We start from the raw sequence: 144,179 nt of genomic DNA on the forward strand, positions 1-144,179 counted from the left end.
TTTTAAAAAATGTTGTTAGTGGTTGTTGTTGCATTCCCTCTCCTTCCTGCTGTGTCCACCGTCTTCCCAATATCTTGAGCAGCCTTTTAATCATCTGAACAGTTCAATGGCTCCGAGGATGTTAAATTGGTTTTGAATAGAAATATGAGATAAAGCTGCCTGTTCTGTTTTAATGACTGTCCCTTTTTATACCTCTAGATAAATGATATGTTAGACGACTCATAGGCTTTATCGCTTTATATAGTTGGTGCTATAAATAACTACTAGCCTTTTCTGACTTATAAGCAGTAGTAAGGCTTGCAGTGTTGTGTAACTCAAAACCTAAGCTGGGCACACTGAGACCTAAGCAAAAAGGCCCTGTGCTTCTGAGCAGAGCATTCGTTAACTAGCCAAACAGCCCGTCGCCCATAATGTTCAAAGGTTAAGTGTGCCCAAAGTGGAGTAACTCTACTTGCATGACCTTCAGCTGAAGTGACTGCTTGTTTTCATCTATTTCATCTAAAATGGCCAAGCAAACAGGCCCTGCTTGTGTGGGAAAAGTCAGTATGTACAGATCTCATCTGGCTCCATCTGGAGCTGGGCAAGGTGCCCAGCAATCTGCATCTGACTGTCATGAGTTTAAATCCTAGTGCCACTGGTTAATTTAGGATTCAAACTTGTCGAGGGTTTTTGTGGGCCAGCTGTAAGTGGGACTCTTTACAAAGAGTTCAAATGTAATCTTAATCCCTCTGCAGGGTTAGGGTGGATGTTGCAGCAAGTGCAGCGCTGTTCATTCCAGCGAGCTATTGTGCTCTGGGAGTTAATGCCGGGCTACTAAATTGCCCAGTAATCATTCCAAAAAAGCATTGCTGTGGGGTGTTGAAAATGAATGCATGGCATTGTCTCCTCCACACTTCCTTCTTCTGGACTGATGCTGTGCAGTGTAGCCATTCAGCCACTACATGCACCGGCAAACGGGAGAATGCTGGAATTAAATACATACTGTGGTACTATATTGGCAAGCATCACCATTAAGAGCCTCAGCACTTCACTCAAGTGGGCACTAGCCTGGTTTTACAGAGGAGGTACTCAAGGTACAGACAGGTTAAGTGGCCACACAGGAAGTCAGTGGAGCCAGGAATAGAACCAGAATACCTGTGTTCAATTCCTGGGTCTCACCACGAGAGAACGTTCCCCTTAATTCTGTCCCCTCTCTCAAATCCCTGTGCTGCTACAGGCGTTCTCAAACTGGGGATTGGGACCCTGCAGGAGGTCATGAGCTTATTACATGGGGGGTCGTGAGCTGTCGGCCTCCACCCCAAACCCCACTTTGCCTCCAGCATTTATAATGGTGTTAAATATATAAAAAAGTGTTGTTAATTTATAAGGGGGAGGGTCACACTCAGAGGCTTGCTATGCGAAAGGGGTCACCAGTAAAAAAGTTTGAGACCCACTGTGCTACATCACTTCTGTGAATGAATTTGCTTTTCACTGCAGAGAGACTAACCGCATTGGCAAGAGCAAGGCATCATGCAGGAAGGAATTATAAAGCAATATCCAAACGACTTTGCCCTTAAAGGAGATATGATCTAGTCCTAGGCCTCTCCTGAGCAGAGACATCAGATTTGGACTAAATTAGCAACTTCTTTTGATTTGTAGCCTAAACAAAATCTGAGCCCAGGCCTCCAGAAATGATCCGAGCTAGTACACTAATCCATCGTGCCACTTAGCCCAGTTTGAAACAATGCTTGCCCTTGCAAACAATGATATAAAAGCTTTTGCAAGGTTGGCACTTTACTGGGGTTATAATAACCGTCACCTGACTCAATCTGTACCTGCAAATGTTCTTTATCTCTTGTCACGCATTCACCTTTTAACTACCCATTCAATGACTGCATAGGCTATTTAACCCTTACACACCACTTTTCAGTGATGAGCTGCCAAAGTCTTAAGAACCGGTTCCCTATCAGTTCTTCGGCAGCATGTCGGAGGTGGGTCCTTCAGTGCCGCCGAAGACCCGGAGCGAATGAAGGACCCGCCGCCGAAGTGACGCTGAAGACCTGGTAGGGAACCGCCCGGTGAGTACAAGCCCCACGTGCCTCCCAAAACAGCCTGTTTCCTCCCCACCCACGTCCTGCCCCAGACGGCCCCCCTCAGAACCCGCAACCCATCAAGCCCCCCTGCTCCTTGTTCCCTGACCACCCGCTCCTGAGACTCCCCCACCCTAACTGCCCCCCAGAACCCCATCCCCTACCCAACTCGCCCCGCTCTCTGTCCCCTGATTGCCCCGACTCCATTCACCACTACCCTGACAGAGCCCCGGAACTCCCACACCAATCTGGTAGTATGAGTTTGGGCTGGGGTGGGGCTTGTCTGACAGAAAAGATGATACACTCTGGGCTTGTATCTATCACTTCTGTATTGCATACACCCTCTGCAGCCATGGCTAGGAAGATGGATAGTGTGGACTGTTCTCCTAGGTTTGAGGGTGGGCCCTGTGACCTTTTCTGTTATGGGGGGGACAAACCCCACCCTCCTTACAATGAGTAATGTGGTACTGGTGGTGAGGGATCCTCATGGAGACTTCCTTCATCCCATCTCATGGGAGATTGGGTTCAATATTCTCTGCCTCTCCTGGCTTTCACAGTGCCCAGCACTCAGTCCTGGCATTCGACCACACACATTTTAATTGCTTGTTTCAGCTGTTTATTATGAAGATCCATTGAAATGGCACTTGTATGGGGGACAGTATAACAGTGGAAAAGGAGAGGTTCTGAAGAGAGATGCCCTTTGATAATGCAAACTGATACAGCAGCTATAATTTATGCACACTATGTGAGGCACCAAAAATAAAATCAATTGGGAATTCTCATGAACAAGATGGAGGGGGTAGTTGTCTATGTGTTTGAGAGAGAATACCCTTGATATGGAATTTGTCTTCATGCAGTGGGAGCTGATGTCGCAACGTTAGCATATTAACTAGCTTTTAGGATTTGTACTTAGTACACACTATTGGCTTTTCAAGCTGTATGTTGATCTGAATATTTTTAATGGAATTGTTTCCTATCATAACTATTCTGCATTTTGTGGCTACTTCTGAGGTGTGTGTCTTACTTTTCACGTTTAAATATAAAAGGCAATAAACAACTGTTTGTAAAACCAAGCACAAGTGGGTCAGCCAGGGCTGTCTTGGTAACAGTCTCTCCCCTAACAAATAGAGGAGTTATGTCAAAAACAAACATGTGATAGGTTGTATTTATACAGGATCACTGGACGCAATTATGCAATCATGAAAGCAACCAAACATAGCCAGGTTTCCTTGCTTCATCTGGGATGCCACCCAAATTTGTCAGTTGTACTTCAGCATTAGTCTCATGCTGATCCTTCTATCCTTGGGTGTTGCTGTACTAATCTATGGAGCAACCCTCTGTTGGCCCTCTGCACTACTCTATCAACACTTTCCCCTACAGACTCTCTCCTTTCTGCCTCTCCTAATTTTGTGGACCTTCTGAAGCTCCACCAAACCACTCTGACCTTCAACAAGCTAAGGATGATGAAGCAGGTATGGAAGCAAGTATACATCTATTGCAAGAACTGATGTCTCATTAGACATTTATTTAGTATTCCTGGCAAGTTATAGTAGCAGTGCCAGGATTTAACAGGGGCAGCCAGAGTTCACTAAACCACCTTTTTGTACAAATCTTGTGGGAATGTACTTGGAAGTGCAAAGTCAATGCATACATGTATCAACACTAGTATCCTGGTAAAATTGATCAGCTATGTCTGGTCTCTCTTTATCCTCACTTTTTAACACTGAAAGAAACCTAGATCCTTTTCATCCCTGGTGTAATTCCATTTAGATCTATGGAGTTACACCAGGGATGAATTTGCCCACTCTGTGTTGAAGAAATATTTAAATGACTTCATTCTTTATAAATTTCAAGAACTTTTACTCTGTATTTTCTGAAACTCTTTCTGTAGGGATGGTCTATTTTTCTGCCTAAGAGCAGGGAGTGACTGTGTGTGATTTAAGCAGCAATCTCACACCCTCCTCCTCCTCTCATTTACATATTTATATGATGAATTATTACTAGAGTAACAGCTGTACACAGTACTCATATCTCAGCAACGTAACCTTCCCCTTCTCATCAGATCACTTCTATTTCTGACTAGAAATCTTCTGGTCGACCTTTTCACTTGCTGTTGATGAGGTTTTTTTTTATTCTGTTGGTTGGTAGATCCTTAGGGATATTGTCTTCAGTGTCATTTATATTTATTCCCTCTGCTTAAAACAAGACACCAGATACAATGATGCTGAAGAGACAAGACAGCTTAAAAAATGGTAAGTTAAATGTTTGTGTGTGTGTGCTCTCTCCAATGAAGTGTTCATTAGTTTAAAGGGGATAGTATGAAGAACTAGAATTTGAGCTCTAACTACCCTACTAGTCTAACATTAAAACACAGAAACAAAGTGTGTGTGTGTGTGTGTTTATTTTTAACTTAAAAATTAAACAGGAATATGCTGACTGGGGTCTTGGTTATATAGAATACTTTAATGCTTTTATATAAGCTATGTATGGGGTTATTTTGTTTTGGGTTTGATTTGGATTGGTGTATGTTTTCACATAGCACCAAGATGAATGAATGCACTGTGTAATCTCTTTAGATAGATTGTATTTAGTGTATTTTCTGTAATGATGCATGGACAAAAATACGAGGATGACTAGTTAGACTTTCCATTGTGAAAAAAGGTAGGGATGAAAAATTCAAGCAGCACCGATATTATTTCAATATGATGAATTGCCCAAATATGGAGAGAATTACAAATGTAAAATCTTTGTTCTTACTAGAAAGTTTTGAAAGTCACATCAAGACTTAAAAAATATGAAACAGAGAGAAGGCTCAGAGTTCTATGCTGTGTGAACCTGTAACTGCAAGATTTTTTGAAACGTAACTTATTTGCATGCCTCTTTAAAATGTATCTTATGTATTGCATACTACAGAACAAGTGACTTTGGGTTGGGCTTCAATGCAGTTGTGACACAGAACTTAATATCAGCAGTAATATTTTGGAGGCAGTCTTGTTTGCACACCTGCCTTTTAAATTCTAAGGATAGTATTGTACTACAGGGTTTTGGTTTGGTTTGTTTAAGCAGATTTCCCCTCTGAAATTGGCATGGAATTATGACTTTTAAAAAGAATCAATTTTGGCTTCTTAAAAGGGAGTTTCTGATAAGACATGAAAATGTTGCTTTTCTTGTGTCTAAAGGGGTGTTTGTAGTTGGAGAGTTACTGAGCTCTTTGTTATAGTATTAAAGACAGCACTAGTGTTTTCATGACACTGTCTTGTGTATCTCTTTCCCTTTAGTGCTTTTCCTGAGACAAACAGAACTGGGTATACAGAATGAAATGTTGAGAACCTGCTGCTCCCACAGCAGGCAATGGAAGTTATAGATGCTCAATAGCTCTCAGGGTCTAACCTTGAGATAGCAAAGGATGGTTCCCCTGAGTCAAGGTCTTGCTGAAGTCCATGGGAGTTGGATTGGGTCACAGGAAAGGGCTCCCATCTTTTAAATTCACTGTTTGTCTCAAGGGTTTGGTTTTTTTCTTATGAAAGTTTTGGTATCCCAGAGCAGTTGAAAACAATGGTGTTTTTCAAAATGCCTTAATATCTTGTTAAACTTGTAGTGTATCCCTGAGGTAAAATCGCATTTCAAACAATCCCTTCAGTTGATTATCTGCACTGATTGTTACCATCTTGCAACAACTGTCCTTCTGGGCAGAAGAGAAACCCATTGCCAGAATTACAAATAATTTACATAACCCAATTTAAAGCTCTAACAAAATGTTCCAGTGCTAAGAGGATTGTTATACTGTAATTAACATGTGGGATGAAAATACTTTCTGAAGTTCGGGAACACTCAAAAGATAGATTAGATCCCTAGGAAAGAAAAAAAATAGCTTTTTGCCACCACTGGCAATGTAAACAAAATGATCAATATAAAAACAACACATTGCACATGATGATGAAGTATTCCTGGGCCATGACAGTTCATGCCAGTTCTGCAAGCCATTAGTAACAGTAGTTTGCGTTTTGTTGGTGTGATTTTTTTTTAAGGCTCCCAAAGCACTTCACATACTCTATGCAAGCAGTATAACTAAAATGTAGCCAACTGGTGCACAGCTCACACAACAGTGTACGTGGGAAAGGGGAGGGAGGAATTCTGGCTAAGGGCACTGTGTCATGGGATTGTTAATATCCCTGCAGGGTATACAGGACCTCATTTTGGACTTCTATGACTCGTGTTGAGTAGTCCTAATGAAATGACTGGACCTACTTATGCAATAAGGTAGTAGTGTGAGTAGAGATTTCTTCCGAAGGACCTTCACACGCTGAACTTTGTGGCACCCAATCTATCCACCTCAGAATGACAAAGGGCTGAATCCACCCTGCTAGGACCAGAGGCCACTCAAAATAATCTGCTATTCTAGACAAAACTTTAGTGGGCCGCAGCCTTCCTCCTAGGCCTAGGGCAGCAGATTTGGCAGGGGCAGCTGAGCCAAATGTGAGTGAGTAGTGTTGCAATAGGGTGACCAGATAGCAAGTGTGAAAAATCGGGATGGGGGGGGGGGGCAATAGATGCCTATGTAAGAAAAAGCTCCAAAAATCGGGACTGTCCCTATAAAATCAGGACATCTGGTCACCCTATGTTGCAACCTGATGGACTGGGCTGCGGTGCCTCTCAAGTTTGGCCCAGCCACCTCTTTATCAGGGAAGGGCCGCTGGGCCAAATCTGCCACCAGAGGCAGTTGCCCAGAAATCTGCCGACCTAGGCAATTACCTCGTTTGCCTATAGCTAGAGTGGCCTCTGACTAGGATTGGAACCTTTGGTTCCAGGAAGCCTGCATAATCCAAGGAAGATGGTCAGATCATTGAGCCTTCCCCTTCTGTTGATCAGTAACTTATTTTATTGTGTTTAAGATCCTCTTAAATCAGCCAAATAAACCCATAAAATGTCAAGTATAATCTCTGGGGACCAGCATTAAGAATAGCTGAGCTCCATAAAAGGATGCTTCCGGGATGCTGGAGGAGAGAAGAACCTGTCCTTGACCTGCTGCTCTGAGGTTTTGCAATCCAGGCAGTTTTCCACCCAGGCTAGTATGGAAATGGAAGCAAGTAAAAAGAAATGACACTAGCTCTAATCATTGCAATGTGGGATTGGTGTGTTTCACATACACCCCTACCTCAGCCAACAGCGACTGGCAATGTAAACAAAATGATCAATTTAAAAACAACACATTGCACGTGATGATGAAGTATTCCTGTGCCCTGACCGTTCATGCCAGTTCTGCAAGCCAATAGTAACAGCCAACAGCTGAGGTGACGATGTCATCTGAATCTTCAAAGTAAAAAACTCCTATTAAAGGGCCATGCAAGTGGGATGTCTGAGCAAAGGCCAAACCACAACAGGTCTGTACAGCAGGACAGCATCTGTTTTACATGCAAATCAAAACAAGATAACAGAAGTAACTAACTGCAGTCTGGAGAATGGGCCTGCCTTCTTCCAGCCATCCTCCTCGTGTCTGTTCAGCGCCCTGTGTCACATCCCATCCTCTGTACAGAGGAAAGGAGCAGCTAGTGTTAGGACCCTGTACACAAGGGGCTGAGCTGAGAGCACCCCTGCACCCTGTCACAGGATGCTTGACAACATTAGATGGGCCCACAAGTCCTCCACCCCTCACTGATCCTTTTAAGAGGCATTTACAGATGCCAGCTCACTGTGGCAAAGTGCATGACCCACTTTTTCCACTCTCGTCTTGCAAGAGAGCTCTTTGAACAAATGTGCGGTTGCAGAGGGAGAGCGCCATCATCGAGTCTGTACTTGGATCCACATCTGAGGATCACAAAGAAACTAGGAATGTTATCACATCTCATTCATGCGCTGCATGTGATCTGGAATGACCACTAAGGAACAGGAACAGCCTGCAGGGGTTTTTAAATTGTTGCAGTGTTAAAGTGAACAGTGTCTTCCTGTCTAAAAGCGTAATCTCTTATGGCAGTGTATCAAAAAGAGAACTCTCTGAATCTTTGAGTGGATTTAGATGTTTTTTAAGAACCCCAGGAGGGCAGGAAGTGAACAACCTAGAAAAGGTAATACAGACCCAGGCCTGTATTAACTTCTGCGGGGTCAGAGTGTGCACCCTGCCCTCCCTCCCCCACATCCTTGTGGGGATGAAACGTAGGCTGAGGTGACTGGAAGCCAGGATGGGGGAGAGATGTCTTGGATGATGAGCTATGCAATTGGGGAGCGGGCGGGGGGGGGGGGGAGGGAGGAACAGGACTGGCTGGGCAAGAAGACTGGGATGGGGAGTCCAGAGGATTGACATTAGGACTTGCAGGACAAAGAGGCTGGGGCTGGGATAAGAAGCCTGAGGAGTGAAGATTGCAATCGTCTAAGTGAGGAGAATGGGAGTGGGATGAGGTGTCAGGGGTGGGAAAGAGACCGGACTGGGACAGGGTAGAAAGGGGCCATGTTTGAGAGGAAATGGGCAGAAGAGTCTGTGCCCAGTAGAGCAAACTCCCGTCTACAGCCTGGAATGGAATCCAAGATCCCTGAGTCTCAACAATCCTCTGCTGTCAGCATATATCTATGAAACCCTGTGTCTAGTGCTGGTCGAGAGACGATGACAACTTACTACTGCTATCAGTTAGTGATGAGCACCATAGAAAAACTCATCTGGAAAGTAATAACTGGATTTAAATAGCGTGCAATAAACAAGGAACAGGGCCACATGTTGAACAACGAGGGGAAAACAAAATATTGAGTAGCTGCTCATTAAGCGAGTGCTGTCCATCCGGTGCATGGAACGAGGCAAGGGTCCTGTGGGGGGGAACAATGTGATTAAAGACTGTATCATAATGCATATTCACAAAAGGACCAAATTAAGGTGCACAGACAAATTAATTCTGGCATTTCATAACCTCTGAGTGCTTGACTTTGCAACCTTGACATTCTTTTAATGTTGGGTGTGTGTGTGTGTGGTGGGGGGAGGGAGATTGAGATGTATATTCCTTAATTATGGGTTTTAATCCATTTTGTTTGACATATGGTGGGAGATGTGCTGATTATTGCAAATTCAGTGTCTTAATAGTTCTTTAGAAAACAGATGGGCAAATATACTAGTTCACTTATTTCTGTGCTCTCCTGCTATGTGAAACATTAGAGCAGTCAACAGGTTGCTATTCTCTTGCTTGTGTCTGTAAGAAGACTTTTAAAAAATTCCATGTCCCTCTCGCTGTCTTATTTAATTACACCAGTTACTCTAGGTTCCTAGTTTGAACATTCCTTGTCATATCACAAAACTTAAACCCTGCCACTGATTTACAATTGGCTTGTAATGATTACATTTTTATTGTTTACCAACAAATACTATTGGACCTAGGATTATAAACACAAAGTACAGTGTAGTACTTTGATCTGAAATTGTACATTCTCAGTCCTTGAGTTGTTTTACCACAAGCAAATGAATTGCCTTCATTATTTAAACAGACCTGTTATCTCCAACCACCATAATCTCATCTCCTCTGTACTGCTAGAAAGAATTTAAACAGTCATTGCAGCTGTGGAAGTGCCATCTTAACTGGTCTCAGATTTAAAAAACGGGTACCATCTCACACAATCTTAGTAGGGTTAGGAAAGAATGATTTACTGGATAGCTGCGTCTTCTGTTGAACTGTTCTCTTCTCTTGAATTCCAGGGGCAGTAATTGCTAACGATGTCAATTCAGCACATTGGACAATTAAACTCCTTATTTTATCCTTAGAGCAGGTAGAGATCAGGCAGTGGTAATAGAAGGCTCTTTGGCATTGTAGTATAGCTCTGATAGAGGGGCTCTATACCCATTATGTCCTTGGCCTCTGAGCTACTTAGAACCAGTTGTACTGGTGCAGTTGAAATAATGAACAAGTATGTACTGATAACTGGATGAGGTCCACCATATATCAATTGTTAATCACTTTTGGTTTCTACTGACCTGGGCTAGATTTGAACCAGCTATCTAGAGATGAAAGGTTCCTAATCCCACTGGTAAACTCTTGAGCCCCTTAGATCCTCTCTTGTTCTCCCTTTTTACTGATGATTAACTTTTCCATGATGAGAGAATTTGTATGGGTGGAAAAACACACTATCCTGCCACACTGGTATTCTCAGCAAATTAAGTTTTCTCTCACTATTGGCTTAACAGGAACGCTTTTTTGGTTGTTGTTTTTTCCATTTTTTTTAACAAATGGAATTACACATCTAACTTCCATGATTATGCATGCATATGGCTAATTACCTTCTCTTGCATGCACAATCAACTGATTTTGTGCATGCAGTCAAGGTAACTGTACACAATCTAGGCATTCAATTGCAGGCCCATGTATTGTGCTCAGTACATAGTGCAGCTCTCATTCCATCAAAGACCAATCTACAAGTAGGTTGAGGACAGTATATTAAATCTACAGTGAGCATGAGGCCAGCTGGCAAATGGCAGCAAACCTGGAATTAAAGATTTCTAGGTAGACTTATTCCAAAAATTGAAAAGCTACCTTTGGGAATAATCGCAAAGTTGTTTTTATTATGGGAGTGTTTGGAATGGACCTGCATTTTTTCTTGAGAAATCTCATGCTTTATCTCTTTTTATCAAAATGGTTATTGAATGTTTTTGTTTACTAAAATCTGGATTTTCAATAACTTTATCAAGAAAAAATATTCTGTTAAAAATCAAAAAGGCACTAAAGTGTTTTCACCAAAAAAACAAAAATGTCAACTAGGCTGCTTTGAAAAAAGTAGTTTAATATATTATTTTGTTTTTTTGGAAAACGTTCTCTTCAAATCCTAGAAAACCAATTGTCGTTGCAAGCTTTTAAGTATTTGTTGGAGCTTAAAACTAGCAATCCTTTCAGTGTAGTGAAATACTCATACTACAGAGTTGTACAAAAACATGAATCTCTTACTTGTAGCTGAAAACTTTTAACAATATTGAACTTAAAATCCCTGCCCCCTAGCAAATGAAGTATGGACTCTTAAGATCTAGATCTTAGATAAGAGCCTCCAGCTATGAACAGACAGTGGAACATTGTATTAATAACTACCCTTATTAGACAACTTTCTGTCCTGATAAGTCACCCAAAATACATCATATCCCCAGTATGATAGAGAATAATTACATCTGATGATGGAGTTAAACCAGAGAGGAATTCAGTCCAAGCAGAACAATTATTGTACCTTTATTAGAAGAGAATACCCGTTAAGCAATTTATTTGTAAATCCCTTGAGTATGTCTATGATTCTATGAGTAGGCACCTAAGATGGTTTTCATTGTAGTTTTAAGTGGAAAAAAGGATATTATTGAATTTACTTCCTGTGTTTGAGAAAAAGTTGTCCGGCTTTTAAAAATACATGGTCATTAATCACCTTTTTTAAAATATGTATGCAAATTAAGGGCTTATATTAAATTCCACAGGGGTTAAGCAAGAAGTCCCTCGCTTTCTCCTGCCTTTAAGCCCCCCTCCCTATTCCTACACACACACAATGCACAACATGGCCCCTAAACTGTGAGTCTAATCCTGTCCCATTAAAATCGTGGGAGTAGCTAGGTGTATTATGTCTCTTATTTATCTGTATTGCCTTTTCTGAGAAGCTTCAGGAGTTACTCAGCTTCCAACAGTGGCCATCGCACTGGTCTCGGCACAGGATATGGTAAATGCTATAGTTGCAGAAGATTGTTTGAATTTGTTATTTTGTGTCTAATTTTAAACATTTACTTGGTAGAGAACTGTTGAATTGTATTCATTTAGACCACCTTTAAACCCACATATTTACTCAGTGCAAAGATTCTAAAGAAGGTGCCCTTATACCCTATATAACATACTCACTCCACAAGGAGGAAATGCTTCTCCTGAGCTGTTCCAGCTGTCATAAGAATAGATCATTTATAAGTGATTGGAAGGAATTGGTAAACTTCTGAAAGAAGTGGAGGGACTCCAAGGTACAGTAATAAAGGAGACCCAATGTAGAATCCTTTGTTAAAATAAAATATCATACCCTGGCCTACAACTAGTCTCTGTCAGGTAGCAGGAGGCAGAGTATGACGGTAGGGTTGTTGTGATGATAATGTCTGGGGCCAGCGTGTTATATCACGAGAGCCATTCTTCCTCCTTCGCCCATCCTATTTATTAATTGCATTTATTGTATTTATATAATATGGGTGAAGGAGGAAGAATGGCTCTCGTGATATAACACGCTGGCCTCAGAACCTAACTTCTGTACCACAGTTAATTATAAGCCATGAGCACTCAGAACTTAAGAGTTTAGTTGCTCTGTGGGCTGGCGGCTTCATGCAGTACGTATTGCAAACAGGAAATAAACTATACATCAGCAGCTAGAAACTGATGTGTTGCACATGGAAGAATACTGGTCAGAATGCCGTAAAGACCCTTTTCCAGAAAGTCACAGGGTGGTCTCCATGAAAGTACTCTTTTGGTTCTACCGCAATCCACAAAACTCCCACCAGATCCTGCAGGCATCTAAACTCACTCAGTGCCTAAGTTTTTCAGGATAAAAATTCCCTTTGGAAACATCCTATGTTTCTGCCTCTGGGCATGCGCACAGCTGCTTCCTTCTAGGCCTCTGGGCACTTAATTCCTGCCTAAGCCAGGGAGCGATCCACGGAGTGGGAGGAAACAGACATTCAGCCTCCTAAGTCATCTGTGGGGCCTGATCCAGTAGGTGCTCATTGACATCGGGCTAGAGAGAGCGAGGTAATGACTCTGTAGCCCACTGGTTAGGGTTCTCACCTGAGAGGTGGCAGACCCTGAGTCCAGTCCCCCTGATCCAATCACTCTTTTGTTGTTTATCCAGAGTGAAACAGCTTCAACAGGAGAGACTGAGGGAGCCCCACATGGGAATATCCCATGGCTCAGAGGGTAGAGAACTCTTCTGAGAGGTGCAGAGACCCTGTTCAAATCATTTATCCTCCTGTGGCAGGGAGGGGGCAATTGAACCTGGCTCTCCCACATCCCAGGTGAGGGTTCTAACCACTAGGCTAAATGTTATAAGGTAGGCACCACAGGCAGCAGCCACTCCTCTATCATTTTGTGTAGGGAGAGACAAAGTATAGCTAATCTGATGTAGGTGCCTCCCTACAGCCTGGATTTACATGCCTATGTGTGAGAAAGGGGAGGGATTTAGGACACACCCATATTGTCGGCATCTCCCGTTGTCTAGTTTAGGTGGCTCCCCGCCTATCATATGGTGTTTTGTGTATCACATTCTAAAGTGCCTGTCTGCCCCCATTCGTTGCATAGGAATCTAGGCATCTAACTTGGCTTTATGGTTTCTGGATTTTCTAGGCACCTAAAAGTTAGACAGTGTGATGCTCCGCATTGCAGCGTTGAAGTCTCTTTGTGAAGCCCCCTCAGTGTCAATAACGTATAAACCCCCACAGTGCCCAGTAGAAGCTGCAGAATAGGCAGGGAAGGGAGGTGTTTATTGCTACTGTGAAGAGAAACCACTTGCAATGAGGTTGGAGTTATTATGGGGAAGTGTCTTCAGCACATATGGTGAAATCTGGCCCTACTGAAGTCCTTGAAGTCTTGCCATGGGCTTCAATGGAGTCATGAGTTTGCCTATAATCCAGATATTGCTACTATTTAGAGACAAATCATCAAACTTTTATTCAAAAAGAAACATGAGCTTATGCCAAGAAATTCCCAATCCTATATTATAACAGCAGAAGAAAATGAACAGGCAGAGGCGAATTCCTAAAAAGCCATTGTATGATTCTGATAACAAGAGTGACTCCCCTGAAATCGAAGAGGTTACTCTAGTGTAAGTGAGAAGAAGATCACGGTGCCTAACCTTCATCAGCATCATGGGAACCTCCACAGCCCAATTAATCCATCACAATTTGTAGGCCGTAAGAACGCCAGTTACTACTCCTGGAGAGTGGAGGAACAAACATTGGTCTAACCGGTCCCACTCAGTTTTACTATATGTAGATAATTCCTTCCACTTCCTTTTAGTGGCAGCTTAGTTGCCAGTAAATTTGACTCTTGGCTGACATGTAACTGGGGGGGGAGGGGGGAAACCTGGCCTATTTTGGAGCCCTGCTACAGTATGGAGTAAAAATGCATGCTATGTTTAGGACTTAAGGGAAACGCATGTAATACTGTCTGGGGCAAGTGGCATGAGTACTCCTTTTTCTTGGGCAAAATAGACAAGTGCCATCTATTAAATGGATTGAGACCTCAAACTCATTTCTCATAGGCCAGTGTTTCTCAAACTGGGGCTACCGCTTGGGTAGGGAAAGCCCCTGGCGGGCCGGGCCGGTTTGTTTACCTGCCCCATCCACAGGTCCAGCCGATTGCAGCTCCCACTGGCTGCAGTTCACCGCTCCAGGCTAATGGGGGCTGGCTGGAAGCAGCGCGGGCCGAGGGACGTACTGATCGCCGCTTCTAGCAGCTCCCATTGGACTGGAGCAGTGAACCATGGCCAGTGGGAGCCGCGATCGGCCAGACCTGCGGACGTGGCAGGTAAACAAACCGGCCCGGCCCGCCAGGGGCTTTCCCTACACAAGTGGTGGCCCCAGTTTGAGAAATACTGTCATAGGCCATCATATGGCCAACCCATAGTGCTGCTCGTGGATTACCACTATAAACTTATTTCCAGGGGGTTCTAATGTTGATGAAAATGTCCTTTGGCCAAAAACGAGGCTTTTCTCTGTATATGGTAACCACTGCAACATGAGCTTTATTTACAGATGAGCAGCAAAGGTTTCATCTGTGTAATGCAATAAAAATGCAGCTGTGCTGAGCAATGCTGCATCTGCTCCATAGAAGGAAAGTTATTCATTCCTCTAGAAAAATAAAAGTATTTATACCGTAAATATATAAACCTTAACATCAGACCCTACAATTATTCTCAAACTGAAACATTTCAGTAATTAGCTACAATCAACTACATTTATCACTAATAGCACTTTGCCAGCTGAGCACCTCTCTGCATTCAAATATTTACCTAGGGTGTGCCAACATAAATAATGTCTACACAGTATTATACTGACTTTGCAACTGTAGTGTAAATGCTGTCACAGCTATAACTCGAGAAAGGTATCTTAAACAACTACTCCAGTATCACCTCAGCAAGCAAAGTGTCATGTTCTCTTAACTACGTCACTTTAAAGATTTTTGAAAGCAGAGAGAGTAAGCTTCACCTAGTGCAGCGTAACATGGCCACCCGAAATGTGCATCAGTGGGAGAGAACATAAAATGTTTTAGGTATAGGAAAACCTATTAGGCCAAACGTCCCATTGCTTGGTTTTTTGTTTGTTTGTTTGTTTTCACTTAATCCCACCTAGGGCCAGCTCCAGGCACCAACCGAGCAAGCTGATGCTTGGGGTGGCAGCTTGTAGGAGGCGGCATTCCGCCCAATCCTAGGGCAGCATGGCTGCTTTTTGTTTGTTTGTTTGTTTGTTTGTTGTGCCGCTCTGGCCGCCCTGTAAGGGGCAGCGGCGTGGAGGACGGGAGTGCCCTGCAGCAAGCCCGGCAGGGAAGCCCACGTCCTTCCCTCCCAGCTGACCGGAGCGGTGCGGAGCCCTCCCAGCAGGGGGCACGGTGGGAGGGGCCGCGTGGCAGCGCCCCGCTGAAGCCCTGGCCTTCCCCCTTCTCTCTCTCCCCCCGCTCCCTCCCCTTCCCCCGGCTAGCCGGGGCACATCTGCAGGGCAGGGAGTCCCCCTGCACCCTGTCTCCGGCTGCGCCACAGGTTTTTTTTTTGTTTTTGTTTTTTGCTTGGGGCGGCCAGAAAGCCAGAGCCGGCCCTGATCTCACCTTCCTGCTTTTTCACAAGACTCTTAATCCTCTTCTCTCCTTCTCCAGAAATAAACCCAAGCACCATTTTTCAGTGTAGATGCCTTCACTGAGGCACCCTAAAAGGTCTGTTTTCCTTCCACACCCCACACCCCCCAAAAGGACTGAGCACTTACTCCTCCTATGAACTTCAAGAGGAGTGCAGAGGGACCCATACCATTTAGGGCACTCATCTTGATAATTTTGATACTAGTCACCTTTTAAAATTCACTTATTGGTGTTTCTCTCCATCTTTTTGTTTCGTTAAGTAGCTTTCCTTGGTAAATTATTCTATATGTTTACTACCCTTTGCCTAAAACAGTTCTAGGCCTGATCTATGCTAGACAATGAAGTCTGCTTAACTACATTGCTCAGTGGTGTGAAAAATCCACACCCCAGAGCAGTGTATTTATGCCAACCTAATTTTCTAGTCTAGACCAGGCCTCGGTATGTCTACATTACAACTGCTACAGCCTCACAGCTGTAGCTATGCCACTGTATTGTAGACATTTACTACAGTGATGGAAGGGGTTTTTCACTCTAGTAAATCCACCTCCTCAAGAGATGGCTGATCCCTTGTTCAGATCCCTTCTCCACACTCACGAGGACTTGTACCAGGAGTCTCCCACGTGCTGGGTGAGTACCTTATCTACTAAGCTAAAGACCATGAGGGTAGGCTGCCTCCTCCCTGTATCCTCAGGCAATAGTGTGCATGCTCAGGCAGGGGATAGGTGCCTGGTAATCTAGAGGGAGGCTGCAGTGTGCATGCCCAAAGGGAAAAAAATGTAGGTGCTGGGTGAATTTAGGCACCTAACAGGTTAGGTGTCAGCCAAGCAACAGTGTTGCGGATTGCAACGGTGCCTGAAAATGGGACATAGGTATCTAAGTACCTTGGTGGATCCTACTCGAAGTAATTGGGAGCTAATATATATACCAGAGTACTAAAGGGAGGTAAGTTCTTCTAAGCGTTTCAATCTTTTACTGGTCTTGCCTGGGTTCTGTTTTAGCCAGCTGCTCTTCCTCCAGGTGCTCATTTTGATCAGGCAGTGAGAAAGCTGGGAGATGGTGTCCCATATCTTTGACATAAAGGAGATGTTGAGCTGGATGTGGTCTGCACCCAGGTGGCCTTTCAGCACCTGTTGTCACATGGCGGTCCCAATAACTTTATATAAAGGTTGAATACTATTGTGGGACAGGAGTGAACTGTTCTGCTTTAGTTGTTTAATGACATTACATGTTTGCTGTAGAAACACAAACCCCTGATCTCTCAGGTCTCGCAGAGAAGAGTGCATTTACTTCTCAAATGCATTGATTTGTAACTTGAGGGCTAAACATTTTCTGTTAATGATTTTAAATATTTCACAGTTTTTACTATTTCACTTTAAATTGCACTTATGAATTGTGTTTTTTCTCTGTATTCATCACTTTGCTAATACAGTTTGAGTTCTCCCATTCTTCCTACTATTTTGCATAGGGATGATGGTTTCAATAATCTCCCAGATACTTTTTCCTGATCAGAATGCAGATGGATACTGAAGATGGAAGTACTGCTAGCCTTCTTTATGCTTAATTCCATCAAATGAGGAGATAAGACAGTGCTTCTTCATAATTTGTTTGTTGATCATCAAGTTTTGCATCATCCCCACTTGTTTCGGTAGGAGCCCAGTACAGAAAAGACAGCCCTCAGACTACACAAAACTAAAAAGGATTTTGACTGAATTGTCCCCCATATATGATTTAAAACAGAATAAAACCCACTTGCTTTGATAAATGGAGCTTTTCTATCACTGCTAATAATACGTATGTAAAATGTTCTTTTAAAACTTTCTAAGGGAATACTCTTTAAGTGTGAAGAATTCAGAGAGCTGTAATTTGGGAAGTGCACATTTGGATTCAAAACCCTATTTGTATGCCTACTAAATGTGTCTTTAGAATGACCTGTTCCACCAAGCAGAAATACACTGCAAAATGGTACCTTGCAGCAGTGTCATTGGAACAATTTGTATAGTGGGTGTATTGAAAGCCACTGAACAAAACTGCAAATCCTGTATATCATGGAACCCCCAGTTCCAGCAGTTCTGCCTTGCAGATGAGATCATCCAAACTGCAGGGTTCTCAGTTAAACCCCACTCTACCTGTCTTGGATGCTGAACGTTGGCCCTGAGAAGCTGCAAACTGAAACAGAAATTGGCTTTTAATGGGGCTGTGTTAGGAATGTGTGTATAATCAGGCCAAAAGGAGAAAGCAGCAGTTAGACCAGGGTGGGCAAACTTTTTGGCTCAAGGGCCACATTGGGGTTGCAAAACTGTGCCTCCCCGAACAGCCTGGCCCCCGCCTCCTATCCGACCCCTCCCACTTCCCGCCCCCTGACTGCCCCCCTCAGAATCCCTGACCCATCCAACCCCCCACCACTCCTTGTCCCCTAACTGCCCCCTCCTGGGACCCCCTGCCCCTAACTGCCCCCTGGAACCCCACCCCCTATCCAACCCCCCTGCTCCCAGTCCCCTGACAGCCCCGACCCCTATCCACACCCCGCCTCCTGACAGGCCCCATGGGACCCCAGGCCTATCCAACCACCCCCCGTTCCCTGTCCCCTGACTGCCCCCCAGAACCTCCACCCCATCCAACTGCCCCCTGCTCCCTGTCCCCTGACTGCTCCCCAGGACCCCCCGCCCCTTATCCAACCCCCCGACCCCCTTACCATGCTGCTCAGAGCAGCATGTCTGGCAGCCACGCCGCCCAGCCAGAGCCAGACACACTGCCGCGCTGCTCGGCAGGAGCGCGCAACCCAGCTTCCCAGAGTGCTGTCTGCGCGGCGGCGTGGCTGCAGGGGAGGGGGGATAGTGGAGGAGGGGCCGGGGGCTAGCCTCCCCGGCTGGGAGCTCAAGGGCCAGGCAGGATGGTTCCATGGGCCAGATGTGGCCCGCAGGCCATAGTTTGCCCACCTCTGAGTTAGATGATACCCAACCAAACTGCCAGACAGCTCTCTAGTGCTGGGCCAGTAAACCTGATCCATACTGCAGGGGCTCAAATCGCCCTCTCCCATGGGACAAATCAGGGGGAAGGGGCAGAGGCTGAGGGCAGAAAGACTGTCCTTGGAGAGTTTCTCCCTACTATTTTAACTGGGTGGGATTTGTTTCCCCAGGCCTTGTTCCCAGTACAGAATGAGTCACGGGGACTGCCCAGAAACCCTGCCCATCCTCCAGGTCAGATCTTAATGGATCGTAGGAGATCTACAGGAGGCCAAGTCCATTGATGAGGAGGACTTATGCTTCCCCAGCAATTCTATGTCCGCACCCGCATCCCCTCCACAAATACATGTAACCCTGGTAACACATGATTCCAGACTTTCCTGCTCCACCTTCCCAAAAGAGGGACCCTCACTGTGGGATGGATAATCTGGGACTGTCTTACTTCAGAATCCCTCCGGGGCTGGAGATTCGATGAAGTATCTCTCCATCCAGTCCCTGTCCCCTCCCACTGAGCACATCTTCTGTGGTCTGAAGGAAGAGGAGATGCCGCCATACTGGTAGCCGAGCTCGCCTTCCACGTTGGAGGGGGGGAAAGCATATGTGGATATTCTCTTTAACACGCTAATCTGGGAGACACTATTACCATCGTTGTACGGAGCTATGGAAAGCTTCCTATCTTCTGTGTGCTGCACCTTTTAAATGTCTGATACACCCCCTGTGTAATGTGCACAACAGCAACATTTTATTCTTGCTTGTAATAGCTGCACACTGAACTCTTGAGTGGAGATATAGGTCCACATTTGCAAAAGTGACTAGTGATTTTTGGGTGCCCAATTTGAGGCATCCTGAAGGAGCCTCATAAGAATAGCCATACTGGGTCAGACCAAAGGTCCATCTAGCCCAGTATCCTGTCTTCCGACAGTGGCCAATGCCAGGTACCCCAGAGGGAATGAACAGAACAGGTAATCACCAAGTGATCCATGCCTTGTCGCCCATTCCCAGCTTCTGGCAAACAGAGGCTAGGGACACCATCCCTGCCCATCCTGGCTAATAGCCATTGATGGACCTATCCTCCATGACTTTATCTAGCTCTTTTTTGAACCCTGTTATAGTCTTGGCCTTCTCAACATCCTCTGGCAAGGAGTTCCACAGGTTGACTGTGTGTTGTGCGGAAAAAATACTTCCTTTTATTTGTTTTAAACCTGCTGCCTATTAATTTCACTTGGTGGCCCCTAGTTTTTGTGTTATGAGAAGGAATAAATAACACTTCCTTATTTATTTTCTCCACACCAGTCATGATTTTATAGATCTCAATCATATCCCCCCCTTAGTCGTCTCTTTTCCAAGCTGAAAAGTCCCAGTCTTTTTAATCTCTCATCATATGGCAGCCGTTCCATACCCCTAATAAATTTTGTTGCCCTTTTCTAAACCTTTTCCAAGTCCAATATATCTTTTTTGAGATGGGATGACCACATCTGCACACAGTATTTAAAATGTGGGCATACCATAGATTTATATAGAAGCAATATGATATTTTCTGTCTTATTATCTATCCCTTTCTTAATGATTCCCAGAATTCTGTTTGCTTTTTTGACTGCTGCTGCACATTGAGTGGATGTTTTCAGAGAACTATCCACAATGACTCCAAGATCTTTCTTGAACGGTAACAACTAATTTAGACCCCATCATTTTATATGTATATTGGGATTATGTTTTCCAATGTGCATTACTTTGCATTTATCAACATTGAATTTCATCTGCCATTTTGTTGCCCAATCACCCCATTTTGAGAGATCCTTTTGTAGCTCTTCGCAGTCTGCCTGGGACTTAATTATCTTGAGTAGTTTTGTATCATCTGCAAATTTTGCCACCTCACTGTTTACCCCTTTTTCCAGATCATTTATGAATATGTTAAATAGGACTGGGCCCAGTACAGACCCCTGGGAGACACCACTATTTACCGCTCTCCATTCTGAAAACTGACCATTTATTCCTACCCTTTGTTTCCTATCTTTTAACCAGTTGCCAATCCAAAAGAGAACCTTCCCTCTTATCCCATGACCACTTACTTTGCTTAAGGGCCTTTAGTGAGCTACCTTGTCAAAGGCTTTCTGAAAATCTAAATACACTATATCCACTGGATCCCCCTTGTCCACATGCTTGTTGTCCTCAAAGAATTCTAGTAGATTAGTGAGGCATGATTTCCCTTTACAAAAACCATGCTGACTATTCCCCAACAAATTATGTTCATATATGTTTCTGACAATTTTGTTTTTTACTATAGTTTCAACCAGTTTGCCTGGTACTGAAGTCCAGCTTACTGGCCCTGTAATTGTCTGGGTCTCCTCTGTAGCCCTTTTTAAAAATTGGTATCACATTAGCTATCCTCCAGTCATTTGGTACAGAAGCTGATTTAAATGATAGGCTACAGATGACAGTTAGTTGGCCACATGCATGTGAATTGCTAAATTGGACATACAGATGTTGAAGAAAGGCATGAGAATATTTCTGTATCAGGTCCTCTTGTATGATTTTTTTCCTCTGGCCCCTATCATCCTGTCCCACAGAGAACTCTGTGAAAGAGATGCACCTGTACCACATACCTTGTATGTTAAGAGGACATGAGGAAAACCTGATGCATTATGCTCTTAGAAGATAGGGGGAAATTGGCATTTGCACAGAACAAATAAGATGTTGCCATCTAGCCATGCACAGCCCCATCTTATCTCTGGTGTCTAAGGATCCTGGGAAAGCCTCCCTTCAGCCCTGTGGAGATCCTGCCTCTCTGACCCTCCCAAAACCACACAACAAAACCAGAAGTGTGTTTGGTTCAGGTGCAATGCTGCCATTGGTCCCCTCCAAGCACAAGTTACCTCCCCATCTGAGGTTAGTTAAAGGAACTGAGGGGGAATTGATGGTGCAACAAGCAGCACTAATTTACATGGGAAATTGCCATGTAACTTGACAGGGAGCATGCTGCACAGGGTAAATAATCCTTACCATCATCCCTTTATGGACAGCTATGTTCACCAAACTGCATTTATAACCTGATCTGGTACTAGCACAGAGCAAGTGTCAGTCATTTGACCTTTCCACCAGCTTCAAATGGCAAACATGGATATGGAGCCACTTTACACACAGTGCAGTGGAAGGCTGTATGGGGACTGTACTAAGGCTGCAAGATCTTTCTCTCCTTTCTGTTGCTATCGATGAGGAACATTTTGCTCTTGTCCTTAGTTCCTTTCAGTCCACGGCTGCAATAACATAATGACTGTGTAGGTGGGAGGATTCTTATAATATAATGAAAGTCACTCTGGCTTTTAGAAATAACATTGCTCCTCCTACCTTTGCGTCCCAAATCTCTCTCTAATGCAAGTAGCCACAACCACCCTGTATGTTTTGCTGTGTTGCTGTCTTTAAAATATTTCAATTCTGCATTTTTTGGGGTTGTACTTAAATATAGGCCTCAGCCCCCTTGGGATGGCAAAGTCCTTGTGCTCAATTAGGCATAAGAACTGCAATTATTCTGCTCCTTATCTCCTATACCCTTCCAAGTGCATGCACCCATACGGAAGGAGGGATGCGGGAGTGGACAAGAATAATCTCTTTGTTTATGCATGTGAATGGGGACAGGGATTTTTCTCCTTCTAATAACTTGGGGGCTGAGGGAGTTCACTGGTCATGGTTTATGTTAAGATTCCATTTGATAAAGGGTTAAATGTTTTAATCTGTTGTTGGTGCCACGGGGTAATAGATTGGTTATAACCATTTATAACCCCTACTGTTGTGTTCATACCTATAACCCATACTGCTCATGTCTGGAACATGCTTACAACATCTATTATTATTTATGGAACCTTTAATATAAAATGTGTCTGGTTAACTGATGGATTCCATACACATTTTGGGTCATAGGCTCCATGCTGTAGTAAAAAGGTCTAGGAATTTCTAAGATCGCCTGTTCTTCCATCCCCACGAGGCCCACAGGAGGGTGTAGCGAGGGGTGGGGGGGGGGAGGGTAAAGTATCCACAAAGTCCCCTCTGTGTTTCCTGTACAGTATGTCCTCAAAGGGAAAGGTTTCTGGGGCTGTAGAGCAGGGACAGAGGCAGGCCTTCCAATGCTATGGATCATGGTGATTCACAAGGAAGGGTACCCCAGTATTGTATAGGCAGGTGCCTTCTGCAGGGATAACAGCCCCTCTCCTACCTTGGTAGCATGGCTCTTGATGTGGTTGTTGGTTGGGTCACTGGGGTTGCTGAGCAACAGGCATGTTCAGGGGACTCGGGGAGAGAGTTAGCAGAACATGGAACATGACTCCTAATTGGCTTTCTACACAGAAACCCACCTGGTTTGCAGGCAATAGTGCTGTACAGTACATCTAGAATAACTTCAGCTGGGAGGCAGAGCAGCAATTCTCCAAAAATAATAAATCAGCAGAGCCCTTTTTGCACTGAGCATCCATGGAGGGATATTGTCGGGGTGCTGGGCCAAGAAAGGGACAGAGCTCTGGAAGAGGAGAGCGGCACTGCAGAGGTTCCCTTCCGCACACGTGCAGAAAAGATGCACTGGGCTATTCCGACACTTCCCACAAAACTGATCTGTGTGTGTCAATGCATGTCCTGCCATCTAGTCATGAGTGGGTGGGAGGAGAAGTCTTTAGTAACTGATGTAGAGCATGGCTAGAAACCCCTATTAAAGCGATAAAATACCAGTTGATGATGTGATTGTGGGGATGCAGATCGTATTTTTTTTTAAATCTGTAATAAGAGGCCAGAGCCACACATGGATACATGCGGCAAATTTCCAAGCCTCTGGCAGTCTGATATACAAAGTCCACAATCCCTCTCCATGTGCAGATGGTGCCTGTTGTGCTTTTAGCCACAGAAGCATTTATAATTTCCAGTGCTGAGGAATGGATTTTTTCCTCTTTTTCCCTGCTGCAACTTACTTTTGCTATTTCATAAGAATGGCCATTCTGGGTCAGACCAAAAGTCCATCTAACCCAGATCTAACTTCCGACAGTGGCCAATGCCAGGTGCCCCAGAGGGAATGAACAGAATAGGTAATCATCAAGTGATCCATCCCCTGTTGTCCATTCCCAGGTTCTGGCAAACAGAGGCTAGGGACCCCATCCCTGCCCATCCTGGCTGAGAGCCATTGATAGACCTATCCTCCACAAACTTATCTAATTATTTTTTGAACCCTGTTATAGTCTTGACCTTCACAACATCCTCTGGCAAGGAGTTCCACAGACTGACTGTGCGTTGTGTGAAAAAATATTTCCTTTTGTTTGTTTTAAACCTGCTGCTTATTAATTTCATTTGGTGAGCCCTAGTTCTTGTGTTATGAGAAGGAGTAAATAACACTTCCTTATTTACTTTCTCCACACCAGTCATGATTTTATAGACCTCAATCATATCCCGCCCTTAGTCGTCTCTTTCCAAGCTGAAAAGTCCCAGTCTTATTAATCTCTCCTCATATTTCAGGGTAATACTCTGATTCCTGCCACACCTCCTCTACTTCCCATCCCCCAAATGCTTCCTCCTCCCTTTTGCGTGGGACCATTTTTGTGATGCAGGTCAGTACAAAGTGGCAGCATACCAAATAGTAGGTTTTAGCTTGCGTGTCGAATTTGTAATAAGTTGCTACGGTGTTCAGCACGTAAGCCATGGGAGCATATGGCTCATTGTTCTATGTACTTGAAATGCTGGCACCGAGTAGCAGAATTACCTCAGTAGCATTACATGCAAGATGTTCCTTTTTATTTTGTAGCTTCTGCCTGTAGAAGAGTTAATAACACATCTGGCTAAGTTAGAGCACTAATGCTTGGCTTTATAAATGGATATTTTGATTCTGCCCAAATGAATTTCCAGAAGTTGTTAGGGAAGAAATAATTATTCAGTGGAGGCTGGTATATGACTGACTGTTCTGAATTACCGGTCAAAATTTTAGCTTAGCTGCCATGACCCAGTTAAACTAAACTTGGCTCCACTCTCCACATGAGAGCAGATGTAAGCACAACGCCCTGAGCTAGTACTAGTGTAACATTTGCTTATATTGGTTTCTGTTCCAGTAGCTAATTTAACTGGTGGAAGTATTTTTTTATTATTTTTTTTAACAGAGGTGGGATCCCACAGCCTCCACCTTGTTAGTCATGTTATACTAAAAAGTTCCCACACGGAACAAAACAGGGGGAACTCCACACTGCCCTGAAGAGTTATACTGAAACTGAGCAGCAAACAGATTTCTTCCTGTAACAGGTAGACCCAGTACTTACAGATGTCTCTGACTATCTGGAACAAGTGAAAATCAGAGTGTTCTTTCTCTCTCTCCCATGATTTATTGTGTTTAAATTGTTCTGAGGCACTAAATCCTCATGAAGAAATCTTTGAAAAACATTAGCTGTTGCTCTATTTTTATTTTTTTTATTTTTATTTTTTTGAGGAATCTTTGTTCCTCAGCTGCTTCTGTGAGGAGGGAGACAATGTCATGGTGAGAGAAATGAAAACCATTTCTGCAGAGGGGGAAGGCGGTGATAAATGGACTCGGGACCAATAGTGATATCAAAATTGCAGACCATGATGCAGATGTGAAATCTGAGTCAATGTAGCTATATTTGAAGATGGTTTTGTGGGGTTTTTTTGCTTTTATTTAAACAAGAAAGGCCTGTCTCCCAGCCTGTCTGTACTAGTTTCCAATCATGGCTTTTTTTTAACCACATAGTGACAGAGATCTGAACCAAATCAAGCATTATTGAACTTAGTCCACATAGCATTTTCTCTGTCTGCCAAAACTGTGTGCTAACCATGCATTCACATCTAAATCTACAATGCTGCCTAACAATGTATATGCATTGGTGAATAGTGGGAAAATCTGAGCAGCCATTGTGTAGTACAGCGGTTCTCAAACTGTGGGTTGGGACCCCAAAGTGACTCTGTTTTAATGGCGTCACCAGGGCTGGTTTAGACTTGCTGGCACCTGGGGCCAAACCCGAAGCCCAAGCCCCACAGCCCAGGGCTGAAGTCGAAGCCTGAGGGCTTCAGCCCTGGGTGGTAGGGCTCAGGTTACAAGCCCCCTGCCTGGGGCTGAAGCCCTTGGGCTTCAGCTTTGGCCTCCCTGCCCCACCCAGGGTGGTGGGACTTGGGCTTTGGCCCTTCCACCCAGGGCAGTGGGGCTCAGGCAGGCTCAGGCTTTGGTCCCCTCTCCTGGGGTTGTGTAGCAACTTTTGTTGTCAGAAGGGGGTCACGGTGCCATGAAGTTTGAGAACCCCTGGTGTAGTGCTTCCACTGGTGCAGAGGATTTTGGACAGGGGTTTTCCAAGCTGTCCCCATACTGCTATTCAAGATTGTGGGATTTGCCTAAGAATCCCAGATGACTCTTTGGCCACTTTCCATTACGGAGATCTCGGGCCGGGCCTGGCAAGTTTTGAAAGTTTGCTGCTTGACAGCCTTGAAAGCAAACAGGTCAAAAATGATTGCAGAAGACTGACCACTGCTGTCCCTACATATTGCTGAGCTGAACTGCAAGGAAACTAGACTCTCTCTGGGCTAGACCCAGCTCTCCCCATGGGTGGGCTATTATTGTGGCTGGCTTGGTTGACATTGTATGCAATATTGCATGCAGAACCTAAATGTTGTTACTGAGACTTTTTTCATTAATAAAAATGAATATAGAGGCCAATCTTGAAGGTTGTACATTAATTCCCACAATAATCTCATGATCATCAACACACTTCCATACAGCTATGCTATAGTTAGTTTCTAATTTTTTAAGCGTTAGGGGGGAAAAAACAGTAACTTTTGACATTGCTAGAAACCTCACCCTTAAGACTGTATAAAACGCTGCACGAAAAGTCAGCATACCTGGGTTTTGTATGCACAAACCACTCTCGTTTTTCCTCCTGATAGCTTCAAAGTTATAAGCATTTTTTTGTTTGTTTGTTTGTTTTCCATTTTCTTCTTTGTAGGCCCCACTGGTGTCACTGTGGTGCTCTAGACTGTTCTGCTTGCTGAGGAAAGTAAGGGGAGTGATTCCTGCGGTAAAAGTCTGGGAGCAAAGGCTGTTGCCAATTTAGCTATTTTGTCACTAGATATAGCGACTTTCTGGTTTTCCTAGCGTAAAAAGAAGTGTCAAAGTGACCAGTGACAAATCTAGTGACTTTCACTGCCAATTACAGTGACATTCAGAGAAAGAAGTCACCAATATATATAGTCACAAAATCATTCACCAGCAGCTCAACTGTGTTAATAAAATCCATTCCATGCTCTCCTTACTACTTTCTTTTGCACACCAAGTCAATGTCATTATGTCTCAACTGGGATTATGTCATCAGTAGGAATTGCATTCCAGGGTTTCTTGGGCTGAGATCACTATAATCTGCAAGCAAGGAAAAGAGGTTTGTGGAGGCTAATTGCTTAAGCCAGGCACATTATGGAGAGAGAAGTATATTAGCTAGTGATTGTTTTTAGGCAAATGTTTTTTCTTTCTCACTGAGTAGCATACCCTGTGATGCAGGGAAAGATGGCTAATGAAGTGGGCAGGGTGTGGGAGGCAGGTTAGTCAGTGAGGAGAGCCGCACAGATGGAAGGTGAGGTGGGATGAGACCAGCGGCGGCTCCAGGCACCAGCGCATGCCTGGGGCGGCAAGCCGCGGGGGGCGGCCTGCCGGTCACTGTGGGGGCGGCAGTCAGGCAGCCTTCAGCGGCTTGCCTGCGGGAGGTCCGCCAGTCCCGCGGATTCGGCAGCAATTCGGCGGCGGGTATGCCGAAGCCGCAGGACCGGCGGACCTCCCGCAGGCATGCCACCGAATCCACGGGACCGGAGACCTCCCGCAGGCAGGCTGCCAAAGGCAGCTTGGGGCGGCAAAAAAGCTAGAGCCGCCCCTGGATTAGACAGAGCTATGTGCCCCAATGGGGTAGGAGGCACCATGCCTCCAGGGAGGAAGCCCTTACTACAGGATCAAAGGTGGAGCTAGCTTGATTTTGGCTCCCCTTTACTTATCCCCCCTGGCTTGGCCTGGGATTAGCTGCCCATCTGTTTTCAGAAATCAAACCCTGGAAGAGTGGGGGAAGGGGTCCGGCTAGTGGATTTTTGTTTTTAAATCTACTTTCTTGGCTCCCTCTGGCACCGAGCTCAGGTCAGGCGAATGCCCTCCTTTCCCTGGCTCTGGGCCCTCCCTTTCACTAACCTGTCGGCTCAAATCCAGGCTGGCAAGAAAGGCGAGGCTCAGCTGAAATTAACCAGCTCCAGCCAACCTGGGCTGCAGTGGGACGAAGATATTTTGCAGGTTTAGGTATGCCCAGTGCTTAATTTGTGATGAAAGAGGGGCCAGGGCTCAGCTGCCTTCAGTCCTGGCATGCCCCGGCACAAATTAAGCACTGCCCAGAGGTGCCGGGGCTATGACCTGCCAAATGTGTCTGAAGGGCAACTGGGTTTGGTTAATTTCTTTCTTGCCAGCCTAGATTTGAGACGACAGTTTAGTGAAAGGGAGGGCCCAGAGCCGGGGGGGAGGGCATTCGCCAACAATCTGCCTCCCCCACTCTGCCCACTTCATTAGCCATCTTTCCCTGCATCACAGGACATGCTCCCTACTATGGAGCAGCAAGAAAGAACACATTTGGCTAAAAACAAGCCCTGGCTAATGTGCTGCTCTCTCCAAAGTGCACCTGGCTTTAGCAAAATATTTAATTGGCCTCCACAAACTTCTTTTCCTCGCCGGCAGATTATAGTGATCTCAGTCCAAGAAGCCCTTGAATGCAATTCCTTCCAAGGACATGCTCAATTGAGAGGTAATGACATTGTCTTGGTGTGCAACAGAATGTAGTAAGAAGAACATGGATTTTAACAATGGATTTTATTATGATCTTGAGCTACTTGTGAATGATTTTGTGACTATACTTGCCTGGACGTGCGCGCGCACACACATATATAAAAAATTCTCTGTTGAATTCTCTGGAAGTTTTGTTTAGTGACATTTTTGACTCCTTTTGAGTGCTTAAACAGCTACATTTAGTGACTTTTCAGGGTTTCTCTGGTGACTTCCTGCTATGTCGAGTTGGCAACACTTCCAGCAGCTGACTCCTTTTTTCCTCAGCTCCTGTCTTTTTGGTGCCTGGAGCTCAGCCCCACAGACATAATGACCAATTTTCCCGGTTTCATCCTCCCTGTCCCAGAAAGCAGGCATACCCCTCAACAAAACAAGGAAGTGGGAACATAAGAGGTAAATCCTGTGGCAAAATGACAAAATTCAAGAGGTTAAATGAGCCAAATAGATTTCCTTCAGGAAAGGGAAATGAACAGGGATTGAAATGGAGGGGAGGGGGTATTACTATTCCTAGCTCTAATCACAAACAACTTTGCTCAGATGAATAATCAAAATGAGATGCTATTCACAGGATCTGTGGATGTTCAGAATATGATATTGTGCGGAGTTTCACTGGGCTCCTTGAGCCTAGCTTAGCCTCTCTTGGGCATAAATTTGCCTATGGGCTTGTTGTTGCTTTCTTAATTAGGGGAGGGGTAGTGAATATATGTGTGTCTCAAACCTCACCCCCATTGGTGGCACCAAACTGAGACATCATTCAGGACACTTTGCACAAAAAGTGTGGGGAGTTCACACTAGACTCCATAACAATGTTAGGCACAGGGGGTCCCCGGTATACATCTCCCTTTTATTAATTGTTTCAGATAGCCGTCGCTCATCAATAGGGGTACTTGTTCTGATTTACGTTGGTCCTGATCTGTATATCCATCATTTACATGGATTGGGACCAACGTGAATTGGAACATGTTCCCTAATTGTCCTGTACTTGTGTCTGCTGGCCACGTTCAAGGGTTATTACCTTCAGAGGATGTTCTCCATGCTGATTAAAGAGATGGCAGGTGAAGGAAAGCCCAGTGTAAACGAGTTTTGGAAGTCCTACAACATCTTGAACTGTGTGGAAAACATTGACGCGTCACGGGAAGAGGTCACTTTGCAATGTATGTATGACATTTGGTGGCATGCATGGCCAGATGCTGTCCACAGCTTCATGGGATTTGATGCCGTTCCTGCTCTCGAGCAAGAAATTGTCAAGTTGGTGAAGGATGTCGGCTTCGAGGAAGTAGAAGAGGAGGATGTGCTGTCCAGGAGTTGTTGAAGTCTCACGCTGAGCAACTGACAAATGAGGAACTGATTGAACTGGACCAACAACGGATATCCAAAGAAAGCAAGGACGATGATGATGATGTAGGGCAAGAAGCCAGTAGTCTGACAACAAAGAATCTCTCCCGTTTCTTTGGATTGCTGGATGAGATGACGCAAATCATACAGAGCAGTGATCCTTTTCATAAATGGTCTGCCGAAGTCTCCAGGGCTCTCGATTCAGTGGCTTGCTGCAGGGAGATCTCTCGTTCAAAGATTCATGCAAGAGTGCAGACGTCGATAAAATCCTTTTTTAAGACTTCTGCAACCAAAAAAACCAGCCATGGAAAAGCCAGCCCAGGAAAACCCTGCTGCCACCCCTACCTAAGTTTAACATAATTGACACTGTTTTATACTATATTACTGTACTGTATTTACTGTATTAAAATGTTCTGTGTTTGAACAGTGTTAGTAGGGTTCTATGTTATTTTATTCAATGTTTTGTGTAAAATTTTTACTGTATAACCTGTCATTGTAAAAAGGTACACTGTTTAGGCAAAAAGCATTGTCATAGGCGAGTGTGGTGAAGTTATGATCGCCTCCCCCCCACCCCCCTTATTCCATTATGTCTTATGGGGAAAAGTTCACCGGTATACGTCGTTTTGATATCCATCACCCTTTTCAAGAATGCAACCCCAATGTATACAGGGGACCTCCTGGACTTCAAGTTCATCCGCATACAAAAATTAGTGATGCCAAGCCGAGAGATCAATGGGGTAGTTCATACCTCTCAAAGCTATTGTTCCAGGTTCTCTGCAGTCTTATCTCCAATCAGGGCATATTTTTGAGGCTTTCTTAACCATATGCTCAGGTCTACACTAGAAAAAGTTTGCCTTGCAATTCCCTCCTAGTGTAGACACAGCTTCTACTGGTACCAGAATGCTTTTGCTGGTGTAGTTTATATCACCGTATTGTCTAAAAGCTGTAGCCAACTGTTTGAGTACACTCACAGTTTGTTCTTAAGAATGGTCAAGAGACCACATAACCAAACTTACAGCTGGTCTACACTAGAAAAGTAGAGCAACCCATCTATGTTGCTCAGGAATCCACACCCATGAGCAAAGTAGTTAAGCCGACCTAAGGCCCCATGTAGACAGTGCTAGGTTAATGGAAGAATTCTTCTGGAGATCTAGCTACCACCTCTCGGGGAGGTGGATTACCTATGCCGACAGGAGAACACCTTCTGTCATCATAGGCAGTGTCTACACCAGGGGTCGGCAATCTTTCAGAAGTGGTGCTGAGTCTTCATTTATTCACTTATCAGAGGGGTAGCCGTGTTAGTCTGAATCTGTAAAAAGCAACAGAGGGTCCTGTGGCACCTTTGAGACTAACAGAAGTATTGGGAGCATAAGCTTTCGTGGGTAAGAACCTCACTTCTTCAGATGCAAGCTTTCTGAAGAAGTGAGGTTCTTACCCACGAAAGCTTATGCTCCCAATACTTCTGTTAGTGAAGTGAGGTTCTTACCCACGAAAGCTTATGCTCCCAATACTTCTGTTAGTCTCAAAGGTGCCACAGGACCCTCTGTTGCATTTATTCACTCTAATTTAAGGTTTTGCGTGCCAGTAATACATTTTAACCTTTTTAGAAGGTCTCTTTCTGTAAGTCTATAATATATAACTAAACTATTGTTTTATGTGAAGTAAATAAGGTTTCAAAATGTTTAAGAAGCTTCATTTAAAATTAAATTAAAATGCAGAGCCCCCCGGATCGGTGGCCAGGACTCAGGCAGTGTGAGTGCCACTGAAAATCAGCTCACGTGCCGCCTTCGGCACGCGTGCCATAGGTTGCCTATCCCTGGTCTACACTAGTGTACACTAGCACATAAGCAAATGTATTGTCTAAAGACAAAGCAGTACAATATGAAAAGGAGACCTATATATCCCCCGGGAAGCAATTCTTATCTCTCAACATGTTCACATTATACAGAAGGTATGTTTCAAAGATATGCATTTTAGCCATTTATAGTATGTTTACAAGTTACAAAAGTCCTTACACGACACTAAAATCCCACCCACCAGTCCATAACAGTTCCTTAACTTGTTCCTCGGTTTTGTACTTTTCTTGTCTCTGGTTTGGATACTACATTCCAAACCAGCTGCCCATGAAGGTAACTATACTAGGACATAGAACAAACGTATTTTGATTTTGACAGATTTTGAATTTTCCAAAGCTGACTTCAGCGGTGCAGAGTGTTATGGGATACGTAGCCAGAGTAAGTATGATTCAAATATGTAACCCGGCTCCAAGTAAGTATGATTCAAATATAAAACTTTAGGCTAACATTTATATATAATGTATAATACATATTAATATGGTGTGCAATATGTATAACATGCGTATTAGCTAACCACTGCCCCAAGCAAAATAAACTGTACCCATAAAAGCATTTTTATGCAGGTAGAGCTTCATCTACACTAAAAGGGTTTACCAATACTGAAATTCTGCAAGCCCTCCACCAATTGCCATTACTATACCAAAAAAAGTTTCTAATCTAAAACTGGTCTAAGTTCAACATTCATTTCAAAAAAGGAAAACAGTTTCTAGCAAGCAAGAGAGCACCTTCATGGAGGTGCTAGTACTCTGAACTGGTAGGTGGTGGTCCAATCTGAGCCCTGAAAAGGAGCATAAACTATGACAAGTACTATGCAAGAAGGAAACTAGGAGGGATAACTTTTAAGCCCTGGTACAGTAGTATAGTTTTTATATAACTATGCTGGGTAGGACTGTGATTTTTTTTTTAACTGATATAGTTTGGCCAGCCCTGCTATATAACTGTGGCTCACGAGATGGCTAAGGGGAGATATGATTGAGGTCTATAAAATCATGACTGGTATAGAGAAAGTAGATAAGGAGGTGTTTACTACTTCTCATAACACAAGAACTAGGGGTCACCAAATGAAATTAATAGGCAGCAGGTTTAAAACAAATAAAAGGAAGTATTTCTTCACACAACGCACAGTCAACCTGTGGAACTCCTTGCCAGAGGATGTTGTGAAGGCCAAGACCAGAACATGGTTCAAAAAAGAACTAGATGAATTCATGGAGGATAGGTCTATCAGTGGCTATTAGCTAGGATGGGCAGGGATGGGGTCCCTAGCCTCTGTTTGCCAGAAACTGGGAATGGGCGACAGGGGATGGATCACTTGATGATTACCTCTTCTGTTCATTCCCTCTGGGGCACCTGGCACTGGCCACTGTCGGAAGACAGGACACTGGGATAGATGGACCCTTGGTCTGACCCAGTAGGGCCATTCTTATGTGGCTCTTTTACCGTTAAAGTGCGACTAGCGGAGCCCACCTGCACCCCCCCAGACTGAGGGAGGGGGGAACTGGGGACCTGTGCCTTGCAGCAGGGTGGTGGTGGTGGTGTGGTGGTGGGGTAGTGGCTTCTGCCCAGTGGGAGGGGGGTCTCAGGGCTTCAGCCCAGTGGGGTGCTCCTGCTGGGGTTGGGGCTTCAGCAGGAGCAGGGCTGAAGCCCCAAGCCTCATCAGGCATCTCCTGCAGGGCTGAAGCCCCGAGCCCTGGCAGGTGTGCCCCAGCTCTCGAACTTCTGAAGACTGTTGTATGGGGCTCGGAGGGCCAGTAAATTTAGCCACCCCTGTAATATAGATACAACCCCTAGTGTAGTGTTGATGCAATAATAGTGGTATAAAGAAGCCTGATACCCGCCAAAGGGCTTTGGCAGTTATAACTGCCTCTACAGTAGGAGGGCAAACTTTTTTTTCTATTGTAAACAAGGCCCAAGGATGTTGCTTGTATTGGTCTTCACCACAGTGTGTAATAAGGAGACACTTATTCTTTTCAAGTAATAAACATGAAGTGTGAGGGCTGGAGTGGGAGAGTATATAATGATGTGGCAGAAGTCAGCCAATCTTGTACAGTACATAGGTTTGGGGGAGGAGGTTCAAATACAGACATTGCTAGGCAATTGGAGACAAGTAAATGGGTCCAGCCAGGTGCTGATAAGGATTATTATAGGAAGGAGTTTATGGAGGTGGGAAGGGGTGACTGGGGCTCTGTACAGCACCTAGAACATCCAATTTTCATGAAAAGATTGTGAGTTTTTATCAGTTGATTTACTTTATTCTTAAATTACTACTGAGCTTTTGACTTTATCCCAGCTGGGTCAAGTGATTTACTGCTGTTCAGTTTATTCTAGCACTATCCTTCTCCTGCTTCGCTCCTGTAGTTGGGGTGCAGTCCCTCTCCTTGCTCCCCAGTCGGTTCCAGCAAGACTGCCTTGCTCTCATTGTAATCTGTATAGAGACGTGCCTGTGAACTCAATTATCTGCACCCATAATCCAGCCCCTCATAATCCACAAAACCTGCCTCCCCTCCTCTGTTTCTGCCCCCTTGTTGCTACCATAAGCCATGCCCCACTTCCCAATCATTTGTGCCTCAAGCCCCCCCCATCATCCGTTCCTACCCCACGGGCCCGCCCCCCGTACCTGTGCCTATACCCGCGCCCTGCCCACCTGCAGCCCCCCACTAGGCCCTGCCCCCTCCCGCAATCACCCTCTCTCGCTCCCGCAACCCCCCGCCCCGCGAGGCGGAGTTGGCGCCTAGGCCCCGCCCCTCGCCCCACGTAGGCGGAGCCAGCCGGCGCCCGCCCCTCTCTACCCTTGGAGCCGGGTTACATGGCGGTGGCTGGAGCGGTAGCGAGGCAGCCGGGAACCGGAGCCAGAGCGGAGCCCGCCGTTAGGGCCGGGCGGTGCAGGAGCCAGTGCAGCGCAGCCCTTCAATGAGCCTGGGAAGCCCCGTGAGTGCGGCCGGCGAGCGGGCGGGGGCCAGGCCGCAGTGCGCGCCGCGCGGGGCCTGGCCGCACAAAGGCGCTTTGTTCCCTCCTTGCTGCCCGGGGTCCCCTCCCCCCCTGCGGGGCCGCGGGACCGGGCCGGGAGCCTCCGCAGTGCGGCGGGCACGTGCCCCTGCCGGGCAGGGCGGCAGCCGGCGCTGGGGTAGGTCGGGCGGCCCCGCGTGCGGAGGGGATGAGGCCGCCCAGCTTCCCTCGCCCCCGGCGGGCGCCCCCCGCGCGGAGACTCCGGTCCCCGGGGCAGCGGCGCTATGCGGGGCCCATGGGGCGGGGAGACGTGGTCCCCACCGGGCTGAGGCAGCTTGGCCGGCCAGGCTGCCGCTCCCCGGAACGGGGCTTCTCTGCGGCTGAGCGCGGGGGGAAGGGTCCGGCCAAGGGGCGCTGGGAAGCCTGGCTCGGCTGCCGCCCGGGATCGTACTTTCCCGCGGGGCGCGACCCCGGCCACGGGGCACCCGCAGCCTGCCCTGGGCTCTTCCTCCGGGCTGCGCCTTCCATGTGGGCAGCGGGTGACTCAACTGCTCCGTTACGGGAAGGGTTAGCGAGCAGTAACCGGGGCTGTCCCCGCTGCTCCTAGCCCCCGGGGCGCTCCGCACCCGCCGCCTGGCCTGAGCCCAGGGTGCGCTGTTAGACCGCGGCTGGGCTCCAGCCCAGAGCTGGCTGCCTTAGGGAAGGAGCGTGTGTCGCTACTGAGTTTGTAGTGCGCTTTGGGGGCCCTTGCGATGGAGGAAGCTGTGTGATGGTAGGGCTTTGTCTCTGCCTGCAAATGAATCGAAGGACATTTGAAGGTAGACCTTTTATGTGCTGTAGTGGCTCGCGGGCAGGATAGCTTGTCAAATATCAAGTCAGGTGTAATAGGTGGCAGGTACAAGGTCAGTGCTGAATTGTCTTTTGAACATTACTCTTGTCACCTATCTTAAAATTTTTCAGTCATGGCAGAGAGCAATATGGGGCAGAAGTAATGCTCCTGGTAGTTAGAATTGTCTCCCTTTTGGGGACCCACGAAATTGGAAGGCTGTGCGTCTATGTATCGTGCCTGGTTTTTAATAATACAGATCTTATCTTTCACTCATGGAAACGGGATGGGTGGGTTGTTCAACAGGTACAAAAATGCAGTCCATTAGGGAAATGACAGTTTTCCTTGTTAATGGTCTTTGAATACATCAGTTGAGCAAATAAAAAACAAACAAACAAAAAAACAAATGTGAACTAAAATGTATAGTTTCTTGGTGGCTTATCTTTTCTTTTAAAATTAAAATACACCCCAAAAGCTTTGGCCTGCAGTTGGTAAAATTGAGGGGCCAAACTATATCATAGCGCTTTGTACTACCAGTTGGGACATTAGTTTCTAGGGGTGAAATCCTGGCTTCACTGAAGTCAATTGGTTTCAGCAGTGGGACTAGGATTTTGTCTAGCATCTTTTGCTTCCAAAGTTAACAGTGCCTTGTGCCTTTTGGTAGCTGAGGAAATCCTTCTGGTACCTTTGACCATAACTCAGTTAAAAGGAGTCCTCTCCAGTTATCAGTATTCAGAAGGATGATGGCAGGTACCGTCTTGAGGTGAGAAGCGTTCATGGATCTTCCCAGGGGACCTTAGATGACCCTGTGAGGGGAAAGAAGTTATTTGATTTTTTTTATTTGTTTATAAGTAAATTACAGAACAAAAGAGCACAATTTACATGATTGTGAATTAATAGTTGATCAAACTGGCAAAATACAGTAATGTTTAAAGCAACTGTGAATGGTGAAAATACTTTTTGTTACATTAATACAGTGTTATTTTTGATCAACTTTGTAATGGTTAAATTAACTGGTGTGAAAAAGGTTGTGATGGAGCCAGTGCAAACATTATGCTAGGTGCTACCACCAGCAAAAAATGTATTATTTTTATTTCATGAAACAAGTTTTTTAATCTAGCTATAAATTCCAGAAGGTGGTGGTTGATAATGGAAATAGACTTTAGGTGGGAGCAGTAATACAACCTGATACTTTTTGAAAAAGGATAGTGGAAACTACAGTTAGAATTTAGATGTGCAGCCAGAAGCCTGACTGAATATATGCTCTTGTTATCAGTCTTTTTATATTTATTCTCGAGACTCTGGTTGAAAATAATGTCCCAGTAAAGCAACGAATTTACAGCCACCTTGCAAAATTGCTATTATCAGAGTTTACCAAATGAAGTTTCTGTGTGTGAAATGTTGACTATTGCATGAAATTACAATAATGGAGCCTCTAAATATTGGTGTTTGTGCGAAAAAGAAAAATGCATTTTTTTATATCTGTCCATTAGTTTTGAGAGTAAACTAATAGTAACATCTGCTGACTCTCAGCATACAGTTCCCTAAACCATGTAGGGAGTAGTAAGTAGGAGGGTTTAGAAAAGCAGCAATTCCGTGATGACTCATTCTGCCTACTGACTGCAACGTGGCTAATCTAAAAATATATATATATATATGTGTGTGTGTGTGTGTGTGTACCGAATCTTTTACAGTTTAAGGGACAGGGCATATCAGGTTGTGTAATAGCTTTCTTTAGTGACTCTTTCTTAGTCTTGTATTTTCCATATGAGTAACTACTCTAGCTGTAACTAAATGATTACATAATTAAAATTAGCTGTTTTTTTTCAGTAACTGGGATCCCTGAAAAACAAAACAAATATTTAGTGTAATTCTTTACAGCAGTGTCTTATTGCCTGTACCATTTATTATATTTAAATGTAAAGATTGATGTAGTGTGCAGTCAGGGAGAAATTGGAGAGATTTTAAAAGACCCTTTGCAAACTGAATTAAGCTTCATGACGTTGCTTGTGTTAATGTTCTGCTGGGCTGACAACTTCAAGGAAGATGGTCTGGCAGGTGACTTCTGAAAAAAACAATTTTGTTTGGCCAAAACTAACCTTCCTGTAAAACATGGTGTACAAAGATGGTAATCCCTTCGTTCATTTACTTGAAATTTATTTTTTTGGGGGGGGGGGGGGAGGGCTGGAGTTTTAAGAGTCCTACTTAGTGTGATCACCTTAAGTAGTACTTGGTATCACAAATAGTCTAGCTAAAACTACAGTACTGTACTTAAGTAGTTCTATTCAATATGTATAAGGGGGCAGAATCTGGCCCTTAGTCTCTTATACAATGCACTCCTTGTATAAGAATCACAGATGTCCTGGATGATTTGATTATTATGAGCGGTTTATTTTTGCAAGCAGAGTATAGATTAGTATAGGAATGATTTTGTCCCAGTGGTTTTGATCACTAGATGGGGTTGATTCTTATACCAGTAATACTTACAAATAGAGTGCACTGTACTGTGTCCTATACTGCACTATATTTAGCATGAAGATATCTTTTATACATGCTGCATTCTCAAATATTTATAGCTGTTCAGTGTATCTGTGTCGCAACTTCTAAAAAGAATTAGTAGCTGCAGATAGCTACTTGAAAAGCAATCTTTTTTTATATTTATCCTTTTATACGGAGTCTCAAGACAGGGAATTGGACTGACTCTTCAAAATGTAGGCCTTATATTGTATATGAGATCCAGATTTGACTGACTTGTGTTTAATAAATGTCATTCTTGGCAAGTTTGAACTCTTATTAAAAACTTCAATTTTATGTGTAAAAACATAAAAGGCACGATTGAAACTGTAAATTTGTTACCGTTCGGAGAAAAACAAACTTGCATCACCATTTGAGGTTACTTTGAGGTTGGAGTGGGAAGGGCCTAATAAGAAGTTCCAGATAACTTATTGTCCCTTCACTCTGACAAGAGCATACAATAATGACTTTAAACCCAACTTTCCTTAATCTTTTTTCCTCCCCTTCACTTCTTATGGTCCAATAAAACACTGTACTCATTAACTCGTCTGGGAAAACAGTTTTATGCGGTGTTGCTGCTTAACCAGCCGCTAGAGGAGGCAAAAGTATGATGAAACCTGGATTCCTGGAAGAGAATAGCTTGCAACTGCCAGTTTTTATCCAGAGCCAATCCAAGAGGTGATTGCAGTGAGCACATTACGGAATTTGAGCACAGTGATGCACTATTAAAAAAGCTATCAAGCTAGTCCTTAATGTATTTACCTTCTAGGTGGAAGATGTGCAGAAGAGAAAAGATAATAGGGAATTAATGATTAAGGGCAAATTTTCTGGATTTTTGTTTGCTGAAAACTTTATTATAGTCAGAATTGTGGCTCATCTTCCTCTTACTCATTGGTGTGAGCTATGTTTATGTGGTGATAAAGACCTTGAGTATCTCCACCACATTATTAGAAGCCACCGTGTGTGTGTGTGTGTGTGTGTATATGTATATATATAAAAATATTTTACATTTTGGACCAGGGTGACTTATAGCATATTTTACACTGTTGTTGTAGCCGTATTGGTCCCACGATATTAGAGAGGCAAAGTGGGTGAGGTAATATCTTTTATTGTACCAGCTGCTGTTGGTGAAACAGACATGCTTTTGAGTTTACATAATCTCTTCTTCACATCTGGGAAAAGGTACCCAGAGTGTCACAGCTCAATACAAGATTGAACAGATTGTTTAGCATAAGGAGTTAACATGTTGTAAGAGATCATTCAAGGTGATGTGGGCAGTTAACATCACTGCAGTTGTAGGACAAAGAAGGTTATAACATGGTAGTCCAGTGAGTTAGTTCCTACAAAAGAACCATGTTAAGGTGCACTAACTGCAAGACACCTTTCAAATGGTTGAATGCTTGTATATCTATTTATCTGAAGTGCTTCCGTGGCTCCCATTGCTGTTGTATCTGAGTGCCTCGCAATCTTTAATATAGTTATCTTCTCACTACTTTATGATGTAGGGAAATACTTCTGTTCCTATTTTACAGATGGGGGAACTGAGGCCTAGAAAGTCTAGTGACTTGACTATGGTCACAGAGGAAGTCTGTGTATTAATGTTTAATTCTCCAGTGTGATACATGCCATCATGTGCCAAACTGGATACCATCAGATTAGGCCTGAATAAAGACTGGGAGTGGTTGGGTCATTACAAAACCTAAACTTTATTTCCCCAATACTAATTTCTCTCTACTGTTACTCACACCTTCTTGGCAACTGTCTGTAATGGGCCACTCTCTTACCACTTCAAAAGTTATTTTTCCTCCCTTGGTATCCATCCAGGGCTGGCTCCAGGGTTTTGACCACCCCAAGCAGCCAAAAAAAAAAAAAATCCGTGATCTGCGGTGGCAGTTCGGCGGGAGGTCCTTCGCCCCGAGGCAGAGTGAGGGACCGTCCGCCGAACTGCTGCCGAACACCTGGACACGCCACCCCTTTCCGGAGCGGCCGCCCCAAGCACCTGCTTGACAAGCTGGTGCCTGGAGCCGGCCCTGTATCCTGCTGTTAATTGATTTATCTCATTAAACTGACCTCACACTTGGTAAAGCAACCCCCATCCTTTCATTTATTTATACCTGCTCCTGTATTTTTCATTTCATGCATCTGATGAAGTGGGTTCTAATCCATGAAAGCTTATGCCCAAATAAATTTGTTAGTCTCTAAAGTGCCACAAGGACTCCTCATTGTTTTTGCTGATAGGTTTCAGAATGGTAGCCATGTTAAGTCTATCTCTCCAGTGTTTTTTCATTCTTCCTTTTCAGGTAGCCTGACTTATATTTCCTTTGTTTTCATTTTAACAGAGTTCTTATGAAAATTGTCTTAGTGTGTCATGCAGAGGAAGGATATTGCATGACCGGATATGATATTTTTAATGGGATTAGGAATGAGACTTGGGGAGAGAAGGAATTCTTCTTCAACTTCCTTTTCACATAAAGTTAATACAGCTGCTTTTGCTGCTTTTTGACGTTCTTTAGTGTTGTCACGTCCGTGCAAACCATGAAATGATGATGGGAAGATAAGCAGATTTTGCTTGCTACCTCTGTTTCCTAGCTAAAGGACTGACCAAGTATCTTCTTTCCTATTCCTTTCCTGTTCAGTGAAACATACTAAAGTATGGACTCTGGACGCAGTATCAAACAGGGTTTGAGAGAGTCTATTGCCTGCACATAGAAAAAATCGGAGCAGTGACATGACAATGGCGTTACTTATGGGGGAAGAAAGACCCTAAAGAATGGAAATAATAAAATTTTAGGAGTACGTTGGATCTTGAGTTAATGAAAGATTTGAATGAATTAAAGTTTAAAAATGATCCTTCCATAACAATTTTAGAAATATATAAAGGAAAGGTAACCCTCAGTGAGTTGAATTGATTTGTGGGGAGTAATCTGACTGAGATTTCCTGTTAGATTGTGTAGATGAATTGCCTGTTGACAAAATGAAGCTGTCTTTGCAAATGACTGTCATTTTATTACTGATATACATCACAAATTCCTCTAAGGTAAAAGCAAATTGAATTAACAATCAAGGTGTTAGGAAGATAGTTGACTACACCATTAGGCCAATTAATACTAGAATATAACCTATTTCCTACATGTAAAAGGTGTCATCTCCATAGGAAAGGTCCTCATATATTCTGTTATAAACTAAAAATGGACTTTGGGGCACAAGAACTAGTGTTTAGAAATTTTACGTACAGCAGGTCAATTTTAGAGGGTTAACATAAATTATTGCTTGAATGATTTTTCAGTATTCCATTCAATTTATGAGCCCTAAAAAACACTTAATCTGTTTATGGTTAAGGTTGCTCAAATTCCTCAGAATTCACTAAAATAATTTTAAGGCTACACTCACACACCATACAATAGGTCATCAAAAACTAGCCCACCACTCTCTCAAAATTTAACTGCATCAATATATAAATACCTTCTAACTAGGGCTGTCGCATGATTACTTTTATTAATTGCACGATTAAAAAGAAAAAATACCATTCCAGAAGAATTGTGTCCATGCCGATGATGGATTCTGCTCGATAACGATCCAAAGCAGTGCGGACTGACGCATATTCATTTTCATCATCTGAGTCAGATGACCCCAGCAGAAGGTTGATTTTCTTTTTTGGCCGTTCTGTAGTTTCTGCATCGAAGTGTTGCCCTTTTAAGACTTCTGAAAGCATATGCCACACCTCATCCCTTCCAGATTTTGGACGGCACTTCAGATTCTTAAACCTTGGGTTGAGCTATCTTTAGAAATCGCACATTGGTACCTTCTGTGCATTTTGTCAAATCTTCAGTGAAAGTGTTCTTAAAATGAACAACGTGTGCTGGGTCATCATCCGAGACTGCTATAACATGAAATATATGGCAGAATGCGGATAAAACTAAGCAGGAGACATACAATTCTCCCCCAAGGAGTTCAGTCACAAATTTAATTATCACATTTTTTTAATGAGCATCATCAGCATGGAAGCATGTCCTCTGGAATGGTGGTTGTAGCACGAAGGGGCATACGAATGTTTAGCATATCTGGCACGTAAATGCCTTGAAATGCTGGCTATAAAAGTGCTATGCAAACGCCTGTTCTCACTTTCAGGTAGCACTGTAAATAAGAAGCGGGCAGCATTATGTCCCATAAATGTAAACAAACTTGTTTGTCTTAGTGATTGGCTGAACATGAAGTAGGGCTGAGTGGACTTGTAAGCGCTGAAGTTTTACATGGGGTTTTTTTTTAGTGCAATTATGTAACAAAAATCTATATTTCTAAGTTGCACTTCCATGATAAAGAGACTTCACCTCGTGCAAGTACTGTAGTGCATTGAAAAATACTATTTATTTTGTTTATCATTTTTACAGTGCAAATATTTGTAATAAAAATAATATAAAGTGAGCACTGTACACTTGGTATTTTGTGTTATAATTGAAATCAGTATATTTGAAAATGTAGAAAAACATCCAGAAATATTTAATACATTTCAACTGGTATTCTATTGTTGAGCAGTGCAATTAATCTCAAAAAAAATTTGAGTTAATTGCTTGAGTTAACTGCTATTAATCGACAGCCCTACTTCTAACACATTCAGTTCAGCGGTTGCAGTGCCTTTAATGCTCGGTACCGGGTTCCCAGTGGTGCTGTCCATACCGGGCCCGTACTCGGAAGGGGCTCATTATGCTTGCTAGGTATAGGCGTCATGGGAGTCTTTCGTTTGGGGAGGCTACACGAAAGCGCCCTAGAAATCCGGGGGGGGGGGGGAGGAGCTGCCGTTCCTGGACTGTTGCCTCTTCTCTCTCCTTCCCGCCCCACCCCTCCCCCCAGGCCCCTGCTGCCCACGACTCGCTCCTCTCCACTCCCTTCACTCGCCCTTGAGGCAGGAAAAAGTGATAGGGCCATGGTCCCCTGGTTCCCCCGTTCCAGTTCCCCTTATCTCTATATGTGAATACCATGTCAGATAGAAATTTCAATTGCTGTAAAAGATCCAATACATTGTAAGAGCCCAAGAAACATGAATGTGTCATCCAATGATCACACATTCCAAAAAGGCAAATGATACAAACGAGTAAGGGATGCTCCCGAGGGAATTCTGCACCAAAAAAATAAATACAAATTCTGTGCATAATATTTTAAAATTCTGCATATTTTATTTGTCAGTAAATGTGGATGCTCCAGTATGGCAGTGGGGAGCACAGGCCACTGGCTGCAGTGAGGTGGGAGATCACCCTGCAGCCTGCCCCACCCCCAACACACAGATTCAGCAGTGAGGCTGCACCCGACCTGACACAGCACAAGGGCTATGCATGTCCCAGAAACACCCTGGGGGCCCTGCCCCTCCACCCTAGGTGCACCAAGATACTAAAGAAGAGGGACAGCGTCTCTCATGCATGCCCAGCTCTGGCCCCCGATCCAGGTGTGCGGCAAGCATGCTCAGCCCACCAGGATCCAAGTGTGGATGGTCTTAGTGTGGGGAGATCCAGTTATGGGGTGAGAGGGTTCTGTGTGGGGCAATCTGGGTGCGGGTGGCTCGGTGGGGACTGGGTGAAGGGAGGGTTGGGTTAAGGGAGATCTGTGCGTGGGCTCGTTGCAGGGTTCTGAGTGCAGGGGGAATGGGAATCTGCAGGGGGGTCTGGATGAAGGTGGTTGGAGCTCAGAAGGAAGGGGTCTGGGTGTGGAGGAATGGGACTCGGCAGGTCTGGGTGTGGGGGCTCCGCGATGGGGTGGGGGGGAAGTGGGGCTCAGTGGGGTGGGGGTCTGGGTATAGGGGAAATGGGGCTCGGTGGGGTAAGGGTCTGAGTGCAACTGGTTGGGGCTCATTGGAGACTGGTCTTGGTGCAGGGTGGGAATCTGGGTGTAGGGGCTCAGCAGGGAGTCTGGAGGGGGGGGCTCAGTGAAGTGGGGGTTTGGGTACTTGGGGCTCGGTGGAGGGGTTCTGGGTGTGGAGGGGGGGAAGGCTAATGTCACTTCATCCTCAAAGAGCATAAAAAGTATGCATTATTTCTAGTTCTACAATTATGGTGGTGGTCCTTTTTGTGGTTACAGGTGATGTGCTCAAATAATGACCTACAACTTGTCTGAAGCAGTCTAAAAGACTTTTTTGTATAGAAACGCTGACCTATTTTCTTTCTTTCTTTTTTCTCTCTCTCTCTCTCTCTCTCTTTCTTTCTTTTTTTTTTTTATTTATTTCCCCTCCAGGTTGTCACGAAATAAAATGGATGGTAGCTTTGATTGTGATTGTGGTGAGCTGGAGCCACCTGATCATTAACAGAAGGCATCTTTTGTAAATCAAGATCTGCCAGTTTCCTGTTTAACTAGACTGTAAACAAAGGAGGAAGAAAAGGAAGAAAAAACATAGTGCTTACCAGCACCATAGAATGACGCTGCTCAGGACCAGTCCAACACTGAATGTATCTGCACTGTGAGGAGGAGGATGTTAATAGAAGTCTATTATGTGCATATTTATTCACATTTTTGTTAAATGTTACCCAGTTGCATGGTAGAGCTGAGTGCATAGTATGTCATTTCATTTCGTTTGAGTTTCTTGTGAGTATTTTCTTTAATGTCTGCAGAGATTCTGCACCTTTCTTGAACTATGAATGCTGCAATCTTTCTATCTTATGCTCAGTTTGAGTTATAGCGTTTGTCAGCTCTAAATTTAAGGGGACACAACAGGCCTGGTTGGCTAATAATGCAATGAGTGTGTCAGAAAAACATATTGCAGTCAAAGCCGAGTTTTTCTTCTCCCTTTCTGTAAGATCTTTCCTTCAGATACCAGTGGAAGAGTGTCTACATATTACAGAAGCTTGGTAGCTTAAGAGGAAAAAGAAACGTGAAGAATTTCAAAATGGCAGAAAAGTTTGAAAGTCTCATGAACATTCATGGTTTTGATCTGGGCTCTCGATATATGGACTTGAAACCACTGGGCTGTGGTGGAAATGGCTTAGTTTTTTCTGCTGTCGATAATGACTGTGATAAAAGAGTGGCTGTCAAGAAAATTGTCCTCACAGATCCTCAGAGTGTTAAACATGCTCTCCGTGAGATTAAAATTATTAGAAGACTTGACCATGATAACATTGTGAAAGTATTTGAAATTCTTGGTCCCAATGGAAGCCAGTTAACGGATGATGTGGGCTCCCTTACGGAACTGAACTGTGTTTACATTGTTCAAGAGTACATGGAGACCGATCTGGCTAACCTGTTAGAGCAGGGCCCTTTACTGGAAGAACATGCCAGGCTTTTCATGTACCAGCTGCTACGTGGGCTCAAGTATATTCACTCTGCAAATGTTCTGCACAGAGATCTCAAACCGGCTAATCTTTTCATTAATACTGAAGACTTGGTGCTGAAGATTGGCGACTTTGGTCTTGCACGGATCATGGATCCTCATTATTCCCATAAGGTTTGTGGAGAGATGGATTCACTTTTTAAAAAGTGATATCCCAATAGCCTATCCATCTTAGAATGGTCTCTCTTTGTCTAGGTACTTTAGTAGTATTTATCATTATAATATAAGTGCTTGATGGGCAGGGTTGGTGCAAGAGGAAAGTTTCTTAAGCCTATCCTGGATTGGTAACGGACTTTCCCTCACAGTATTTTACAAAGTTGTAGCATTTGCTGCTTGGCTAAGAACGCTGGCAGAGAGAGGCTATGTCTACACTGCGTACTTTTCAACGGCGCAGCAGTGTAGCTGCAGCCGCGCCATTGTAAGGTGCGCTGTGTAGCTCTCTCCCAGCGGCATAATAGAGCCACCTCCAACAAGGAGTGATAGCTTTGTCGCTGAGAGTGCAGCTCCCACCGATGAAACGCTGTCCACCCTGGCACTATTGTCGTTAAAACATTTGTCATTGGGGGAGGGGGAGTGTTTTTTTTCCACACCTCCTGAGTGACACACATTTTGATGAAAGTGCTAGTGTAGGCATAGCCCAAGTTAAAATGTCATTATCTCCGTAGGCGGGCATTAATGGCTGCTAGTGTACCATGAATGTCTTGCCTTCAGCCCCAAAAACATTGAGATTTTTCACCTCTGATGGCTTTGTATCTCATCTGGTCTCTTGAAAGTTCTGAGCATGCTACTTTAGTTAACTAAGGCCTTGGCTACGCTGGCGCTGTACACAGCTGCAACTTGCTGCGCTCAGGGGTGTGAAAACACACACACACACACCCCCGGAGCTCAGCGATTACAGCGCTGTAAAGCGCCAGTGTAATCAGAGCCTGCAGCGCTGCAAGCTATTCCCCTCGGAGAGGTGGAGTACTTACAGCGCTGCGATCTTGCAGCGCTGGCGGCGCAACTACACTCGCGCTTCACAGTGCTGCCGCGGCAAGCGCTGCCACGGCAGCGCTGGGAAGTCCTGAGTGTAGCCAAGGCCTAATTTACTTGGGAGATAATCCAGAGTTGCAGTGTTTAAAATTTTGGCAGATGCAGTGGATGAGAGCGCTGCCTTTTTTTTTTAATCCTCATAAATTTAATATTTTGGGGGCAGGTTCGGCCCTCAGACAATTTGTTTACTTCCAGGGGGAGATTGCATGCACATAACCAGGAAGGGAATTTAACTCTGAGTATTTATAAAAGCAGTATTTAGATGAACAAATGCACAACTTAAGTTTTAAGAGCAATGCATAGATGTAGAATTACAGGAACTTTAGATTATTTTAAAATATCTGTGCATCCCCAGTGTACAAATGTGACGACTCATTGGGATTTATTAGTATAGTGTGATCTTCCTGTTTCTTGTTTCATGTCTCAGAAGGGATTTGTTTATTATCTCCATTAACTGGACGTTTGGAAATAAGGAACTTTTAGGAGCTATAACTCAATTGTAAATCAAGTTGCAAGTGATTGATTAAATACAATCACCATTTGACTTAACTCTGTTTTAAAGGTTGTTGTATAAAATAGCCCTTTCAAGATCAAACTTGGAGCTCATTGCAAACAGTATTTAAACTTGTTTAGTGTGCTTATAAAATATACAGTATTGGTATGCATGGTACACTAAATGTAACCGGTAGGACGATATATGTGATCAAATGGTGTAATAATGTCTTTATCTCTGGAGGCTTGGATTAAAATTATTTTTTTTGTCTTAAAGAAATCTTATTTGCATATTCTTTTTTCTTCCTTAGGGCCATCTTTCTGAGGGATTGGTTACTAAATGGTACAGATCACCCCGTCTCTTACTTTCTCCTAACAACTACACTAAAGCCATTGACATGTGGGCTGCAGGTTGCATCTTTGCTGAAATGCTGACTGGGAAAACCCTCTTTGCAGGTTGGTAGCATACTGATTGTCATTCACCCAGGCATACCAGCTGCTGCTGGGGCAGTCTTGTCCCATCCCACCCTGCAGCAGCAGGAGTTTGGGGGGGAAGCTCAGGGCTGGGGCGTGGGGAGGTGCTTACCTGGGGGAGCTCCCCGGAAGGACGAGAGGAACTCCCCTCCCTCAGCTCTTCCTCGCTCCATGGGCTGTCTCTGCCGGCAGACACCGCCCCCACAGCTCCCATTGGCCACAGTTCCCAGCCAATGGGAGCTGCAGAACTGGGCTCGGGGCGGGGCGGAGGCAGCATGTGGTACTCAAGAACAGGGTAGGGAGCCTGCCCCAGCCTCGCCAACCCTCCCTCCCCCCCCCAAGTACCCGCGGTGCCCCCGGCTGCCTCCCCCCCACCCCAGCACACCTGTCACCCCCCTCGTCCATGCGCCTCTGCCCCCTCCCCCAGCACCTTTGGTGCCCCCTGGTTGGTCCCCCCAAGCTGCCCCCACCCCAAGTTTTAATCAGGGGTATGTAGTAAAAGTCATGGACAGGTCATGGGCCGTGAATGTTTACAGCCCGTGACCTGTCCGTGACTTCTACTAAAAATACCTGTGACTAAAACGTAGCCTTATTTATAACCCACTTCCTGTGCTCTATTGGTGCAGAAAGGACATTGTTTAGATAGGATATGTCCCTTTGAATTTAATGGGGTTCACAGCCCTTATGAGTTTGTGGTTGTGCCAGCAAAACTTGTAACCTCCATTAATGTTTCTGATCACATGGGATGCAAACTACTTCTCTCCCTGAGGACTACACTAACGCAGGAGTTAACTTCTGTCAGTATAACTAACGTGTACAATTAATTAAATACAGGTCTCACAAAAGTACAAGCAAAATCCATTCAGCTGTTTGAGTTAGGAGTGTGACAAGTTTTCCATACACTTAAAATAATAATAATGGGAATTTCCTTACAGCATTATTATTAACTTCAGGCATCAATATAAAAGTTAAGTTGAGAGCATTTTGTGCTTTAAAATGCCATTAATTGGATGTCATATCTTTGAAAATCGCTAGGAACTTGAAGTTACATAGAGATCTGCCTCTCTCCAGAAGTTTGTCCTGGAATTAATAGATGTATTAAATCTTCCAGTGAGCACTGAGAAGTGGGTACTGAAGTGTCTCTTGGAAGCAAAATATTTAATACTCAAAAAATGGAAATATAATGTGCCTCTAGCTTATTGAGAATGAGTGAAAGAAATGTAGCATTTTTTCCACCAGAGCTGTCTAAGTCAGTAACAAAAAGTCCTGAAATTTGGCGCTATGCGTGCATTGATGCAGTTCTAATATAGCACAAACATAGAATCTCTGTATATTAAAAACGTAATCTAAAAATATTTTAGTAGCAATGTTGCATCACTAGCATTTAGATTACATTTTTAATATACATTGATCCTAGGATTATGCTCTGGCCCTTTTTTATGTCAAAACTATTACATAAATAAAAGCATAAAGCCATGTACTCGTATGCTTCCATTCTTTTGTCTTGATGTCTTTCATAATGGTAGCTTAATTTTACATCTTCGTTCCATTGTCTGTTCAATTTTTCTTGAAAAATCCAAGGACAAACCATGTATATTTGTAGTTTCAATTTCAGCCTTAAGCTGGCCTCAGAACACTTATCACCTATGGATTATAGACCGCCTCCACTTTACTTTATCTGTCCACCCTAACTTATTTACATCTTCCTTATGGGCTACAAACCACTTCTTGCCTCACTCCACATTCTGCTTACTGACCAATGAACCAAACCTCATTGCATATGGGCCAGACGACTCTACTTTGCTTCAGAACACCCTACCCCTTCCCCACTTGGCTAGATGACACTGTCTTGCATTTTGTCTTTTGTATCATGCTTTCCTCCTCCACTGTCTATGGACTGGCAAGATCAATCTACTCTACCCTCCATAGAGAGAGTTTTTCAGCTGTTCACATTTGTTTTGCCCTCTAGACGTGGTTGGAAATCATGCCATCCCATTACAGACAGATTCACCATTGCACACACTATGCCCATAGACTGAGACTTGTTCTTTATCTTGGACTGATTTGATTTAATATCAAGATTGAGTATTAATCCAGACATTTATTTTATTACATGAAAAGAGTGGGCTAAAAAAAGTATTTAGATTAAAGCTTGGCTGTTATGTATCTCTTAAAATGCTACAGTACAGCTTAATTTTAAGTGCCGAATGCATGGTAGCGTTCGGAGTGTGGGTGTGGGGGGGAGCACTCGGCAGGGGGTTGAGGTGCGGGGGGCTCAGGGCAGCGGGTGGGGATGTGGATGATGCAGGAGTCAGGGCTGGGAGCATGGGGGGGTGCAGGAGTCAGGGTTGGGTGACGTGAGGGGCTCAGGGCAGGGGGTTGGGATGTGTATGTAGAGGAGAAGTCCTGGGGGGGCGGGGGCTTGGGGCTGGGCTGGGACAGTCCCAGTTGCAGCCGGGTTACCTGGATGGGTCCCTGCCTCACGCTGTTCCTGCTCCTGGCAAGGGAGCTGTGGGCCAGCTATGTGGGGGCACTGCATATGCAGGCAAATGGGGCGGCGGCAGAAGACCCTCTGGCCTGCCACTCCCTTCCCCTTCCTCCCCGAAGGGCCGCAGCTGTGCATGCCGCAGGGACGAGACGTGCCTGTAGTGCCCTGGTATCCAGCCACAGTGGTGAGAGAGGGACAGCAGGACAGGCTGGGACGCGGACACCTCCACCGCGCCTCCCACGGCCCCTTTCACTTGCCTGAGTGCATGCTGCTTAGTCCGGTGCACGGGGCCGCCTGCAGGAGAGTTCTGGCAGCCAGCAGGACCCCAGCTGGGAGCGTGCCACGCGCCGTGCCTCCAGCCGCAGCGCAGCGTCTCAGCGTTGGCTGACTCCAAGCATGCACGCTCCACCTTACTTTCCCTTCTAGGGGCCGGCAGCCGGAACCCCAGATCAGTGGCGGGCTGAGCGGGGCCGGCGGCCGGGACCCCAGAACAGCGGCGGGCTGAGCGGCTCAGCCTGCTGCTGGTCTGGAGTTCGGGCTGCCAGCTCCTGCCAGCTGGGGTTCCAGCTGCTGGTCCCGCTCAGCCCACTGCTGTCCCGGGGTTCCGTCCATCCAGACCAGCAGCAGGCTGAGCGGGACCGGCGGCCGGGATCCTGGGCTGGCAGCGGGCTGAGCAGTGCCGGGGCCCTGCTCAGCCCGCTGACAGTCTGGGGTTCCGGCCACCAGCTCCTGCCAGCCGGGGTCTCAGCCGCCAGCTTCGCTCAGCCCGCTACCGGCCTAGGGTTCCCTTCACCCAGGCTGAGCGGGGCCGGTGGCCCAGACCTCGGCGTGCCATTAAAAATTGGCTCACATGCCACCTTTGGCATGCATGCGGTAGGTTGCAGACTCCTGCTCTTTCATATTTACTAGGTATAACAAAAAATATAGGATGCATTTACATTGGGGATGCACAGAGTTGGCTGCATTAATGAGAGCTTAATGCTGTTGTCTGTTTGTAGTCTGCTAAGAGGTGGTTTCCTAGAAAAGCCAATGACTTCTAATGAAAAATGTCACTGTAGCTGGAAAGAGGAGTGTGTGTTGTACAGTATTGTAAAGTTCATCTTGTGAAATTGCTTGTGCTGTGAGGGTAACTGCAAAAGGCTTATACAGTTTTTTTCTCTCTCTAATACAGTAATGTCCAAATTAAAACCACTACAAGCCAAACTTCCAAAAGTGCTTAATGCCCACGACTGGGACCAAATTTTTGAGAGAGCTAATTGTTCTCAATGGAAAATTGTTGGCAGCTGAGCACTTTTAACAATTTGGCCACTTCATTTAGGTGTCTGAAGGGGAAGTAGCTGAGCCTGCTTGAAAATCTGACCCTAATGTCTTGGTAAAGACTTTTCTTTCTGGCACTGTGCAGTTTTGTCAGCAGGTGTGGGATTCCTGTATCTAACACATTCTGTGGCCGCAGGCTATACAAATGCATATTTGAGTCTCTTGTTTTGCCACCATGTAGGATACTTGTACATGTTTGGTGTCAGTTTAAAAAAGTTAAGAGTAAATCATAAGAAGGTGGAGTTGTAAGCCTGTATATCTGGAAACATACATTATCCGTCATCCAGACTTTTAAGTTTTGATTCAGCCTTTATAGGGAAAATCCCAAGTTCAGCATGTCTGTTTACATGTGATATCAGATAAAGAAGCAACTAGAAAAGACTCACGCTAAGTCCTAGTATCAGAGGGGTAGCTGTGTTAGTCTGAATCTGTAAAAAGCAACAGAGGGTCCTGTGGCACCTTTAAAACTAACAGAAGTATTGGGAGCATAAGCTTTCGTGGGTAAGAACCTCACTTCTTCAGATGCAAGTGAAGAAGTGAGATGACTTGCATCTGAAGAAGTGAGGTTCTTACCCACGAAAGCTTATGCTCCCAATACTTCTGTTAGTCTTAAAGGTGCCACAGGACCCTCTGTTGCTAAGTCCTAGTTCAGGAAGCTAATTTAGTATCATCTTAGTTTCCTGAAAAAGAGAGAAGTAAACTTTTAATGTCTTTAGATAAGTGGGAGGAGGGGAAAATCCAGAGGGGTATCTAACAGTTGTACTTAATGTTAATATCAAGACATATTAATTGATTTTTCTGATTGGAACACTGTTCTTCTGAGGTTTTCAATGTTCATTGCCTGTCTGTGCTTCCAAGTTATCCCTCAGAATCCTGCTTACTGGAAAGCAACTTCAATGAAAGAGGAAATAGTAGACATCCCAGAATATTTGGGGCTTGGGAAGAAAGTTGATTATAACTATAAAGGAATTTTTAGAAGGCTTTTTAAGAATAGGGTAAAATACAGAAGTAATATATTTTTAATAGCAGTTATACATTCACATTTCCAAGCAAATATTTAAACAATAAATAGTTCATCTTGAATGGGGAAAAGAGATCATCTTTCATTTTCTTAAGCAGATTCTTAAATAGACTGAGAAAGAATCAAAAGCAGCTGCTGCTCGTCAGCCCAGGCAAGCGAGGTACAGCCTAACTAAAGAATTCAGAAACTAATTCCCAAAAGCGACGTTTTTTGTATATATACAAATATGTTAAGGACAGTTAAGCATGTATACATTTAAATAAGCTAACATAACTCCACAAGAAGTGCTTGTGATTTGATTTAAATAAATTTGTCACTTCTATATCCCCCTTCCCCCCAATCTCCATAGTGAAATGTAATGCCAGAAAACGTAAATATGGGTGGGGCTCAAATTGTGGTTTAGGTAACTGTGCTTCAGGAAGCTGCCTTGTTACCATGGGAACTTACCATGCCCAGGAGTCATTTTGTGAAGATGTTGCTGTGGTAACCACAGCTCGGTGAGGCTGCAGCAGGACTGCAGCAGTTACGACCAGTTCTGACAGTGGGGCTGCAATGGGCTCCCTACCAGCACTGACAGTGGGACTAGATCCCTGCATGGTCAAGGGACCTTCGACTCCATGGCACAACATGCAGGGTGGCTGCTGTAGTCATCCCAGCTCAGTGCAGCAAGACCCCTAGCTAAGATTGCAAGGAGGAGGACAAGCCTGCAACCACAGGGCAGGCCACCTTCCTGGCTGGGGACAGCTCCTCATGCCACACGCCTGGTTGACAAGTGAGGGAGTGGGGCCATCACAGCAAAGCTGCAGAGCCAGTGACACCTAACTCCTGAAGGGGCAAGGTGCAGGGGAAGCTGCGGTCCTTTCATGGGAGAGCAGAGGCCCCTGGCCAGGACTATTAGGATGAGTCCCTTGCAGCAAGGGAGGCCACCCTGCTGATGAATGGTTCCTGTTGGGGTTCTCCTCCTCCTTGCAGTCCTGGCCAGCAGTCAGTGTTCTGTCTCCCTCTTGCACCTTGTGCCTAAAGGGATCAGGTGTCAGCGGCACTGCATCAGTGCAAGGTATCCTCTGCGGATCTGCTCACTCCCTCATCAGCTGGGAGTGTGTGGGGGCTGTCCTGCGTAGGAGCCATTCACAGTGGGGCAGCCTCCCCTGTGGCATGGGTCTTGCAGTCCTGGCTGGGAGTGTCTGATCTGTACCGCCAGGACCCACTTGCTCACTTCCATGACAGCAGGGCTGCAAAAGGCTCCCTGCATAGCCAGGGTGTTGCTGACACCTGACCCAAACTGTGAAGGTGCGGGAGGGAGGGTGCAGGGCAGAGCAGAGATCCTGGCCAGGACTGCGAGGAGGATGAGTCCCTGGGCCTGGCCGCAGGGGGGCCACCCTACTACTGAATGGCTCCTGCTAGGGGTTTATCGTCATCGTCCTCACAGTCATGGCCAGCTGGTCAGTGGAAAAGCTCCCTTCTAATTTAGTAAATGTTTTGTGTTTATGCCTGCTGTCCCATATTTATAGGCTTGGTTTTTGAATAGTCTTCTTAAAGGCAGTGTTGCATGGCTGCCTTTTTAATATGCATAAGTACACTTCATTAAGTATTTTAACTATTTTAAATGTTAATACTGCACTTCAAAAATAAAAAACAATATTTGTACGAATTTTATGTGGAACACTTTTTTTAATCAACTGCTATTTGATGTATTGTAATAGTATTCCTGACATTACTGCAAGATTTCAGTTCCGAATTGTACTTCAAATGGATCAATTGGTGGGTCCGTGAATTACGTTAAAGTAATTAAAAGCTGAGATGAATCATCACTGTTCTGATGGTAGAGGAGCACGGAACCTAAAGTGCTCCAGATATTGAATGAATTATTGAGTAAGCAAAATGGAACAGCTGGAGGGGGCAGGATATTGGCAAAAAACAAGTGGTGAGCCATATTCTTGGAGTTTGATGTACAGAAATTTAAGACTCTGTAAAACATAATAGGCTAATATCTAGCCATACAACACTAATTCCTTGTGGGTGTACTAAACTACTTTTGAGCTCATGTGTTTGTCAGAAATTAAAGAAAGTTGTCTGGAACATAACTGACTTCTTGTCTTGTCTGCTTAACTTTTAGGTGCACATGAACTTGAACAGATGCAGCTGATTTTAGAGTCAATTCCTGTTGTGCATGAGGAGGACCGTCAGGAGCTTCTCAGTGTAATCCCAGTTTACATTAAAAATGATATGACTGAGCCGCACAAACCTTTAACACAGCTGCTTCCAGGCATCAGTCCTGAAGGTAAGTGGTTCTGAAAAAAATCTAATTTTAGTCCCTGTAAATTAAAAACCTTACAAATCATAGCTGACAACTTTACAGTGAACATTTCTGGCACCAACTTGGTTATGTATTAAGCATGTTTTCATGGATGGCAGGGTCGATACTATATATGACGTCACGTGTTTGACTCCTGGTCATTCTCCAGAATAGGAATTTTGTGGAGGCAGTTGTTTCCAGCCCTTGTGAGAAATGGAGCATCTTGTATCACTTTATAGCAGTAGTTCCCAAACTTTAACAACCTGTGAACCCCTTTCAATAAAATGTCAAGTCTCGCGAACCCCCTCCTAAAAATGAATATTTCCAGGTATTTTCTCCTTTACCTGAGAATAAATTATAAAAGCAGTGATCTTGGAAAGATGAAAATTTGTTTTTATGACATGCTTATTACACACTATTAGTAATTATTATTTATCATTACAGTATTTTTATTACATTATGAAAATGGCAACATTCTTCCAAGATCTCACTTTCGTAGCTTGTATCACTTTGAATAAGCCTGTTATAAAACAAGGCTCCTATGTTTCATCAAGGAGTATCAGATGTGAAACAGCATGAAGATATTTAAGAAGCCAACTCAAGGAGTTCCTCCTACACAAGCATTCGGGCCTTGAGCAGTCCAGGCAAACAACGCATGTTACAACAAAGCTTAAACTTGTTCTTCATAATAATTTTAAAAACACCCCTAGCTGCCTATTTAATTTTAAAAACAGCAAAAAATATCCATCTCCCTTTCCATTTCTTACACTCAGATTTAAACTTCAAGACTCCTTGTAATAGATACGCTTGCTTTGATCTGCTTAGCTCTTGGAAGTCCAGGGGCTCCGGGCTGCTGTTCACTTGCTGCCCGGGGTCCCTAGGGACAGCTCTGTCCGCCATTAGGGAATTTTTCCCTGAGAATCCCCTGTAACATTTTTTCAACCCCCAGGGGTTCACAAACCCCAGTTTGGGAACCACTGCTTTATAGCTACTTCGTCAGTCCTAGAGGAGTGTTGCATGGCTTTGCAGGGAGCCGTAGAAAGAGGGGATATCTTTGTGACCGTTCAAATAATGCTGAGGGGTGGAGGGGGTTGTTGAGACGTTAATCCTCTAAGGATGTGAATGTGAGCATGTGAATGATGTAGTTGCTTCAGGAGTATACAGTAATTGCTCTGAAAACATTTTAGGCACTATTTTGTCAAAATAGAAAAGTTTTGGTTCAAGTATTCCTGCTTGAACAAAACATTTTGAAATTTTTTTTTTTTTTTTTTTTGACCATTACTGGGTAGAAGTCAGTGGCACTTGCTAACTTGATTTAGACCATACTAACTCGATTAACTTAAAACTAATAAGAAATTCTCTTTTAAAAATCACCACTTATTGCTGTATTCTGCCTTTCCAGATTTATAGTTACAGTCAATGTTCCCTCTAATTTTTTACATCCATGTGCGGAATGAATTTTATGTGCACCAATATGGAGGTGATGTGTGGTGGGGGTGGGGGCGAGGGGTTTGGAGTGTGGGAGGGGTCTCAGGGCTGGAGCAGAGGGTTGGGGTGCAGGGGGGATGAGGGCTCTGGCTGGGGGTGTGGGCTCTGGCTGGGGATGAGGGGTTTGGGGTGCATGAGGGGGCCCTGGGCTCGGGCAGAGGGTTGGGGTGCTGGGGATGTGAGCTCTGGTGGGGATGAGGGGGTTGGGGTGCCGGCTGCCCCAGTGCTGCGGTGGGGAGAGAGGACTCCCCCCCCAGCCCTCTCTTGCTGCAGCAGCCTGGGGCCAGGGAGAGGCACCTCTGCCTGGCTGTGGCAACTCTAGGGGCTGGGGCCAGGTGAGAAGTGCCTCTCCCTGCCTGCGCAACCCTTGATAGCTTGCTGCATGGCCACGCATCTTAGAGGGAACTTAGATTACAGTATAGATTTTTGTCCACATTGATTTTATCACCTGGTTGCTTTGTCTTAAAATCATTCTGTAGCCTTTAAGTCTCAATGTTTTCAACAGTCTTTGACCTAGACATACACGTGTAAAATAAAGCAGTGTGTTTATAATCCCCAAGTGTAATTGTTTCAGGAATAAAGATTTTCAGCTTCTAATTACTGATCACTGATGTGGTTTTACTCTCCAGCACTGGACTTCCTGGAGCAAATTTTGACATTTAGTCCCATGGATCGATTGACAGCAGAAGAAGCTTTGTCCCATTCTTATATGAGCATTTACTCCTTTCCAACGGATGAGCCCATTTCAAGTCATCCTTTTCACATTGAAGATGAGGTTGATGATATTCTGCTCATGGATGAAAGTCACAGCCATATTTATAATTGGGAAAGGTAAATTTATTCCAAATTTGTTTAGATATTAATTAATTGTCTTGTGCCGCTGAATCATGACCTCTTCCTTAAATCTAAAGTAAGAGGTTATATCTGAGATGCTATGAGTACATCACTTTAAGAGCAGTAGAACTCTGCAGAAAGCAGGAATAAGTATTCCCATGGTGAGAAGTCTTTCTTCCTCCTTCCCCCTCCACCTCCCCAGAAACCCCAATTGTATTTTAATTGATTTTTCTAAATTAACGTGAGGATATGAATTTTCCCACAGCTTGTCTCTGTAATTAGTCTTTATGCGCTTTATAATTGTCCGCTGCAATATAAAGCACAACAAAGACTGACTTGGATATGGTGATGTATGACTGTTTTTCAGTCTGCTAGGCTTTTAAGATTAATTTTTTTTAACTTTCTTCAGTAAGACAAATTGGTCCGGAATGCAAATTTTCCCTTCAGTAAATATGCTAGTAAAAGCATAGAATTGCAATAGTCATATTTAAAAATATCTTTACTTAAAATAGCATTTCTGATAGAAGAATATTTGTGGGAGGGATTCTTAATTTGGGTTAAATCTCATATTTTAGTGATTTATATTCTGGGATTTAAAATTATTAAAGACATGCATGTATAAATTACCATATTCAGGATGCATTTAAAAATCTAAAATACAGATACAACCCAGTTCAGTTAAGATATTACTTGCATATGTTGAATTGTAAATGGTCTAGCGGGTTTTTTTTTTTTTTTTTTTTTTGGTCTGGGATAATTTGTAATCAAGAAGGTTTATTTTCATTCACTAACTCTAGGAAATTAATTATTACAGATACCATGAAAGTCAGTTTTCAGATCATGACTGGCCTATTCATAATAACTTTGAAGCTGATGAAGTTCAGCGTGATCCAAGGGCTCTTTCTGATGTCACTGATGAGGAAGAAGTGCAAGTAGATCCTCGCAAATATTTGGATGGAGATCGTGAAAAGTATCTGGAGGATCCTGCTTTTGACACGCACTTCTCTACTGAGCCTTGCTGGCAATATCCCGATCACCATGAAAACAAGTACTGTGATCTGGAATGTAGCCACACTTGTAATTACAAAATGAGGTCATCTTCATACCTAGATAACTTAGTTTGGCGAGATAGTGAAGTTAACCATTACTATGAGCCCAAGCTTATTATAGATCTTTCTAACTGGAAGGAGCAGAGCAAAGAGAAGTCTGATAAGAAAGGCAAGTCAAAATGTGAAAGGAATGGATTGGTGAAAGCTCAGATAGCTCTTGAGGAAGCATCACAGCAGCTTGTTGAAAAAGAAAGGGAGAAGAATCAAGGGTTTGACTTTGATTCATTTATAGCAGGAACCATTCAACTTAGTTTACAACATGAGTCTACTGATGTTGATAAATTAAATGACTTGAATAGCTCAGTGTCCCAACTGGAATTGAAAGCCTTAATATCAAAGTCAGTAAGCAGAGAGAAACAGGAAAAAGGAATGGCCAACTTGGCACAGTTGGAAGCGCTGTACCAAACTTCTTGGGATAGCCAGTTTGTAAGTGATGGGGAGGAGTGCTTCCTCATAGATCAGTTTTGTTGTGAAGTCAGGAAAGATGAACAAATTGAAAAAGAAAACACTTACACCAGTTATTTGGACAAGTTCTTTAGTAAGAAAGAAGATACAGAAATGCTAGAAACTGAGCCAGTAGAAGATGGGAAGCTTGGGGAGAAGGAAAGAGAAGAGAGCTTTCTTAGTAACAGTGGGGAGTTTCTCTTTAACAAGCAGTTAGAGGCTATAGGTATCCCTCAGTTTCACAGTCCTGTTGGTTCACCACTTAAATCAATTCAGGCCACATTAACACCTTCTGCTATGAAATCATCTCCCCAAATTCCCCATAAAACATACAGCAGCATTCTGAAACATCTAAACTAAAACACTCAGCAGACATTTTTTTTGTATTCTTCATGAGATGTTTTTGTCTTTTTTTTTTTTTTATTACTAGTGTAAGTAATTTTTTTACTTGAATCAGATGGTGTAATTTTGGTATGGATTTCATTAGCTTTCTGTTTACCATCATTTTTACAATCCAGAATTAATTTCTATACATGAGTTAGTTTTTTGTTTTTAAACTGGCATGTCGTTTGCACACAAAATAAAAGAATAGAGCAGAATAATGCAAAATGTAGGAGGAAACAGAAAAAAATGCACTAAACCAAGTAAAAACATTCTGTCAGTAAAACAGTTGTCCATGTTTTGCAGAAAAAAGAATCTTGCCTTGAAATTTACACAGTGAGACTGTACATAATTGCATGAAAATATCTATTTTTCCCTGAAACATTTTTTCATTCGTGTATTAGTTTTTCATACTGTAAACATTTCTTAGACACATGATACCAGCAGCAACTGAAAATGAATGCAGAATTTGGTACGCATGTGTTATCTACCTCAAGGTAACAGCAGTATGTGGCAAAACATTAATCACCCATAGTGCTTCTCATTATGCACTTCTCTTTAGCCAGCATTATTATAGTAGCTATTTTTCCTGAAAAATCATTCAATATTTATAAATGTTCTGGTATGCATTCTTTATAGTGAAGTGTTAATATGTGGCACTTTTATTTATTTTAACAAATAAATGTTTTCTGTAATTACAGAAAGTCAACTTAATTTTTGAAGTTACTTGGCAGATAAGGTTTTTGTTTAGCACTATGGTTTATTGCCTACATAGCTGAATATATAATAACATTGGCTTATTCTGAGGCTGTCCAATACATCTATTTTTTTTAAGTTTTCATTTCAAGTAAAGCACTCACTGTGTATAGGAATTTGTAATTTGGGGGTGCTTGATCTCTCTACAAAAATTAGGAATTACTTTATTATAAAATGCTCCTAGAAATCTTAATTGTGTTCATTTTTTTTTTAATTTTGTAACGTTAGTTGTGTGCATGGAAATAATTAAGGTACATTATTATTGTAGGTTAAAAGTTCTATATGGTGAGACATTTTGCTTTTACTGTATGTTTTTACCGAATAAATTCCCAGCCCCAAAACAAGCATGAATAAAATTAGGTTAAATGTAGCATGTAGCATCTTGGTCTTCTGGAAATTTATTTTACCTTCTGTTTTTTTTTTTTGTTTTTTGTTTTTTTTGGGATACTGTATGTATTTTTGGCTCCCCTGTTTAAAGAAAGACAAATAAAACATGGCCAGCAAAAAATGACTCTTGTTTCACTACTTGTACAATGTCACCATTTATATTGTGGCCTGTGTGCCTGCCCCCAGTTTTAAATGGTTTCTGTTGCACCCTCAGCCTATGATAACTTGAGTGTTGCCCAGATAGAAAACAAAACTCCCTTTGTAGTGGAAACAAACCCTAGGTGATGTATTACCGGATCTCCTACTGTAGCAGTATCCTGTAATATTACATTTATGAAGGTCACAAATGTGCTGTAATTGAGACTATAATGTTTGGAGGCAGATGAGTAGTAGCTTCTATACATCCGATCAATGAAAATTCAGTTATTGTGGGTGAAGATCTTTAATTTATAAATAAGCATTACTGCTTTCATTGGCCGCACACAGCAACAAAACAGCATGGTTATGAGCATAATGTTCCAAGAGTACCAGCAAATTTGCAAGGTACCCGTTCTCTTTTGGCCACTGCTTGGAGCCCTGCTTATACAGGGTCAGATTATGCCCTCCTATTCCACATATATAAATAGGTCACATGGTGGGGAAGGAAGGGGCTCCTCATGTCCTGCCCTATCACCATAGCCTATGCTCCCTGAAGCGCATAGGCATAGGGAAGAAATTAAGCCATGTCTGCCCCAAATGCATGGGACAGCAAAATTGGCTAGATTGACTAGAGTATGTGGCCTGAAAGCTAGTCCTACCTGCAGGTCTGGCATGATGTACCCTCAACATGGCACAAATGAGCATTGTTTTACAAATTGTTAGGATCTAGGCATCTAGCCCTTTTGCAACTGCATATCAAATAGGCAGCACTTCATAATGTGTATGTGGAGAGAACTAACATGGCGTTGATGCTGTAGCCTTAGCCCTTCTCCCAAATCTCTCCACCCTTCTGTAGGGGGTTATCCAGTCCCATCTGCAGAGCTCCTCAAACGATGGAGCAACAAGCTGAACATGTCAGACAAATGGCCATTTGGGGATAGCTAGTGTAAAGTGTTTTAGCAAAGACACATTGTGTCCTGAGTTCAAACTGTCATCTTGGTGTGCTGGGCTCCCCTGTATGACTTTTTTTCCTAGGATGGAGAGTGGGAGGAGGAGACTGTTTTGAAATGAACTATGGTAAGTAGTCCATTCAGAAACTGGATGAGAAGAGTGGGTATGAAATTATTAGAAATTGCAAACCAAATTCAGCCCAGAAGCCCACTACTGTCAGTGTGGGCTGATTCTCCACTGCCTCACACTGTATGTAACGTGAGTGCAAAAATACTACCACCTCAGAATGTGAGCATTTTACACCCATAAATAAGACACTTTGTGAAGAATCTGATGCCAAGTCTAAATCTAGTATGATATTTCACGGCTGTAGACCTCCAGGAGTTCTGTGTAGAAAAGAGTGTTTTATGGACATTACTGGTTTATTTTGGTGGGAAGTAGTATTCTGAGAGAGGCCTGGGTCTGTGATCACCTGGAGCATCCAGCTGGTCTATGCGCTTGCTGAGAGGCCAATGCAGTGGCTTAGTCAGCTGAACAAATCCTCTTAGAGCAGATAATTAAAGGAGGTGGAAATGCATCAGAAGTAAGAGGCAAAGTTAAGTCTATTGCTAATAACTGACAACAGGCTGGTCAGGTCTTTGGTCCTTCCTTGCCAGCCTGCAAAAATCCTGCTTTGGGAGAACAGAGGGTACTTATATAGGTCTGAGACTGGTTCATTCTGGAGGAAAGATTGCTTTTGCCCTGGATGTCACTAAAGCTCATCACCAAAGCAAAAAATATAAAAATGACAGTTAAATTAGTAGTTCTTCAGCTGCGACCTGGCAACTGCGTCGTTTTTAAAAACAAACTATAGAGTAGAGTTAAAAATAAGTCAGATGAAAGCTCCACTGGTAAATGCCAAGTTGCTTGCCAACTCAAATTCTATTGTTTTGTTTTCCAACTTTTGACTGGTTTTCTGGGTTTCTCTGTTCAATTTGAATATGATTAACGATAAGTGAACTAACTAGATGAGATAATGCTGACCACAGCTTAATAACATCGACCAGGACAAAGTGTGTTGAGCATTCTGTTGTGCACCAGAGATTTAATCACAGTTAGCTGGCATTGAGATGAGCACTATTTGTCCTGGTTTACACTTAACAATGTTGACCCATGACTTAATGGTAACTTAGTTAATTGTTCACAACTGTATGATGTGTCCTCACATACATACTCCTTTCCTTTTCTTTCCTGTTCCATAGTCCTGTTGTTTTTTTTATTTAAAAAAAAAAAAAATCTTGCCCTTCTCTACTGTGGAAGGCAACTTGAACCTTGCCTGGCACCTAATTACCCTGGCAGATTCTCCCTTTTCCCCAAGGTTTAGTTCATTGCCTAAAAACAGTACATTGTTTCTACATACAGTTTCTAGTTAACTGGTTTCCTGGCTGATAGAGAGAATTTTCTTCCCAATGTGTTAGGAACATTCAGTGTCATAAATGAGTTATTTTTCTCTGCCACTTCTGAACTTCATTGTAGTCAGCAAGAGAGAGGGTTGTGGTTTTTTTTGTTTTTTCCAGTTTGCATATTAGGTGGACTTTTTACAGATACAAGAAATGGCCCTGAGGGGAAAGTCGAGAGAGAGCAAAAGAGCAGGTTCTTTGCTGTGCAACTGGGGCCACAAAACACATGAAGAATTAGTTGAGACTCCCTGAAGAGTCAAGTGATAGAACTGCTGAATTGATCATTCCTGGAAGCAAGAAGTGGGGGGAAAGGGAGGGAGAGAGAAACGCCTTTAATGACATTTGCTGTCCTGAATCTATTTTCCCCCAAGCTGTGTCTGAGTTGCTCTTCCTCTGCAGAGAGATTGTTTTAAATCCATCAGTTAGGGATAAAGAAAGGGAAGAACCACCACATAACTCCCAGTAAGTTCAATGTTCATCTCTATCGTGGGACGGTCACAGGAGTCCTAACTCCCTTTGCATGTTAGTCCTTGAATTACTTATGTACTTATTTAGTCCTGCAGTTTCTGGCTGCTTGTTCTACATCTGTTTACATAAGGTTTAGGTCTAACAATCTGTGGAATAATATTTCCCCATCTGTAGTAACAAACCAGGTAATCAGCAAAACCTTTCATACCTGCAAGGCTTACTCTTTCAAACAAGTGGCACTACATTTGAAATGGTTGTCTATTTATTCTGAGTGGTATTTAACAGCTGCTCAAAACATTAATTAACTAAAAGTTCAGTGACCTCAATTTTTTTTCCCCAAGAATCAGAGCTAATGACAGTGTAATTTACATGCAAGAATCAGTATGCGGCGAAAGTCCTGCTATGATAGCGCTCTCAAAATGCATTGATAATTAGGTACCACAATCTTCTAGACATAGTTTTGTTAATGATTGCCTAAGGTTGCTACGATATACAAATGTTCTCTGTCATTTGTCTGGCTGCAGTCAAGGCAGACCTTTTATAGTGAATTCAAACACTAACATTCCTATTATAACTAAAATGTTATTCCAGTGCCAGCCAAAATTACAGTTAATCTCTGTGTGTCACCCACGCTGAAAGATGGCGTTTATGAAAGTGTAGGTTTTGATACATGAGAGGTGAGCTTTCATGGTCTGGATGCAGAAATGGAAGCCAGAAACCTCCTGGAGTCTTTCTGATCCTGATGCAGCATTCTACTGTGCTGTTTGGCAAGACACTGAACCTTCCTGTGTTTGTTTCCCTATTAATATAATAGAGAGAATATCCCTGTGATGCTGATGTTATGAGGATCCCATAGCTGGTATTTCTAAGTGCTTTGGTGAGGAACATATAAACACTATGAATGATGATTTTCATACAATGTTGGTGTGCTTTTATTGTACACCTCTACTCCTATATAACACGACCCGATATAACACGAATTCGGATACATCGCAGTAAAGCAGCGCTCCAGGGGGGCGGGGCTGTGCACTCCGGCGGATCAAAGCAAGTTCAATATAATGCGGTTTCACCTGTAACACGGTAAGATATTTTTGGCTCCTGAGGACAGCATTATATTGGGGTAGAGGTATATTTTCCCCCATGTTATAGGTATGCATTGGGAGCAAATTCATTCCTAATCCTTAATGGGAGTGTTGCTCTTGATGTCCAGTGGGTACAATGGGCCACTTAGAAACCCATCCTTGAAGTCAGTGGGAGTCTTTTTATTGACTAATGGGCGTTTCATTGACCCCCGAGTTAATGTTCCCCACCCATACCATCTAGAATTTAACCATTCAAGTTGTAAGCCAGCTCTTTATTTCACTGCTGTGCCAACAGTAATAAGTGATGCGCAACATAAAACATTGACTAGGATTATAATTCTCTTTATGTGCATTCTTTCTATAGTGTGACTCCTAACAGTTTCCTAGTATTCCTGATCTAACAAAATAACTTATAAAACTATGCCACATATAAATGATTTTTTTCACTTATTTGAATTAGCTACATAATATCGCAGCTTTGTTTCTATTCTCAAAGTGACTTACATTCAGCTTTGTTGTCCAGTCGCATGTATCTAGACACCCCTAACACACACGCAGAAAATGGATTTTTTTTATAAAGCAAGGTGATTTAAACATCAAACATTTACGTACTCCCATTACATTTTCTTCCCAACCATAGATTACAAGGAGAAGCATTTAGTAAATATGTATGAATGAAGTTTTTTAATTAAAAACATTTTTTTCATCCCTATGTCAAATTAGAGTGAAGGAAAGACTGAGAGGGATGGGCTGCGTGGGTAGATAGATGGAGAAGGGGAAGCTGAAGCGTGAATGTTGTGATGTTTGTTGAATCTGTTGATTCTCTGTGGTCCAGAAATGGCTTCCGCCCTCAAGGTTTTTCTCTATCCTATGTTCTGAACATTAGTCTTTCACATATGGCTGTTTTTGTTGTTGTGATTCATTCTTGGATTGTTGGCCTTATGTTCCAGTGCTTTTGATAATAGAAGGCTGATGATTATCCATTCTGTCCCTTTGCTATCTATTCTGTTCAGGTTAGTGATGCTTTCAACTGCACTTTGTTTCAAATTTCATTAAAACTTCTGTTTTATTTAGTACATTTTTTCCAGTAATTGGTTATGGTTGGATACAGCCCAGAATGTGTAGATGGTCTCCTCCTTGATTTGTTTAATATAATTGGACTATAGCAGAACAGGTAATAAAACAGATAATAAAGTTAATCAAATTACAAGCAGCCTTTTGCATTTGAATTTTGGTATGTCCCTCCAGCTGTATTCCAAAGCTATGGGTCAGTAGAAGATTTTTTAATATGTACAAAGCTGTAAGAAAAGACCAAACAATTTAATGACAGATTTAATGTGACTCATGTTTCTGTTTGGACAAAGATGTATATAGTACATTTCTTGAAAAGACTGGATAACTGGCACAGGCACATTTCCAAAAACTATGATTAAGACAGCACAGGGGTTTGGTTTTTATTCTAAATTTCGTCCATCTCTCACCCTATTTGGGGGCAATTGTTTGTGTATTACATGTGTTTCTTAGCAAATTCAGTGGTATCTATGCATACTGAAAGATCGTGGTAGTTTTATATGCTAAAAGATCCTGTTGGACACTTATGGATATACTTATAGATATAACCTGATTCTTTTTTTCCCTCTTAATCGGTACACTTTTGTATTAGAAGATCCACACTTACAAATATTGGTGTCTTCTGTTGGTATCAACCAACTTCATCCACAATTTCTTTTCAGGAAACCAGTATGGGTATCTTTCTTTAAAGTTTATGTTGAGGTCAATGTTACCCCTCCCTTCCCACTCTCTGGGAACTAGAGATGTTTATATCTTGAATTAATTGGTTGCCAATTAACTTGAGGGTTTAAAATGTTTGTAAAGGCTAGTGTGTGAAGGCACACGTTTGAGCCAGGCTCCAGAAGTTCATACCCTCTAGGGCAGGCAATCAGTCAACTTGAGGTAGAAAACTCTAGTAGCCTTCAAGAGTCAAGGCCTGCAGGGTGCTAGGCATCTCCTCATGAAGTGCAGAATGCTCCCAGCATTCAGTGGGGTGCAGCACTTTGCAGAATCAGCTTCTGAGTCACTAACACTTTAAGACCTCGGTTCTGTGAGGTGCTGAGCATCCTTAACTCCTACTGACTTCAGTGCAGGGATGCCCATCACATAACCTGAGGGGTATGTGCTGCCCACACCTACCCACTGCTGGTAACCCCAGTGTGGGAAGACAGCTTATTAACTGCAGACTTTTATTGTTACTGAACTGTGTCAACCAGTAATTCCTACTCACCTGTAGAGGAAAACACAGGCACAAGCAAATTGTAAGATTGCATGCATTTAGTTTTTGATAAAATGTGCATACAACTTAGGTGTGACTCTTGGCAAATTGCCAATGTGCCTCCCGAAGCTTGGTCACCCCACCAAGCTGCTGCTGTGATTTATTTGCATCGCACCAACAGTGTACTGGATTGTTCACATCAGCTGTAAAGTTACAGTTCCTGCTATGAGGAGCTAATAATCTCTGCGGACAACACGGAACCAGGGAATTGGAGAAAGGGATCAATGCAAGCAATGTGACTGAAGGAGTTAGGCTGTATGTGTGGGCCCACTTCTACAATTTGCAGGATGTGTGTGTGCTGGGGACAGGCTAGTGTTCATAGGTTCCTTTGATGAAGAGTGTTAGGAAGAGAGGGTGGAGGAAAGACAGTTTGCTGTCCAGAGGAGATCCCCATGCCTGAGGCAGTGTGGAAGGGAGCACAGTGGGAAGACAACAGAGAGAGGCTACAGTCACACAGCTTGGTGGAGTAAAGGGGGTGAGGGGTGAAGTGGAAAGAGATGAGCCCAGAGGCAGGGAGCAGCCAGGTTAAGTAGGGCACTGAAGGAAAGAAGAAGGAGCTCACATTGTATTTGGTTGGTAGTGGGAAGCTACTGGAGCGAAAGTAGTGGACTAGGCAGATAATATTTAAAGCAGCATTTTGGTTGGGTTGAAGGCAGTGAGGTGAGTATCTGTGTCCAAAAAGAAGGAAATTGCAGTAGTTGAGGCATGAGAGGATCAGGGTTTGCTCGAAGGTTTGGCAGTGGGGATAGAGACGATGGGCAGAGTTAGAAGTGTGTAAGTGAAACAGCACTGTCAGCTGCTCTTGGTGCAGTCTCTCTTGGGGCTCCAGCTTTCTCCTAACTGGTTCCCTTCAATTCATCTACAATTAGACCAGTCTACAACCTCCTAACTTAAACTGAGTCTATCAGCCCTTAAACTCCAGGGCTTGCAGTCTCCTTTTGTCTCCCTGTCACTTTTCCAGAGGCAGCCTGGCATGGGGCTGTGACCCCTCTACTATCCCAGGTTTTTCTGCCTCCCTTTCGCTTGCTTTTCTCTCCCCTTTAGAGCTGGGCTGGTTGTCTTTATTGGTCACAACTGTGGATGCGCAGGGGTGGGTCAGCCAGATTGCCTGTAAACAGGAAAGACCCCCCTCTCCCTTCTGCCTATGCTCAGTACAGAGTTTGCATGATTTAGCAACATTTCCAGTGTGAGGAGAGTCAAAAATAATACACTGGTTTTGAGCCTGAGGAATGAGGTATACGGTGGCATTACCACTGGTGATCTAAGGGGCAAGAGGAGGCTTTAGGAGGAAAGAGGGGGAGAGTAGCTTTAGTTTGTTAGCACCAGCCATCCAGGGTGAGGTGTTTGAACGATGGCAGAAACACACTCCTGAACCTAGGGGGAAGGTGAGGAGTCGAGAAGTAAACCTGGATGTTGGCATGGGTGTAACTGAATTGTGTACCTGAATCAGGTTACCCAGGAAACAGGAGGTGGGGCAGGGGAACCAGGGATGAATCCTATAGGGACATCTGAAATGAGTGGAGAGGAATCACTGAAGGAGTCCTCATCATTGGATGCCCTCCCTGCCCACACTCTCCAGATGACATTCTGCAGTGAATTGGCTAACCCTATTGTAGCAGCCAGTCTGTGTTTGAACTGGTAAGACTAAGAGAAACAAGAACTGTTCTTCCATCATAGAATGGGGGGAGGGATAGCTCAGTGGTTTGAGCATTGGCCTGCTAAACCTAGGGTTGTGAGTTCAATCCTTGAGGGAGCCATTTAGGGATCAGGGGCAAAAATCTGTCTGGGGATTGGTCCTGCTTTGAGCAGGGGGTTGGACTAGATGACCTCCTGAGGTCCCTTCCAACCCTGATATTAGGGGGGGAAAAAAGTGTCCAAGCTACTCTATGAGATAATAGTGATGGAAGTGCAGAACTGAACTGAGAAAGTCTTTAGTGTGTCATTGCCTGAAGTGATGGAGAGTCATAGGTGCAGGCAAATGCCAGAGTCCAGCTTCTTTCCACAGACTTTCCCTGTTTTGCTAACAAATACACCTCTCTCTTCTTGTTGTAAAAATAGCTTTTCTGCAGTCTGTCAATGCACTGCTGTTCTGTTTGCTTTGTAGCTAAACAGACTGAAGCAACATAGCTCCAACCGAGTTTTGAACTTCCCCCTCACATCTGAATGGAGCATTACGTCAGCACTTTGTTTTGATTTTTTTTAAATGTTTCCTGCATTGCTAAAGTCAAGGGTCTGGACCCCATTTGGTCATCCATCATACATAATGTGCCCTAACATAGCAAGCAATACCACAGTAGGTACGCTAACATGAGTAGCCCCCTGCGCGTCAGCTATCCCATAGTGTAGCAACAGAGCAGTCAGCTGCCTCATTGCTATGACTCAATCATGAGAGATTAGAAACAGGCTGTACACAAAGCAGACATATCAGATTGTCTTGTGCCAAAAGAGCATGTAAAATAAGAGTCCAGATACACAAGCAAACAAAGGGGCAGTTGCCTGAGTCAACAGCGTGCCTCCTAGAAAGTAGCAGGAGGCAGCGGCAGTCTTGGGACAGTGTTGTCACCGAACTTGAATTTGTGATGACTCTGGTCCATGTGCATCAAACATATGTTCCTCCGTCTCCATGCTTCACACTATTGTACCAGTTCGTCCCAACTGGAAGCACCTACCTGTGATCGCTGAAACTTAAAGTACCCTGAAATCCTTAAACTTATAGTACAGTCAACTTTAATTTGCTGTATGCAAATAGGCAAGAGTACATCTCTAGCCATATGCTATTGCATTAGTTATGGATCCATTGTTCAGAGACGCTCCTGCTGCTGTGTCTTTGTTTGCATTTCTCATATGCCTGCAAGCCCAGATACAAAGTACAAATCATCCTTTAAACGTACGAAGTTCCAATTGTAATGTTGCATCATCTTCCACAGCTCTTGGCGGGGGCTGGGTTCGAGAGAATGAGCTTCAAGTATTATTGGCAGAGTTTTATTTCTAATGACCTTGTTATTTGGATAACCTAACGTATGCAATATTTTTCTACAAAGACAAGATATGAAACCTCAGAACACGTGGCTTAGGGCCCCATAGGCGGGAAGATAAAAGGTGTCATCCTGTATTGAAAGAAACCAATAATATTAAAAACGAACCAGAAGACTAAATTTAGGTGCTGTAAACTTACTGGTGACTAGTAGGCTCATACTTTGCAGCTTAAATATTGAAAACATGGCCACTACATAATGTATCTATGCTATATAGGGTTGCCAACTGTCTAATTGCTCAAACCCAAACACCCCTGCCCTGAGGCCATGCCCCTGTCCCACCCCTTCTCCAAGGCCCTGCCCCCACTCACTCCATCCCCCATCCCGCCGTTGCTCGCTCTCCCCCAACCTCACTCACTTTCATTGGGCTGGGACAGGGGGTTGGGGTGCAGGAGGGGGTGCGGGCTCTTGGCTGAGGGGAACGGCTGAGGGATTCGGAGTGTGGGAGGGGGCTCTGGGCTAAGCCTGGGTCAAGGGGTTGGGATGCAGGGGGGTGCAGGCTCTGAGAGGGCGTTTGGGTGTGGGAGGGGACTCAGGGCTGGGGTAGGGGGTTGGGGTGCAGGACGGGGTGTGGGCTCTGGCTGGGGGTGTGGGCTCTAAGGTGGGGCCGGAGATGAGGGGTTTGGGATGAAGGAGGGGGCTCAGGACTGGGGCAGGGAGTTGGGGTGTAGGAGGGGGTGGGGGTGTGGGCTCTGGAAGAGAGTTTGAGTGTGGGAGGGGGCTCAGGGCTGGGGCGAGTAGGTGGTGTGGGAGCAGGTGAGGAGGAGGTGGGCTCCGTCCGGGTGGTGCTTACCTCGGGCGGCTCCCGGAAGCAACCGACATGTCCAGTTCCTAGGCTCAGGGGTGGCCTGGCGGGGCCGCAGGGACATGCCGGCCGCTTCCGGGAGCCACGTGGACTAGGGCAGGTAGGGAGCCTGCCTTAGCCCCGCTGCACCAAGGATGGGACTTTTGGCATATTAAAATCTCCTGGATTGGTTTCAGTAGCCACCATGAGATCAATTCTGGGAGACTCCCGGCCAATCCGGGAGGGTTGGCAACCCTAATGCTATATGTCTTTAATTTTGACAGTAAATCTGCTGCCAACATAATTCCCCTTGTCTTGATAAAATCATAAGCAACAAAGTGGATTTTTATTGATGCTTGAGCCCTGATCCAGCAAAATACTTAAACACACAAGTAATCCCATTGACCGAATGAAGTCTAAATGACTTCACTGGTACTGCTCATATCCTTGATGTTAAGCATATGGTTAGATACTTTGCTGGAAGAGGGTCAGCATGCATAGTGCTCAGGTTAGTGGTATGCATGTGGACTTGTGGTAAAGTGGAACCAGTGGATTAGCCTTAGAAGGATTCCAGTTAGTTGTTCAAAAATTTGCTGGTGCAGCCAGCAGATGCTATATCCATCCTACCAGCCCGAAATGAGACAGTGCATTGCATGTGGTGGAATAATAATTAATAAAAGATGAGAAAGAGAGAGATTAGAACAACTGCCCTGAAAAGGGGCTCTTGGAAACCTCATTACAAAGAGGCAATTGAATATTGTCTGAAAGCAGGTGGCTTGGGAACAGGAGGACCTCGAACTATAGCCTTTTGTGAGGGTAAGCAGCCTTGAATGTTTATTGGGACACCAAAAAAGCCCTTCGGCAGCACCACTGCATCACCCAGAAATGCACTTTGGGGTATTGTCTTTTTTAAAGTTTTATTGTTTATTATGCCTATTTACACAAATGTGCTCTCTCTTCCTATATTAGCACTTGCCTGTTCTCTTCCCTTTTGTTATGATGAAGGTCATAAACCATTTCTTATATCTCAGTCTGGCATTATGTTTATTTAACTTATATGATCTAAAAACCACTGTCATCTAGCAAAACTAAGATCTGTTTCACAGCTCTGGTGCCCTGGGAACTGATCTAAACCTGCTGCCAGAGCTGTGATCTATAGCTGATTTCAAGTGTAAAACAAAATAAAATGCAAGCAACATTTCCCCCCAATAACTGACTCTCTTTAAATGTCTGATGCCAGCACACGGTATTCTGTAACCATCTTGCATTTACTCCAGAGGAGATGAGTCCCCTCAGCCAGTGGAAAAGCTCCTTTTCATCGTGAAAGGCCTATTTGAGAACTGTCAGAATATTCGTTCTCAGATGTTTTTTGGCCTCACAATTACCAATCTAATCTAATCCTTTCTCCACCAGTTATTGTGATATCTAGGCCTCTTCATGAGAAGTGAGAGTCAGTTCCGGTGCTGGAGGCAGGTTTCTGGTTTGGGGACTGTATGGCAGATGAGTAAGGATAAGGTAAGACTTTTACAATCCACATTTAGCAAAATCTTTATTTTCACCCATGGAAACCAGATTGAAAAGGCTTCAAGCAGAGATGAATTCAATATACATCTCCTGACTCCTGGGTGTTATGCTATTCTGAGAAGTTACATTAGCTGAATCATCATTGACTGGTGAATCATCATTCTCAGAATCTTAAAACATTTTTGATTCTGAACCCTACATTCCAACTACTGTAGCCATCTCAACATACTAGAGACAAACCAAATCCATAAATAATAAAGGTTTTTATTCTCATCAAAGTGCAAGATACGAAAGCAGCATAATACGTTCCATTGTGTGCAACAGGAAAATAAACTTTTCTTAGGCTAAGAATCAGACTCATGTTCCTATAATTCTGAAAGCTCTGATGTCCAAAAACAAATGGATATTATTTTATCTTGTGTAATAACAGCTAGCTTTCCAGCAATTGTAACCACTAAATTTACTTGTATAAGCAGTACAGTCAAATTTCACTTGCAATCTACAGTCTGTTAGCAGAAAGTTTCACAGTAAAATTCAGAAAAAGATAGAAGCAAAATATTCCATGAGTGGGGAATAAATATTTCTTTTTATTCCACTCATTACCTATAGGAATGGCAACTGTGTCTCAAAAAACAATGGTAGACAAGGTGCCAGCTCATGCCTAGGCCTTGCTGAACACTTACAAATGCATAGCTGGAAACCAGTCTTGCTCACCTGGGTGTTAGCATTATCAAAATAGACATTACAGTTATAACATGTTTAGTGTTTAAACTTTATGGAACGCTTGTAGGATGATGCATGTATTAATCCTGCTTACAATATCTGTATCCCCATGTTATAAGGTAAGGTTTAAATGTTTGCTCTGTAACTATAAAAATGTTTAAGACTGTAAATTCCCCAGAGTCAGGGGAAAAGCATTACCAAGGGTGAAATATTAGTTTACCCCAAGAGGTGTTATCTCCTGCTCATCAGGAAGGAGGCTTGAATCCAAATGGGCCATTGTGGAATAAAGACTTTGTCAGTTTCTCCCCTCACCCATGAAGAGGTGTTGAGCCCTTGTCCCATCAGCTTGGATTCTGAGGGGAGAAGGGATAAAAATCCCTGACAAGGAGAAACTGGATCTTTAATGCTCTCTGGACTCTGAAGGGCAAAGATTCCTATACATAAGCAAGAGATCCCCATGCTGCTTGGTATGGGCCAGCCCTAAAGGACATATACAGTTGCTTATTTTAGAAGCTTATATTACCTTTTTAAATCCAAGACTGTAACTCATTTGTGTATGTATGTGTCCTGTTTTGACCTTATAAAGAACTCTCATTTTTTTCTTAGTTGTTAAATCTTTAGTTAGTTTATTACAGGATTGGCAACAGGTGTTGTATTTGGTGTGAGATCTGAGTACAATTGACTTGGGGTAAGTGACTGGTCCTCTGGGACTGGGAGTAACCTGAATATTGTTAGGATTTTTGATGTAAAGTGACCATCTATCACATAGTCCAGCTTGCCTTGCAAGAGGATTGTCTGTGACTCCATGAAAAGGCTGTTATAATGCTTTAGGAGTTCACACTTTGTTACTGGGTTGGTGAAACCTAATTGTAGAACATATACCCAGTTTAGGGTTTCTGCCCTGCCTTTTGACAGGCTGCCCTGAGGTTGGCATGCATGGACTTGAGTCACTCCAGACATTGTGACAGGAAGCACTAAAGCAGTTCAATTACTGTAAGTCTTGCTGCAGTTTCTCAAGTAGCTAAAAACACAGGAGCCACTCTGTGGGTGCTCCAACCCCGGAGCACCCATGGAAAAAAAATGGTGGGTGCTTAGCACCCACCAGCAGCCCCCCATGAGCTTCCCCCCAGCGTCTTCCACCCACCAGTGGGCCCCGCAGATCCACGCCTCCTGCCTGCCACAATCAGCTGTTTTGTGGCGTGCTGGAGGCTCTGGAGGAAGTGGGTGGTGCAAGGATGCGGGGCACTTGGGGGAGGGGTGGAACTGGACAGGAAGAGACGGTGTGGGGCCTTGGGAGAAGGGGTGGAGTGGGGTGGGGGCGGGGCCTGGGGCAGAGCCAGGGGTCAAGCGCCCCCTGGCACTTTGGGAAGTCAGCATCTGTGGCTAAAAAATCCAATTCTTGAGCAACAGTCCTTGCCACAGATAGTGCGAAGACCAAAGTGTGTCAATATTTGATCTATCAGAAAGGAAGCTGCACTGACTCTCTGGATCTACATGTTCAGCAAGAACTTGCAGTCTTTGGAGCAGGGCCACCCAGAGGATTCAGGGGGCCTGGGACAAAGCAATTTCGGGGGCCCCTTCCATAAAAAAAAGTTGCAATACTATCGAATACTATATTCTCATGGGGGCCCCTGCGGGGCCCGGGGCAAATTGCTCCACTTGCCCCTCCCCCCCTCTGGGCAGCCCTGCTTTGGAGAATGACCCATGTGAATGCCTTGCCAGCAACACAAGGAGAGAGGTTCCTCTGTAGTTATTGCAATTACTCCAATCTCTTTTGTTTTTATACAGCATTATGATGTTGGCATCCTTCATGTCTTGTGGTATCCTGCTTTCCCTCCTTCCAGCAGGCAAGCAAGACACTGTGAATATGTTTAAGGGACCACCTGTCCTCCTTGTTTCAGTACTTCAGCTGGAATTCTGTCCTGTAGCCTTTTCTGGTGCTAGGCAGGTGATTGCCTTTTCAAGCTCATATATACATGGTTCTGTATCAAGCTTTTTGATAGTTTGGGGATCTGCATCAGATCTGCGTCGGAAACAGTGGTTTCACACTAATAGAATTCATGATTGTGTTCCACCCAGTGTTCCATCTGCTTGCTTCAGTCAGTGACAGTATCTCCATTAAGAGATTTGAATGGGACAGTCTTCTTGGCTGAAGGCCTATTGCTTTCTTGATTCCATCCTCCATACCTCTTAGATCTCCATTCTCAAAGGACATTTGTATCGTCTCACACAGCTCAAACCAGTATGATTGAGCATGTTGCCTTGCTGTATGTTGCAATGCACTGTTGGCCACTCCAAGGTTAGCGCATGTCTCAGGAAAAGGCTTCATATTTTGGTGATGATATGCTGTGCATTTTTCTATAATATAGTGCAATATGCTAATATAATCCATAGTTTTGCTTCATTAACTACAGCATAGTGCAAATTCACTCATTGTCATCTTGTCCTGCCTAATTACAGATTAAAAAGGAATATTCAGTGTCCATATACAGAATATTCCCTGATTATATCATACGAATGGGAAAGAAAAATGTTCAATAAATGTCTATCTCCTCCCCAGTGCTATCAGACATTATTGAATTTGGATGATTTAGTTGGGGATTGGTCCTGCTTTGAGCAGGGGGTTGGACTAGATGACCTCCTGAGGTCCCTTCCAACCCTGATATTCTATGATTCTATGGATTATTTGAGAAGCAGCTCTTTCTAGTGTTTTTCCTAGGCAAAAGTTACTTTTCTAAGTAGCTTTCTGACTGGAAGTTTTGATTCTCGAAAGGCAGCTATTATCAATATTCCATCCAGGTGCCATGCTAACATAGTATGACAACACTGTGCTCCAAGTCGATAAAACAGTCAAGGTACTTAACAGATGTTGACTAGATCACTTGATTCTTATGACAAGTGAGGAATACGATGTACTATTAAAATATGTTACAGAGTGGCTCTATCTAAAGATACAGTGGTTAGCTAGTGTCAGCAACTTTACCTCTCCGTGAGTTCAGGAAGTTTAAGCCTTTCACCTGCAGCTCCCATTGAATTCATTTGGAACTGTGGGCGCTGAGCACCACAGAAAATCAGGCTCAGAAGGTACGTCAGCTGGCAGGGAAGGCGAGGTTATTGCAGGACTGCCAATGAGTCCTGGCACCAGTTTTTAATAGATGAACATCCATTCAAATCAGTGGAAGGCAAGGACTGAGCATCTCACCCTAGTATGTCAGAGAAGTGTGCACTTCCAGTGTGATCATATGTAAGAGGTGTGACCTTGCCCTCTCCTGATTTGAAACTTGTGATGAAACTTGCCCACATCAGAGAAGGGTTCAATAAAAATGGAACTAGGTCAAACGCCCCCGTGCGCTGCTGACATTTTGAAGCAGCCCCAGTTACTTTGCAAATACTGGTGCCTTTTAGGGTTGAGTCATCTGTAGATGCTAAATATTATGTCATCTTAGACAGAACTGGCTTCAAGCACTTGTGAAACCAAAGCTGCAAGAGGACGCTGAACATGTGGGGAGGGGAATGTGCATTCCCAGTAAAAGTGATAAAATAGTTAAAAGTAAAGTTAGTTAAAAATATTTGGCTCCAGAAATATCTTCCGGCACCACTTTGATCCAATTTACAATGGTCTGGCTCAGTGAAGTAGAACAAGAATGCTCTGAAGCTATTTGATCCAGGATGTGAAGTGATGGGGACTTGTGCATTAGGGCATGACAGAAGTGTGGCACTGAGCCAGAAAACCCTCCTGACTGAGGCCACAAAACTATGAGCCCAAGGTCAGCTCGGCTGACTAATGGCTGGGAATGGATTAACTCTGAAAGCACACACTTGTGGGCTATGCCATGTGTGGCATTAGTGCCTTGCAAAACATCATACAATAGCACACATAACCCTCACGGCACATTGGCAGTGGTGACTCGTCTAAAAACAGAGAACATCAAGCAAGAATGACAGCTGGATGGCAAATTAAAACATTCACACAATTCCTCATTTGTCATTTGAAAAAAACGAGTCCACAGAAAATCAGATGCAAGAAATCTGGACAGCTCAATGCTCATAACTGGAGCTGGTTTATACTATCCATGTTTGTCTTCTCCAAAATGAAGATTTCCACACAGTCGTCTAACCACATAAAAGCCTAACAAACCCATCTTCAGTCATGCGCCAGCAGCACTTGACTCCTAGCACAGTTCTTGAACATAATTTGTAATGGATGATGCTGAAATTTCTCATTCCAGTGAAAACTTCTTGACAAAGCATTTGCAAGGTTTTTCGGATGCTAACTGTTTTCAGCTAGCGCTCTCTCGCTCTGTGTGAGTTTGTGTGTGTGTGTGACTTTTCAAATGTTAATTGATTCTCACCACACCCCGGTGAGGATGGTATTATTATCCCCATTTTACAATTGGGTAAACTGAAGCAGAGAGAGATTAAAGCTCAAATTTTCAAAGGAGGCCTTTGATTCTGGATGCTTCAAGTTCTGGTGCTCAGCTTAAGTGAGCTTGGGCTTGATTTTCAGAGGTGTTGAGACCAGCAGCTGCCTTTGACTCCAGCTGGAGTTGCAGGTGCTCAATACTTCTGAAATTGAAACCAAGATATCTCAACTGGGGCACCCAAAATCAGAGGATACTTTTGGAATTTTGGGCCTAAGTGACTTGACCAACACCACAGAGCAAGTCATGGGGAATCCACAACAAGATCATCTATAGCTTATGTTTGCCCCGGTCCCTAAAAACTTCCCAGGTGAGAGGTTTTGGTCATTTAATAGCATCTAATGAACCATGTCATTTGATTAGAGAGTAGCAGCAGAGAGGATTGAAATGACAAGTTTGATTCAAAGTGGAGTGCAGGGGAATGAACAGAAAGACCTAATGTGCCTGGAATATCTCCAGTGCTTGATTCAGGAGATCATAGTGGGTATGAGGAAGGGGACTGAGGAAGGAGATTGGTGTCTTCTAAAAGGGTTATTACCATAGTTGCCAACTTTCATGCGGTAAATAAGCACCCTGACTTTCACAATAGGCAAAAATCAAGCTAATCCCATTTCAAAACAAGGCCAAAACAAGCCAATCCCTAAGAACCCCAACACTCTGTGACTAGATTTCCCCCCTGGCATGCAGTCCAGGACTGTGGTGGGCCTGCTGTGCACCCCTGACTCTCTCCCCTGATTGCCCCTTGCTTCCCCCTCCCCCCCCCCACTTGACCCTGTTTGCTGGGAGCCAATCAAAAAAAAAAAGAAGCAACACGCTACAAGCCCAACAAGCTACAAGCCAATAACTAGCCAATAAGCAACTCACAAGCCAATTAAGCCAAGAACAAACCCAATTTCTGCCTTTTTTTCCCACAGGTTTGGCATGTCTGGTTATTACTGCTCCATGGACTGTGCATAGGATGAGCCTCTCAGATAAGAAATATCTTCTTTCTGTGTGTTCCATTCTATGCATCCGATGAAGTGGGCTGTAGCCCACGAAAGCTTATGCTCAAATATATTTGTTTGTCTCTAAGGTGCCACAAGTACTCCTGTTCTTTTTGCGGATACAGACTAACACGGCTGCTACTCTGAAACCTATCCCTCTTAGAGCATAGCATGAGATCTTCAGAAAGCCATGCTGTAATTGGTGGAGTACATCCAAAAGCTCTTGTTTGCTGATAAGTGAGCACCATCATAATAGTTAGAAGTGAATTAGCACTGATACCGTTAGACAAGATGTTACAATCACAGGACAAGGTGGACTTTAGATCCCTTTGCAATCTTCTCAAGACCACCCCATCTATCTGTCAGTATATATCTGTTGTTTTTTGTCTTATACTTATATTGTAAGTACGTTGCGGCAGGGACTGTCTTGTTCCGTGTTTGTATAGCACTTCACACAATGAGCTCCTGGCCCATGACTAGGTGCTACAATAACGATGGTTCTGCATGGTAGGTTCACAAAGTAAAAATAATTGTGAAGTGTGGATTGGGGACGAGAATTAAAAATAAAACGGTCAGATCATCTGATTTAATTTTTAGATCTTGTGGGGGAAATGCCAATTACGGCTCTGGAAGGCTTGTACTAAGGACAGCTGTTTGAGCTTGCAGATGACAGGGTAGGATGTAGTAGGTAGCAAGGATACTAACTGTGTAACAGCAAGGAGGTAAGTTTAGTATAATCAGCAATTAGCTCAAGATCCCTACATCAGTGCTAATGGTAACCCCACTGCTAGTCTCTTAGCATATGCGCCACATGCTTCAGATGGCAGGTGACCAGGATTCATCACCAAATTTGGTCCCCTGATTGGTTCAGTAGCTTCCCTTGCTTGGGCCAGGTACTGACAGGGAGTATGTTAGCGATCTGTCAAGAGAAGCTATCAGAACAGTGGAGAGCAAATCCAGATGAGAAGCTGATATTAAGAACCTTGAAAGTTTGTATATGCAAAGGTATTTTGGGGGCAGATAGTGACTCCTGTTGTGCAATGATTCCTGGGCTAAGTGAAAATGCAAGTCTGCTGCAGTGTCCTAGACCTGTATGACTTTCATCAGTGCTCTCCCTCTTTTTTTTTTATACCTAATATCTGTGTGAACATTTGCTGCTAACACTAGCTGTCTGCCTGCTCCACTCCACCCTGCCAGTGTTTTTTGGCCCCAGTTATGCTCTGCTGACACTAATTGTCTCAACATACTCCCAAAGTTCTGTTGAAAACCTGTTTCTTCCCTTCCTCCTCCTGCGCTTTATCTGCAGCCGTGCCATTTCCCCCTCACCTCTGTCTGCCGTAGAATTTTAGCTCTGGTTTTTAAAATGAGAATTTTATACCAGCTTGAAATGATACAACACAAACTTTGTTCCACATACTTCGTGTTATACATAATTCTTTCAGTTAAAGCAATGGCCAATTTTCTATAAGATCAGGATTCTGGTTTATGTGAAAACTCATAAAAGCCAACAAAACCCCACTGCAGTAGAAAGATGAGAATGGGCTGATTTCCTTCCTCTGCCACCAGGACACATCCTCACTTTGCCTCCTAGGTAGATCATTTCCTGATAACCACAGACGGGTATTCTAAGGCAGTCCACTTAACCTCCATTGATTTCCAGGTAGTGGGCTGGCAGCCAGGAAGCTGGTTGGGTGGGGAAAGCTGGCTGGATGTCAGTGCATGTTTCCAGCTGCAAGGAAGCAAAGAGGCAAGAGTTCTAATTCACTCACCTTCCTGCTGCAAGAACCTGTCACCGATTTACTTGTAGATGGATCTGCTTAGCAGGGAACTACAACACCCAGCAGCTCCCTCCCACTGCACGTCTTTGTGGTGTAGAGAGGGTGAAACAGGAGCCACATGGCAAGAAGGGAGCTGGAGAGAAGCCCTAGGAACTGTGGACAGAGACACATGTGGAACAGGCTGAGTGCCAGACATTACAGCTGTGTGGGACTTAGGGGGAGCAGAAGTGGCTGGGCAGGGAGCCAGTGCTAAGGGGCACCAATGAGAGACAATAATGGAACCTGTCTTGGAAATCCACAAATGTTCATTTACTTGGCTGGACGGGAGAGGGCAGCCCAGGCACAAGGCCTGAAAAGCACTAACTCTCAGTTGGACTGCCCCAGGGGCCTAAACACTTACCCCTGTCACTCACTTTGTACTAACTATAACTGTTTAAACCTCCATACTTAGGGTATTTGCAACCTTTCCCTTCTTGCTAGCGCTAGTAAAATATCCTTTCACTTTAGCCATATATCTGAGTGATTATTGAAACATACCAGGGCCTGTGCCAACAAGGTCTAACTGCTGAAGCACCTACAGTGCTTGGCTCTGAGTTGTGGTGCTACTGACAGCTAGATCCCAGGTATTTCTCCCCTGGAAACTAGCATGTTTCTTAAGGATTAGGATCTGGGGGTCATAGTGGACCACAAGCTAAATACGAGTCAACAGTGTAACACTGTTGCAAAAAAAGCAAATATCATTCTGGGATGTATTAGCAGGAGTGTTGTAAGCAAGACACAAGAAGAAACTATTCCGCTCTACTCTGCGCTGATTAGGCCTCAACTGGAGTATTGTGTCCAGTTCTGAGTGCCACATTTCAGGAAGGATGTGGAAAAATTGGAGCCAGTCCAGAGAAGAGCAACAAAAATGATTAAAGGTCTAGAAAACATGATCTATGAGAAAAGATTAAAAAACCTGGGTTTGTTTAGTTTGGAGAAGAGAAGACTGAGAGGGGACATAATAACAGTTTTTAAGCACATAAAAGGTTGTTATAAGGAGGGAGAAAAATTGTTCTTCTTAACCTCTGAGGATAAGACAAGAAGCAAGGGGCTTAAATTGCAGCAAGGGCGGTTTAGGTTGGACATTAGGAAAAACTTCCTAACTGTCAGGGTAGTTAAGCACTGGAATAAATTGCCTACGGAGGTTGTGGAATCTCCATCATTGGAGATTTTAATAGCAGGTTAGACAAACACCTGTCAGGGATAGTCTAGATAATACTTAGTCCTGCCTTGAGTTCAGGGGACTGGACTAGATGACCTCTTGAGGTCCTGTCCAGTTCTATGATTAATATGACAGTGCTTTCCGGTTTAGCCAGTTATGTTCAAGGCTCAGGAGCGAGAATTGTTAGTGTATTGGTGCTACTGTGTCAGTGTCCATGTATGTATCCAGCCAGAACATTATTCACCATCCTAGACACCTTACAGCAGTGGTCTCCAAAGTGGGGTGCGCAAGAGGATCCTGGGGGGTGCGCGGCAGGTGCGCTTTTTTTCTTCATCGGGCAGGAGTCCGAGCGGCTTTTTTTTTTGCTTCAGCAAAAATGGTAGAGCCGGCGCGGCAGGTGGTGCGTGCTCAAAAAACTTTTACTGAGAGGGGTGCGCGATCAAAAAAGTTTGGAGACCACTGCCTTACAGTACCAACCAGAGCATGGTAACTTTGAGGGGGTTTTGTTTGGAATTCACTGTTTAAGTGAGTTAGGCAACCTGCTGCCTCTGCTATAACCAAATGCCCAGTGACCCATTTAGAGAGAGGAAATGTAGCCTTTTACGCTTTGTGTCTCTGTTTCTGCACTTAGCTGCTAGACAGAGGGCTGGGAACATGCTGAAGCAGCAAAGAAAAAAGAGAGAAAACTATGAAAATATTGGCATTCTCGCTGTGTGTCCGAGAAAGAGGAAGAGAAAGTTTAATAAATCAAGTCCCGGTGGATACTGACGTTTGAGCAGAGCAGACTGCAGGCACCTATCCTTCTTCAAACTGACACCTTTCTGTGACCGTGCCAGAACCCAAGTGAATGAGTACTTTCATAGCGGTGTTTACCAAGATTGCTCACTATTTTCTTTGTGACATTATTAGACCTCTGTCCAGCACTTTGCTGTAGACAACTGCTGGTCTGTTTCTTTTCTTTGGTCAATGGTTACAAAATTGAAGTGATTTATTACCTTGCTTTTAGTTACAAGCTGGAGAACTAGAAAGGAACTCAGGGTCTAATTGGGGTCTTAATAATAAGAGAGGTGAAAAAAAATCAGTGAATCTGATTTTATTAAAGTTTTGTTTCCACTATCTTAGTTACGGACATTAGAAAGAACATATTGAACCAACCCGCCCCTTTCTCATTGTAAGCTTCTTGGGGCAAGGGCCGTCCTTTTGTTCTGTTTGTACAGTGCCTAGCACAATGTGGTCCAAGTCATTAAATGCAGCTCTTACGCCCTATCATAATGGCAATAATACAGAATGAACCCTGGACACGTGGTTGGAGATATGCTTGCAACAATGGTGTTTAAGAACCCCTTGTTGCTAACAGCTTCCACCAAAGTTTCTCTGACTGGGGTGGACAAGGATATTTTCACTGAGAAATGTTGTATAAAAGCATAATGTAGGCGATGGGTCCATGTAATCACAGATTTTACCATGATGGGACAGTGTGATACAACACAGGAGAGGCTTAGCCATGTCATAAAACGGGGTTTTTTTGTGGCTGGAAGCAAATCTTTTTCTAACTATGTTACAGAATTGCGATACAGGCCAGAGCCCGAATTCCTCTGATATAAATCCAAAGTAGCGCAACTGACTTGGTGGAATGACATAATTTTATTTCACTTTTCACCTTCTTTTGCTTATTTCTCTGGGGCTTGGGGAAAAATTTATTTGCCAAAAAAAAATGATGTGTTAAGTATATGAAGAGGTAAATCAGCTCCTTTCTTTAGTTGTCCTTTGACTGGTAAATAATACCTGTTTCAGGCAGAAGCTTTCCAAATGTACAATAGATTTTGGTCTATATCTATGTTATCTGAGCAATCTCAGTAGCATTTCCAACTGTTGTAATATTACATGCTTTAAGAAGTTCATACCTCAATATTGCCTGGCAGTCTCTGGTATGTTGGCCAAGCATCCAGAGCATTACGAATGAAACGCTCAGAACATGAAAGTAATATCAAGTCAGTTTAGAATTGCCCTGTAGCTAAGCATTCTTTTCTTGTCCCTGTATTTTTGGATGGAGTCAAAAGGCTTACAGCAACCAGACATTGAGAATATATTAAGGATTTGCTTCTAGAACATAGTTCAAATGTACTATTTTTTTAAACCAACTTAAAACCAAAGAATTTAAAAGGGATCTTACATAACATGTTTTCTTATGTTCTCAATATGAATAGTTATTCTAAGTATAAATAATTTGAAGGCAGAACAGTCTTATATAAAGTGCGTTTTCTCTTATGTAATCATATATTGATACTCGTCTAATGTGCTCATCATTTAAGAAATCTCTGACCATAAAAATAAGAGCGGCATCTATCAGTCTCTTCCCTAGGACCATGGTAGTGATTGAAGATTATTGCAAGTTTTTATTTACATATATTTATATATTATTTGAAGGTATATTTGCATAATTATCTAACGACATAAGATTTTTTTGTTGGAATGTGATGCTGCTGCAAGAATAGGTATCCTGAGGGGAGAAGGGGGCTCTAGAGTAGAAATAAATCAATTTTAATAGTAATTATAAATCCAGTGGAACATGTAGTCTGAAGTCCTGATTTCCTATTGGTTACTGTAGTAGCCTTTGCCAGTTAGTACTGTAAAGAGAACAATGGATGGTTGGCAACTTTTCACTTTTCAAGGTAATGTTTTCGTTTAATGATTTAATGTAGCAATAACGACCACTGGGTTGGGCATTTCCTGGAAGCTAATGGCTGGCTTGGTTCATTAACTAACAGGAAATACCCAGCCCAGAGAGCATTATTGAGTAAAGAAAAGAAAAGCATTTACTTTATTATTTTTATATTTATTTTCCCCCAGAATATTCAAAGTGGAGACATAGGCTTTTTTCCCCTTCCTGTTTCACTCTTTTCCATTGGCAAATCTCCCTCAACTCCACACAGCTGGTGTTTGACACTTGTCTGTGTAGTACAACCTCCCCAGGCTGGAGCAGTCATGATAGAAAGGGACAGGTAGAGCACCAGTTACTTCTCTTACTGCATGAATTATGGTACGTGCCTTTTCATCTTGTCAGGGATTCTACCACAAACACACCTGTCCCTCTCTGTCTTGTTTTCCTTCCCTCTTCTCTCACCCTCTTCAGTCCCCCACCCCTGTTTCTCTCCCACACTGGTCTCTGGGCCCCATTTTTCTCCTCCCCCCAGCCCTTTTCTTTGCCCTTTCTCCCCCTCCCTTGTTGCTGCTACTCAGAATTCCTCTAATGCTCCCTTCACTGTGCTGCTGCTGTGATGACACCCCTGCCTGATGACTTGTTACTTGCTGACTCTTCTCTATCTCAGCAGCAGGTGGTGCCAGCCAGGCTTGCTGCTGCTCTAGGAAGATTGCCTGTGCACAGCCCAGCACCACACTCCTCTCCAGGAGGGGTGTTGCTGCTCCTCAGCTGTTCCTCCTCTCTGTCTGCAGGAAAAGGCTGCTTAATTTTTTCTGATACACATGTTGCTCCTTCTGTGTGCTGCGGTGCATTCTGCATTCTCTCAGACTGTGCTGTCCAGTTGGCAGGTAGCCATGTCAGGAATTGCCCTCACAATTGGCCTGCAGATGAACAGTCTCAACCAAGGCCTGTGTGGGCAGAATATGGAGGGGAAACATCACAGAATTTTTGTTGCCCTGACCTAGAAGCCCTACCTGCAATTTTTTCTGTGAGAGGGCATGATGTGGCCTTGTGTGATTTAGCCAGAGGAGGTAGCTTAATAGTCTTGGCATCAATCAGATTTGAAATATTTAAAGTAAAAAATCCTGGCAGAGGCAACTCACCCCTTTTCCCGTTCTCCCAGGATAAAGGAGATGAGTTCCATCCAATTTACTGTTTGCATGTCTTTCAGGCGAGGCTTTGCAAACTGTGGCCCTATTAGACCTGCAAGAATAGTCAATGTTCTGTGGCAATTTTCTTACAAGTAGGGGCTATGCTCAAGGGCAGCTCGCGGTCCCAGGTACAGAACCATGTGGAGCTGCTATTGGCTACGTGTGCCAACCTAAGCCTCTAGTAAATGAGGCCAAGTCAACACTGGTTTCGGTGCAGCGCGTAGAATTCAAAGGCGCTCTCCTGGAGGCCTCCAGGGCCACAGTCTCCCTTCCCCTGGGCAGGTTCCAGACCCTGAAGGGGCTCATAGCCTCGGTCACGGAGTTCCCCATCACCACGGCCAGGGCATGCCTGCAGCTCCTTGGCCCCATGGCTGCGTGCATGTATGTGGTCCGCCACGCCAGGCTTCAGATGAGGCCCCTCCAACTCTGGCTGGCCTCAGAGTTCTCCCAGGCCTGGGACAAAATGGACAAAGTCCTCTCGGTACTGGCACCTGTGATTGCCATGCTACAATGATGGTCCTGCCCGGTCAATATGCTGCAGGGAATTCCCTTCCGGGACCTGACTCTGTCACTAGACCTAGTGTCCGATCCGTCGGACTTGGGCTGGGGGGCCCATGTAGGGAACTCACAAACCCAAGGGATGTGGTCGGCCTCGGAGTTGTCTCTTCACATAAACGTCAGGGAACTCAGGGCAATACGCTTAGCCTGTGTGGCGTTCAGCTCACAACTGCGGGGCAAGGTAATCAGAGTACTCACAGACAACACCGCCGCAATGTTCTACATCAACAGGCAAGGCGGGACAAGGTCCTCGGCCCTTTGCCGGGAAGCCCTCAGCCTCTGGGAGTTCTGTATAGCCAACGACATTTCCCTGAAGGCTTTCCACCTGCCAGACAGCAACAACACACAGGCCGATCACTTGAGCAGGGTTTTCTTCTCCCAACAGGAGTGGTCGCTCCACTCGGAGGTCACTCACCAGCTCTTCCGAGCATGGGACACTCCCCAAGTAGACCTGGTTGTGACCCGACAGAACCGGCGTTGCCACAAGTTCTGCTCCAGTGGGGGGGGGGTGGGGAGGAACATGATCTCAGATGCCTTCCTCCTGTCATGGTTGGGCCAACTCCTCTGTGCATTTCCCCTCATAGACAAGGTCCTAGAGAAAGTGAAAATGTACAAGGCATGCGTCCTCCTGATCGCCCCAGCCTGGTCCCAGCAACATTGGTACGGGACCCTCCTGGGCCTGCTGGTGGCCCCTCCGCGGCCATTGCCGCTCCGCCCGGACCTACTCTCCCAGGACCAGGGCCACCTCCTCCACCCCAACCTGGCCACCCTCCATTTGACAGCATGGCTGCTCAATGGCTAGAGGCAAGGTGTTCTGAAGGGGTCAGGCGTGTCCTCCTAGAAAGTAGGAAGCCATCCACGCGCTGAGCCTACCTAGCAAAGTGGTCCAGGTTTTCCAGGTGGGTGGGCAAGTGGGGTACTTCCCCAATTGCTCCCCCACTCCAACTTATCCTTGAGTATCTCCTTCACCTTAGAACTCAGGGCCTGGCACCTTCCTCCGTCAGGGTGCACCTGACAGCTATTTCGGCGTTCCATCCGCCGGTCCAGGGCTGCTCGTTTTTTTCCCATGCCATGACTGGGCATTTCCTCAAGGGGCTAGACCGGTCCTTTCTGTATGCTAGCACCCCTGTTCCTCAGTGGGATCTAAACTTGGTGTTATCCCGCCTCACGGGGCCCCCGTTCGAACCCCTGGCCACATGCTCATGGTCTCACCTTTCATGGAAGGTAGCCTTCCTCGTGGCTATCACATCAGCTCAGCGGGTCTCGGAGCTCAGGGCCTTGACCTGCGACCCCCCCACATGGTCTTTCACAAGGGCAAGGTGCAGCTCCGCCCACACCCTGCATTCCTCCCTAAGGTGCTCTCCGCCTTTCACATGGGCCAGGACATCTTCCTGCCTTTCCTCTGTCCCAAACCTCATGCCTCTAATGAGGAACGCCGCCTCCATATGCTCGATGTGCGCAGGGCGCTCGCTTTTTATCTGGATCATACTAAGCCGTTCCACAGGTCCTCGCAACTCTTTGTTGCTTCAGCCGAACGCATGAAGGATCAACCGATCTCCACCCAGCGGCTTTCCCGGTAGATTACATCGTGCATCCACACATGCTATGACCTAGCAGGGGTTCCCTCACCACCTATCATGAGGGCGCACTCGACAAGGGCTCAGGCTTCATCGGCTGCCTTTGTGGCCCATGTCCCTATCCAGGACATCTGTAGAGCCGCTACCTGGTCCTCAGTACACAAGTTCACGTCGCACTATGCGATCATCTCCCATGCCAGGGATGACGCTGGTTTCGGTAGAGCTGTTCTTCAGCCAGGGAATCTGTGAACTCCTACCCACCTCCCTCAGACATAGCTTGCAATCACCTACTGTGGAATACACATGAGCAAGCACTCGAAGAAGAAAGGACAGTTACCTGTTCCGTAACTAGCATTCTTCAAGATATGTTGCTCATGTCTATTCCACATCCCGCCCTCCTTCCCCTCTGTCGGAGTTGGTCTGGCAAGAAGGAACCGGGGGGGGGGAGCGCGTGGCTCCCCTTATTGCGCGCTATAGAGGCGCCACTCCAGGGGTCACAGCAGCGCTCCCCGTACGGGTATAGCTAAGGGAAAGACTTCCGGCACCGGTGCACGTGGCGAGCACGCACACCTACTGTGGCATAGACATGAGCAACACATCTCGAAGAACGCCAGTTACGGAACAGGTAACTGTCCTTTCCACTGACTCACTGTGAGACCTTTCATTTCACCTCTCTGTGCAACAGTGCCTCTATTTAAAATGGGGATGCTACCTACCCTGGAAGTAATAATATCATGCTTACAACTTCCTTTGGGCCTATATGCTTCATATTGCACAGACTTGTGTAGTCATATAGCCCTGGAGCCAGCAAAGCACTTAAGCAGGTGTTTAACTTTATGCTGGTATACATGACTATGCAAGGTGCAAGGCAAAGGAACACCAGACCTAGAATATTGCCATTGTTACATGCTGGCTGTGGTGAATTGGCCCAGAGTGCTTTGTTATTTTTAAATGGGCAACAGAATAGCAATTTCTAATCTCACCCCTTAACAAACTCGGAGCCCCAAATTTGACTGGTGCCTGTCTACTTCTTACCTTATCCTTCATCACCTTTTGCCGCTGTGCTTAGAGCACAGAGACAGACCGGTTTCATCACCTCACACTTCCCCTAAGTCATTTACCACAATTGTGCCCATGAGACTCTCATTTCTGATACCGTGGTAACTGGTATCTTCATATTCTCAGCTGCTGCTGCCACAATATAGCCTGGAACAATATGGCAGAGAGCATAGCCTGAGACATCTCTTGTTGAAACTAATGAGTTTAACCTTCTGAAATATACAAGAATCCTTTGCTAGGCTATTACAAAGGTCTGAGGTTGCAATGTGCTGACTTTTAAACTCACTGTTCTAATGCTAGTGCTCTATTATGCAACTGCATCTAAGTCATTTAGCTTAGACAAATAGGCTTAATGTTCTTTGGCTATACATAGAACGAACGCTATGCTTTCTTTATAAGGGACTGTATAAAACAGCTTCTCTGTTTCCTAGTGATACAGCCACACACTCAGAACAAGCAGTCTCCCAAAGGCAATGAAACCTGAGACGGGAAGTCCCCACACTGTGCAGGTGGAGAATCAGCATTCAAGGATCAAGAGGTCAAATTTTTTGCAATTGTGCTAGAACGTGTGTACTCACAAAGTTGTATAGCTTTCCTGGCCCAACCTCTCCCTCCTCCACCCAGTGTGGGCACAGTCATACTAGTGCAAATGTGCTTATCCTGGTATAACTCATTCCTGTATGATACAGGGACTAAGCTATACTGGTATGAAGCACCTTTATACAAGTATAACTGCGTCCATGCAAGGGCTTGTACTGATATAACTATACTAGTAAAAAAAAAAAAAAAATCACACCTCAACCAAAATAGCTAAATCAGTACACACCTGTGAATAGCCAGGCCTTAGAGTAGCTAGTCCAGGGCTCCAAAGGCCAAACCATGGTCCAGTTCAAGTCTGTAGCAAAATTCCCATTGATGTCAATGCCACCAGGATTTGGCTCCAAGTCCAGGCATTAAAAAAGAGGTGACCCTGCTCCTGTATACTAGTCAGGCCTGCTACAGCTTAAAGCATTTGCTCGGTGCAAGATTCTTGCCAGCATATGTGCCATGAGCTAAACTTCTGCCTTTACTAGGGTGTTCTGGTTCATTACGAGTAACATGTAGCAGCCTGGCAGAGGGGACAGAGCTGAAACGCTTGATCAGCACTCTCAGCCGTGAGGCATGTCAGCTTACACACATTATGAGGGTTCCTAGTGATTTTGATCTTAACAACAAGAAGTTCTTTCTTGCAAAAAGTAATGATGAAATGTACCAGTATGATACTAGGCCACAGCACTTCCCAGTCCTATGGGCAGCAGCCACTTATCATCAGTGTTAAAAGGCTGTAGCATTGCTAGTGCCAATCAGTCTTGGGCTTTCAGCACTAATTCTTAAGTATAGGAAAATTGCAATGAAAGCTACAGTGGCTTTCAAACACTGGAGCCAACGGAAAACTTCTGCACGAATAATTATTTATTTTAAATGATCTCTCTCTAAACTCCTTCATTATGAAATCATGAAGAAGGAAGCAGCTGTATTGTAAGCATGGTGTAGTGTATCAAGACTGGAAGTACTGTAGACAGAGACATGGTGAACAGCAGATTTCAAGAGCTCTTTTTTAGGTAAGATATTTCTTTCTTTCTAATGTTATTTTTCCTTCTGGTTTCAATTGGATATAGTATTCTTCCTCACTTCCTGCCTAAGACTGTTTTGTAGTAGCACCAGGCCCTGCTAAACAGCTGTTGTGGTCCATTCCAGAGGTGGCTGCTGCATTTCTGAGGTATCATAGAATCATAGATTATAGGACTGGAAGGGACCTCGAGAGGTCATCGAGTCCAGTCCCCTGCCCGCATGGCAGGACCAAATACTGTCTAGACCATCCCTGATAGACATTTATCTAACCTACTCTTAAATATCTCCAGAGATGGAGATTCCACAACCTCCCTAGGCAATTTGTTCCAGTGTTTAACCACCCTGACAGTTAGGAACTTTTTCCTAATGTCCAACCTAGACCTCCCTTGCTGCAGTTTAAACCCATTGTTTCTGGTTCTATCCTTAGAGGCTAAGGTGAACAAGTTCTCTCCCTCCTCCTCATGACACCCTTTTAGATACCTGAAAACTGCTATCATGTCCCCTCTCAGTCTTCTCTTCTCCAAACTAAACAAACCCAGTTCTTTCAGCCTTCCTTCATAGGTCATGTTCTCAAGACCTTTAATCATTCTTGTTGCTCTTCTTTGGACCCTTTCCAATTTCTCCACATCTTTTTTAAAATGCGGCGCCCAGAACTGGACACAATACTCCAGCTGAGGCCTAACCAGAGCAGAGTAGAGCGGAAGAATGACTTCTCGTGTCTTGCTCACAACACACCTGTTAATGCATCCCAGAATCATGTTTGCTTTTTTTGCAACAGCATCACACTGTTGACTCATATTTAGCTTGTGGTCCACTATAACCCCTAGATCCCTTTCTGCCGTACTCCTTCCTAGACAGTCTTTTCCCATTCTGTATGTGTGAAATTGATTTTTCCTTCCTAAGTGGAGCACTTTGCATTTGTCTTTGTTAAACTTCATCCCGTTTAACTCAGACCATTTCTCCAATTTGTCCAGATCATTTTGAATTATGACCCTGTCCTCCAAAGTAGTTGCAATCCCTCCCAGTTTGGTATCATCCGCAAACTTAATAAGCGTACTTTCTATGCCAATATCTAAGTCGTTGATGAAGATATTGAACAGAGCCGGTCCCAAAACAGACCCCTGCGGAACCCCACTCGTTACGCCTTTCCAGCAGGATTGGGAACCATTAATAACAACTCTCTGAGTACGGTTATCCAGCCAGTTATGCACCCACCTTATAGTAGCCCCATCTAATTTGTATTTGCCTAGTTTATCGATAAGAATATCATGCGAGACCGTATCAAATGCCTTACTAAAGTCTAGGTATACCACATCCACCGCTTCACCCTTATCCACAAGGCTCGTTATCCTATCAAAGAAAGCTATCAGATTGGTTTGACACGATTTGTTCTTCACAAATCCATGCTGGCTGTTCCCTATCACCTTACCACCTTCCAAGTGTTTGCAGATGATTTCCTTAATTACTTGCTCCATTATCTTCCCTGGCACAGAAGTTAAACTAACTGGTCTGTAGTTACCTGGGTTGTTTTTATTTCCCTTTTTATAGATGGGCACTATATTTGCCCTTTTCCAGTCTTCTGGAATCTCTCCCGTCTCCCATGACTTTCCAAAGATAATAGCTAGAGGCTCAGATACCTCCTCTATTAGCTCCTTGAGTATTCTAGGATGCATTTCATCAGGCCCGGGTGACTTGCAGGCATCTAACTTTTCTAAGTGATTTTTAACTTGTTCTTTTTTTATTTTATCTGCTAAACCTACCCCCTTCCCATTAGCATTCACTATGTTAGGCATTGCTTCAGACTTCTCGGTGAAGACCGAAACAAAGAAGTCATTAAGCATCTCTGCCATTTCCATGTTTCCTGTTACTGTTTCTCCCTCTTCACTAAGCAGTGGGCCTACCCTGTCTTTGGTCTTCCTCTTGCTTCTAATGTATTGATAAAAAGTCTTCTTGTTTCCTTTTATTCCCGTAGCTAGTTTGAGCTCATTTTGTGCCTTTGCCTTTCTAATCTTGCCCCTGCATTCCTGTGTTGTTTGCCTATATTCATCCTTTGTAATCTGTCCTAGTTTCCATTTTTTATATGACTCCTTTTTATTTTTTAGATCTAGCAAGATCTCATGGTTAAGCCAAGGTGGTCTTTTGCCACATTTTCTATCTTTCCTAACCAGCGGAATAGCTTGCTTTTGGGCCCTTAATAGTGTCCCTTTGAAAAACTGCCAACTCTCCTCAGTTGTTTTTCCCCTCAGTCTTGATTCCCATGGGACCTTACCTATCAGCTCTCTGAGCTTCCCAAAATCTGCCTTCCTGAAATCCATTGTCTCTATTTTGCTGTTCTCCCTTCTACCCTTCGTTAGAATTGCAAACTCTATGATTTCATGATCACTTTCACCCAGGCTGCCTTCTACTTTCACATTCTCAACGAGTTCCTCCCTATTTGTTAAAATCAAGTCTAGAACAGCTTCCCCCCTAGTAGCTTTTTCAACCTTCTGAAATAAAAAGTTGTCTCCAATGCAGTCCAAGAATTTGTTGGATAGTCTGTGCCCCGCTGTGTTATTTTCCCAACATATATCCGGATAGTTGAAGTCCCCCATCACCACCAAATCTTGGGCTTTGGATGATTTTGTTAGTTGCTTGAAAAAAGCCTCATCCACCTCTTCCACCTGGTTAGGTGGCCTGTAGTAGACTCCTAGCATGACATCTCCCTTGTTTTTTGCCCCTTTAAGCCTAACCCAGAGACTCTCAACACTTCCGTCTCCTATGTCCATCTCTACCTCAGTCCAAGTGTGTACATTTTTAATATATAAGGCAACACCTCCTCCCTTTTTCCCCTGTCTATCCTTCCTGAGCAAGCTGTACCCATCCACACCAACATTCCAATCATGTGTATTATCCCACCAAGTTTCAGTGATGCCAACAATGTCATAGTTGTATTTATTTATTAGCACTTCCAGTTCTTCCTGCTTATTCCCCATACTTCTCGCATTTGTATATAGGCATCTAAGATACTGGTTTGGTCTTTCCTCCCAGTTTTGTCCTGACTCTCCTTTCTCTCTGCCAATATAGCCCACACTCCCTCTCGTTTCCGATCCATCTCCCCGGTCTCCATGTTCCCCACTTACCTGTGGGCTTTGCTCACCTGTCCCCGTCGAACCTAGTTTGTGAAATGATTCCTGGGAAGGGTGTCAAGCGATTAAAAAAATTAATTGCGATTAATCGTGCTGTTAAACAATAATAGAATACCATTTATTTAAATATTTTTGGATGTTTTCTACATTTTCAAATATATTGATTTCAATTACAACACAGAATACAAAGAGTACAGTGCGCACTTTTTATTTTTTATAACAAACATTTGCACTGTATGAAAGAAACTTCAATTCACCTCACTGAAGTACTGTAGTGCAATCTCTTTATCATGAAAGTTGAACTTACAAATGTAGAATTATGTAAAAAAGAATAACTGCACTTAACAATAAAACAATGTAAAACTTTACAGCCTACAAGTCCACTCAGTCCTACTTCTCATTCAGCCAATCACTCAGACAAACATGCATTCAGTGTTGGGTGAGGACAGGGGAGGGGGGGAAGTAAGCAATGACTTGTGCAGGAGGAGGGTCTGGGAGGACAGGGGGTGACACTGGGAGGAACAATCAATAACTGGTGCAGGAGGAGGGTGAGAGAGGTGTCTTGCTGCTGCTTCTGGAAGGGTGGTTTCTGGTACTGGGCTCGCCAGTCTCTCCTCCTTTTACTGAGCTAGGTGGGCTCCCATCAGCTGAGTGAGCCCTTGTTTGCAAGGAGGGTGGATTTTACCTCAGGGACTCATCATACTGCAGGGGTGGAGAGGCTGGTGCAGGGAGGCTGAGCTCGCCAGGCCCATGTTCTCTATGGGGTACCCCTGCAGTGAGTGGCTGGCTAGGGGCAATGGGGCACGACGCAGGGCGTTGTTCCCGGGAGTGAGGGGCCGGCCAGGAACAGTAGGGCCCGAGCTGGCTAGGGTGACGATACGTCCCATTTTGGCCAGGACAGTCCCCTTTTTCAGCTCTTCCCTGGCCGTCCCTACTTCTTCGCCAAAACTGGGCATTTGCAAGGCAGAGCAGAGAGAGGCGGCTGCTGCCTGAGGATCAGCTGAAGACAGCACTGCCCGCCAGCAGGAAAGTGGAGAAATTTGCTGTGCTGACTTCAGAGCTGACGGGGCAGGGGGAATCAGCCTCAGCCAGGGGAGGCGCGGAGCAGGGGGCGGGGAGATCAACCTCAGCGGTGGGTGGCACAGGACTGGGATGGGAGGGACTGAGCCCCAGCTGTGGACGGTGCGGAGTGGGGGAGGAGGGGACAGCCCCAACTGTGGGCAGCCTGGGGCTTGGAGTGGGGATCAGTCCCAGCTGAGGGTGGGGGGGCAAAGGAGGAGGGGTCAGCCCGAGCTGCAGGCAGCACGGGGCTCGGGGGCATGGAGGGGTCATCCCCAGGCGACCTGGGGCTCGGGGGCGGGTGGGGTCAGCCCCAACTGCAGGCAGCATGGGGCTCGGGGCGGAGGGGAGCTCCAGCTGCAGATGGCACATGGGGCTCGGGAACAGGGGTCAGCCTCAGGGCATTGTGGAGCTTGGGGGGCCAACCCCAGCCTCAGCTGTAGGCAGCATGGGGCTCGGAGCGGGAAACCCCACCATGGGCACTGTGGAGCTCGGGGGTGGGGAAGGCCATGCCCCAGATGCAGGCAGCTCAGGGTGTGTGTGTGAGGGGGGTCAGCCTTACTTTCTATAGCCTCTTCTTTTCCCGCCCCCTGGTGGCGGCTTGTGTTACTGCGCCTGACCAGACAGGTTTTTCAAAGCAGTTCATGCTGCCCTCTCGCCCAGAGGGTCTGTGATTAACGCATGTTAAAAAAATTAGCATGTTAATTGTGCTGTGCGTTAATCGCATGCATTAATGGCAGTTAATTGACAGCCCTAATTCCTGGGTATGCAATCATTATGGCCCTACCAAATTCATGGTCCATTTTGGTCAATTTCATACTCATAGAATTGTAAAAATAGTAAATTTCATGATTTCAGATATTTAAATCTGAAATTTCATGGTGTTGTAATGGTGGAGGTCCTCGCCCAAAAGGGTGTTTTTGGGGGGGGTGGTCACAAGGTTATTGTAAGGAGGTTCCGGTATTGCCACTCTTACTTCTGCGCTGCTGGTGGGGTGCTGCCTTCAGATCTGGGCGCCTGGCCAGCAATCGCCACTCTCTAGCCACCCAACTCTGAAGGCAGCACAGAAGTAAGAGTGGCAATATCATAACCCCCCCTACAATAACCTTGCAACCCCTCCCAGCAACTCGCTTTTGGGTTGGGACCCCCAATTTGAGGTCTCCCCCATGAAATCTGTATAGTGTAGGGTAAAAGTACACAAAAGACCAGATTTCAAGGGGCAAACCAGATTTCACAGTCTGTGACACGTTTTTCATGACCATGAATTTGGTACGGCCCTAGCAATTGTTTATAAAAATAGTTTGAAGGGTCTGGTGATTTTTAGGGCCTGGTATTTAGCAGGACATCAGCCTAGTCTCTAATTTTGTGGTGGCTGTTTTTTCACCCACAAAATATCATAATCACATATGCTAGATGTCTAAATCCTAATATTCACACCTACAATTCATGAGAGAAGCAAACCTGCAAGGGCAGTTAATCCCCCTGACCTCCCATAAAAAGAAGCCATCACTGAAAATCAGCCCTTAAAATTCAATATGCTTCTCTTTTTACCGTTGTATTTTATTATGTGCCCAATTTTTATTTGTAAAGGATTAGATTGTCACCAATTTAACAATTTAGTTTATTGCTGGATATTATACATCACCTACACAACATGAACTAGATTAATTTAAAGTGATAACAGGCCATAAACTGCTTGTAACTCCAGGGCCGGCTCTGGCTTTTTGGCCTCCCCAAGCAAAAACAAAAACAAAATCAAAAACAAAAAAACAAAAAAACGGGGTGGCCAGAATGGCAAAGCAAAAAAAAAAACCTGCGGCGCGGCCGGAGCGCGGGTGCAGGGGGGACCGGCTAGTAGAGGGGAGGGGAAGAGGGAGGGAGCGGGCGGGAGAGAGAGAGAAGGGGGGCGGCCAGGGCTACAGCGGGGCACTGCCATGCGGCCCCTCGCACCGCGCCGCCTGCCGCCTGCCGGGAGGGCTCCCCTCCGGTCGGCGGGTAGGGAAGGACGAGGACTGCCCTGCCGGGCTTGCTGCAGGGCGCTCCCGTCCTCCGCGCCGTCGCCCCCTACAGGGCGGACGGAGTGGAATAAAAAAAAGCGGCCGTGCCGCCCTAGGATTGGGCGGAATGCCGCCTCATTCAAACTGCCACCCCAAGCACCAGCTTGCTCGGCTGGTGCCTGGAGCCGGCCCTGTGTAACTCTCATCAATGGAAAAGACGTCATAGGCGGTGAGTTATATGGGCCCGTGGTGCCCGTGCTCTACCAATATTCAGGAACGTGGGCCCGGCTCCACCAATGTCTGGGCTTATGTTTAATCAGAGCCGTCCTGTCCATAGGATGGATCAGGGCAACTGCCTCTGGCCCCGTGCTTTGGGGGGCCCCACACTTTAGGTGGATGTGGGGTCCAGGGCAGCCTGGGGGGCTAGCAGTGAGTGACCTGGCCCCAGCCCGCCCCGTTCTGCTCTGCCCAGGCCCCGCCTCAACTCCACCCCTTCCCCCAAGCTCCCACCCCGCCTCTTTCCGGCTTTCACCCCCTCCCCCAAGTGGTGCCAGGAGCCGGCAGTGTGGGGCGGGCTGGGGCCAGGTCACTCGCTGCTGCTGGGGCCGGGCCCCCCGCTAACTCCCCAGGCCGCCCTGGACTCCGTATCCACCTGAAACGCAGGGTCCCCAAAGTGCGGGGCCCTGGATGGTTGCCCCGGTCAGTCCTATGCACGGGACAGCTCCACTTGGACCCATTTTGGGCACCATCAAAAATTATACAAACCTGGTGCCCCTGAAAGACGTGGATTAAGCACCTCTGAGACGCCAACGTCTATTGCTCAGGTTAATGCAATTTAACCCAATTGCTTTATATGTTCCTGGGAAAAATGGAGCCCAGCATCACACTCAACTATCTGTGAGTTCGAAGATGACATAAAGGCATACATGAAAGCTGTAGACACATACAGACCAATGTCAGAAAGGAGACTTACTCCAGCTATAATAAACAACCTTGACAGACATGCACCTTCAGGAAGTTCTAAGTTACATTAAGGGTGGCTGGTCCAATTATCTAGAGGATACTAAGGAAGTGACAAGAGACTACTACTTGCGGTGCATGTACAATTAAACAAGTCAAATGGACTCATGATTAAAGATAATTACATTGTAATTCCAAATGAAATGAGAGGAGAAATCCTAAACCTCATCCATGAAGGACACCAAGGATTAACTAAATGCCATGAATAGGCCAACCACTCAGAATGGTGGCCAGACATCAGCCAAGACATAGAGAACATAGTATCTGCATGTGAACATTGCAGAACTAACAGATCAACACAACACAAAGAACTTTTGATAACAACACCTCTAGCAGACATACCTTGGAAGAGACTAGCTGCAGATGTATGCAAATTCAGAGGACATCATTACCTGGTATTATGGACTATTTTTCCAGGTATATAGAAATAATGTACTTGAAAGACATAACATGTTCCAGTGTTATTGAGAAACTGAAGTGCATTTTTGCTCACTTGAGTATTCCAAAACCAATGATGGACAACAGACATTGCAATTCATTCAGACAATTCATTGCAGCAGAATTAAGTCATTCTGAATAAATATGATTTTGATCATATTACTAGCAGCCCACATTACCCACAAGCAAATAGAGACACTCAGAGTGCTGTATGGACTGACAAGAAAATCTATAAAAGGGAGATCCATTCCTTGCTCTTCTGAGTTTCGGATCAAGACCAATAGTGGCTTTTGGATATTGTCCAGTCAGGGCTGGCATTAGGCCGATTCAGACGATTTGACTGAATTGGGCCCCGCGCCTAAAAGGGCCCCGCAGCTGTCCACACCTCCCCCCCAGCTCACTTCCCTCTTCTCCCCTCCCCTGAACACTCCACCCCCTGCTCCTCCCCCTCCCCTGCTTCCCAAGAATCAGATGTTTGCAGGAAGTCTGAAAACAAGCAGGGGCAGGCGGGCAGCAGCAGGTAAGCTGGGGCGGAGGGGGACGACTCTGGGGAGGCGCGGTGCGGCCCAGTCTGGCCCTGGCCGAGCGGCTCCCTCCGGCCCCGGCCCAGCCAAGCGGCTCCAGCCCCAGCGGCTCTGGCCTGGCCCAGCTCGGGCCCTGGTTCCGGCCGAGCGCGCCAGCGGCTCCAGCCCAGCCCCAAGCCCCGTGACTCCAGCCAGAGCGCAGCCCGATTCCTGCAGGCGGGGCTTGCGGCAAGCCCCGCCCCCAGGAATCGGGCCCCAGTTTTGCTAAAGCCGGCCCTGTGTCCAGTACAGCTATGACGGGACGACAACTCAGAACTACTGTTCCAACTTTGGAAAAGAACCTATTTCCACAGTGGTCAGACATGAAGAAAGTAACCAAATCAGATAAAAAGGCTAAAAAAGCTTATGAACACTTTTACAACAGACGTCGCTCGGTTACATGTGAGATGTCGGATCTAGAACCTGGTGACTTTGTTCATGTCAAATTGGACAGAGAAAAAGAATGGACAACTCCGGCTGTCATAAAGAAAAATAATTCAGCACCCAGATCATATGTGATATAGACTAACAATGGAGAATTCCACAGAAATTGTCTACATTTACAGTTTGTTCCTCAGAAAGCACAATCAACAGAGCAAACTCTACATATGGCAGATACAGAACAATAAGAAGAAGACTCAAGGATTTCAAGCCAACCACAGCCAGTTGTTGCAACTGATGGACAGCCAGATGACCAAGTTGTTATGCATTCAGGTCACTTAATGAGAAAGCCATCAAGATTCAGAGACACTTAGCAGACTGATATGTACTGAACCTCAAAGACAGTGTGATAATGTAAATATTGTAAAGGGTAAAAATGTATAACTTAAAGGGGAAGATGTAATGGACTGTTAAACTGTTTTATACACAGCGCCACCTAGTGGCTGAACAGTGTAAAATACTGTATTTACGCTAACGCTATACCTGGCAGAGAGTTAAGGGATCTTATGATGAATGCAAGCTATGTTGCCAGTCCATACTTGGTACAGAAGTACATTACAGACTCTGCCTCCTCCCCAGCATGGAGAAAATTCTGATGAAAAGTAATCACATGCTGCTTCTACTGTCCAGTTATCATCAATGAAATGACCCTGTAGAGCCCCATCCTCTGCTGAAGAGGATATGGGCATGTAATTCACCACCCACATATATACATGAAGGCTTGCAGAAAACCTCTCGCTCAACGTTTGATTAAAAACCCAGCCTAACCCGACAAAGAGAGTTATTCAGAATATCAATAACAGCTGTTCAAGGAAATGTATTGCCACAACAGAAAACCTTGGTATTACAATGTGGCTAAACAAAATGTGAGAAACCTTGGGATACCTAACAGATCATAGCTTGCACCAGGCTGCTTACAGCAAAAGAAAGACAAACAACAACATCCTTAGGCAAAATCTATACTAAACAATAGCCAGCAAGATGTCGTTTGCTATGCTGAATGGATATGGGTATACTGCACTACTGTAACCAGGGCTGAATCCTGCTTTTCTTACTCCCTTACTTATGGCATGGTCAAAGAGAGCTTTGTCTTTAGCAAGCAGGATTTGGTCCCAGTTATGTAACTGTGTCTAAAAACACTGCATGTAACTCCTGGGTGCCTATCAGTGTTGAGTATTTCACCCCTGTGTTGCTACCTAACCATGTAGAACAATGCTGGACAAGGCATTTACGTGAATATTTACATGTGTACTTACCTATTAAAATACTCCTATGAAATACAAACAAAACCATAAAAAACTAGACATATAGGGCCAGATTCTGGGCCTATGGCCTAATTGGGCAGCTGGGACGGAGGAACCTTTGGCTGGCACAGAATGTAGTCCCTCTGACCTGGGGGTGCCAGGGAGGAGTGTGGCCAGAGCACTGCTGTTGCTCCAGCCTCCAGCAGTCCTCAGCTGGCAACATAGCCGCTTGGGGACTGCTACCAGCTGGCACATGTAACTGATCCCTGCAGTCCTGAGGATCAGGGCCATTGCATTTCTAATTCATTCTTTTAAATGTTCACTTGCAGCTATCAGTTTGGGGCGCCGAGTCATTCATTTAGTGAAGTATCGTAACACCCATCACTTTGTAAGTAAAACCCTATCTACACACAACTAGCCCTACAAGTTTTTCGGAGGGACTTTAGGGCGTTACCTGGCCATTAACTTGTTTTGGTTTATTTCTCTATTTATACTGCCTAAAGGCGAAGTGTCCCTGTGAATTCATGAAACAGCTGTTGACCTTAGCTCCTGATTTCAAATCTGGATTGCACCTTGGCTGCTAGTCTCAGGCCAATAGGTAGTGCAGATTGGTTTGTATTGCCCTCCCACACAACTGGCATGATTGCTCAGGGGACCATGAAACTGGAATAGAAAAGAATGAGAGGTAAGGACTGGCCAATGCTGTGAGGAAGCGTGCCTTGCTCTTGTGTGTCCTGTGTCCAGCTCTAGTCAAGTGCTAGACAGCTCTTCTTTTCATCGTAGGCAGTAAAAAAGTCACTGAATTCACATGCACATTTTAGATTAGATACTTGGTTCGCTGATGCCCTGTATACCAGTAGCCTGGAAGGTTAAATGGTCCATAACAGCTGAAGGCTATTCTAGCTCAGAGTTTGCATGTCTGGTATTGAAAGCTGAAATGCTTGGCAGGCTGTGAGGCACTGGGTCTGAACGAATGTTACTTCAGACAACAAAGGCAGTACTGTTGGGCTGAGTACCCAAGATGATATAAATCTATATTAAAATCTCAGTCTTTGCAAGCTGAGTGGAAGGAGTTCAGGGACTTGGGAGCACAGTACTTTACACAGTTGCCATGTTAATGAACTGCAGGCTACAAGTAGGTTAACAGCACTGCAGAGTCATCCTCTAAAGTAGGTTAACAGACTAGAGAAAACAAAATCTTCTCTTTGGCCTGGATTGTCCTCTCTGCTTGTGTGAGGGACGGGAACCCAGATGCAGAAGAGTCCATTGCACGGTGCCATTACCCCCTTTCTTTGGGTATGTGGTACAATGTGGTGGACAAATGACACAGCTCCTCGGAGTACCAGAAGGGCCGGCACCAGCGCAGCAAGCTGGCCAATGGAAAGGGGGTGGCACGTCCGGCTCTTCAGTGGCAATTCGGCGGCGGAGGGAAGGACCTGCCGCTGAAGAACGAGGCAGCGGGATAGAGCTGCCACCGAAGTGCCACCAATCGCGGCTTTTATTTCCTTTCTTTTTTTTCCCCGCCGCTTGGGGCAGCAAAAACTATGGAACCGGCCCTGAGTACCAGTGTTCAAGGCCATAGAGAGGATCCCTCTCCATAATATTGCCCACCCTAGCCCTGTCAGTACTATCTCATGCAATGTTCCCCTTAGGACAGTGATGCTAGCAGGCCCTCTAGTGGATAGATCCAAACAATGGAGGGAAACAGTGGAACACCCTCCAATGCTTCACCATGTTGTTCATGTCCCTCTCAATACAGCTGCATGTCTACTGCTTTTGCTTTCTTGGTCCTCACAGTAATTGTATGTGCTTGGCACCTCTGCTTCTAGGAGCGATGGCATTTAACATTGCTGCACGTGTGGTAGGATGGATTGTGAGGTGTGAGGTTTCCACCTTAGATGTGATGAGATTAGACAGTGTCACTACACCCAGGATGAGCTTAGTGCTGATAAAACAAGCAGCCCCTTGATTTTAGAGGGAGAGGGCATGGACATATTTGCAGCTGGGAGCCAACAGCAAATACTTCTCATAAAAATTTACCCTCCTCCTGTAGCTTCTTTCATCCAAGACTCTCAGCTAGGGAGGTGGCAAGGCCATCTTTTTGGATGTGCACTGAATATTTTCCTGCAGTACTTGACTTATACGGAGTAGGCACATAAAGCTGAGTGATGGGGATTGGTTTCAGAGTAGCAGCCGTGTTAGTCTGTATCCGCAAAAAGAAGAACAGGAGTACTTGTGGCACCATTTGTTAGTCTCTAAGGTGCCACAAGTACTCCTGTTCTTCTTCTTGATGGGGATTGGGAGAACTTTAGCATGGGGAAGGAGTAGTGGAGGGAAGCTGGGAGCGAATGGGTGGGGCGTTTTGCACCAGGGAGGGATAGCAAGAAGCAGCAGAGGATGTGGGCGGAGTTGTCTGGCACTGAGGAGGGGTAGCATGGAGTGGGACTGTGAGAAAGGAGGTCTGGAACCAGGAAGACATTTCTGCCACCCATGGAGATTGTGTTCTAGAGCAGTGGTCTCCAAACATTTTGATTGCGCACTCCTATCAGTAAAAAAAATTTTGAGCATGCTCCCCCTGCCGCGCCGCAGGGCCGGCTCTACCATTTTTGCCACCCCAAGCAAAAAAAAAAAAAAAAAAAAAAAGTGCTCGGATTCCCACCCAAACTGCCAAAGCTTAAAAAAAAAAAAAGCCGCCCGAACTGCTGAAGCGGCGCTGCTCTGCAGCGCTCCTCCTGCCGCCAGCCCGAAGGATCCTCTTGCGCACCCCACTTTGGAGACCACAGCTCTAGAGCATCCTTGTGCACACTGCAGAGTAATGCCCTGTGATAAGTCTGCAGGTTCCATAGAGTGACGGTGTAGCTACGATTTTACAGCCACGTGGGATGAGCCATTTCAGTGTCTGTATTCAACCTTCAGCTCAGTTTGATAATTGCGTATTTCCTCTACTAGCGCTGCCTGCAAATGGTCAGTATTCGTGTAAGAAATGAATATGAAGCAGAAGTGGGGCACATCTATAATAAGGAGCCAGTTTGGTTTTATGATTAGAACAAAGAACTCAGCGTCAGGAGACCAGGATTCCAGGCCAGCTTTGACACTGACGTGTAACTATCTTGGGCAAGTAATTTGTCTTCACTGTGCCTCAGTTTCCAAACGGGGATAATAATGTTTACGTAAGTTGCGGGGATGTTACAGACATAATCAATTGTTTGTGATTAAGGGTTTTGAAAGCCTCACATGGAACGTGCACAATATTATTATTATTATTTAAGTACTTTACAAGCCTTACCTAATTCAGCCTCTCCGAATGCCTAACAGTGTTTCCCTACTCTAACCACTAGCCCACACTCTCTGTTGATATAGCCATTACTTGGAATTGAAGTGGCCGATCAGCTGAATATCATTTTATACTTCTTTTTTAAAACCACAGGCACTTCCTCTAGTCATATTAGAGCTGTGCTTTATTGAAGTAAATGGTTTGTTTATGGACCTGTGCCCACAAAATCAAAAGCCCCATGCCTCTTTTTTCAGGATATTAATCATGATAACATCATGGTCCTGAGTGTCCCTTTTGCTTAATTATCCGTGATCTACATAGGGCTAGTGAAGGAGAGAGGAGAAACTCAGAAATACGTGTGTGCATTTTAAGCACAAGACCAAAGCAATCCACTTCTTTTCGGTCTTGAAATGAGTGGGTACGAGGAGTATCACAGGGATTCTTGCTATATCTAGGAAAGCCTCAGTTTTACAAACATGGGCTCTTATCCTACAAATGCTTGCACACACCTGTGATTTTACACCCTAAAGTAAAATTATGTGTATGTCTAAGTAGTCGTGTAACAGCAACAGACCCCGGACATCGGGATTGAACTTGGGACCTCTAGAGCTTAGTGCATGAGCCTCTACTGCATGAGCTGAAAGCCAACGGACTCTTAGCTAAGGCTGTAGAGCACTCATTTTATCTCTCTCTCTAAGTGGTCTCAGTGTCGCTAGATGGGACAGAACACCACACCAAGAAGGTGTGTGGGTTACAGTTGCAAGCTCGTGCCCAGAGGAAATATAATGAAGGCACTAGTCTCTTCAAAACACAGCATCTAAGTAAGGATTCCAAATCTCTTAGAAATCCGATTAGTTCTCAGGCGGCAAACCACGGATGTCACAGTGTGAAATTTCTGAGATCCATTCAAATAGCATAGGGATCTTGCTGGATACAGAAAAGTACACAAGACAAAAATATATACAGAAATGTCTGTGAAAAGACGTAGAGTAGTCTTCAGGAGGGTTACCCAAGAGAACAGTCCTTGGATGCAGGGGAGAATTTTCATCCAGTTCCAATAGTTCATCCTTTGTCTATTTTCCCCATATTTTTGTAGTTTGACACAATTCCATGGCTTCCGTGGTAAGTCGTCATTTTCTGTAATGCGTCTCAATATTGCATTTGTTTCTTTAAATGGCAACCTCCCATCTGGCATTTAAGCCGCACTAAGATGCCATTGCAAGAAACTCCTGCTGCTTCAATCCTGCAATGTGCTGGTTGTCTCTGGGGAAGTGCTGGGCACCCCAAACCCAGTAGGAATCGAGAGTGCTTTGTACCTCTCAAGAGGAGGCCTTATATCAGCAAAACATTTTAGACACTTTACATTCAGAGCATTATCAATAATGACAGCCAGTCTTCCAATGGTTCCATTAGGAGGGTCGATTTGCCCTTAACATGTGCCCCTGTAATTCTGATTAATGTTAATAGGAGCTATACTCATGCATGGCATGAAAGATTTAGACGGCTTAATTCTCTTCTCTCTTACAGCAGTTTTACATTGCTGTAGCTCCATTGACTTCAGTGAATTTGGAATCAGGCCCTTGTCTTTGCACAATAATGTTAAAAATGTGTCAGAAGGGAGTAATGGCAGAGTTCAGGCTATCTTTGGGTGATTAGGTCAAACATAAGCATTACTTCCTTCCAGGTGGTGACCAGGCACTACTGATGAATCTCACATACAGTATTGAATCCTGTCCGATCACATTCCATCCCATGATACAAATTACACAGCACCATTGGCAATTATAGATACTTCTGAGACTAATTTAACAAGGGAAGCCGCCACAGCTCTCCACATTCTTAGTAATAGGCAGTGCTACTTGTCACAGAGGTTTACTATCTCTTAGGCTTGATCTACACTAAACCCCCAAATCGAACTAAGGTACGCAACTTCAGCTACGTGAATAACGTAGCTGAAGTCGACGTACCTTAGTTCGAACTTACCGCGGTCCAGACCCAGCAGGCAGGCTCCCCCGTCGACTCCGCGTACTCCTCGCGGCGAGCAGGATTACCGGAGTCGACGGGGAGCACTTCTGAGTTCGATTTATCGCGTCCAGACAAGACGCGATAAATCGAACCCAGAAGTTCGATTGCCTGCCGCCGAACCAGCGCGTAAGTATAGACAAGCCCTTAGAAGACTTTGTGCTACGTTCATTTTAAATGCGGAAAACCAAAAATTTCAAATTATCTCTTTCCCTTTCAGATCTCTTTCTTCCTTTCTCTTAAGGGTGTTGTGCAATCTGATCATCACACATAAATAAAATTGTATGTTACCTAGAACTTTTCCCAACCTTTTCGTTGTTTCCTACTAGGGCAGAATTTCCTGTTGTGGACTTCAATTTTTGTGTCAACAACATTGCACATACTTGTGTTTGAATTTTCAAAATGGCACCTGAACCCATATAGCATCCACAAACGGGCATCTGCAAGCACAAAACAGGTAAGTGGACTCCCACTTTTGTGTGTGCAAATGTGGATGCAAATGTAGTTTGCACGCACAAAATGAAAGGGTATTTTGAGATCTTTAATATATGATTTGGAATGCACAGTACTTTATAACAATGTGTTCTGACTGTACTATGAAATCCAAATTTAGTGCCTGGAAGGACTGACAGCAAGGTTCCAGAGACACACATCTCTGTCAGGGGCGGCTCTATGTTTTTTGCCGCCCCAAGCACGGCAGGCAGGCAGCTTTCGGGGCTGTGCCTGCGGGAGGTCTGCCGATGCTGCACCATCAGCGTCCCCGCCGCCGAATTGCCGCTGAAGCCGTGGGACTGGCGGACCTCTCACAGACATGCCACCGAAAACCGCCTGCCGGCCGCCCTCACAGCAACCAGCAGGCCGCCCCCCGCACCTTGCCGCCCCAGGCACGCGCTTGCTGCGCTGGTGTCTGGAGCCACCCCTGATCTCTACTGAATATGAGAGAGCTCCAGAGGGAGGTGACCCCTATTTAGGGATAAACTCTCTTTGCAAGAGGACTGAGTTGCATGTTTCTCTTGCAATAACAAGCAACAATAATTACCTCTGGAAATGTGGCAACATGTGGTCTGCAGTCCTGGCTACGTGTCAGTGCTTGGTAAGACAAAGTTGAATAATTTTAGCAGAAGAAAATTTCTCAGAGCCCTGCCTGAGTCTGTTTCAATAGGTTTTGAGCTCATTAAGTAATGAAATGCCGTTTATGCCTAGATTGCCCTTCATACAATGTACCCCAAACATTTCATGTGCTGTGCTACAGGTGAAATAGAAAGTGTGCTGTACCGAGCTGAGTGAATGGTGCGGGAAATATTCATTTGAATTAGAAAGTGAATTTCTGTTCAGCTGCATTTCCAGCGGCGCCCTTTGGTGTTCACTTGCTGCAGATATTCAAGGGCGTGGTGGAGCTTAGCTAGCACAGACAGCTTGGAAAAGCAAATGTTTAGCTTGAATATTCACCAACAGTGAATTTAGAATAGTAAAAGTCTCAGTCTGTGCCGTGTTAGCTAATGCGTAAGTCACATGATCATTTTTTCTGTTTCCTTACTGGCTTATTTTTGTAACTAAACAACCTCCCCAGCTCTCACCAAATAGAATGGCAGCTGAGTCACATTCAGGGAGAAACTGCTGTAGCGGTTGATGGCACGAAAGGGGCATCTGCCAGCACACATCATGCAGGGGAACGCGGAGGTTTCTGAGTCTTTCAGGGAAGTTGTTCCTCAATATGATATTCACATAGAATAATGTGGTATTACAACAGCTAGTGCTTTCTGGGGCTCCTGCACGCGTTTATGTTGGAGAGCACCCTGTTGCTACGCCTTAGCAACGGCCAATCCCCATAAATGTCTGTAAGGCACACGCAGCTGATGCATGCTCAGTTCATACAGTGCACATGCACTTTGGTAAGGGCTTGTGTCTGAACTCCGCAGAGCACACAGTACAAAGAACACTATGTTCAAATGTAAAAATATTAGATGGCATTGTACCAAGTTGATCTCAGCATAAAGACAAGGCTATGTTTACACCAGTGGTTCTCAAACTAGGGCTGCTGCTTGTTCAGGGAAAGCCCCTGGCCGGCCGGGCCGGTTTGTTTACCTGCCGCGTCCCCAGGTTCGCCGCTCCAGGCCAATGGGGGCTGCAGGAAGGGCGGTCAGCAGATCCCTCAGTCCGCGCCGCTTCCCTCAGCACCCATTGGCCTGGAGCGGCGAACCGCGGCCAGTGGGAGCTGCGATCGGCCGAACCTGCGGACACGGCAGGTAAACAAACCGGCCCGGCCCGCCAGGGGCTTTCCCTGAACAAGCAGCGGACTGGCTTTGAGAACCACTGGTCTACACTACAGCCTGTGTTGGCGTAACTTGTGTCGCTCAGGGGTGGGAATAAACTACTCCCACAGTGACATAAGCGCTCATATGCACAGCGCTATGTCAGCGGGAGAGCTTCTCCCGCCGACATAGCTTCTGCCACTCGCAGAAGCAGCTTTATTTTGCTCATGGGAGAGCTCTCTCTCGTCAGCATAGAGCGTCTTCACCACATGCGCTGCAGCGGCACAGCTGCAACGCCACAGCTCTGTACGTATACACATGCCCAGCTGTGTTACCAGACCATTCTACCTAATATGTCTTGAGCAGCCGTCGCCGAGCTGGAAAGGCTCAGGACTAAAATAGCAAATGGTCTGACTTACCTTTTGCAGTGTCCAGGAGAGCGGGCTGGCAAAATGGAGATAGCTGGAAATGAAGTAATCCCCCTCCTTACATTCCTTCACTGCAATGCAGTCACTACCTTTCCGATGTATAATACCCTAACCAGAGCCCCCCTCCCCTCTTAAAGGAGAATTTATACCCCTCCCCCCCAAAATGCTGAATGTTCAGCATTTAACATACATTTATCAGCAGGAATAAACTGTGAAATTTCGCTGAAAATAGTGTTTAATACCAATCAACATTTTTGCACCTATTACAGGTGCTGGCCAGTAAATTTCCACATGTAGGATAATTAATTAATTAATTAATCATGTTTCTTATGGTAGTGCCTAGGGCCAGCCAAGATCATGGTCCCATTGTGCTAGGCACTGTACAAACACAGAGTAGTAGACAGGCAAGCTGGCTCTGGTTCGGAATTCACATCCCTGTATGAGAGGAAGCCAAAGGGGTGTGTGGCTGATTTGCAGGTGCAATCACCTGCATACAGCAAACAGGACAGAAATATTTATCCATGTGTCCAGAAAGGTGATCTCCCTGGGGCAGACACAGGTTGTGACCACAGAATTTATCCCCACAATGAAACCATTGGAGCAAATCTGCCTGTGACTAGCCAGTCGCAGGCATCAATCAGATAGTTAGAGGTATTGCTACTCGGACTTGTGCCCACAAACAGGGAGACTGGGGGCCAGCTCAGCTGCAAATCCCCCTTAATATTTGCAACTAAAATGTTTGAGCTTGATCCTGCACCCACAGATCATTTCATGGTCGTGGTCACTAATGCTTCAGCCCTTGTGAACGGCCAAACAGCTGGGTTGAGCAAAAGGCCTATAGCTTTGTTGGAATTTCCCCTATAACTCAGTCATATACCACCTAGTGACCTAACAAGGAATCACAATTTATCATTGGTTTAAAAGACATAGTAGCCAAAAACATTGCACCCCACCCATCTACCCCTGTTTTTCCCATTAGCATGCTATCTGGGTAAGTGAGGGATAGAGCACTAAAGCCAGTTTATTGCCTTGCCCTTTATGTACATAAGACCAGAAGGAACATAACAAATGTACAATAGATTCTGTCAATATTAATTGGCCAGATTGTGAATTTAGCCACACCAGTGCAAATCTGGAGTAACACCACTGATGTCAATGAGCCTGATTCTCAGTTGCTCTATACCTTGTGTAATTGTTTACATCAGTGCAAAGTGGGTGTAAAGCACTACCACGTGGGAACGGTAGCATTTACACTCACTTTGCACCTGTGTAAATGACCATGAAAGGCAGAGGGCAATCGAACCCAATGAGCTTTGGATTCACACTAGTGTAAAGGAACGCAGAACCTGGCTCACTTTGCACTCTTGACCATGAGAGACTCCAGTCAATCTTTCAGTTCTGTTGGATATTCCCAGGAGTTAATTTCCTGTTCAAATTAGTCCTTGCTTTGTGTTTTATATTATTTATTCAGACCTAAAACATAGAATGAGAATAGGCATAATTAACAAAGAATTGTATTGAACAGACCTGCTGGCCTTTATGTTACCATGGGGCACAGTAAAACAGAAGCAAACACGATTATCCTGTTCTGCCCTTGCTTCTCAACCCCTGGAAGGGAAAAATAGAGACCTTGCTTTCAGAGGTCTTAGATGTGGCCAGGTGCTCCAAGGACTTTGATCTAGGATGGCTGTGTCCAGGTTGCCTCTTAAGGATGGACACATTCAGGCCGTGTCAAGCCAGAAGGCTCTTCATTGTGAAATTTAGGAGCTGCATTGTATCTTGTTTTCCACATTGCGCACCTTGATGCTGACCTGTTGAAGTTATGCTTCTGTACACAGGTGGCATTCCCAACCTCTTCCTAACAACGCACCCACCCACAGACACTGGATTTTGTCCAAACTTACTCTCTTGCTGGAGTTTGCCTTTATTGTTAATTTAAATAACAGCAAAAACAAACAAAACAAACCCCCTCAGCCTGAACTTTCTCCTGAACTTGCCTGTTCCTAGGATTTTCCCTGCAGGATCATTTTCACTCTCAAGACCTCCTGGCATAGAGCTTTCATTGATTTCTATGAGAGGTCTCTGTGTAAACAGCAGGATTAGGCACTAGGAGTGAAATCCTGGCTGCACTGAAAACAATAGGCATTTGGCCATCAGCTTCAGTGGGGCTTGGATTTTATCCTGTGTGTTGGCCAATAAGGCCTAAACTGAGACTATTAGTCTGGTTTCCTAGCAGGAGAGCAAAATGGCATTTCAGGTGAGACGGAGTTAATGTGCATGCTTCACTAAGCCACCTCCAGCTCTCGTTCCGTGATTCTATACCTGAGGGAATTTAGATTTAAATTAATCCTGTGGCACCAGCAGGTTCAGGACTTCCACCATTAGAGCTAATGAGTTGCATTAAGATTAAATCCCATCAAGGAAGAAGCAATGTATTCACTGTTCGGCACAACTTCAGAGCTTTCTGAAACCTTTAATTCAGTCCAGTGATTCACACGCCTTAGGCTTGAGGGATTTGTCTCAGAATTCTGTCACTGGGAGAAACCGTGTGTTAATTAAATTATATCCTTTGCATTATTCCTTTTCGCATGTGAAAATTGTTTGCAGACTTGCTTTGCACAAGGTCATGTCTCATAAAATGTTCACATGGAATTTTCAATACTGCCTTTCGGGGGGCGACGTGCTCCAGCTTTCAAGTGCTTAGAAAAATCTGAAACTTCAGTTGAGCCTTTAGAAGGGAACTCTGCAGAAACATTGTTCCCTAGAAACTGACGTAAGCTTTAAGAACCAGATTCTCATTGACTTAGTAGTCATCTCCATTGACTTAGTAAGCCATGCTGATGTACACTACCTGAGGATCTGGCCTAATCTTGATTGATTGATTGATGAATCAGGTTGTTTTAATGAATTCCTGGGGAAAATTCATTTTTGATGCAGACCTCCTTCCTATAAAAGAGCAAACTCCTTGTCCAGGAGTTTTGTTCAGTGATTAGTATCATTTCTTGGGGATCATATGAATTAAAAATGAAAAAGCTCTCTCAGGTCACTTTGTCCATTCACCTGTAGGTACAGATGTGTTCTCTATAGTATTGTTACCCCTTTTAACTCAAGCAGTTAGCCAAAATTTCAGGTTGTGTGGTTTGTTCCAGTCAGGAGCACAACTTGGTGACTAAGTCAAGAACATTTAATGCAACCCTATTTATTTACAAAGAATATACACAGTCCCAACAAGAGACAGTGTCTTTGCTGACAGGTCCAAGTTCTTTTTCTAGTCAGCTTGCAGCCCAAAAACTCTCTTAACTCATTGTCAGAGCCATGCTACCACTGCTTTTGTAGGTGTGTCCTTGGATTTCTGCTCCCTCTCTGTCTCTATGGTGTTTCCCTTTGCTTCAGTTTCTCTATATCCCCTCTTCCCTCCACCTACTAAAACTATCCCCACCAAAACCACACTGTGCACACATCCCTCGTTTGTGTCTTTGTTTGGTCATGACATATGCCTGTGTTTTGGGTGCAAGCTCTTATTATTTCGACTACCTGGTGCCATAAAGGAGCTTAATGGCATCTTACAACTGTCTTACATGAAGGGCGCTGGTTATGCTCATTCCATAAAAAAAATTGGGTTTGTTAGTCTGGAGATGAGAAGACTGAGGGGGGACATAACCTTTTATGTGCTTGAAAACTGTTGTTACAAGGAGGAGGGAGAAAAAATGTTCTTCTTAGCCTCTGGGGATAGGAGAAGAAGCAATGGGCTTAAATTGCAGCAAGGGCGGTTTAGGTTGGATATTAGGAAAACTTCCTAACTGTCAGGGTGGTTAAGCACTGGAATAAATTGCTTAGGAAGGTTGTGGAATCTCCAACACTGGAGATTTTAATAGCAGGTTAGACAAACACCTGTCAGGGATGGTCTAGATAATACTTAGTCCTGCCTTGAGTGTAGGGGATTGGACTAGAAGCCCTCTTGAGGTCCCTTCCAGTCCTATGATTCTATACTAGTTGAGTTGATTGTATATTTTTGAGGTGTCTGTGTAGTTCATCTATTTCCGTGCCTGTCAAAGTCTTGTTTAAATGCTGTTATTTGCCCAAGGTCACGTAGTAGGCCAGTGACTTGAACTATACCTCTACCCTGATATAACACAGTCATGGGGAGCCAAAAATCCCTACTGTGTTTTAGGTGAAACGCTGTTATATTGGGGTAGCGGTGGCAGGGCTCCGGCGGTGATTTAAAGAGCTCCAGGCTCCGGCCGCTGCGGGGATCCCGGGCCCTTTAAATCACCGGCCGAGCCCCGCTGCCACAGCCCCAGGGTAGCAGCAGCAGGGCCCCGGTCCCTTTAAAGCGCCGCCGGAGCCCCACTTCTACCATGCTATATGCAAACTCCTGTTATATCGGGTCGCGTTATAGCAGGGTAGAGGTGTATATGAAAAAGGAGTTTCTTCCTTTTACTGTTACTTAAGTACTTATAAAAATAGTCTCAATGTTTAAAAAAATGTTTATCTACTTGTTTTATTTACTGTATCAGGCCTAACAGTGATAACTTGATACGGCTGATATAGTGAAGGTAGGAAACCAAGCGGAATATTAGCCCCTCTTTTTGCAGGAAGACCATGCTGCGGTCTTTGGTGGAGAAGAAGAGTGATGCCTTATGAGGCCAATAGCTGAACCCAACCAAAGTCAATGGGAGCTTGGTTCAGCTGCAGCCCTGCAAACCAGGCTTTCAGCAGCTCAGGTTGGGTACCACAGCTGGTGGCCACTTCTGACAATGTGGCTGAGTGGGAACAAGTTAAAGAAAAAACAGTTTCAAACTGAGCTGTGCTGCATCAATGCTCTGACTTCCAAGCTCATTTAATTTCTGTCTACAAGCTAGAACAAAAGCTTGTAGTGACTACATGCAGAAAGGGACCTCCAGGCCACATGTACAATTGGGGCGTAAGCCAAAGCTCATTGAAGTCAGCAGTGGTCTCTCCAGTGAATTCCGCGTACATTAGATCAGGCCTGTAATCATGGTTGGAAGGCTAGAAAAGGGTGCACAGGCAAGGCCTTCTATCTGAGGTGTTCACAGGGATATAGATACACCTCTACCCCAATATAACGCTGTCCTCGGGAACCAATAAATCTTACCACGTTATAGGTGAAACCGCATTATATTGAACTTGCTTTGATCCGCCCGAGCGTGCAGCCCCCCCGGAGCACTGCTTTACCACGTTATATCCGAATTTGTGTTATATCGGGTCGCGTTATATCGGGGTAGAGGTGTACCACATAAAAATGGCTGCTAAGGAAGCTGGTTTTTAGCTGCAGAGCAACTAGAGTTGGAAGTGTGAGACAGTTTCATCACCAGTGGAAGCATTTCTATTTCTATTTCTAGAGATGGCTGGATTGGGGGGGGGGGCACAGTAGTAACAGAGACAGGCTGCACCAAAATCCTGGATCTTTGGGAAGTGTGTCTCAGCATCTGGTCACAGGTTTGCATCTGAACTTTGCGTGTCATGCTCCGCTTGAATTTGCAGTGTACGCTCTGAGTAATCTCTGATCTTTCAGGGTTAATAATTAGAGTGGAGCTTTGCAATTTGCTGAACTTCTGTACTGAGAAAGGTCAAGCTGCATAAAGATTAGTAATTTCTCAGGAGAGGCATATTAGCCTGAGTGACTGGAAGGTTTTGGGCTTGACCTTTCTTTTATTAACAGGAAGAAGAAATTTTACAGAGGTACTTTCTTGCAGTGATTCTTTGCATCACTCTCCAGCAGTGTTACAGACAGTTGCCCTGGGTCCAGGTATATTTTGTCCATCTGGTTTTCCAGTGGATGCCCCAATTTAGATCTTGTAATGTTAAGAAGCATTGCCTTTGAAAGTCCTGTGTTAAACACTGACACCCAGCTGGGAAAGAAAAGATGGGAAGTATCTTTATATGACAGCTGGAAACAGTGTTGTTTGTTAGGTTAGGCTTGGGCTTTTTCCACCTCATGCTGGTTATGTTAGTGCCTTGTCCCAGCCTCTGACCTCCCGATGCAACCAGATTGTTCTCCTTTATCTTTCTTTCTGTCCTCAGCTGCTCTGAACTGATTCCCTCTTGGTTTCTTTCCCCTCTGCGCACATCCACCTCTCTGGAAGATCTGGCCAAACATAGACTCTACTCTTCTCCATGCTCCACCCTCTTTGCATCACTGTTTTTTACCTCTAATTTTTGTCTTCTCCAATTCCTGCCTGACCTCTGCTCTGCCCCAGCAGGTTCTTACCACATTTACTAAAAGGATCAGACCTTTGCAATTTGACCCAAATACACAAATAGTTTCAGTGCCCCCCAAAATGCATTCTTTGCAAATGTACTATTCACCAAAAAAATGTTGCCCAGCTCTATTCATAATCCATCATCGGGGTATTCCAGTTTAAAACTGGCCATTGAAGATGCAAAGTCATTTGTTTTCCACCTTGGTAAATACGGCTAAGGAGATGCAGTACTACCAGATTATGGACTATATGTATTTCATGAGTTTTTAAACTAACTTTATATTTGTGAATAATCTAAGCACTATACCCAAATGTACAGACACTCTTTTCTCAACCTGTGTATTATAGAATTTTAACATTAGCTCCTGCGCTAGAGTGTGCTGCCCTTCCCTCTGCTGAATATCACCTGGCAGCCTCAGTAATCCCACTGATGTCCGTGCAGAGTGAAGAGCTATGCAGTGTGAGTAAGGGGATCAAGGTCTGGCCCACGGTGACTGTCATTGCCCTGAAAGGCTGATTACAGTTTTGAATTTTGAAATAACTGAGTGACATTAGACTCCATTATTTACTCAAGACACTGGAATGATGGCTGCGGCACTCATTGGATGCACAAGAAATGTAGGATTGCATCTCTCATAACTATAAAGGGAATGGTAACAGCTCTCCTGTGTACAGTACTATAAAATCCCTCCTGGCCAGAGATTCCAAAATCCTTTTCCCTGTAAAGGGTTAAGAAGCTCAGGTAACCTGGCTGACACCTGACCCAAAGGACCAATAAGGGGACAAGATACTTTCAAATCTTGGTGGGGGGGAAGGCTTTTGTTTGTGCTCTTTGTTTGGGAAGTTGTTCGCTCTTGGGACTAAGAGGGACCAGACATCAATCCAGGTTCTCCAAACTTTTCTGAACAAGTCTCTCATATTTCAAACCTGTAAATAAACAGCCAGGCAAGGCATGTTAGTTTATCTTTGTTTTCTCAACTTGTAAATGTACCTTTTCTAGAGTGTTTATCTCTGTTTGCTGTACTTTGAACCTAAGGCTAGAGGGGGGGTCCTCTGAGCTCTTTAAGTTTGATTACCCTGTAAAGTTATTTTCCATCCTGATTTTACAGAGATGTTTACCTTTTTCTTTAATTAAAAGCCTTCTTTTTAAGAACCTGATTGATTTTTCCTTGTTTTTAGATCCAAGGGGGTTGGATCTTGATCCACCAGGAGTTGGTGGGAGGAAGGAGGGGGGATGGTTAATTTCTCCTTGTTTTAAGATCCAAGGGGTTTGGATCTGTATTCACCAGGGAATTGGTGAAGGTCTCTCAAGGCTACCCAGGGAAGGGAATTAGCTTTGGGATGGTGGCAGCGGACCAGATCTAAGCTGGTAGTTAAACTTAGAAGTTTTCATGCAGGCCCCCACATTTGTACACTAAAGTTCAAAGTGAGGAAGCAGCCTTGACATGGTGGCAGAAGTGGGATCGTTTTAAACCAAAAGCCAGTAAGATTTTTTTTCTCCTTTCTAGCTGCTTGGAAAGCAGAGCTGAAGGTAGATGCATATCTTATCTCTCCTTGCCTGAAGGCAGAGGTGTTAAGTATTTTTAACAAGGGTCTTTGTTAAGAGAAGGGTTCAATCAGTGAGCAAACAACTGGTAAAAGGAATTTACAAGCTGAATTGTTTTTTTTTCTTTCTATCTCTCAGGGATAGCTAGTTAGAAAGTCTCTCTTACCTCAGCAGCAGCCTTAGCTGAGTGCATCCCAGTTTCAGTCAACTGCAGAGGTGTGTGACCCAGCACAAGAAAACAGGAAAATGAGTACCAGTGATGTAGCTAACAAACTAGAACTGGCCAGACTAGAAGCAGAAGAAAATGAAAGGAAACATCAGAGACTGCTTCAATTAAAAAACTCGAGAAATAGCAGAGAGAAAGAGAAGAGAAAGCCAAAGAGGAGGCCCATAAAAGCGAAGAAAAAGTCAAAGAGGAGGCCCACAAGAGAGCTATGGAGCTGAGAGAAAAAGAAATGAAGCATGAACTGGAATTAGCACGGGCTAGGCCGGATACACCGCCAATCCTAACAACCCCTCTCCAGGTACCACTTCCCATCCCAGAAAATTCCCCACCTACAAGGCAGGCGATGATAGTGAGGCCTTCTTAGAAAATTTTGAAAGGGGCTGCCTTGGATACAGCATCACTACAGACCAGTACATGGTAGAGCTGAGGCCGCAGCTCAGTGGACCCTTAGCAGAGGTGGTGGCTGAAATGCCTAAGGAACACCTGAACAGTTATGAACTTTTTAAAAACTAGGCCAGAATCAGAATGGGGCTAACACCTGAGCATGCCCGTCGGCAGTTCAGAGCCCTAAGGTGGAAACCCAATGTGTCATTTACCCGACATGCCTACCACATTGGGAAAAATCAGGATGCCTGGATATCAGCAGCAAATGTTAAGTCTACGGAAGAGTTGCCCTTCCTAATGCAAATGGAGCAGTTTTTAGAGGGGGTTCCTGAGGAAATAGAAAGGTACATCCTAGATGGGAAGCCCAAAACTGTAACCGAGGCAGGGGAGATTGAAGCCAAATGGGTGGAGGTGGCAGAAAAGAAAAAAACTAGTAGCAGTTGGAGCGAATATCAGAAGGGGCAACCCAAAACCAAACCTTACCACCGGGGCCAACCCAAGGCCCACCCACATCCCAAGGGAAACCCCAAACGCCTTCTCACCCCACCACACCAGTCTCCACCAACCAACATCGCCCCGGTGATACCTTAGCAGAGCGATGTTTTAAATGTAATGAACTGGGACATAAAGGCTCACTGCCCCAAGAACCCCAACTGATTACAGTTCATTACACCCCAATCACACCAAAGATCCCCAGACCCAGATGTCTCTCTCATACCCTCGGAGCGAAGAGAAACCTTGAGAGTGGGCGGAAAGAAGGTTATCGCTTGGAGAGACACTGGGGCACAAGTGTCAACTATCCACCAATCCCTAGTGGACCCCAAACTCATCAACCCAGAGGCTCCAGTGACAATTCAACCCTTTGTGTCACAGTCTGTAACCTTGCCTACAGCCAAGTTACATGTCCAGTACAAGGGCTGGTCAGGAATGTGGACTTTTGCAGTCTATGACAATTATCCCATCCCCATGCTGCTGGGGGAAGACTTGGCCAACCATGTGAAGCTAGCCAAGAGGGTGGGAATAGTCACCCGCAGCCAGGCTAAGCAAGCTTTCACCCCCATCCCTGTTCCTGAGCCGTCCACCAGGGCCCCGTCTGTGTTACCAGAGACCCAAACAAAGGTGGTGGAACCGGATCCCCTGCCAACGACTGCAACAGCCGTAGTGGATCCAATCCCAGAGACCCAGCCAAAGCCAGTCCCAGAACCGGAACTGGCAACGCGACCAGCAACAGAACCATTGCCAGCACTGAGTCCAGCGCTTGCAAACCCGTCTACCACTCCAACGCCAGAGGGCATCAGCGAGCCTGAACTGGCAGAAGCAGCAGATAACCCTACCCAAGAGGCTCAGCCAGAGCCTGAAATACCACATAGTGCACCAGCGGACAGCAGTTCACAGTCAATGGAAACAGCCCCAGCACCTGCATCGCTTCCAGAGGGACCAAGCCCCAGTCCACAGTCCAAGGAGGAACTAATGTCTCCAGCATCAAGGGAACAGTTCCAGGCCGAGCAGGAAGCAGATGACAGCCTTCAGAAAGCTTGGGCGCCCCACCGCCTCTCAGCTCTTCTAACGGATCCCGGTTTGTTGTAGAACAAGGACTTTTATACAAGGAGACTCTTTCTGGTGGGCACCAGGAAGACTGGCATCCTCAAAGATAGTTGGTAGTTCCCACTAAGTATCGGGTAAAGCTCTTGAGCTTAGCCCATGATCATCCCAGTGGCCATTCTGGGGTGAACAGAACCAAAGACCGGTTGGGGAAGTCCTTCCACTGGGAGGGAATGGGCAAGGACGTTGCTAATTATGTCCGGTCTTGTGAGGTGTGCCAACGAGTGGGAAAGCCCCAAGACCAGGTTAAAGCCCCTCTCCAGCTACTACCCATAATTGAAGTCCCATTTCAGCAAGTAGCTGTAGATATTCTGGGTCCTTTCCCAAAGAAGACCCCCAGAGGAAAGCAGTACATACTGACTCTCATGGATTTTGCTACCCGATGGCTGAAAGCAGTACCCTTAAGCAACACCAGGGCTAAAAGTGTGTACCAGGCATTAGCAGACATTTTTGCCAGGGTAGGTTGGCCCTCCGACATCCTTACCGATTCGGGAACTAATATCCTGGCAGGGACCATGAAAAACCTGTGGGAAGCTCATGGGGTGAATCACTTGGTTGCCACCCCTTACCACCATCAAACCAATAGCCTGGTGGAGAGGTTTAATGGAACTTTGGGGGCCATGATATGTAAATTCGTAAATGAACACTCCAATAATTGGGACCTAGTGATGCAGCAGTTGCTTTTTGCCTACAGGGCTGTACCACATCCCAGTTTAGGGTTTTCACCATTTGAACTTGTGTATGGTTGCGAGGTTAAGGGGCCATTACAGTTGGTGAAGCAGCAATGGGAGGGGTTTACGCCTTCTCCAGGAACTAACATTCTAGACTTTGTAAGCAACCTACAAAGCACCCTCCGATACTCTTTAGCCCTTGCTAAAGAAAATCTAAAGAATGCTCAGGAAGAGCAAAAGGCCTGGTATGATAAACATTCCAGAGAACGGTCCTTCAAAGTAGGAGACCAAGTCATGGTCTTAAAGACGCTCCAGGCCCATAAAATGAAAGCGTCGTGGGAAGGACCATTCACAGTCCAGGAGCACCTAGGAGCTGTTAACTATCTCATAGCCTCCCCCACCTCCAACATAAAGCCTAAGGTATACCATGTTAATTCTCTTAAGCCCTTTTATTCCAGAGAATTAAATGTTTGCCAGTTTACAGCCCAGGAAACAGATGACGTGGAGTGGCCTGAAGGTGTCGTCTACAAAGGAAAAAGGGATGGTGGCGTGGAAGAGGTGAACCTCTCCGCGACTCTTGGATGTCTGCAGCAACAGCAGATCAAGGAGCTGTGCACAAGCTTTGCACCAATTTTCTCAGCCACTCCAGGACGAACCGAACGGGCATACCACTCCATTAACACAGGTAATGCTCACCCAATTAGAACCCCACTACCGGGAGTCACCTCATGCCCAAACTGCTATACAAAGGGAAATCCAGGACATGCTACAGATGGGTATAATCCGCCCCTCTAATAGTGCATGGGCATCTCCAGTGGTTCTAGTTCCCAAACCAGATGGGGAAATATGCTTTTGCATGGACTACCGTAAGTTAAATGCTGTAACTTGTCCTGACAACTATCCAATGCCACACACAGATGAGCTATTGGAGAAATTGGGACATGCCCAATTCATCTCTACTTTAGACTTAACCAAAGGGTACTGGCAAGTACCACTAGATGAACCCGCTAAGGAAAGGTCAGCCTTCGTCACCCAGGCAGGGGTGTATGAATTCAATGTACTCCCTTTCGGGTTGCAAAATGCACCCGCCACCTTCCAAAGACTTGTAAGTGGTCTCCTAGTGGGATTGGGAGAATCTGCAGTTGCCTACCTCGATAATGTGGCCATTTTTTCTGATTTATGGACAGAACACCTGGAGCACCTAAAAAAAAGTCTTCAAGTGCATCCGGCAGGCAGAACTAACTGTTAAGGCTAAAAACTGTCAAATAGGCCAAAACAGAGTGACTTACCTGGGGCACCAGGTGGGTCAAGGAACTATAAATCCCCTACAGGCCAAAGTGGATGCTATCCAAAAGTGGCCGGTTCCAAAGTCAAAGAAACAGGTCCAATCCTTCTTAGGCTTGGCCGAATATTATAGGCGATTTGTACCACACTACAGCCAAATCACCACCCCGCTGACAGACCTAACCAGAAAAAAACAGCCAAATGCAGTTCAGTGGACTGATGAGTGTCAAAAGGCCTTTCACCAGCTTAAGGCGACACTCATGTCTGGCCTTGTGCTAAGGGCCCCAGACTGTGACAAACCGTTCCTAGTAACCACAGATGCGTTCAAGCGGGGCGTAGGAGCAGCTTTAATGCAGGAAGAACCGGATCAAGAATTTCATCCTGTCGTGTTTCTCAGCAAGAAACTGTCTGAGAGGAAAAGCCACTGGTCAATCAGCGAAAAGAAATGCTACGCCATTGTGTACGCCCATATGTTTGGGAACTGCATTTCCAACTACAAACAGACCATGCTGCGCTACAGTGGCTTCATACCGCCAAGGGGAATAACAAAAAACTTCTTCAGTGAAGTTTAGCTCTCCAAAATTTTGATTTTAAAATACAACACATTTCAGGGGCTTCTAACAAAGTGGCTAATGCACTCTCCCAGAAAAGTTTCCCAAAATCAACTGGTTAAAAATTGTTCTTGAAATGTGAAACATATTGTTAGTTTTTATATAATCAGTAGTATGTCTAAAGGTGCATGTGTCTTATTAACTCTGTTTTCTCCTAGAGCTCCAGGAAGAAATCACAGCCAGTGTGGAACCGGCTGTCCAACACTATCTGTGATTTGGGGGGCGTCATAACTATAAAGGGAAGGGTAACAGCTCTCCTGTGTACAGTACTATAAAATCCCTCCTGGACAGAGACTCCAAAATCCTTTTCCCTGTAAAGGGTTAAGAAGCTCAGGTAGCCTGGCTGACACCTGACCCAAAGGACCAATAAGGGGACAAGATACTTTCAAATCTTGGTGGGGGGGAAGGCTTTTGTTTGTGCTCTTTGTTTGGGAAGCTGTTCGCTCTTGGGACTAAGAGGGACCAGACATCAATCCAGGTTCTCCAAACTTTTCTGAACAAGTCTCTCATATTTCAAACCTGTAAGTAAACAGCCAGGCAAGGCATGTTAGTTTATCTTTGTTTTCTCAACTTGTAAATGTACCTTTTCTAGAGTGTTTATCTCTGTTTGCTGTACTTTGAACCTAAGGCTAGAGGGGGGGTCCTCTGAGCTCTTTAAGTTTGATTACCCTGTAAAGTTATTTTCCATCCTGATTTTACAGAGATGTTTACCTTTTTCTTTAATTAAAAGCCTTCTTTTTAAGAACCTGATTGATTTTTCCTTGTTTTTAGATCCAAGGGGGTTGGATCTTGATCCACCAGGAGTTGGTGGGAGGAAGGAGGGGGGATGGTTAATTTCTCCTTGTTTTAAGATCCAAGGGGTTTGGATCTGTATTCACCAGGGAATTGGTGAAGGTCTCTCAAGGCTACCCAGGGAAGGGAATTAGCTTTGGGATGGTGGCAGCGGACCAGATCTAAGCTGGTAGTTAAGCTTAGAAGTTTTCATGCAGGCCCCCACATTTGTACCCTAAAGTTCAAAGTGGGGAAGCAGCCTTGACAGCATCCTAACTCTGCTCCAACAAATATCTATAGAGCTACTCCTGAAAACCTAAGTCCTTATTCAAGCAAAAGCCACACTGAATGCTGGTTGAATGGGCCCACATACTGAGAACCTGCTCCTGAGCAGGACCTATCACCCATGAGCTACTGAGCACCATCAATGGGAGGTGACAGCACTCTGCACCTGTCAGGATCGAGCCTTCCCTTCTCTGCATGTTTCCCCCCATTCTTTTTAAATCTCCTCCTAATAGTCCCCCCTACTTTTCTTTAGTGCGACAAACAATCAGTCTGTAACCTTAAGGGTATGTCTACACTACGGGATTAATCCGAATTTATATAATTCGGATTTGAAAAACAGGTTGTATAAAGTCGAAATGTATGCGGCCACACTAAGCACATTAATTCGGTGGTGTGCATCCAAGTACCGGGGCTAGCGTCGATTTCTGCACCGTTGCACTGTGGGTAGCTATCCCATAGCTATCCCATAGTTCCCGCAGTCTCCCGCGCCCATTGGGATTGTGGGTTAAGATCCCAGTGCCTGATGGGACAAAAAACATCGTCGCAGGTAGTTCTGGGTACAGCCTCACCTCCTCCCTCCCTCCTCCCTGCATGAAAGCAACGGACGGCAGACAATCATTTTCGCGCCTTTTTTCCTGGGTGGGTGAACACTGCAGACTCCATACCACGGCAAGCATGGAGCCCGCTGAGCTCAAGACAGCAGTCATGAACATTGTAAACACCTCGCGCGTTCTCGTGGAGTTGATGCTCAGCCAGGACCAGAAAAACGAGGCGAGGAGGCAGCGGCGGCGGCAGCGCAGCGACAAGCATGATGAGGACATTGACATGGACATGGACACGGACACGGATACAGAATTCTGTGAAACCACGGGCCCCGGTGCTTTGGAGATCATGTTGTTAATGGGGCAGATTCTATCCATGGAACGCCGATTCTGGGCAAGGGAAACAAGCACAGACTGGTGGGACCGCATAGTGTTGCAGGTCTGGGACGATTCCCAGTGGCTGCGGAACTTTCGCATGCGTAAGGGCACTTTCATGGAACTTTGTGACTTGCTGTCCCCTGCCCTGAAACGCCAGAATACCAAGATGAGAGCAGCCCTCACAGTTGAGAAGCGCGTGGCGATAGCCCTGTGGAAGCTTGCAACGCCAGACAGCTACCGGTCAGTCGGGAATCAATTTGGAGTGGGCAAATCTACTGTGGGGGCTGCTGTGATGCAAGTAGCCAAAGCAATCACTCAGGTGCTGCTACGAAAGTTAGTGACTCTGGGAAATGTGCAGGCTATAGTGGATGGTTTTGCTGCAATGGGATTCCCTAACTGTGGTGGGGCGATAGACGGAACCCATATCCCTATCTTGGCACCGGAGCACCAAGCCACCGAGTACATAAACCGCAAGGGGTACTTTTCAATGGTGCTGCAAGCACTTGTGGATCACAAGGGACGTTTCACCAACATCAACGCGGGCTGGGCGGGAAGGGTTCATGACGCTCGCGTCTTCAGGAACACTACTCTGTTTAAAGGGCTGCAGGAAGGGATTTACTTTCTGGACCAGAAAATAACCGTTGGGGATGTTGAGATGCCAATAGTTATTCTTGGGGACCCAGCCTACCCCTTAATGCCATGGCTCATGAAGCCGTACACAGGCAGCCTGGACAGGAGTCAGGAGCTGTTTAACTACAGGCTAAGCAAGTGCAGAATGGTGGTAGAATGTGCATTTGGCCGTTTAAAAGGTCGCTGGCGATCATTATTGACTCGCTCTGACCTCAGCCAAAGAAATCTCCCCATTGTTATTTCTGCTTGCTGTGTGCTCCACAATCTCTGTGAAAGTAAGGGGGAGACCTTTATGGCGGGGTGGGAGGCTGAGGCAAATCGCCTGGCTGCTGATTACGCGCAGCCAGATACCAGGGCGATTAGAAGAGCACACCAGGAAGCGCTGTGCATCAGAGAAGCTTTAAAAAGCAGTTTCATGACTGGCCAGGCTACAGTGTGAAATATCTGTTTGTTTCTCCTTCATGAAAACCCGCCCCCTTTATTAACTGATTTTCTGTAAGGAACCCACCCTCCCCCTTCCCCCAGCTTTCTTTCAAACCAAATAAAGTCACTATCATTTAAAAATCATTTATTCTTTATTAATAGATTAGAAAAAGAGGGAGGGAACCCGGGTGGTATTTGGGAGGAGGATTGCTGGGAAGGAAAAAGCCACAAAGAAAAGGTTAAAAAAATGACAGCCTTTTGCTTGGGCTGTCTACTGGGGTGGAATGGGAAGGTGTACGGAGCCTCCCTCCCCGCGTTCTTACACGTCTGGGTGAGGAGGATATGGAATATGGGGAGGGGGGAGGGTGGAACAGGGGCTGAAGCGGCAGTCTGTTTTCCAGCAGCCGTTCCTGAAGCTCCACCAGACGCCGGAGCATGTCTGTTTGCTCACGCAGCTGCCCCAGCGTTGCATCCTGCCTCCTCTGGTCTTCCTGCCGCCACCTCTCATCTCGAGCGTCCCTCCTGTCCTCACGTTGGTCCCTCCTGTCCTCACGTTCACTGGCTTCTTTCCTATACTTTGAAACTGTTTCCTTCCACTCATTCAGATGAGCTCTGTCACTGCGGCTGGATTCCATAATTTCAGAAAACATCTCGTCTCGCGTTCTCTTCTTACGACGCCTTATCTGTGATAACCTTCGGGATGGAGGAGGGAGGCTTGAGGAATTTGCAGCTGCTGTAGGGAGGGGAAAAAAGAGAGACTTGTTTAAAAAGCTACATTTTGCAGAACAATGCTTATACTCTTTCACGGTGACCAACACTATTCACATTACATAGCACATGTGATTTCTGTGCAAGGTCGCATTTTGCCTCTTAATGCTGAGTGCCTGTGGCTTTGCTGCTAGAGATCACAGGTCTGGGCAACAGAATTCGGCTTGCATGCGGCCATGGTAAGCCATTGTTTTACAGCTTCTGCGCCCTCCTTTCCCACATACCAAGCATAGCCTGTAGAGTGCTGCGGTTTTTCTGTTAACATTCAGCGGCAGCAGAAAACAAACTAACCACCCCCCCCTCTTGCCATGAATTCTCTGGGATGATCGCTGTACCCCTCCCCCCCACCGCGTGGCTGGTATCAGGGAAGATCCCTGCAGGCACCAAACTAACCACCCCCCCCGCCGCCACCCCCCTCCCGCCATGAATTCTCTGGGATGATCACGGTACCCCTCCCCCCACCGCGTGGCTGGTAAAAGGGAAGATCCCTGCTAGCCAAACACGAAAAACTCAGGGCCAATTTCCCATCTGCGCTTGGCTAACTGCAGGGAAGGATTTATTTTCCGCCACAGGCAAACAGCCCAGTAGGAACGGCCACCTCTGTCCCCTTAATTAAGTTCCCGTATTTCAACCAGGTTACCAGGAGTGATATCACTCTCCTGAGGATTACACAGCAAGATAAAGAACGGATGTTGCTTGAATGCCAGCAAACACTGGGACCATACGCTGCCAGGCTTTGTCAGGCAATGATACCAGATTACTTGCTGCAAGCATGGCGTGGTCAAGTGTCCTACCATGGAGGAGGGAATAAGGATGCACTGCCCAGAAACCTTGTGGCAAGGCTTTTGGAGTACCTCCAGGAGAGCTTCATGGAGATGTCCCTGGAGGATTTCCGCTCCATCCCCAGACACGTTAACAGACTTTTCCAGTAGCTGAACTGACCGCGAATGCATCCCAAGTCCTCAGGGCAAAGTAATCATTAAAAACCGTTTGCTTTTAAAACAAGTTTTATATTTTAAAAGGTAAACTCACCTGAGGTCCCTTCCATGGGGTCAGAGTCTTGGGTACTGGCTTGGGAGGGTACTTCAGTCAGGGTGAGAAAAAGATCCTGGCTGTTGGGGAGAACGGAGTGCTGTGTGCTCTCTGCAAGCTCATCCTCATCCTCCTCCTCCTCCTCTCCCCCATCGGCAGAATCCTCAGGCGTCGCTGATGAGACTATCCCCGACCCAGAATCCACGATCACAGGTGGGGTAGTGGTGGCAGCCCCCCCTAGAATTGCATGCAGCTCGGCGTAGAAGCGGCATGTCCGCGGCTCTGACCCGGAGCGACCGTTTGCCTCCTTTGTTTTTTGATAGGCTTGTCTGAGCTCCTTGACTTTCACGCGGCACTGCTCAGAGTCCCTATTGTGGCCTCTCTCCATCATGCCCTTGGAAATTTTTTCAAAAGTTTTTGCATTTCGTCTTTTAGAACGAAGTTCTGCAAGCACTGAATCCTCTCCCCATACAGCGATCAGATCCAGTACCTCCCTCACGGTCCATGCTGGTGCTCTTTTTCGATTATCAGCTTGCATGGTTACCTGTGCTGATGAGCTATCTGTGGTTACCTGTGCTCTCCACACTGGGCAAACAGGAAATGAAATTCAAATGTTCGCGGGGCTTTTCCTGTCTACCTGGCCAGTGCATCCGAGTTTAGATTGCTGTCCAGAGCGGTCACAATGATGCACTGTGGGATAGCTCCCGGAGGCCAATACCATCGAATTGCGGCCACACTATCCCTAATTCGAAATGTTAAAATCGATTTTGGCGCTACTCCGCTCGTCGGGGTGGAGTACAGAAATCGATTTAAAGGGCCCTTTACATCGAAATAAATAGCGTCGTTGTGTGGACGGTTGTAGGGTAAATTCGAATTAAAGCTGATAAATCCGAATTAAAGTCGTAGTGTAGACCAGGCCTAAAAGTGAAACTGATATGTAGGAAACAGTTCACTCCTAGGCAGGGAATGGCATTAGAAATCTCGTAGGCTGGATTTACCTGAGGTTATTAGGCCCGTTCCCCATGATAACCAGAGCAAAAAGCAGTGTCAGCCTCAGTTTGAAGTTCCTGGCTTTGTAGGTTTGTGTCACACCCTTCACATTGTTTAAATGTAGGGGCCAAATCTGCTCCATTGAAAGAAAAGGCGAGCGCCTATTGATCTCAATGCCAGAATTGGCCTGTAGCTGCTTGTTAATCATCGTTTTATGCTTGGTGTATACTTATAATGACCTCTAAACCCAGCAGTCTCTGAAAGATTATTTCAGCCAACAGTGACACCTGTTGGTGGCCAAAAAATTGCATTGTTGTAAACAAATATTTACAGTTGGCAGAATTTAATTCTTGATCATTTTGAAAGTTAATATCAATGTTTATTTTAAAGCTTTTTTAGATTATCATCAATTACAATTTTTACAGTTGTGCAAAATTATCAGTGCATGTTTCTTATATGTTGTGGCAGACTCTGACCTTGCCGCGATGGGTCCTGTGACCCTCCACGTAGCCCTTCTCTCTCTAGGGCAGTGGTTGGCAATGTTCAGCATGCGGCTTGCCAGGATAAGCACCCTGGCAGGCCAGGCCAGTTTTATTTACCCGCTGACGTGGCGGGTTCGGCCGATCACGGCCCCCAATGGCCGCGGTTTGCCGTCCCAGGCCAATGGGGTCGGCGAGAAGCGGCACGGGCGAGCGCTGTGCTGGCCGCGACTTCTCACCGCTCCCATTGGCCCAGGACAGCGAACCGCAGCCAGTGGGGGCCACGATCAGCCGAACCTGCCACGTCAGTGGGTAAATAAAACTGGCCTGGCCCGCCAGGGTGCTTACCCTGGCGAGCCACGTGCCGAATGTTGCCGACCCCTGCTCTAGGGCCAGGGTTACAGTCTACTGAGCCCTTTTCATCATAAGCCAGCAAGGAGGTTGGTGAGAGAACTCCCACAGTCTCTGCTGTCCCTAGGGGTTTGTTTTAGAACAGTTTAGCCTGACTTCCCCTCCCAGGAGGTGTTCCTGTAGTGGTGGGTTGGGGGGAAACCCAGGCCTGCACTCTACTCTGGGTTCCAGCCCAGGGACCCTAATGGTAGCAGCTGTTGGCAACCAACCTTTCACTGCCAGAGTTGCTACATTTCCCTGGGCCACTTCCCCACAGCTCTCCTGCTTCTCCCTTACCTTAGGGCTACCTTATCAATAACTTGAGGGTGTCTTCATTAACCAGGCACACTTGCTCTCCTCTGCCTGACTGGAGTAAGCCCTTTTTATAGTATCAGCGGGGCCTTAATTAGAGTCAGGCGGTCACATTAGCTTAATGGCCTCACCTGACTCTTTGCAGGTTAATTGGAGTCAGGTGTTCTCATTAGCCTGGAGCAGCCCCTGCTCTGGTCAGTCAGGGAACAGAAAACTGTTAATCCAGTGGCCAGTATATCTGCCTTCTGCTATTCTGCTGTACCCAACTGGCCTGGGTCTATCACTATATATATATTCACAGTTGCAGGAAATTATGGGGCAGGAGAGACACTGTGTGTGGGGGGATTTCAGACAATAATTATTAATGACCATGGATGCTGTGATTCAAAAAGTCAAAGCTTTATATCTGTTAAAACACAAATTGTCAATATCACGTGTTAAAATATACACAGTAAACATCAGAAGTAACCCACTGAAATCAGGGGAGTTACACAGAGATAAAACTAGTGTGAGTGAGAAGAGAATCAACCGCAAAGTGTTTTGCGGGTTAACATTAAAGGTAGTTATGTTGGTGTACCTCAAACATCTGCCTCTTGTAGTAGCATCATCCTGATCTACCACATGAGGGCAGAAGTGCCTAGAAAGAGAGATTTTTTTCTTCTACTTATCCAGCTAGAAATGTGTTACATTGCAGAGCAGCCAAGACCTAGGCTTTTAAGGTCTCGTCCAAAGCCCCATGCACAGTAGATAGTACAGAACAATGTTATCTGCCTTCTGAGAATAAAAGGCTGATCAGTCCTGGGACTTTGAAATAACAGGCGAGGTGTTTAAAATCTTAATAATCTACCATTAAGCAACTCCTTGAATTGTCTCCATAAGCACTGAAATGAAATATACTAATTATTTAATTTGGTTGCCATACAAATGATGAGCAGGGTGACATATTCCAATGGGAACAGAAAAGATGCACTTTAATGATAAGTCCGCTGTTCATTTATTAGTGATTGTGTCAGGGCAGAGTTAGAAGATAGGATTGCTTACACTGGTGTCATGTGGATCTAGTCAAGCAGTTCAAACAGTGGCTACTGAAAACAAAGTTTCAGATAGCAGGGTGAGAAGTGGCTAATTTAGCAAGAGCAGCACCAAAGGCTGCCAAAACACAATACAATTATTGCACTGGATTGCATTGCAGATGGTGCCAATTACAATAATGTCAAGTGTTAAGAGTCACATAACTCTAACTTCCCAGTGTAGAGACTAGAAAACCCTGAAACTGGAATAATAGACAAAATCAAAAATCTTGGGGAGGGGAGGGGGAATCTAACCCGATGTACCCTGTAGTCTGATGCAGTTACATGACCCTAAAGCCCACCTCCTAACTGGAACGCTAACACTAGTGCAATCAGATAGGCCCTTAATGTTCAGCTTTACTATGCCAGCCTTGCAGAAACCCATCCCGTTAAGTACTAAACACAACAGAGTGTCAGCAACAGACTGTTGTGTGGTAGGGTCTCTCCTTAGAAATGCTTTTCCTGCCAATATAAGTACCAATAACACTGCATGTCTCCTGCCCCACAAAGTGCTGAAAACTCACAACACGCCTGTGAAATAGGTACTATCTTCCCCCATTTGAGAGATGGGATTTTTTACATAGTCACTTGACTCCTGGAGCTGGCTTTGTGATGAAATCACAACAGTTGGCAGCACTATATTGTGTCAGCAGACTAGGTTATAGCCTGGCTGTCCATCAGCATGGTTTGGTCTTTCCGTGTAGTTGGAATGAAACTGTTTTAACTCTTCTCCCTTTCCATGCTGTTGCCTTGGACAGAGCAGGGCTGTAGCGCTGGACAGGGATATGGTCTCCGTGGGATTAGAGCATGGAAGGGATCTGGTTCATCTCATCCTCTGCACACAAGGGGTGGGGTCAGCCACCTTCTCTCCTGAGAGTGGCCTGAACCACATGGAAAGCTACCACAGGGTTAAGGCTCCACAGGCTGACCCATGGTTAGGCCCTATCCGCAAGACCAAAGCAGGAGTACCTTGTATCAGGAAACCACTGTGCTGTAATTGAGTCCCTGACTGTAGTCTTCACTATAGACAGCCATGAGGCAAAGGGAGGTTAAATCACAGCGATCCGCTGGTTTGGAACCCAGCTATACTGACTGCTAGACCCCCTGCTCTCACCACCAGATCACACTTCTGCCTGTTCACCCTACTGATCAGTTTCATGACAGACTATCTCTAGTTCCTTATATGTGAAGTTAAACGTAAATGGGACTGTTTCAGTAATCTGTAAGGTGCACCTTGTCATGTGAATTGGTTAACTGTTTGTTCAGGTATTGTAACCAACTCCCTTCTCCACAAATACACCTAGTGCTTCTGTGGTGACAAGCATTTGCAGCCATGCAGTGCAAACAGCTTTGACCTTTGCATCTCAGCCTTCTTTCTGTGCAAGTAGCACAGATGCAGAAGCCTTGTCCGGGCAGACCAAGTTTCATCAAAGGCTCAGCATGCGTCGCTATGAATAACTGTATAAGGCTCCAGCAAAGGTGACGTGAGCTGGTCAGGCAATTACCACTGTATAAAAATGCAGCATGGGTTAACTAACCACCAGGGTTTAGCTTAATAATACAGCATAGTTTTTAAACAGCAGCAAGGAAACGCTAAGTGCAGCACACATTGAATGAATGGTCAATAATTGTCAGGCATCATCTTTCTAGGAAGAAAATGAAGTTGTAAACCATTGCAATAAAATGCTACCTCCACCAGAGTTACAACAGTCAGTTAATATCCTGAGCCTATGCAGCCCTTACGTAGGAACAAACACCATCTATTATCCTTTGGCTGTACCTGTGTAACGTCCATTAACGCTATGGGAATAAAGGACACACTGAGTGTGTCATTGCTCACTAGGTCCTGTGAATCTGTGGGCACTAAATATATTCACCCAAATTTGAATGGACCTCAGTGCTAATCCCCCTATTCTTATGAATTGCACCACTGGCTACATGACCACAAGCAGCCAGAGCCTAGGTTTTATCTCTAGAACCTCCACCTGCAGATCAACCCTAACAGCTATAGGGCACTGATTCAAGATGGATGCCGAGGGAACAGTGCTATCTGTTATTACCTACACAGCTAACGCAGCTTCCTCCAAGACTTCCTTAGAGGCCTGCCGTCCACAATCTGACAGCCTGACTGGTGCTATCTGATAGGATCACAGCAGACAGTAGGATGACAGTTCTGCCACCCTTTCTCACACTAAGTTGTGCTAACTCACATGAGGCTGCTTGCAGGTGTCCATCTTACTCACTGTGACTAAGGTGAGCCCCATTGGTGGTGGAAATGCCAGTTCACTGGCGCTGTCATGGCATTTCTGGAACTACTGCCCTCTCTGGAAGTGATGCTTGTGTAAAGCAGGTTGTGGGGTTATAAGGAAGTACTTGTGGTTGGAAGATATTTGATTGCCTGCTAATTTAACTTTCATTAAATTCCTCCAGACTTGCAGGGCCGAGCCGAGAGGCAGCGCATATACTACCTTAACTCTAGAAAGACTATCTAGTGTATTTTTATAGTACGTCTTACTGTTAGATCTCTTACTATATAGTCAGGTACCTTATGTATTTCTACTGCATATTTATATATTTTTCTGAGATTTGTTCTGCATCTTTTCTCACTATTTTTAAATATGTTCCCTTTCCCTGGGACTCTGATGACCTTGCTCCCTATGTGTAAGGGAGGTAGTTGTGATGTAATTACCCAGGACGATGCTTTATTCTTTCAACCAGTTGATGACCATCTAGTTTTAGCAAAAGGCCATCCAGCTAATGAGTTTGACCAAGACCAGGGGCGGCTCCAGGCACCAGCGCAGCAAGCGTGTGCCTGGGGCGGTAAGCCGCGGGGGGCGGCCTGCTGGTTGCTGTGAGGGCGGCCGGCAGGCAGTTTTCGGCGGCATGCCTGCGGGAGGTCCCGCGGCTTCAGCGGCAATTTGGCCATGAGGATGCCGATGGCGTGGCACCGGCGGACCTCCCGCAGGCATGCCGCCGAATCCGCATGACCAGCGGATCGCCTGCAGGCATGCCCCCGAAAGTCGCCTGCCTGCCGTGCTTGGGGTGGCAAAAAACATAGAGCCACCCCTGACCAAGACACTGTTCTAGCAGAAGATCATTGACCAAGGTGTTCTTCCACTTGAAGTGTTTGCACATGTGAAGTGTTCGCTGAGATGCCATTCCTCTTGGAGTACATTATCCCAGTGACTGAGGAAGGCAGCTGGTGACTAGCATGCTATTCCATTTGAAAGGTTTCATCTCTCTCTCTCTCTCTGCATGTATAAAATTAACAGTAACATTAAAGCTTGTGTGCCCATAAACTAAGGTCCAGACGTCTTGAACAGCTAAGAGTTTATAAACTGAGGAAACAGCTTCAGCTGATATAAACTGGCATCATTCCACTGAAGTGAGGGAGAGGCACCTCTCCCCCGGCCCCGAGCTGCTGCGGTGAGAGAGGACTGGTGGAGGGGGAAAGCCTCTCTCCCCACTGCAGCCCTGGGTCAGCCTGCACCCCCAAATCCCTCATCTCTGGCCCCATCCCAACAGTTTTCACCCCTAGCCAGAGCCCTCACCCTCTGCATCCAACCCTCTGCCCCAGCCCTGAGTCCCCTCCAGCAGCCTGAACCCCCCATCATCCCCACCCCAGACCCTGCACTCCCAGCCAGAGCCCTCATCCTCCCACACCCCAGTCCTGAGTCCCCTTCCACACTGAACCCCTCAGCCCCCTCCACCCCCATCACATGAATTTTATTATGTGCACCAATATGTGCTGTGTCACACATCACCCCCATATTAGTGCACATAACAAAATTCATTCCGCACATGAAAGTAAAAAATTACAAGGAACACTGGCCTCCACATCCCCTCCTGCCATGGGGCCCTGCCCCCTGCTTCTCCCCTTCCCCACCCCCAAGGCCCCACCCCCTGGCCTGGCCAGAAGCCGGGTCATGGTAAGAGCTGCCCAGGCAGCCTGGACCACTGTGGGGAGACCTGGACCCTTTACCTGCCCTGGGCGGCGAGCCCTGGGGGGGGAAGAGACATAGGCCTGGGACTGCTCTCTGGCATCCCAGCTAGGGTTGCCAGGCATCTGGTTTGCGACTGGAATGCCTGGTAGAAAAGGGACCCCCCAGCGGCTCCGGTCAGCACTGCTGACTGAGCTGTTAAATGTCTGATTGGTGGTGCAGCAGAGCTCCACACGGCTCTCGGAACCTAGGTCTCTGTCCAGTATGGGCAAGGGGGGGCCTTCGGTCTGGTGCTGGGCGGGTGGGAGAGGGGGCAGATTTAGCTCAGCGTGGGGCTCAGGTGAGCAGCCCAGCCAGCGCTGCCTGGGGGCAGCGGGAATATGTGTTGCTCACCACCTTTCCACAGCCTGCCGGCTGGGCTGGAGACAGGGCCTCAGGGGGAAGACGAGGAGTGAGGCGAGGAGGAGAAGTGGGCCAGGGCCAAAGTTCCAGCTGCTCCTGCCGGGCCCCTACATTGGTAATCCGCCACTGCCTAGATTCAGTTGTTTGGTTTATGCCTACTGTGTGTGGCAATTAGACCCTTGACTAATATATCCCTGAGGTCTGAATGCAGCTCTTGTTCCATCAGAGATAAGGAAATAGCAGTAACATTCACCACGGAAAGAAACAAAACTGGTAGAAGACGTATCTCGCATTCCCTCATGCCAGCTTATCTCCGTCAGAGTGCGAGTTCTTTTCATTTTATGACCTCTGCATGTGATTGTTATTTTTGGATGAACTCACTGGGTGTTAGAAGCACATGGAGCGCTGCTAGTTGAGGCACCTCGGTCTCTGCTTGCATTCTTAGTTTGTGGTAAAGTTAATACAGCTACCAACCCCGTGTTCCCAAGGGCTCAGGCTTATACCAGATGAAAGAGTGTCAGTGACAAAACTGTCTAGAATCCTCTGAGCACCGCAACAGATGTTGATTGATAGCCATTGCCATTTAATTCTACAGCCTTTGCTTCTGAGTCAGTCAGCAGTTTTTCCTAACCAGACCATAAAGTCCTTAAATACACAGGGGCTGCCAGTTTGGACTCGGTACAGCTGTGGAGAGCACGAGGGGAGCCAGCTTTCTGCTCCCCATATCAAAATGGCCCCTGTCTTATAGCAGAGCAGCCTAAGGGCTACTCTAAAATACACTGGCTGAAGTGGTTCCCCCAGAGATTTCTGTGTTGCCCAGGATTAGCAGCATGCTATGTGCTCTGCTCCTCCACATTTTGCCCTGATACCTGGTCTGTCTGGGGTCAGGAAGAAGAGGAGAGAGTGACTGTATCAGACTGGCTGACTGATTTCAAACTGCTGGGTGCTTCAGCTTGCTCATCTGCTTGATGGGGTGAATACTTCTTATCTGCCCCACAGATAAAGTACCTAAATATTAATTGGCACAGGACTAGACCCTAGGTATCTCAGACGAGGGCCCTCTCCACCAGGCTATAGGGTCATTCTCATTCCTCCTCTGGCCCAAAATGCTTTACAAAGCTATGTACGTATCATTATCCCCACTTTACAGCTGGAAAATCTGAGCCATGGAGAGGTTAAATAACTAGCCAAAGTTACACAGCAGAGGTGGGGATAGAAATCGGTGCTCCTGATTCTTATTCTTGTGCTGTACCCTCTGGACTGGATTGCCTGACTGGAAGAATATTAACTCACATTTTCATCTCTTTTAAATGTCTTTTCTTTTCTCTTCCTCTAGCTTTTCACATCTTGCCTGTGTGACACTGAATTCTACCTTTGGTGGACTATTGTCTAAAACTCTAGCATCTTGTTTTAAATTGCACAACCACACATAGAAATAACCCCCAAGTCTATTGTTTTATGCACACATGTTAACATTATTAGCTCTGGTAAAATAGTTTGGAGTACTAGGGGATGATTTAATAGTCACGTGCTACTAAGCGACTGAAAAAACTCCCCCAACCCCAAGTACTTTATGATCTTGTATAATTTTTCTGAAGGAAAAAAGAAACATCTGCCAGGAGTGGTTTTTCAATCCCACATGACAGAGCAGAGCATGTATCATGAATCTGTTTCACATACTGACAAGAAGAAATGTGATATTGGTCAAAATGAAAGATTTTCCTTACTTTCCCTGTGCAATTCAAAGGGCTTGATTCTGATCTGACACCCCTGTAAAGCAGGAGTATCCCCACAGAAAGTAATGGATTTCCACTGGTGTGGGGGAGGGCAGATATGTCAGGCAGCCAGGTGCATGCACACGAGCCTGCATGCATTTGTGTTTACTGTCTGCGTTTTGTACTGAGTCCTGCTTCTTTAAGGCACATGTTCTTTGATCTTGTGAACCAGGCTGGAATGAATGATGTCAGAGCAAATGGTAAGGCTGATACTTGACCAGGCTTGCTAAGCTGTTTTCCCATTCTGACTCCAGACTGTTCACATTAGGTAAGGCCTTTTGCTTTCCTGTCTCACTCAATCTTTGTACTATAATAACCCCCAGAATGACCTCTGGTTCAAACCCCACATCAGCGGACAGACCCTAGTCAGTGTAACGGACAAAACAGTTTAGTTGCTGTTGTTCAAATACTTTAAGAACATCGTACATAAAGAAGTATGTATTCTAAGGCAGGGGTTCTCAACCTTTTCTTTCTGAGGCCCCCCCTCAACATGCTAGAAAAACTCCAGGGGCCAGCAGGCGGGGGAGGGAGGGAAGGGGGAGAAGAAGCCAGGGGTGGGACCCTGGGGCATAGGTGTAGTTTGATTTCTATTTCTGTTTCAGCCCCGCGCTGCTCCCGGCTGCAGGAGGGTTGGGGGGGTTTGGGGTTTCAGCCCCACACTGCTCCAGCTTTAGCCTCACAGGAATGCCAGGGCTCGGGGCCTCAGCCCCACACCGCTCCCTGCTTCAGCCCTGTAGGGGGCCCTGGGGCTCGTGGCTTCAGCCCCACACCGCTTCTGCCCCGTGGGGAGCCCTGGGGCTCATGGCTTCAGCCCCGTGGGGGGCCCTGGGGCACGTGGCTTCAGCCCCACACCGCTTCTGCCCCGTGGGGAGCCCTGGGGCTCATGGCTTCAGCCCCGTGGGGGGCCCTGGGGCTCATGGCTTCAGCCCCACACCCCTCCCCACTTCAGCCCCGTGGGGGGCCCTGGGGCACGTGGCTTCAGCCCCACACCGCTTCTGCCCTGTGGGGAGCCCTGGGGCTCATGGCTTCAGCCCCGTGGGGGGCCCTGGGGCTCATGGCTTCAGCCCCGCACCGCTCCCCGCTTCAGCCCCGTGGGGGGTGCTGGGGGTCTGGGCACCGGGTTCAGCAGCAGGACTCCACGGTGCCCCCCCCCCCGAAAGGGCTTGCGGACTCCCACTTGAGAACTGCTGTTCTAAGGTACCTGTAGATGAACTTGTATATATCATGGGCCTGATCCTGAGACCTGGCAGCTTGCCACATATCTCACTGAAGTCAATTGGAGTTATGGATTTTCTGCATCTTGCAGCATCCTAATAATATCATTCATGTCTATTTAGTTGTCCATTGAAAATAATTTCTCCTCTAGAACTGATCTGGACTCGCCCTATGCTAATCAACTGTTTAGGATCAGGAGAAGTTAAAAGTGGCTGCGGTTCAATCTGACCATTTCCAATGACAAGCAAGTAACTCAAATTTCTTAGCAAGAAAGTAGTTTGTTTACTTCACACTTTCCATAAATGCTTAGTGAGTGGCTCATAAATTGGTGTAAAGAAAGGAAAGGTACACCAATAGAAATGCACAAAACTCCTGCAACTACCTGTCCAGTGAGATACAAAACTAATACTTTAGCCTGCAGTATAACTTATCATGCACATGATTTACAGATTACACCTTATCATGGGAAATGGCATCAGGTAATGTGTGTATAAGCAATCATACACTCTACCTTCATTTGTTAAAGCCAATTCTGTGATTTTAAAGACATCATTGCTTGACTTTTAACCACACAGAGCACCAGTCTAAAATGGCTTTGTGAATTAGAAGAACTGATGTGATGGGTTGAATTTCAACAGAAAAATGTGACTGATCACTGGGAACTGTTTAAGAACACACCTTATTAGATGCCCCAAAAGCCACACTCTCAAAATCAAGAAAAAGAGCTACGCTGGTTAAAAAAAAAACCCCAACCTGGCTCAAAGGGAAGTGAAAGCAACTATAAAAAATAAACACACTATATCACAAACAGAAAAAAAGGGAAAGTTGATAATAATTAATATAAATTAGAAGCTAGGAGTTGTAGAAAATTGACAAGTAAAGTAAAACAACACAAGGAGAAAGCTGTGGCCAGCAGAGTTAGGGACAATAAGGAGTCGTTAAAGTATTTGAAGAACACAAGGAATCCTAACAATGGTATTGGTCTGTTACTCGATGGAAAGGGGAAAATTGTCATAATAATGCAGATAAGGCAGAAGTGTACAATAAATGTTTTGGTTCTGTGGTACAAACTTTTTAACAATAAGGGTAATTAACCATTGGAGCAACTTACCAAGGTCTGTGGTGGATTTTCCATCACTTGACATTTTAAAACCAAGATAAGATGATTTTCTAAAAGACATGCTATAGTTCAAACAGGAATTAATTTGAGCAAGTCCTATAGTGTGTTATGCAGGAGGTCCTTTCCAGCCTTATAATCTATGAAATCACATAGTAGGAATCTTTAGTTTGTTCTTAGTCCTTTCCCCCCCTGTGTTTCCTGATTAAATAATTAGGTAAAAGGTTTAAGGCTTCATAAGCGTTACAGCAGTGGCATTATTCCACCCTCAGTAGGGTGACCAGACAGCAAATGTGAAAAATCAGGACAGGGGGTGTGGGGTAATAGGAGCCTATATAAGAAAAAGACCCAAAAATCGGGACTGTCCCTATAAAATTGGGACATCTGGTCACCCTAACCAGGGCCAGCTCTGGCTTTTTTGCCGCCCCAGGCAAAAAAGCCTCCCGCCGGCCCCCCCCACCACCACCACCACGGGAAGCATGGTAGGGGAGGACGCCAAGCCCGGCCACGGGCCTGCTCTCCCCAGCCCGCCGGAGCACCGGGGGGAGGGCGGGAAGCCCGGCCGGGGCCCCGCTCTCCTCAACCGGCCGGAGTGCCGGGAGGAGGGCGGCGAGCCCGGCCGGAGCCCCGCTCTCCCCAACCGGCCAGAGTGCCGGGAGGAGGGCGGCGAGCCCGGCCGGGGCTCCGCTCTCCCTGGCGGCCAGAGCACCGTGGGGAGGGCGGAGAGCCCGGCCGGGGCTCCGCTCTCCCCGGCAGCCAGAGTGCCGGCGGGAGGGCAGCGAGCCTGCCGTGGCTCCACTCTCCCCGGTGGCCAGAGCAGGTGACAGCACAATCTATTCAGCTGCTCCAACCAACCCAACTATTACAGGTGGTGTGATCAATTATCGGCCTATATGCTGCCGCGTATGTAAAGTCTTTTATAGTCATATTGATTAAAACCACATTGTATGTCTGGGGACACCTGAAAAGTCTGATCTATTTTTATGGAAATGTTGCCATAATTTTTGTTCTCATTTAAATTGTAGCTAAACAAAGTGTGATATAATCATAATCTGGGCCTCCAGTAGGTCATTGTACGACAGCCGCAGCACACACTGTATGGCAGATGGCTTTAACTCATGCTAGCTTACACCTGCGTGGCCACGTCTCTCTTCTGCCATACATTTACCTTTAAAACTGCTCATAGCTTTAAAAAAAGATAGCTCATTCTTGGCGTTTCAGGACAATATAAAAACATGCATGACAAAAAGCAAATGGCACCTGAAAATTGTCACGTAATATATTGGAAAGGAAACCTGTCACTCAAGGAAGTTTACTAGTCCACAACATATGCACAAAATACATTCTTTGGTGAGGACTAATTAAAGTGCACTACTTTCTTCCGGCAGGTCTGGACACTGGTGGATCCAGTTTTATACCCTGATGACAAAGTTTTATGTCTCAGAAACTTTGAATGTGTTCCTGAAAGTCTCACAAACTACATTCCAAAGCAGGGCCATCTAAGGACAAGCTCAGGTAGACCAGCACAAAGATGGTGTTTCCTGGCAGGAGTTGGGGCTCTACTGTTGAGTGCAGCGATAAAGAGATGCAAAGCTCCTAGGAACTCTACATAGTTATGTCTGCCTCATGTTGTTATTTAGGATGGACTCAGCTGTAGCTTCCAACATATGTAATTTTCCCTTCAAGTTCTCTGTGAACTGAATTTACATGTCCCTGCTGCCATTGTACCATTCTTGTTCAGTTCTTAGCCAGATCAGCAGTTTTTAAGGTCCAAAATCACATCTTGATCAACCCTTCCATGCACTTCCAGCCAATAAGTAGGGGTTCTAACAGGCACCTTGGGATGAGATTTTTCTCTAAGTTCACTTTCAGTAAGAAGTCTCTAAGCTGCATATAACAGAAAATTTGCCTTTGTAGAATGTGTTTCCATTATTTTAAAGAGAAACTCTCAAGCTGAAAGCTAATCATTTGGAAGCAACAAACCAAAAGCAGGTGCAGGTTCTAGCCCCACCCCTATCTCTTGCTGCCAACTTTTGTAGATTTATAAACACATTTTCCTATTTTTAAAATGTTTCATTGTTTCCAATAGCCCTGCAAAAAACCCACACAAACTAGAGCAAAAAAACACAGTAACACCACAGGGGAAACCAAGAAATTCACTACATGTGAAATGCTGTCTCGTGTACAAAGAAAGAATACTGAAAAAAATAGAGAAAAATACTTTTTTCTCCTCAAATCTCTTTCAGTGGTAGTAGTCTTAGATGTTTCTGGTAACAATGGTGGGTAAAAAATGTTCAGGCAGAAGGGTGAATGGTAAGTTGATGACATTCTTCTAGCTTCTCAAAAGGGGTGTGTGGAGCACTCAGTTCCCTTTGCTGCCCATTCCTGACAAATGGGGTCACCCACAACCCCCCAGGAAACTCGTATTGCTCTCCCAAGTCTGAAACTTCATAAAGTAATGCTGTTAAATTATTTTTTTGGCTTTTAGTGTAACCACTTGATGAATGTCTAGGTCACTTTGAGGGCTTCAGATAAGATTATGGAAAATTACAAAGAGTTCACCTTTCAGTATCCCCTTGTATCTGTTGGGATCAACCATCTAAGGCAAACAAAATTCAGCAGGCTTTCTGGGCTTGCAATCTCCAGCGCTCCAATAACTCATCTTGGTGTTGTGAAAAACAAATGTGATAGGGTTGGTCTTCCAGAATGGCAATATCTTATCTACTCTGAGTGCTCAGCTGGACAAATTCCATTTGGGTAATTATATTTGCAATTTGCCCTGAGGTTCCAACTGGACGGTGTATTCTTTACATTTTGTCTACTAATCATCAGTCCCTTTGTACCCCAGAGGCAACTTCATTTCACTAGTGCAATCAACCCTATCCAATCAACTTTATATAAATATATATATTCAAAATGCTGCAGGATCTTTTGTTGCTGTGTTCCTCTAATTTAGGGCCAGTTAACTTGGAGTATGCCTAATCTGCACGTGCGTGTGCGCACACACACACACACACACACGTTCTCACTCAGGTTTGAGCTTGAGTCCCTCCTCTGTCCAAACAAATCAGCCTGACGTGGGTCTCCAAGCACCTGGTAGGGATGCGGGTCAAAGCCAGAGTCCCGCTGTGACTCAGGTCCAAGTCCTGTCATTTTGCTTTGTGGACGCAGCTCAAGCTGTGGAGCCAGGTCAGAAGATCTGCATAGTGCAGTATGGACGTGTTAGCATGGGTCCAGCAGTTGTAAGCCCAGGTTTACAGTGCAGTATGGATGCTCAAGCACAGGCTTGGAAACACCCAGTCCCACAGACCAGGTTTACAATGGCGTGCAGACATACCTATACTGACCCAAGAGTTGAGTAGAGTTAACCACGTAGCAGAATGGTTGGCTGAACAATCTGAGCCATATATCGTGCCATCTTAAACCCCCATTGACTTCAAATGACATGTGGTTTAACTTCGCCCAGAACTTTGGCCCTCTGTGATTTCTGGACAGTACCATAGCAAAGACTCAAGAGCAGGGCCCTTTCTTTGTCTATTGCTTTTCTCTAGCCCCCTCCACTATAGTATCGGAGCACGGCACAGGCAAATTAGAGCAACATGCCAGGTGGACTCCATGCACTATAAAATGAGGAAGCCCCTTTACTCAGCCAAGCTAGCCAGAATTGTGCTAAATGTCTCAGGTGGTGGTTGCTGTTTGCCTGTCTCACACACGTAAACAGCCAAAGCCTTCACTCTGGACAGTTCCCAAACGTTGGAAGCTTCGCACCCTTTCAGGGAAATGGAAACGACACACACACCCAACCTCCACCCCACTGTATGTTGTTAAAGTCTGCCTCTGCACCATCATTTACACATTTTCTGCACCTTTGTACCTTCTTGCCCAATGGGGCAGCTCCTCCCATGCTTTGGGAAATCCTGAGTTAGGGTGACATTCACCCCTGTATAAGCTCTGTGCTCCATTTAGGCCCTAATCTGAGGCCTGAAGTAGTATGTAGGCCTCTGGCTGGTCTTCTGCACAGGGGTGAATTTCAGTCCTACAGCTTTGCCACATATCCAAGCGAAAGTAATAAGAAGACCAGTAAGCTAACAACAGCGGGCTGCAGGACACAGAATTCTCTTCCTGATTACTGGATTCACTCTCTTGTTACTTATTTTCCATGTGCAGAGGAAACAAGAAAACTGGCCTGACCTGGTTTTAATGGGTAATTTGGGAGAACATAACTAGGATTTCTTTCTACTTGTGCCTCTCCTTCCTGCTATTGCCATGCTGGTGCTATGTATGATCAGCGATGATGGAGATGGAGCTATAAAGCTATAAAGAAAACCAAGTTCTGTCTTTACTTTCGCCCCATGCAACCCCATTTAAGCCAGTGGGGTTGCACAGGGTATATGTAAGGGCACAATCTGGCCCACTGTAATCTGTTATATACTTCCAGAAAGAAGAGAAGATAATTTGTATTCAGAAAGGTGAGTCTCCCATGAATATCAGCATAGCTTTTCTCACTCTGCACATCGTTCATATTTCAACATCAAGGGTCCCCTGTCCCAGGGCCTTTAGCTCAGACTGGGAATCCTTTTTGGGTGCTTTTCCATTTTTTTTTCCTACTTAAAAGTGAGTCCAGCCATCTCAGATGTATTTTCATCTCAGTCTTTCTTTGTGGTAGAGCTGACTTGCAAAACCTATGGTCATGGGCTAACTCATCAAACATTTCCCAATGAACCCTTCCGATGAAGTAGACTGTCCTTGATCTCAGTTAGGCCCAGACGGAAACCTTGCCATAACTTGCACCAACTTACACCAAGGGCTGAATGTAGCCTCTTGGGTCTGATTCCATTTTCACCCAGAGTGACTCCATTGAAGTCAGGGGAGTTACTCCAAATTTATATTCACATTATTGAGAGTTGGACTGGGCCCTCAGCATTAGAAAACAGGCAAGGGTGCGTGAAGGTCTGTGTGCGGGATGTTATTATATTGATGGGCATCTCTTTGGTGCTATCACTTTATTTATTTAAAATACATTGGCTAAAAACTTCTTGCATCTTGAGGAGTGCTGCTTTTTCCTGTCCCAGGACTCATTCACTTAGTGCTCTTTGATACCCCGACCTGTTATTTTCTAGGAAAGTAACTCTGGGGTAGCGCAGAACATGTACTTTCCACTGTTCTCACAGGGTTCAATTAGGTAGGGGAGGAGGCCACTGAAACAACTTCAGAGGTGAGTCTAAGTGAACTGAAAGGACGGTAAATTGGTATAATGTACCCATTCTTCTGATCCTATCAGCATGCATTGCACATCAATACAACTCCATCTCTAGACTCACTTAGACTTATAGCCACCTTTGCGCATTATCTCTGAATACGGACATTACGTCCTCTTTCTGATTTAACTGACACTCATGTAAATTGGGATAATTCCATTGAAGCCCATGGAGTTTCACCAATGCTGAAACACTGTAAATGAATTCAAAATCAGGCCTGCTGAATCTGAGCGTAAAGAAGTCTAAATTCTATTCAGGTTCTTATATTGTGCTCACTGCTATGATATCTGAGTACACAAAGGAGTCTAAATCCATATCTACACCACACAGCCTGTGCTGCCATAGCTTTGCCGGCATACCCCCTAGTGTAGACACAACAGAAGGCAGAGTTCTGCTGGCATAGTAAAACAACCTCCTCACATGATATTAGTTATGCTGACAGCTGTGTCTACATTGGGGGTTGGATGGGGTGCATGATTATTATTATTATTTTTTTAAACACTCCTACCTACCTGGCTATGCTAGCAAAACTTGATGTGTAAATCATGGTTAGCGGTTACATCAGAGGGCTTAGGGGAATGGCAAGAAAGGAAACTAAGAGGGGTTGTGTGACGGTCTAGGTTAAAGAAGGCCATCCCCTACTTTAACTGATTTCCAAATTCTCAGCATGTTTCTTAAACCACATTATACTCCCTTACACAGCAGTAAATGGGACTGAGGCTACATCTACACAAAGAGCTAGGGGTGCGATTCCCCTGCTTGCGTACACAGACACATGCTAGCTCTCATCAAGCTAGTGTGCACATAAATAGCCGTGTAACCGCAGTAGCACAGGTAGTGGCAGTGGAGGCACGGCTGAGCCATGCTGAGTACATACCTGCTGGTTTCAGGTGTATTATTGAGCTGGAAATGTGAAGCAAAAAAGAGAAGAGAAATGTGATTATGTAACACTGCTAGCCTACAGAACCATGTAAATGATTTCATTCAAACAGGAATTCCAGAATTTCCCTTGATTAACTAAGTGGGAGACCAAGAAGGATACACACTTTATACTTCCCTTGTCTGCTCAGCCATGTGGCTAGATCAGCAACCAGTCAGCATTCACAAAATCAACCCAGAACGTCCCAAAATATAGATTGTGAAACAAAGTGAAAGGGAAGTCTGAAAAATACCCTGTTTGTCAGTCAATTTATCTAGTCACCCATTGCTGGTTGTGTCTGTGCGTTCGTCACCATTAGTGACATGGCTTGAGGATGCTTTAGGCCAGACTCTCTTTAACCAAAAGACTGTTCTTCCAGCAAAGCAATTCCAGATGCCTTGCCTCCTGGTTGACATTATCTGGTAACCAAGAGAGACTATGTATTTGCTTTGAAATGAGAGATGACATTAAAAATAATCCACATCAATAGTAAAAAGGCAACCAGCTAGGAGGAATCTTTGTTTTCTGCCAAAATCCAGTCAGCTTTCTGTTACTGAAATACACATAAATGAGTTTCCGGCAAACATACTAACTCAGCAAGAAAGCTGTCTGTAAAATCAGTACACGCAGCAGAAGAAATTTTGGTGACAGCATGATGCATTTAGTCATAGTCACAAGACAAAAGCACCCAGAAGGAAGCTGTCTTAAACGCCTTATTTACCCAGTGCTTCAGAAAGGGTCATTAATATTTTTCCATTCAAAAATTTGGATTATTCTCCTTTGCTTCCACCCATGATTTATCGCTAGGATCTTCTGTAATACTCAGCAAATCCTGCAGATTACACCCTTCCCTCATCAAATTACAGTGGATTGGGATTACCTGTTCCCAGGCAATCATTGAGCAGTGTATCTGAAGAGTGTACCTGGAAATAAAGACTGATGGGCTATATCATGGCATCTGTTTTGAAACAGAACTCCTCCATGGAAAGTTGTTGGGAATTCTGCTTGAAGACTGGTACATCCCATGCCACTGGAAGAAGATGAAGTAACCATAAACAAAAATTTACTTGTGATTAATACCGTGAACTACCCTGGAAGATTAATTAAAACTCACTTGTTGGTAACCAAAGTTAGGACCCAATCCTGTAAACCTTTCTTGCACTGAACTTGCCTTAGTGACTGCAAGGAGTACCATATACCTAGTACCACACACAAGACCATCCCCTCCAAGGAGACTAGAAACCGGTAAAACTACACCCCTTTTACACGGATATACTTTTCAAAGGACATTCGTCTCAGATCAACCACGGTTCATTTAAAAAAACATCCTGTGCTAAAGGATTTCTCCTTGAGTTCAATAAGTGCTTTTTTTGCCAAGGCCTCCATTTCTAACGTGAGTAGGTGTGAGGAAATAAGCAGAAATCAAATTGAGACGATCCCAGTAAACAAACTGGTATTTGTCTAGTGAAAGGGGGTCCATGGTAGCAAGCCGGGTATTGAATTCAAAGGCTCAATATTCACTCTTTCAGTCAGTGATTACCTCACTCTCAGTTCCTTATTCCCAGGCATGAGTATGTCACTGCCAGAAAC

At 45.2% G+C, this 144,179-nt stretch overlaps 1 protein-coding gene and 1 long non-coding RNA gene across 6 annotated transcripts in view; one reads left to right on the forward strand and one right to left on the reverse strand.

The window, feature by feature from the left end:
- The first annotated feature begins 3,247 nt into the window (after window positions 1–3,247).
- Window positions 3,248–59,958, forward strand: MAPK6 (mitogen-activated protein kinase 6). Of its 5 annotated transcripts, none has more exons than XM_065559435.1 (6): window positions 3,248–3,541; window positions 44,360–45,563; window positions 47,285–47,429; window positions 54,390–54,554; window positions 56,687–56,888; window positions 57,706–59,958. In XM_065559435.1, exons 2-6 carry the CDS (start codon window positions 45,009–45,011, stop codon window positions 58,802–58,804), a joined length of 2,166 nt encoding a protein of 721 aa, XP_065415507.1. In that variant the 5' UTR covers window positions 3,248–3,541; window positions 44,360–45,008; the 3' UTR covers window positions 58,805–59,958. The 5 variants fall into 5 exon arrangements, with proteins under 5 accessions (XP_065415507.1, XP_042709855.1, XP_042709854.1 ...); XM_042853921.2 differs by lacking the exon at window positions 3,248–3,541 and adding an exon at window positions 4,078–4,321; XM_042853920.2 differs by lacking the exon at window positions 3,248–3,541 and adding an exon at window positions 34,602–34,782.
- An 18,708-nt stretch (window positions 59,959–78,666) lies between these two features.
- The window catches only part of LOC135973923 (uncharacterized), an 80,495-nt gene continuing 14,982 nt past the window's right edge, over window positions 78,667–144,179 (reverse strand). Inside the window, exon 3 of the long non-coding RNA XR_010591009.1 lies at window positions 78,667–79,574. This is a non-coding gene — a long non-coding RNA (uncharacterized LOC135973923). The remainder of the gene's footprint in view (window positions 79,575–144,179) is intronic.

This window comes from Chrysemys picta, chromosome 10, assembly GCF_011386835.1.
Source record: "Chrysemys picta bellii isolate R12L10 chromosome 10, ASM1138683v2, whole genome shotgun sequence".
Lineage (NCBI taxonomy): Eukaryota > Metazoa > Chordata > Testudines > Emydidae > Chrysemys > Chrysemys picta.

Coding starts and splice junctions, on each gene's coding strand:
- MAPK6 (XM_065559435.1), top strand. CDS start 45,009: ATGGCAGAAAAGTTTGAAAGTCTCATGAACATTCATGGTTTTGATCTG. Junction 45,564..47,284: donor ATCCTCATTATTCCCATAAG/GTTTGTGGAGAG, acceptor TTTCTTCCTTAG/GGCCATCTTTCTGAGGGATT. Junction 56,889..57,705: donor CATATTTATAATTGGGAAAG/GTAAATTTATTC, acceptor TAATTATTACAG/ATACCATGAAAGTCAGTTTT.